At 40.7% G+C, this 139367-nt stretch overlaps 1 protein-coding gene across 22 annotated transcripts; it reads right to left on the bottom strand.

The window, feature by feature from the left end:
- Nucleotides 1-23227: 23227 nt before the first annotated feature.
- Nucleotides 23228-104968, bottom strand: LOC131231011 (nodulin homeobox). 22 transcript variants are annotated; one of them, XM_058227068.1, is made up of 20 exons: nucleotides 104783-104806; nucleotides 104533-104627; nucleotides 103405-103500; nucleotides 103257-103309; nucleotides 85303-85428; nucleotides 85067-85225; nucleotides 84003-84086; nucleotides 83795-83923; nucleotides 59969-60193; nucleotides 59360-59491; nucleotides 59119-59214; nucleotides 58862-59023; nucleotides 58458-58773; nucleotides 58225-58350; nucleotides 58076-58145; nucleotides 36711-36774; nucleotides 26652-26777; nucleotides 25917-26459; nucleotides 25765-25799; nucleotides 23228-24336 (listed from the first exon to the last, which is right to left on the bottom strand). In XM_058227068.1, exons 4-20 carry the CDS (start codon nucleotides 103296-103298, stop codon nucleotides 23751-23753), a joined length of 3021 nt encoding a protein of 1006 aa, XP_058083051.1. In that variant the 5' UTR covers nucleotides 103299-103309; nucleotides 103405-103500; nucleotides 104533-104627; nucleotides 104783-104806; the 3' UTR covers nucleotides 23228-23750. The 22 variants fall into 22 exon arrangements, with proteins under 22 accessions (XP_058083051.1, XP_058083056.1, XP_058083052.1 ...); XM_058227073.1 differs by lacking the exon at nucleotides 104533-104627 and having other exon boundaries at nucleotides 103257-103307; nucleotides 103400-103500; nucleotides 104783-104921; XM_058227069.1 differs by lacking the exon at nucleotides 104533-104627 and having other exon boundaries at nucleotides 104783-104921.
- Between the last annotated feature and the right edge of the window lie 34399 nt (nucleotides 104969-139367).

The following is a 139367-nucleotide window of genomic DNA, read 5'->3' as shown; positions in this document are numbered from 1 at the left end:
TATGTGGATCACCCATGGGGGTCTGTGGATCGAAAGTGCATAATGAAGATATTTAAACTAAGCTTAATGGTGATCTTATAAAAAATACACAACAGAGATCCTTGGATTAAGCTCAACGATGATCCTGTTGGAAATACACAGTAGAGATCCCTAGACTAAGCTCAATGGTGATCCTATTGAAAATGCATAATAGAGATCCTTGGACTAAGCTCAATGGTAATCCTGTTGAAAATATACAACTGACATCTTTGGACTAAGCTCAATGGTAATCCTGTTAGAAATGCACATCGGAGATCCTTAGACTAAGCTCAATAGTAATCCTACTGAAATTGCACAATGGAGATCCTTATACTAAGCTCAACGGTGATCCTATTGAAAATGTACAACGAACATCTTTGGACAAAGCTCCACGGTGATCCTATTAAAAATGCACAACGAAGATATCCTTAGACTAATCCTCAGCTTTTTCCTTTCAGGTACAACAATATTTGAATGTAGGATATATAGATTTGAGAAAGAATGTGACATACATTGGATGTACAACTAATAGTTTGGAAAAAGTGACATATATTTATTTGTATTTAGATGTGGGATGTATTGTATGTATAACTAATTGGTGTATTATATAATGGCATAAAAATAATTTTTTTAAATATTTTTTTTGTAATGTATATTTGTCAACATATGTGAGTGTTGAGATCATTGTGGTATGGTGATGATTGTCTCCATACAATTTGCTAAGGATCCTTATTGGTTCTCCATTATAAAATTGATAAGGATCCCTGTTGGGTCGTCATTGGCTAAGGAGTTGAGGTCAAGATGAAGATGGATAGGGAGGCAGAGGTAGGAAAGGAAGATGATAGAAAGAGAGGTGGGGAAGGAGATGACCACATTTGGGGGCTATGGATTGGACATGGGGTCAGTGGATCACACCAGAGATATTGGGATCGAAGATACCAACTCTGTAACGCCTTGAAATTCGGGGGTTGAGCATAACTCAGCTCCTGAGTTCCAAAACATCACTTATGCAATATATTTAATGATGGATGTATGTTGTCTATATTAGTGCATAAAACATGGAATAGATTAAGCCAAAGCACAGATATAATTCAGGGATAAGTGAAGAAAGCAAGCGGAAGACTTATAGAAATATATGCGTGCAAGTGCAAATCCCTGAAGTACATATACATACCAAGTCATAATGAAAGTGTTACTTATCAAAATTACAAGTAATAGATTACATCATTTAATTTCCCAAAAGAAATTCCAGCATCTCGCGCATCAGAACGAGGCTCACTAGAACCCGTCTGAAAACTACATAAAAGAGAAAGCAACCTCATCATCATCCATCTCCCGCTCGCCTCGAAGTCGCATCCACATCTCGCAACATCGTAACCTAAGACAGTCCGGTGGGTGTTTAACACCGCCTTAACGTGGGAGTGAGTGATCAACTCGGTGGAACAATAAGGTAAAGATTAACATGTTATCAGTTCAATCAAACAATAATGTAAAGCAGAACAATTAAACATGTCCTAAGTACTCTTGTTAATGCAAGGATGTATGCAATATGATGCGTGCCTTCACGCGTACACCCTCAACATCTTCATCTTACGTTACGCATGACACCACCTCAAAGTGCGCCACATCTACAAGGCACATACAAATGCGGTGCATGGATATGATTACCAAGTTGTTATTAGTCCATTTCATACAGCAGGATTGGGAAGCTAAGATACCTTCCTCATACACCATCCAAACAGTGATCCATTCTAGGGTCGTCGATCCTAGACATGTCATACGATCATATGATTTGAGGTCGTTGCAAAGGCCTCGTCACCAATCAATGCACGCCTATCACACCTTTATTACCACGACGCTCGTCACCTCAATGCGGTATCCGTGCATGCTCAAGGTCACTACAAAGGGCTCGTCACCAATCAATATAGGCCGACAAGGATGAATATAGTGTCTCATACCAACATAATCGGCTCACGAGTTTGGTTGCTCAGTGATCACTACGGGGAGGCTTGTCACCCCAGCGTAGGCCGACAGCTCGACCACAGTGTCTCATACCACCATGTCCGGCTTATGAGTCTTAGCGGATCAAGGTACCATGGTTAATAGGATTTCATTGGTAAGTTTGGTACTCTAGATTCAAACAGTAGCGTCCATACATGGTGAACATACATCGGACAATCGGGTTACTTGACGAACTCGACTAGCATGAGCGCACGTTAGGTTGAATGACATAGAGTGCGCAAACACTCCGCGTGGCCAAACCACTGCTGCCAACTCTAATACGGCTCGGGTTCGTCTAATACGTCCTTTGTGGCGAAAGCAATCTCAGCGACAACCTTAAAGCAGATTACCGATTTCCTGGACTAATGCATAGTCCCACACACATTACACTACAACAGATAATTGTATTGAATGTAGAACAGTAATGGAACAACAACTCAAATCATGTGGTACTCGAGCATTTGAAGAATATCAACTTAACATAAATGTAAGCACAAGTAAGACTTGAAATTAAATAACAAGGAATGTAACTTGCAAGAAGGAAATCATACACACTAGTGGGAGAGTTGAGAATCGCTTCTCAACGCCCATACTAGGTTCAAATACCACACCTTCGATCATTCAGGCATTTCTACAAACACTTAGAATACATAAAACAACATACATGACGTATGTTGAAAAACACACATTTGGACAATTCCTTTTGCCAAGGAGTTGTCGTACATACATCTAGCATACATACACGACAAATAATCATGGCAATCACAGGTTCATATTTTATACGCATACGGTACTTTATACATACACATAGAATACACAAATCTCCATATAGCACATGCATATCAGGAAAGCAACGTAAATACAACATTTGGCATGTGAAATCTCATCCATAACAAGAATAAATCATTAACTGGCATTGAAAGCCTTGAAAACCATAACCTATACACTTAAAGTCCGCACCTTAAGCCAGAAAAGAACACCAAACTGATTTCAGACGATATGTCTTCGTCAACGGCGACAGGATACCCTAAAGCAAGAATAGAAATGAGATACAACAACAGCAAGACTATTCTAAGCTCTAACACAGATTAGGGTTAGGTTAACTTACCCAAAGATGAACTCAGAATCGCCGGAATAAACGATTTTAAAGTGAAGGTTCAAGGATGAAGAAGAGCAGGAAAGAATCTAAGATGATTCACCAACTTCTCTCTCACTTTCTCTCTTTTTTTCCACTCTCTTTCTTAGCTAGGGTTAGAGAAAATTCGTATGGAAAAGAAGGCTAGGGTTTCAAGGTCTATAAATAGGCCTAACATTGATGAAAATAACCCCAGGGCCAAGGTATACTTAGGGTATAACCAAAACCTGCCTCTCGCGATCCAACAAAGCACTTCCGGTGGGCCTATTACCACGAAAGGTCGGACTTAAGCTCACTGACCATGGATCTAGGTCAAGCTGAGTTTTCGTACCAACCAGATCTTCAGATCAGCCGTGGCGGACCACATTCAATTCAACGGTCACTGAATCTTGATCAGGTCCACAAGCATAAGGACATGCCTGTGCCACCTTCCCTGATTAGAGGGTGAAATTGGGTCAGAATCCAACGGAGATAGCTTAAAATCATCGCGCAAGCGACACGACTCAGATTTCATAAAAGCTTAATAAATTTCCAACCGTTCTCACACTCTTCACTCCGAACTCAAACAAATAGACCCAGAACATCATATGGACTTGATTTTTGAGATGATGGTCAAGCCCAACATGGTGACCGCAACAGCCTAAGATCATCGCTATCGGACTTTCGACGCGCGGTCCAGGTCCGATCCAGAACTTCCAAAAATTTCCCAGGACAACCGAATTTAGCGATGGATCCCAGATTTCAGAGTAACATAGCGCTAACTAATCTATAGGTTTTGAGTCATGCAGATACAATTTAAAGTAATTGATGCATATTTCACAAGCAATCGAGTATAGCGCTAACTACCCCAAAACAACTACTAAGGAAAGATTAGCATCGAACCTAAGAACTGTGGATTGTAGTTGGGACACTGGGATCATACCTGAGATCTGTAGATCACTCCTAGGACATTAGGATCGCACGTAGGACACTTTCCATAAAAATGGTTATAACTCCCTCATTATAGGTCTGATTGGGGTGATCTTATACTCATAGAAAGGATAATTTAAGGCCTTTCAATTGCATTTAAAATCATCTCATTTGGACACCATTTGATAGTCTAAAAGTGGGTCCAAAGTCCATCATGACACGAATCGATCAATCCATCTCATGATGGACTTTGGGCCTACTTTTGCGCTATTAAATGGTATTCAAATGAGTGATTCTAAATCCATTAAAAAAATTCACTTAAAAGTTAATCAAACTATCTTTTCAATAAGTACAACATCACTCTGATCCATAGCTCAAGTGATAGCTTGAGTGAAAGATACCTTGTTTCAACACTAAGGTCTTGGTATCGATCCCTAGTGGGGGTGGCTAACGGTGAAGTGTGAACTAATAGTGGGGGTGTACTAACAAGCTAACAAAAAAAAAAAAGTACAACATCACTCCAATTGAATCTAACGAGAGAATTATAATCATTTTTTCGAATCCATTGTCATTGTTATGGTCATCCACCGCCTATAAGTGTTGGAATCTTAGCGTTTTCATTTCTAGGACCGTTTTCTCTAAAATAGAGGCACACAAAAATTGAGCCCTTCATCTCTGGACAATTTTCCATAAGCAGATGCCCACAGAGGCAACATGGATGCCGCATGACCACGCCATTCCACGTCCATGTTGCCAGCTTGTCTTGCTCAAAGTCTATATGTGGAAAGTTGAATAAAAGTGCGGTATGGTTGGAAGCTAATTGCCTGGTGTGCCACACACCACCTACCTCCTTAGTGTGTTGATGTCACCAAGTTCTTTAGGTCCCACCATGATGTATGTGTTATATCTACACCGCCAATCCATTTAGAAAGATCATTTTAGGTCATGAGTCCAAAATTTAGGCAGATTCAAAGGTCAACTGGACCACACCACATAAAGCATTGGAAGCTGTAAGAATAATGATTCCTAACGTTGAAACCTTCCTAGGGCCCACCATGATGTTTATTTTTCATCCAACCTGTTTATGAGGTCACATAGACCTGTATGAAGGGGAAAAAGTCTCAGATTGATCAAAAACTTCTGCGGCCCCCAAAAGTTTCAACAGCAGACGTTCAATCCCCACTGCTTTCTGCGGCATTGTTTACTTGAGCTTCAAATCTACCTCATTTTTGGGACCATCCCCTAAAATGATGTCTAAAATCGATGGACGGGGTGGATATAATACATACATCATGGTGGCCCCATAGAAGTTGCTGATGTCAAAACACTATGGAGGTGGGTGGTGAGTGGCACACTTTGCAATTACAATCCGCTTCCATTATGGCCCATCTTATTAACTTGTCACGAGTAAAGTTTCCTTGATTTGCTGTGGGATCAAATCACTAGAAATGTAGAAAATGGGAATTGCTAATTCCGTGAGTACTAATTATGGATGGCAATGGGTGGTTGGGCCAAGCCTTTCATCTCTAATGACACACTTAGTCCCTTCTAATATGGATTAGGAGAAGTCACACGACTGAAGGAACTGAAACTGATCGAAATGAAAAGAATCGGAAGCGAGTCATGACCGTTTCAGTCTCCAGGTGAATTGCACTCCGAAACTGCTTTTTGAAAAACCATGGGCCGGATGGAGCAGTCAAAACAACGACCGACTCATTGGCTACCGAAAGTAACTGTGAAATGAAACAGTCAAAGAATCTTCTTTCACCAATGAACACTGATTCTTGGAACAACAACACCCAAGGGCAGAAACAGCAGACGCAATATTGCCAGAAACGGCAATGCCAAAGACCATCTTTATCACACAAGACTATTGCCGAAGACCATCTTTATGGCGCCATAAATAGTCTTGCAAAGACTTTCTTATCTTGCCGAAAATAGCTTTCCCAGACACTAATTTTATCGTGCCAGAAATAGTGTTGCCAACTACTTGTTTTTATCTACTTGAAATAGCGTTGCAGAGACCGACGCGGGTTTCTGCTAAAGACATACTTGTTTTTATCAACCCGAAATAACGTTGCAGAGACCGACGCGGATTTCTGCCAAAGACATACTTGCTTTTATCTACCGGAAATAACGTTGCAGAGAACGACGCGGATTTCTGCTAAAGACGGGCAGGGCAGGACGCAATCCGCGTCCGTACAAATCATGCCGGTGAAGTAGCGAAGGAAATCAGATTGCGTACTGAGTTACTCAGTACGCTTTTGATGTACTGAGTAAACTCAGTTGGGCCCACTGTGAATGTATGTGGTTTATCCGCACCGTCCATACATTTCCCCACCTAATTATAGGGGTTAAGCCCAAAATGAAAGTATATCCAAAGCTTAAGTGGGCCATACCAAAGGAAACAATATGGAATAATGATTTCCACCGTTGAAACCTTCCTAGGGTCCACAGTGATGTTTATTTGTCATCCAGACTGTTAATAAGATCATAAAGACACGAATGAAGAGAAAACACAAACATCAGCTTGATCCAAAACTTTTATGGCCTTCAAGAAATTTTCAATGGCAGAGGTTCAATCACACTGTTTCCTGTGGTGTGGTCCACTTTAGCTTTGGTTGTTCTTCTATTTTGAGCTCAAGCCCTAAAATTATCTGTTAAAATGGATTAGCGGAGTGGATAAAATAAATAAATAATAAGGGTGGACCCCACAGAGTTTACTCAGTACGCTAGGGCTACTGAGTTACTCAGTACGCAATCTGCTTCCGTAGCGAAGCAGGACACGCCGAAGCAAGCCGATCTACCTACGCGTAGAGAAATCAACTATAGAGATACCTCCGGTCCAAACATAGCAGAAAATGAATGAGTAGTAAGTGCCGATGCAGATAAGAACGCATTGCTAATAAGGAGCAGAATTCACGGACAGTGTAGATGGAGGATCCGACACTTGAAAAATGAAGATTGATCCTGAACCGACAAACCAAATCAAAAGAAGCCACTACCCGATAAGACGAACAAAGACAATCCAACCGTACAATGGAGAGTGCCGAACAGAGAAAAGAGATCAGACGGCAAAGATCATACTTTTTGTGGTGTGGTCCACTTGAAGTTTGGAAGTTTGGATCTGCCTCATTTTTTGGATTCATGTCCCAAAATGATCTCTCGCAAAATGAATGGACAATGTGGATAAATCACATACATCATTGTGACCTATAGAACCTGGGTTCATGCCTCTTCCCGTTTGACTAGTCACCCACATCAGCAAGCTAGTTGGTGTCGAAGCTTATATGTTTTATCCGTTCCATCCACCCATTTTTCTAGCTCATTGTAGGGCATGAGCCAAAAAATATGGCAGATTCAAATTTCAGATGAACCACGGTACAAGAAATAGTTGTGATTAAAAGCTTACCAAAAAATACAGCAGATTCAAATTTCAGATGAACCACGGTACAGGAAATAGTTGTGATTAAAAGCTTACCATTGAAAGAGGCCATAATAAGATATAGTAGATATTAAAAGCTTTCCATCGAAAGATTTTTGGAGGCCATAAAAGTTTTGAATCAAGCTGATATGTGTTTATTCATTCTAAGTCTGTGTGACCTTATCAATATTTTAGATGGCAAACAAATATTAAAGTGGGTCGTAGGAAGTTTTTAATAGTTGCCGTTCAATCAATATTGTCTTCCTATAGTGTAGTCCACCTGTGATTTGAATTCTACCTTGTTTTTGGTCTCATGTTCTAAAATAAGATATGAAATGTGTTGATGCAGTTTTCCGGCGGACCCTCCCTGGCGAACCCGTTCAAACCTGCATAGAAAAGAATGAAGAATAAAGGAGACCCTGGCTTGTACAGTGGACCCTCCGATGCTTAAGTCAGATTTTAGGGTCTTTAGTAAGGTAGGATCTCTTTGGAAAAGAGTAACCAGTCAAGTATTGGGGTATATATATGCGTACCTTACATTGGCTGGGAATACCTCTATTTATAGAAGAGGGAGGACGTATGTGGCAGAGAGTCTTTCCTGATACGTTGGAGACGAATCCCTATCAGATCCCGAAGTTCTCGAGATCCGATATGATCCTCCGAAGATCCTGGGAGAGATCTTCAAGTCGTTGGAAGGATCTTCAAATCATTGGTTCGAGGATAGGTCGTTTACCGAGTTCTCTATGGAACCAGCATATGCCTTCTCTTGGAGGTCATCTTGACCTATAACCGAGCTCTGGTGGAGCTATAGTCGAGCTCCAGTCGAGCTTCAACTGAACTATGGCCGACCTATGATCGACCTATAGCCGATTTATGACCGACCTATAGCCAACCCATGGCCGACCTATAGGTTAGGTCGGCAGTTGGCCATTTGAGTAGACTCACGGTTGCCTCCTCTTTGAGTGTTATTATAGTTACATCATTCCTCTAGAAGGTCGGCTTGTTTCTGGACATAGACGCCCCTTAGGGCTCAAATATCAACAAGGGCCCGTGCTGTTTAGTAGATTTGGTCCATTCCATAAGCCGACCTATCCGACTTAACTATTTTTTCACCCAACAGTAAGCCCCCCTTACTCTTCGAACCGATATGATGAGGTTTGAGGAGTAAGCTCGACTCAGTTTGGGTCAGACTTAGATTGGGTTGCGAAGTCATAAATGTCAAGTATGGTGGCCAGCACGGTGGTCGAGGCATGTCAGTAAATGTACACAGCATGTATCATATTTCGAGATCACGTGGGGTGTCAGGTCACCGTTTCGGTGATTGACGAATAAAGGCGCAACACATGGATATGTACTCAGTATTGATGGCGAGTAACGCATGGGGTTACGCCACGTGTCGGCAGGGGTAGTCAAAAGGATGTCTGTACGACCCAACATTAATGGGTGTACTCAAACGTCGCCACGTGGCCTCCCTATATAAGGGAAGCCCTAATGCACAGTCACATTCCCCTGCATTTTCATCTTCCCCAATCTGTTGCTCCTCCTTCGTCGATGGAGGGCAATTTTCGGTGATCCATAGCTTCCAGCGCTCGGGCGGACGCCTTCTTCTCCGGTGAGCTTCAAGCATTTGCCCCCTCCTCTCTTTCTTTTTTCCTTTCAGCAACTCTCATTGTTTATTAGAGAGACGCAATGTCAGATTCTTTCGGTTCACGGGAGGGGGCCTCCAGCGGCGAAAGTGGGTCCAACAGCCTTCCGGTAATGTCGAATCCACCGTCACCGTTGGTGATGATGGCGGATGCCGGTTTTCTGGCATCTCGGGCAATGGATTGGTCCTCGGTAAAGAGACTGTTGGACGCAGAGTGCGACCCTTTCGGTGAAGATGATCCGGAAGGGTCGGATGATGAAGGTCCGAGGGGTCCGGTGCCCTCTACCCTCAATGCTGAGGACTTAGCCCATTTAAGGCTTTAGTATCACATCTCTGAGTTTGTAGTTCTTCGGCTTCCTTCACCGGACGAGCTCCTGGACCGGCCTCCAGAGGGTGTCATCGCAATCTTTCAAGTTGCGCTTCAATGCGGCTTGCAGCTTCCCTTACAAGGTTTGGTGAGGCATTTGTTCGCCCGCCTAAACTTGGCCCTAGGACAGATGATCCCTAAAGGATGGAGGGCTCTAATGGGCTACGCGATGCTATGGTCCGAGATGGAACAGCCCGAGCTGACCGTTGATGAATTCCTGCACTTATACAAGTGAAGCCGAACAAACTCCAGCCCGACTGGTACTATCTCTCTGCTTGGCGAGGGATAGAGGGGGCCTTATAACTGACCCTCCGTCATCCAATAAGAACTAGAGGGATAAATGATTCTGGGCGTCTGAATGTTGGGAGGTAGTTGACCTACCTTCGATTGTGAGTCAGAGCTGGGTCCCCAGAGCATTTTTTGACCTAAGTATTCTCCCAATACAATGATCTTGTAGTTCGTCCTTTGTAGGTTAGTTTTCATCATATCGAGCTCATTTGTGCATGTCTTCTGTTGTAGTTATCCCCAAGCAAGTTCCTTTGCTCGACAGCAGATCGCTTGCTCGGATTAGAGGGGCTAGAGCACTGCCAGTGGAAAAGAGGTCTTGGAGGTTACTCCTTCAACCCGAGCTACTTCTTCACTTGGGCTTAGATTACGCTCTTACGGGTAAGCCACTAGGTAAGACCTACTATAGATCTATAGAACTTGGAAGAATTTCATGAATTTCTCTGACATATTTGCGCGTCGATGCAGAGATGCCTGAAGCTTGCCCTCTTCTTTGGCCTCCCTCTAAACTCTGCACACCTCCTTGAGATGATTTGGCGGCACTAAAGAACAAGAAGATCAAGACCTCCTCCAAGAGAAAAGGGAAGGTCGGCCCCTCCTGTCCAGTCGTAACAGAAGTGGAGGGAGAGGGAACGGAGGTGGAGGCCTCCTTTGGTGTTGTTAGGGCGGTGGGGACGATCGTCCTAGAAGAGGTTGCTCCTGCTGAGGCACATGGGGCCAATGAGCTTCCCACGAAAGCTCGGTCCACAAGGGCAGAGGAGGGTGCTCGCCCAAGGGTCATCGCCGAATTGTCCAGGAGATCCTCCCTTGGGCTAACCGCCATGTGTCGAAGGCGGAGTTTCACAATTTGTTCGATTCCCCCATGGAATCGGCTCTGGCACACGTGACGATGGGCCTTCTTGAGGTATAACTTTCTCTTAAGTTAGGTTGTGTCTTATTTCTTTGTTACTTGCTGGTACTTAACTTTTTTTTCTTTTTATAGTTCACCCCATGCGTACTAAAGGCGCGCGATGAGTTCACTCAGATGCATGAGCTGGTGGCTGAGGCCGATCAAAGGTCGCCCGGTCGGAAGCTTGGGCCCCAACTGCAGAGACCGAGCTAGGGGCTACGAAGATAGCTCTTGAAGCGGCTTCTGCAGAAAAAGGCCTAGATTGTGGCGAAGCTGGAGGAGGCCAAGGCCTAGTACGAGGAATGCTAGGCTAAACTCATGAAGACCGAGCGAAGCTCGAAGAACTCAAGGCAGAGACCCGAGTTGCTCTTGCTCTAGCTCGGGAAAGTGCGGTCAAGGAGTTCGAGTCGTCTCGGGTGTACATGGAGGACAGAAATGCCCTCTATCATCGGGGTTACGCCGACTGTGTCAAGGCTATGAAGGTGACCTTCCCCGAGCTAGACCTCGAGTTTGAGTCAGGCTTCGATGGGTCAGGCGATGAAGCGACTCCCGAGAAGCCCCCCGAGGCTGAGGCTTGAAAGTCGGCTTTTGTAGAGCAGTATTTCTTTTTTTCGTAAAGCAGTATTTCCTTCGCTCTGCACCACATTTCTTTTTCTTTGGAATGCCTTCCTCGATTTTGCAATATCTTTCCCTTTTTCAGCTTCAAGCTGATGTAGACTGATGTAAATGTGCCCTCCCGGGCTATAACCAATGTAATCCTGTAATCATGCCTTTTGGGCTTTCACCAATAAAAGTGCTACTTCTGTTAATTGTCTTGAACTCTGAATTTCTGAGTTAAGTAGATCGTCATTGATTTTGTAACAGTAGGCTGAACTTAAACCCAGTTTCTCGAACACAACTTACAGTTAATACTTAATTTTTAGATCGAGTTCTAGTTAAACTTTGATTGGGCCTTTATCAAACCTTGGTCAGATCCAATAGGTCGGACATTGGTCAAACACTGGTTAGAAATAGGTCGGACATTGATCAGCCATTGATCAGACATTAATCGGACATTGATCAGATCTAGGTTGGATCTTGCTAGGGTAACAAACTGTAGAAATCGTAGCGGAGCTCTATTTATGTTAACTAAAGTTTGATCGATAAGAAACAAACTAAATTAAGGATAGTAGATCTTGAGATGTTCGGCATTCTAAGGATGCAGAAGGACCTGGCCATTTACGTCTTCTAATCGATATGAGTCAGGTCGGCTCGTACTCGTTACTATGTAAGGACCCTCCGAATTTGGGCCCAAGGTTCCTGACCCTGTTTCCTTGGTATTTTGGAAGGTTTTCCGAAGGACCAGATCGCCAGCTCAGAATCTTCTAACCTTTACCCGTGTACTGTAGAAATGCATCACTTGTTGTTGGCGAACAGTGGTCTAGATCCGAGCTTGTTCCCTTTATTCTTCGAGAAGGTCGAGACTCAAGGCCATTAGCTCGGTATTGACTTGTTCATCAAAGGATTCTGTTAGGACCATAGGTAGTCTAATTTCTACGGGAGTGACTGTTCTGCGCCCTAGGCTAAGGAGAAGGGGGTTTCCCCAGTAGTTGTACGAGTAGTAGTCTGGTAGGCCCAGAGAACTTTAGGGACTTCTTCAACCCATGCTCTTTTAGCGTGCTCGAGCTTAGTTCAGAGATGGTGCTTGATGATTTTGTTGACTATCTCGACTTGCCCATTTGCCTGCGGATGTCACGGTGACGAGTAAACGTTAAGAATACTGAGGTTTTTGCACATCTCCTCATACTGTTTGTTGTCGAACTGCTTCCCGTTGTCAGAGACCATGGTCCGAGGAATTTCGAACCTAAATATTATATTCTTCTAGATGAAGTCGATGATTTTTTGCTCGGTTATCTTTACTAACGGTTCCGCTTCGGCCCATTTTGTAAAGTACTCGATCACCACGACGACGAACTTAGTCTGACCCTTACTAATAGGGAACAAACCAATAATGTCGATTCTCCACTAAGCGAACGGCTATGGCCCCACCATGGGAGTAATCTCCTCGGGCAACTGCCGAGGTGTGTCCGTGAAACGCTGGCATTTATCATATTTCTGGATGAGTTGTTGAGTGTCATGTTGCATGGTCGGCCAACAGTAACCCTGTTGGATCACCTTATGGGGTAATGCTCGTCCTCCTAAATGGTTTCCACAGATTCCGTCATGGATCTCCCTTAGGGCATATTCTACTTCCTCTGATCGGAGGCACCTCAAGTAAGGAAGGTAAAATCCTTTCTTATAGAGTACACCATTGAGTATGGTGTACCGGGCAGTTTTAGTTTTCAGTCGCTACGCTTCCATCCGGTCTACGGGTAGCTTGGCCTCTTTGAGATAATTGATGATTGGATCCATCCAAGTTGGTCCTGAATCGACTAGAAGGATAGTGGTGTTGTTAGCTTTCTTGATGCTCGGTTTTGCTAGGAACTCGATTGGGATAGACCTCGGGATATCATCTTCATCTGTTGTGGTGAGCATTACCAACATATCAGCTTTTGAATTTTTAGCCTGAGGGATCAGGGTGACGTTACATTTTTGAAAGCTGTCAATCAACTCTTTAGCTTTCTGAAGATACGCTCTCATACGTTCTTTCATGGCTTGGTATACGTCAATTATTTGATTGATGACGAATTGTGAATTGCTGAAGACTTCAAGATGCTGAGCCCCCATGCTGTCTGCTAATAAGAATTCGACGAGCAAGACCTCATATTCCGATGTATTGTTAGAGGCTTAAAATCTGATTCTTAAGGCATATTGCATACATGTAGAGTCTGAGGTCTCTAGAACTACCCTGACCTCACTTGCCTTAAAGTTGGAGGAGCCATCAACATAAAGCGTCCACTTGGGTGGGTTAGAATGAGTTTGGGAGTTGGACATTTCGGTAGACTATTGGTTGGGCGTTACCTTCGGAACGAACTCTAACCCAGGTAAGTCGGTGGCTTGCTTGGGCATATGAGTTACCTCGACGATAAAGTTTGTCATTGCTTGACCTTTGATGGTCGCCCGAGGCTGAAACCTAATGTTGAACTCGCTTAACTCAATTGCCCACTTTGTTAGTCATCCCGAAGCTTTTAGTTTTTGGAGCACCTGTCGTAGTGGTTAATTGGTCAGGTCTACAATGGTATGAACCTGGAAATATGGTCGCAGGCATTGAGAGGAGATGACCAAAGCCAGAGCTAACTTGTCTCGATCGAAACTAAAGCTTTGTTAATGTAGTACACTGGGAATTGTTTTCCTTCGTTCTCTGATTAAGGCCGAGTTAATTGCTACCTCGAAAATGGCCAGGTACAGTAGTAAGGACACACCTTGCTCTGGTTTAGAGAGCAGCTGTGGCGATACTAAGTATACTTGAGTTACTGGAAAACCGCCTCGCATTCCTCTGTCTAATTTACTACTTGTTTCCCCTTTAACTGTTTGAAGAAGGGGAGACACTTGTCTGTAGCTCGGGACATGAAGCGATTGAGGGCAGCAATCCTCCTACTAAGCCTCTAAACGTCTTTGGTCGTTGTTAGCGATTGCATATCAAGGAGAACTTTGATTTTCTCAGAATTTGCTTCAATTCCACGTTGGCTGACCAAGAAGTCGAGGAACTTTCCCGAGCTGACCCCAAAGACGCATTTGCTCTGGTTTAATTTCATTTGGTATTTTCGAAGGATGGGGAACATTTCTTCGAGGTCGGCGAAATGGTCTGTAGCTTTAACGCTCTTAACGAGCATGTCATCCATATAGACTTCCATCGTTCGCCCTATTTGATGGTGAATATTTCGTTAACCAATCGCTAGTAAGTAGCGCCTACATTTTTCAATCAAAAGGGCATAATTGACAAAGTCAATTTTTATTTTGTCATTAGGATGCATTACTGTAAGGCCTGTATCTTAGTCCATACCATTCCGTAGATTCCCGCGATCCTCCCTGTTGAATTCCGATGACCCGCGAACTGTAATCGGCATTTACTCACGACCCTGAGTCACACCATGTTAACCTGAGTCGACTCAACCTGAGACTTGTACCCTAGCGATCGCGTCGTCGCTGCAGTTCCAACGCCGCATCTCACGCACCAAGGAGATACCCAAGCTAGGAGCTGTGGGCCCGCGCATATCTCCAGAAAACGCTGCGCATTTACAATTTCGAGAGAATCTCTAACTAACATATCTCATCAATCCCATCAATGGTCAAGTACATGTCAAGTACACCCATCACTCAACCCATACCTCTCTAACACAACAACCCCAAAAATCAACAATCCCTTACACAACCCATCCCTCTCTCCCATCTATCACTCCATCCCATCTCCTCTCTCTCTTATTTCTCCCTTCTCTACCAAGCAACCCAAAACAAAACCAAAAAAAAAAATCCAACGTCCAAGCTCCTCAAACCTCCATGAGAGAGCTTTGTGTGGCCCACCTTCCTACCACCCAATCCCATCATCTAAAGTCCATCTCAACCATTAAAATCCACCCCGTGGAGCTCTAGATCATGTTGGCGGTAGAAGGAAGAGGAGATCGACGGTAGGTGATCTTGGATCTACATTTTTGTTATTTTTATTTATTTATTTATGTATTTTTGTGATTTAAGGACCCACATATGGTGGGACCCACCTTGATGTATGCTTTGTATCAAAGAGGGGCCCATAGTGGCAGGGCCCCTCCATCACTACCGATATCTCTCTCTCTCTCTCTCTCTCTCTCTCTCTCTCTCTCTCTCTCTCTCTCCCCTTATGAATGATGGCCCACCTTGATGGGTGTATTATCCATCACCATCTATCCATTTGGACAGGACCCACCTAATGCGTGGATGGGTAAAACACAAACATCAGCTTCCTGTAAAGCTTGTGTGCACCCACCTTAGATGTATGTATTCCATATGCGTGGGGCCCACCTTATATCCTAACCGTCCAACCGTTTGAGAACGGTGGACCCCACCATGATGTATATGTACATCCAGCGTCCATTCAAGTCTGGACGCTGGATGTTGATTTTGTAAAAAAAATTAAAAAATAAAATAATATAAATAATCTATATACATATATATCTTCTGTGGGCCACACCACGCGGACCCACCACTGGCATCCCATCCACTCCATCCATCCCTGGCCCCACTGAAGCAAATCCAAATCGCTGGTGGGCCACCACATGGACCTCACCAGGATGTATGTGTTACATCTGCACCGTCCATCTGGACGGTGCCCTGTGCAGCCCCACCATGTCGTGTGCATCCATCCAGCCGCCCATATGGTGGGACCCATCTGCTGACTGACATCAGCAAGTTCTGTGGGTCCCACGTGATGTATATGTACATCCAAGTCATCCAGATGGTGGGACGCCTCTGTTGACTAACGTCAGCAAGTTCTATGGGTCCCACGTGTGGTATGTGTTGGGTCCAAACCATCCATCCACCAAAGGGCCCACGTGATGTATTTGTTTTCTCCACACCGTCTAGACAGTGCTGGACGGTGCTGGACAATGTTTGGATGGTGCTGATTTACATAGACAATGTTTGGATGGTGCTGATTTACCTGGACAATGTTTGGACAGTGCTGATCATCATTAGTGGGCCATGTGCCCCATGGAATGATAGTGTACAGTGATACACATGTTACACCTACAACTATTGAAATGATTTTTGGTGTGGTCTAAGCCCACTTGAGGCCCACTGGTGCGGCCCATCCATGAGGCCCATCATGATGTATATTTGAGGCACATGTGATAGGGCCTACCTGTCTTGTATTTGAGGCCCATGGGCAAGGCCCATTGTGATGAATTCGAGGCCCATGGGCAGGCGCATTGTGATGTATTCGAGGCCCATTGTGATGTATTCGAGGCCCGTTACGTTGTGTATGAATCCCTTATGTGGGTCACTCCTTGGGAGCAATGTTGGTTAAATGTCCACATTGATGGGCAATGATGGTTGAAAGTCCTCATTATGACCTTCCCTTATGCCTTGTTAAGCCCATTCACATCATTCTTTAAGTGGGTTGACCCTAGTCATTAGGCCCCATTTGTATGATCCATCTATTCTCATTGGGTTGTCCCAAGATGTTGGGCCCTCATTGGTTGTTAGTAGGATTACTTCTTTTATTTTGGAGTCCATTTAGGACTCATTTGGGGCCCTTAGGGCATCTAGTGGGCCATGCAATAGTATGGTAAAAGAACCCTTTTTGGATCCCTAGGATTGTGGGTAGGCCACTTAGGCCCGACCTTGATATAAGGGGAAGTACATCATCATCATCATATCGTATAGCTCCACGATCCATGCCTATACACATCATATGTATGCTTGATGTGCAGAGTAATTGATCATAGCACATGCCATTGGGTAGACCATTATGGGACTCCCTGATGGGGGGAGTTGCCCACGTGAGTGCGCGGTATGTGCATGATTACTGAATGACTGGATAGTGGACTCATGCATCTCGCATTGTGTAACATGACTACCGTACACCTTAGAAACATCAGGGTTATAGCCTCCACAGGCGTATCGTGGGTGGCAAGATTGAACACCAAAAATCTTGTTCTACATGGGGTGCTATAAATGTCCCTTGTTGAAATTCCCTAAACCCTTATAAATGTCCCTTGTTGAAATTACCACCATAATTTCTATCCGATAACAACGCCTTTGCGCCACGGTTTTTTTAGGCCAAATTACATCCGAAATTCTTTCTTTCCAAACAGTTATAAAAAGTAATAATTGCCCATTTATAGCTCATTTACAACGGATTTTGAAAAACAAACAGGCCCTACTAGTAATAGAAAGGGAGAGAAAAGAAAAGGATAAGAAAGAGAGAGAAAGAGAGAGTTAGAGTTACACTTATAGTAGAAGAGGAGAGAGAAAGAGAGTTACACAATTACACAATTACAAATTACACTGTTTAATATAAAAATATATTCTTGTCTTAACTCGTGAATGTTGTAGACTTATAGTAGAATTAATGTTGATTTTTGCATTCTTTGAACTCTTGCTTGATTCTTGAAATTTAAATCTTGACTTGTAACTTGAAAAATGTAAAAATAAGAAAATATCTTATTCGACTCTTGTCTCATGATTTAAATGTAGAGAAAGAGAGATAGAAAGGGGTAGAGATTCAAATTTCAATAGAAATGATCAAATGAATGTATAGATTGTAGAGAATGAGAATGAATGAATGTAGAATTGTAAATTGAAGATGAGAATGAATGAATGTAGAATATAGATTGTACAAATAAGAATCTATATGTAAAACTAGAAAATAAAATGAATGAGAATGTGAGATAGATGTAAAACTAGAAAATGAAATGAGAGATTATATTTAGTTCTAGAAAATGAAATGAGAGAATGTATGTAACTAATAAGAGAAAGTAGAAAGATACCTTGTTTCCATACTGAGGTCTTGGTATCGATTCCTTAGTGGAGGTGGCTAATAGTGAAATGTGAACTAACAGTGGGGTGTACTAACAAGCTAACAAAAAAAAAAAAAACCGAGAGAGAGAGAGAAAGAAGAAAATGAAACGAATGGGAATTGATAGATGTAGAACAAGAAAATAAAATGAATGCATCCAGAACCTTAAAAATGAAAAATGAAACGAAATGAGAGAATGTAAATTATTAAATTGTACTAATAACTAATAGTAATTAGTAAAAAATATAATGAAAGAATGTAAATTACTAAGTTATACTAATAACTAACTAATAGTAATTAGTAAGAAATGAAATGGGAGAATATAAATTACTAAATTTTACTAATAGTAATCAGTAAGAGAACGTAGAAAATGAAATGAATAAAATGAGAGAATAAAGAAAATGAAATGAGAGAATATAGAACTATGTAATGTGAGACTTGGAATTCGATGTCTTCTTACTTCTTTTATCTTGAATCTTGATTGAAACTTGAAAGAAGTTCTAGTCAGGGCTTTGGAAACTTGAAACTTGAGAGTTGAAATATGGAGAATGTAAGTAAAAAAATGCGAGATTTAAAAGTATGAGAGTATAGAAGAGTTTGAGTGAATGAAACTTACATATAGAGGAGACTTGAAAGCCTTTTTATAAACAAAAAGTTCCCAATGGTCGAATTTTTTAAGGTTAGGCGAATGTGCGATCACATATATTGCACATTGAATCACATATTCTCACATATGCAATATATACGATTGTATATATGCATTGATTGCATATGCCATGACCGCATATGAGATCAATGCATAAATATGTGCATATGCGATTGCATATTCACCTATGCATCCACACATGTCAACACTGGGTTTCGAGTACCCATTGTAGTGAAATCCCATTGTGGTATCTGTGTTGAAAAAAAAATAGGAGAAGAAAGAAAAGATAGAAGGATAATTAATATCACTTGATTTTCTTCAATGTCAAAATTACATCAAATGTAACTTCTCCGACAAATTAACCGAGAAAAAAAAAAAGAATCCAAATTCAAATCTATTCAAATAAGCAAGCCAAACATAGCAAAGATAAATAAAGAAATTAGAAATCCTAAATTATAGTAAGATAACGAGCTATCCATGTGAGTCTACATGCATGAGAGTAGCTACGCGTGAAATGGTGTGCCATCAATGAATCTTATCATTTTGGATTACATTCTCTTCATCTCCTTTGGCGTATAGCTTCATGCTTTCTTTCTCGGAAGGAAAGGAAACAACGTGCTTTTTGGCATTCTTTTATAAGTACCATTTTCGGATGGTGGCCAATCTATAGTAGGGGCTTACTAGATGGACGGTCCAGATAAACATAAAATAATAAAAATAGAAGATTTCCATCCGTGACATGTAGGGTTGTACACGAGTCAAGCTACCTCGAAGAGCTCGCTCGACTTGGCTCAATTAAGCTTAGATTGGCTCAACTTTAAGAGCCGACTCGAAGCTAGTCAAGCTTACTTTTGAAAACTTGAGTTGAAATCAAGCCGATCGAGTTCAAGCATGGTGTATATCAACTTGACTTGACTCGAAGATCGACTCAGCTCGAGTATGACATATATATATATATATATATATCATATATATATATATATATATATATATATATATATATATATATATATATATATATATATATATATATATAAACAAAATAAAACAATACCCACCCAAGTGACCTAGAAGAAAGTGTTAAAAACTTAAGAGAAGGGAAGAAGAACTCCCAGCCAGCCGTGCTCTCTCTCTCTCTCTCTCTCTCTCTCTCTCTCTCTCTCTCTCTCTCTCTCTCTCTCTCTCTCTCTCTCTCTCTCTCTCATCCGTTTCTTCTCACGTCCTCTGCTGCTTGGATCCCTCTACACGTCCTCCCTCCATATGTATGTTATTTGTAGACCTTTTCCCTTTCTTCTTTTAACCATCCCTTTTCTCTAATGATTATATATATATATATATATATATATATATATATATATATATATATATATATATATATATATATATATATATATATCATAAATGTGTATGATTTCAATTCCATTGATTTTTTTATTTTTGAGTTGGGTCCGGGTTTGGGTCGGGTTGGGCGCTGGGCGCTAGGTTGAGTCGGGTGCGGGTTTGGGTCGGGTTGGGCACTGGGTTGACAAGGTTGGGCCCTGGGTTGACATATGAACAAGCTTGACTTGACTCGAACCACTAGCTCCACTTGAAAGCTTTGGCAAAACAAATTTTTTAAAAAAAAAACAAAACAAAACAAAACCCTACCCGACGCCGACCCTCTCTTTCCCCCTTTCCCTCTCTTTCCCTTACCCAGCCTGCCCGTCACCATCCCTCAACCGCCCAAGCTGAGCTCTCTCTCTCTCTCTCTCTCTCTCTCTCTCTCTCTCTCTCTCTCTCCGTGATCCGAACCCAACCCAACTCGTCTTAGCCCACTCGGCGACTACTCTCAACCCGCGCCCAACCCAACTCGTCTCAGCCCACTCGGCAACTACTCTCAGCCCATTCGGCCACCACAAAGGTATGATTAATGATTTTTTTCATATATATATATATATATGTGTGTGTGTGTGTGTGTGTGTGTGTGTGTGTGATTTCAATTCCATTGATTTTTTTTCATTTTTGAGTCGGGTGCGGGTTTGCGTCGAGTCGGGTTGGGCGCCGGGTTTGGGTTGGGTCGGGCTGGGCACTGGGTTGAGTTGGGTGCAGGTTTGGGTCGGGGTTGGGTGCAAGTTTGGGTCGGGGTTGGGCGCTAGGTTGACATATGAACAAGCTCGACTCGAACCACTGGCTCAACTCGAGATCAACCTGAAAGCTTTGGCAAACAAGCCAAGCTTCAATGTTGTTTGCCAAAGCTTTCAAGTCGATCTTGAGGGCGAGCTCGAACTCGAGTAAAGCATGGACGGGTCAAGCCGTGCTTGGCCCAGCTTAACTTGGCTCGGCTGGATGCACAGCCCTTGCTGACGTGTAGCCCACCTTTTTCACGCCCGACCTGAAATGAGCCCATCCTCGTCAATTGGCCTAGATGAGTCATAACGTAGGTTTGGGGTTTTCTGATAATCCTCACCAGTTCTTGGCCCCATGTTGGAATGGAGCACTCTGAAAACATCACATCAATAGGATGATCTTAACCGTTAAACCAGTGAACTGCAATGAGGAAACTATGTGAGGGAATTCTTTAATAGAGCATCTCTACCCTATACCTGATCAAGTGTACAACATCCAATCCGTCCATATATAGCACCGCTATGTATCAATGTCTAGACTAGAAGTAGCGCCAGTTGAAGGATCCTAACCATCCAACTAATGGCCATTTCCATAAATGAATTTGGACCATTGTCCATTTTTTGGCTGTTCATTCACAGACTACCAATTGCACGGTTAAGATTATCCAGACAACGCTATGATTCGGAATGTGGACCATCCATTTGAGGCGTTACCCCGACTGTTTGTAGGGAGAGCCATCACTCGCATCTTTCCTCTACGAATACAGAAGGAAATTTTCTCCACCCCATGAATATGATTTATCTTCTAAATTAGAAATTTGTTTATAAAGCCCTAGATTTGGAGATCCAAACCGTTGAACTGATGGGACCCACTGCCCCAAAAATCTCCCAGAACAGTTCGATTGATCTAGTACCAGCCCTCTTATGTGGAATGCGGAAAGCTGCTGCCATTAGTTTCTCTCAAACCTCCAATTTCTGGCTTCGAATTGAAGGGTCAGGAGAGTCCCGTTGGGGAGATCTCTGGGAAATGGCCCACCTACAATGGAGCCTATCAGATCAAAAGACCCCAGATGATGAAACCACAAGGAGAACCAAATTGGATCGGAGGCCACTGTTTAAAGTTTGATGAAGCACCTGTTTCCATGCGGAGGGCCAACTTTCCGATGATCCAGACTGTTTATTGGTCCAACATCCCAAATGTGGATGGGTAGAGCCCAAATCTCCAATATTGGAAGATCCCAGCCTTTTATCTTTTTCTTCTTTTCCATTGAATGCAGATTGTAGGACATCTCCTCCTCGGAGATTTTCGACTCATCCATCATCCACGGTGAGGCTCACTGCGTCAACAGCCTAGTTCAGCAACCATGGCCCCGTGTCTGTTTAAATGGCACAATTAGCAAAGACCCCCACAAAACTAGAATGAAATCGGATTGCGACGCTTTTATCATGCTGAGTAAACTCTGTTGGGCCCAACATAAAGCATAACCAAAGCTGACAGGAAACGGTGGGAATAACGATTTCCACCGTTGAAACCTTCCTAGGGCCCACAGTGATGTTTATTTGTCATCCAACCTGTTCATAAGATCACAAAGACATGGATGATATTAGCTTATCCAAAACTTATGTGGCCCCCAAGATTTTTTCAAGAGTTGACGTTCAATTCACACCGTTTCCTGTTGTGTGGTCCACCTGAGCTTTGTATATGCTTCATTTTTTGGACTGAAGCCCTAAAATTATCTAGTAAAATGGATGGACGGAGTGGATAAATTACATAAATCAAGGTGGACCCACAGATTTTTCTCAGTACGCAATCTGCTTCCTTGGAAGCTAGAAGACTTTGGTTGTGTGTTGACTCACCAAGTTCTGTGGGCCCTACCATGATGTGTGTTATATCCACACCATCCATTTTGTGAGATAATTTTAGGGCATGGGCCCAAAAATGAGACAACCCAGAACTCAAGTGGACCACACCACAAGTGGGGACAATGATGCCTACCGTTGAAACCTTCCCAGGGCCCCCACCATGATGTTTATTTGCCATCCAACCTGTTCATAAGGTCACACAGAACTGGATGAAGTGAAAACACAAATATCAGCTTGATCCAAAACTTCTATGGGGTCCAAGAAGCTTTCAATGGAAGGGGTTCAATCCCCACTGCTTTCTGCAGTGTGGTCCACTTGAGTTTTGGATGTCTCATTTTTGGGATGATGCCTTAAAATGATCTCATAAAATGGATGGATGGTGTGGATATAACACATACATCATGGTGGGGCTCAAAGAACTTGGCGACTTCCACACACCATCAAGGCTGCACACCACGCAATCTGCTTCCCACCAAACCATCCTACCTAAAAAGAAGAAGAAGAAGGGATAAAGGCATAAACAGTCTGATAATCAGAAATGCAACTATCATTTCTCCACTAAAACGGTTAGCCGAACAATCAAGGATGAAGCTAATCCCTTACTGAATACAAGTGCTACTGCACAAGGAGCCAATATCAGAAACACTGCAAGAATTTAAAAGGGGAGGAAAAGACTACCAAAATTCGACTGAAGATTCCCAAGTCTCCAATTCGCCAAAGAGCAAATGATGATACCATGGCCCAGTGACTTGAACTGCAGACCATGTCATATCACGAACAACACCAGCGCCTCCTTTGGGAGATTAAGCAATATGCTGTTAAGCTTAAGCAAATGTGTTAAATCTCCTCCGTGTGAACAAGTAGTTACTTTCGGGAAGAAGCGCCCCTCCAAAGAACCCAAGTTCCGAAGCAGAGCATGTAAGGTAGTTAGCTTCCTTTTTCATTACTCTCCAACCAAGAGATTTGGAAGTGGCCAATGACAATCCCCAGCTTGTAGAAATCTCGTTAGGGTTGTCAGAATCAACGATTTTAGGCACCACAGTAATGCTGATCTACTGAGACAACAGGAAGATCTTGTTCGCATCCCATGCGACTCTCATCACTCCATTCTTAGTTTCAGCTTCGTCGAATGTGATCCCTGCAGCTTCCAGAGGATGCGGGACCCTCGACCACCTCTCGGCCTTTAGCTCGATAACATCCACAACACAGATTCCTGCTTCCTCTAGGCTTTTCCCATGCCATCTGCCTTCCACCTGATACACCTTCCCTTTGCCGACTTCCTTCCCTTCACCGTCTATCAGAGATACGTACTGGCCGGGATCGCATCGCACATATCTCACAGCTGCATAATTAATCTGAATGCCCTGCTGGGGCGCAAAATCAACCAAGCCCAATGAGGGCATCTCTGAAGCCTCACCACTTGCTGTTCTCGCCACTACACCAAATTTTGATGTGCTTTGATTACTACCTCTTGCGGTTGTCAATGGGATGTAAGAATCTTCTCCAGCGCTCTCTGGTGAGTCGTAGAAAGGCCCACGACCCGACCCACATGCCTTATCTGGGAAGGGGCTTTCACCTTCAGATGGTGCACGAGCTTCTCGAGCCACACGAGCTAGCTTGGCTTTTCGGTTGTTCAGCCTGTCCATCACAACTAACCAGATTATGTTAAGACTCGAGGCAAGAATATCAAAAACATGAAGAAGGGAAGCAACCGACGTGCTTTAATAACAGTAATGATTTTTGTACATCATTCATTAGTATCTTCTAGTTCTTATGATTTTATTCTATGAGCTATACTGGTACATCAATCCAGACTGTTGTGCCCCATTCATAATATCCCAAACCTCACATTGACTGGATGCCTTAGTTATCCACTTGGTGCCTGTCAAATGGACGGTTGAAAAAATAATGGTCAGTGATAGAAATACAATTGAAATCAAGATTGTTGGAGTTGTCGGAGTGGTCTAGTTTTTGGGCTATCCTCCAATCCAAAATTGGAACGATGATTTGGGTGCTCCAGAGGAACTTAAACGTATGCCACGTGTGGTGAATGAGATACCGCCATTTAAGAAATGGGGATCATGAGCATAGGAGCATACCCCTTGTTACGAAATACAAATCGAAAAGGCCAAAGTCATTGAATTAGATAAACAAATCTGCAGCAAAATTCTTGAACCTTCAGGCAGCATAAGAACCCCTATTCAAGCTAATTCAGGCCCATTGTGGATTTCATCCTCACCTGACCATCATGTTAAACAATTTCATTTTATTATTTAATTGCATTTCAAGATTACATTAAGAAAGCATTTTTTTTTTTTCTTAGTTGTTTCATCAAAAGGTAGGAGGTTTCCATGACTCCTGCATATGTGAAAGCCAAAGAGAGAAGTTGAAAAGGAATAAAGGAAATAAGAAATTGAGCTTTTCTATGCTCACCACATGCAAGTTTACCATGTTAAAACATGCCAACCTAGCAAATGTGTGGGGCATCCAAACCATACAACACGTTGTGGATGAGCTTGGTCCACTCATCTAGCAGGCCACATGTGGATATTGAATGTTGAATATTGGTAAATTCCTAGACCGCCCATTATTTTCATACATGTGCAGCCAACCTAATAAGTTGACAGGCCCACTCTTTTAGGCCAGATCATCTACATGGTGGAGCACACCTGATTCTTGGCTCAATCCCATACATGCCAGGTTGACATGTATGGCCATGTAGAGAAGTGTGTGGGTGTGTACGTGCGTGCTTGCCAAAGCTCTAAGTGGAATAGCATCATTTCCAGGAAAATGATCTCACTATGAAGAGAAATAGATCATTAGCTGACAGGTCAGGCATGCCACCCAACTCATAATGGTTCGCAAGCACTAAGATAAGCCATTTAACCATACAATGAGCATCCTACCATCCAAAATCAAGTAAAAAGAAAGGGCACCCTAATTTGACAATAATAAAAAATAGCGATTTGCCTTGAACCAAACCAAAAACAGTATTTCTGTGGATACAACATGTAAATGCTTGGATACCTTAAGAAAATGCTATCATGAGAGGGAGAGGCTCCCTACCAGTTTTTTAGTTGAGACGATGTAAGCTCAGAGCCCTGATAAAAGCCAATGTATAACATATTAGTACAAAAAAGAATCAGATAAGCATGTCAATAAACAAAGAAATGCGTTCTGCTAAATTAATATGAACTAAAGCATGCTTTTTTACATACATGGACACTTAGCTTATCTGCCCATGATTGCAAAGAAGATGCATTCCGCTGCATTTCTGGCTCATCCAAGAGGGCCCTCTCAATCAAAGCAGTTTGTTTCTCATTCATGATATTTCGCTTCCGTTTCCTTGGCTGTCTTTCGTCATTGTGTCCAGCTTCTAACCTCTCATTTTCTTGAACATCTCTAAACCCACTATCTTTCGCATGTTCTGCTAAGTTACGAAACTCTCCATTTTCCAGATTTTGATCAAAGCAATTTTTTCCTTTCATAGGGCTTACATCAGAACCGCTTCTTTCGAATTTCCGCATGTCTTTATCAATTTCTCTAAGAGACCCAGATGCTCTCCTACTAGATTGAATCTTTTCTTTCCTTCTATTTCTATCCATCTCCACTAAATCATCAGGTAGATCCATATGCTTGCTCGTGGGCCTGAACTGATCTACTTCCTGGAACATTGAGTTTTCTGAGATTCCCTCTTTCAGGTCACCCTCTTCCACAGATCTAGTTGGAGGTGGCACACGTCCCGCAGTATTTTGAGTCTCCTGTGTGTAAACTTTTAACTCTCAATGGGCATGTTAATAAGAAAAGAGCTCAAAGCCAGAACTAACATTGATTCGATTCATAACGCATTAAAACGCATCACAAAAGATAATTGATTATCGTAATTTACTGCCAAGTTCATGTGCACATGAACGATTGAGAAGAACATAACAAAATGAAGTTCCAGCATTTACCTGGTGCCTCTGGCCAAGAAAGACACTAGGAAATCTATCCCAGCAGAGTGAAGAATTTTGGGAATCCGTAAATGGATTCCTGAATTTGTTCTCATGTGTATTCCTAACATCTTGAACAGCAGGCTCCTGCAACATCATTTGATTGAGGTGAGTTTCACAGCAGAGACTTCAGCTGTCAGAGTTGTCAACATCCTAGGATTGATGATTCGCACAGTACGATTTGACTTATATCAGAGGAAAAACAATTCAAATCCACATCAGAAACATTTTGGGATGAATTGCGTGGCCGTAAACTTCAAATCATATGAACTGTTATTCAAATTCAATAAATGCCTCAAATTGTACCTCTGTTTTGTTGTTTATGTTTTGCTTGCTGCTCATATTTAAGTGGTTGGGAGCTTTTGCACCCTTCAAATAAGTCTCTTTGGTTTATTTTTCGCTACATGGGAAATTAGGATTATTATTTTTTTGGTGAGGTATGCTTTGCTTTCTTCTCATATCTTTTGTGTGGGTGGGGTCGGGGGCTTTTGCACCCTTTAAATATGTCTCTTCATTTATTTTATACTTCACAGGAAATATAAAGATTTTGGCTTTCCTCATCAGAGTTTAAACAAGAGCATACTCTCTCAATTTCTTCCTAACAAAGGCACCAACTACTTTCTGTAAGGTTCACAGGTGTCAACAGAAGTAAGAAACAGATCGTTTATGAATCAAAATCAATTAACGATTCAAATCGTGATCTTTTTGGTTTTTTAAGTAATCTTTTACTCTTCTCATATTTTCTAAGTGGTTGGGGGCTTTTGCACTTAAGTTAGTGTTGAGGGTCAAATATTGCATATTATCCGCCATTTATATCTTGGTTTTACGAATATGATACTACTTAATGTCCGATTTTACTCATGTTTGTGTTGCAAGGTGAATTTAAGAGATTGGATTGGAAAAGGTGCTAAAAGCATGGAATTGTTGCTCAAAGATCACCAATGCAAAGAATGGATCTTAGGAGACAAAGATTGAAGATTTCAAAGTTCCAAGATTCAAGAAAACCAAGTGGAGAAGGAAAGAAGTCGAAAGAACAAGTGCGGAATTCACATTGACTGTGTCATCGAAGCTACCGTTCGATGACATCGAACACGGGTCGATGACATCGAATTTATGGAAGAAAATCGAGTTGGATGTTGGACAAATTGAAGACATTTTTTCGATGACTCAAGGACTTGTTCGATAACTCGAAGCCTTGCTCGATGACATCGAAATCAGTTCGATGACATCGAATTTTTTGTGGATTTTCAGCAAAACTCGCTGGACTATTTTGGATACATTATCGATTCCTCGAACAACACGCGATGACATCGAAGGTGGGTTCGATGATATCGAAGGTTACACGGTCCGAATGAAGTTACAACAATGTCAAAAAAGCACGTATAAAAGGCACCTTCGATGACATCGAAGGCAGTTCGATGTCATCGAACGATTTGCGCAGAGTTACGCAGAGTTAAGCGGAGTGCATTAATTTGAGACAGTTTCCAGATTTTTTCAAGGAGGTGCGAAAGGACGTGTTGCACAACTATAAATAGGAGTCCCTAAGGCATCCCTGGGCATCTATCTAGGGTTTAGAGGAGCGAAGCACAAGGGTGGAGAGCTGTCGCCAAGCGTTTTTCTTCTTTCCTCCTTAGTTTTTCATGCTTTCTTCTAGGGTTTTAGATCCAATCATGTTTATGGTTGGCTAAACCTCTTAGCTAGGGCTAAGAGGTGAAGCTTGTAGCATGATGGGTTGTTTCTATTGCTTCGATTCATGTTTATGTTAAACTTACTTTGATTCTAGTTTGATATTTAAGGAAGACTTTTAGTTTCTAATGGTTTACTGTAACTCAAATTACAGTAAATCTGCAATAGCTTTGAGTATCTTCTTTTCATGTATTGAGATTGTGAAGTTAGTAAATCTTGTTGTTCACCATCGTCCATTGGGTATGGTTGGGTGATGGAATCCCTTTTAACCTTCACAATTCTCCCATGTTTGAGTGTGGAATTGGTATATACTGTTGTTTTCCATTGTCTCCTGGGCATGGCTAAGTGATGGAATCACTTCTAGTTCTCACAACTCTCATCCATTGATAATTAGGTCAATGGAAGTTCAAATTTGATCTTAATTGCTATATCTTCCAACTGGATAAGATAGGACTAAGATTCCAGTTGTGTCCTTGAATCAAACATAGTATCACCCTGATTGCTACAAGTGGATCCTTAGAAACCCTAGTTTCCCACCTTTGAATTCTTAAGTTTCTAATTAAATACCTCACAATTACTTCTTTTATTTCCTAATTTAGATTTAGATCTTCTTCTAGTTTTGATTCTAGTTACCTTAAGAATACACACAAGCTTAGTCCCTGTGGATTCGACCTCAGTCTCACCGAGATTATTACTACATCGCGACCCTACACTTGGGGTTGTGAACAGTCAGTCTCTTGGTTTATTTTATTCTTCATGGGAAATTTAGGGATTTTGACTCTCTTCAACCTTAAATAATAGCTTACTCTCACAATTTCTTCCCAACCAAGGTTGTACTCTATTTTCAGGTATGGAGCTTTGTAATGTGATTTTGAGTTCATATCTTTTTTTTTTAATGTGTGATATTGTTGAATTTTCTAGTTCGATTTTAAATTCAAAGCTTTATTTCGTTCATCCTAAAAAAAATACAATGCTCATTTTCATTTGTAGTGGTTGGAGCTACACACAAGTCGAACCGACTCGGTGGACTCAACTCGTCCGACTCGGTCGGATCCGACTCGACCCAAACCGAATGGCAGAGTTGGGTTCGGATCGAGTAGCCCTATCCCAATCCGAAACCCGACCGAGTCGAGTTCGAGTTACATAGTAACTTGACCCAACTCGAACCGAAACTCAATCTGGTCGGACTCAACCCGATCTGAAACCCGACTCAATCCAGTTGTCAAGTAGTATGACAAACAATAAAATAAAAAATAAAAAAACTTTCCTTTCCCTCAACCCTAACCCTACCCGCCGCACCTGATCAGAGCAAACCGATCCAAAACCGATTTCGGCATAACAACACTCGTCCGGCCATCCCTCCCCTCCACTTCCTCCCTCCACCTATCTGGCCTAGCTTTGGCAGCAATCCGGCTTGATTAAGGTAAAATGTAATTTTTTTTAAAAAAAATTTAATAATTCCTAATTTGTCCTGGAGCGGCTTGGGCTCGTTGTGGTGCGTCTAGGCTGACTCGAGAGCGTCCTAGGCTTGTTGTGGTGGTCTGGGCTAGCTCGGGTGTGGTGCGAACATGCGGTCGGGCTCGCTAGTGCATCCCGCCTAGCCTGGCTCGAGTGCGGACTGTGCACCGAGGCCGGGCTCGTTGTGGTGCGTCCGGCCTAGCTCGGGTGCGGTCGGTCTAAAACCTAACCCTAAACCCTAATCCCTAAACTGAAAACCTAACCTTAACCATAACCCTAATCCCTAAACCCTAAACTCTAAAACTAATCCATAAAATCTAAACCCTACCTAACCCCAAACCCTAATCCCTAAACCTAAAACCTAACCCTAAACCCTAAATCCAAACCATAATCACTAAACCCTAAGACCTAAACGGCTAAACCTAATCCCTAAACCCTAAATCCTAAATTGCTAATGTGTTTTATTTATTTGAATTAAATAATTAGTGGTTAATTTTTGGGAATTGTGATTTACATTGCATATTATTTAGCTTATTATTGTGCATTAGATAGTTAGCTTAATATGTATGGATTACATTGTTTTTTGCTTAGTTTATAATTGTGCATTATATAGTTAGCTTAATATGTATGGATTACATTGCTTTTTTCTTAACTTATTATTGTGACTTGTGAGTTGGATAATTAGTTGCCCATTGGAGGATTTCTATGTGGCTAAACATAGATATAGTATGTTTTTGGTGGCATAGAAATCACTCAAATTGTCCCATTTTGGACAGTTCAAGGTTAGATAGATAGTATGTTTTTATATAACCTATTTAAATGTTCATACCTAATATGTACTCTATCTCTCCATTTCTCTCTAGATAAGTTTCTTCATTTTCATTTCTCATGTCAAATATCTTTACATTACTTAGATATTTGGCATCGCAATGTAATGGAAGATGAACTTATCTGCAGAGACATGAAAGAAGCTGCCAGATTTTCGGCGTGGGCGTTTAAATGGAAATATAAAAGTATTACAATCTATCCAACCTTGGATGGGTGACTAATTTAGGATTTAGTATAAATCTTTAAGGCATTAGAGTGATAATGCTAATTTGATTTAGTATCTTTCAACTATTAGATGGCTAATGAGGAAATTTCCAATACCCCCAGCGGTTTGTCAATTACATTGCCAAGGATCTTGGAAGATGAATGATTAGGTCTAGAAGATGAAGAGGTGCCCATTGATACTAGTACCTCACAGTCACAGATTACAGGAAAAGCGAAAAAAAAAAAAAAAATCGGTAGTGGGGGAAGATTTTGAAGTAACCCTGAAAAACGGCATAGTGAAGATACAATGCAACTATTGCAAGGCTCAATATGCTAAGTGTCATAAAAAAGTGAGAAGATAAACCTTAGGGCAACATACATTTTCATTTACCCAATCTTTAGTGGGTCCGTCGTAAAGCACATTGTCCGTCTATAAGTATAACAGAGACCATGTGAATGAGTTGACGGCCAGATTTATTATTGCCAATGAAAGACCATTTCAGATGGTAGTCCTTTTGTCAAATTAGCCAGAGGCCTTAACCCCAGATACAAGGTTTCCCGTACAACAATAAAGAGAGCATGCATGAAGATGTATGCAAACGAGAATCTCAAGTTGAAAGGACAGTTGGAATCGGTTTCCCGAATCAGCCTAACATCAGATTTGTGGACGGCATCCAATCAACAAAAGGGGTATATGTTACTAACTACCCACTAAGTTGATGCCGAATAGAGGCTCCACAAAAGAATTACAAACTTTCGTTATCTTGTGCCTCCTCACACTAGATTGATGATTTCAGACTGCATCTACAGATGTCTTGTGGGGTGGGACATCGAGAAGAAAATCTCGATAACTTTAGACAATGCCTTTGCAAACGATAGCGTAATAACGAACTTGCGAAACCAATTTAGGGCCACCGGTGACTTGTATTTTGGGGGAAAGATATTTCATGTTAGGTGTTGTGCCGATGTCCTAAACTTGATTGTACAAGATGACATGAAAACAATTGAACCAATGATCAAGAACATAAGAGTGTGAAGTACATACAGGGGTCACCTTCATGATTAAATACATGGAATGAGATCATGAAACGGTTGAATTTGTCAGCTCATAGAACAATGAAGGTGGATGTCATAACGCATTGGAATTCAACTTTCGAAATGTTGGATTCAAAGATAGCTTTCAGAGATGCATTCTCTCGCAATGCGGAGCGTGATAGTGCGTATTTGTGGTTGCCTTCTAATGATGATTGGAAAAGAGCTGAAGCAGTTCGTAAGTTCCTTTCAGTTTTTTACGACACAACGAAGAAATTTTCAGGAATCAAGTATCTAACAACAAATATATTTCAACCAGAACTTTGGAGGGTAAAAGATGTTTTGTACAGAAGCACTAATGGACCAGACTTTTTACAATTAATGACTATGGGTATACAATTAAAGTTTGATAAGTATTAGTCTGAGTGCAGTCTGTTAATGGCTGTTGCAGTCATTCTTGAAGAGTGTCACTGAGGTAGATAAGATTCGTGATACAGTTGAAGATTTTTACAATTTCTATGTACAAACTTTGGGCGCCACAAAAGACAATACTGTAGCTGCAATCCCGACTCCTGAAGTGGGTTCTAGTTCTATTATTGATGAACGACGAAACACAATCAATGATTTCATGTCTTTAATGGCACATGTTGAGACTCAAACACAGACAACCCAAACAGAACTTGACCACCATCTCAAGGAGCCAATTGTAAAGAACAAAGGCGAAGAATTTGATGTTTTAGACTGGTGGAAGTCAAAAGCTCGTGATTCACAGTATCATTTGCTCTCGTTAATGAAATGAGACATATTATCAATTCCAATTTCAATTGTGGCGTCAGAAGCTGCTTTTAATACCGAAAGTGGGGTCATGAACAAGTATCGAAGCTCACTTACACCAGAATCAGTTGAAGCACTCATTTGTACACAGGATTGGCTACGTCCAATCTGAGGGAAAGGGAATTCTGTTGATGCAGAGTTCAAGAAAAAGGAGATTGAGAAGCAAGATGAGACAATACCTGCAACAATTGCATGAGGCAGGATAAGACAAGATCTTCTATTTCTCTTGCATTTGCTTACAACAGGATTTTGACAGTTTTTTTTTTTTTGGACTTGAATTGTAAAATTTGATGGGTGGATGGAGTTTTTTTCCTCTTTTCATTTATGTTTTTAAATTAGTTAATGTTGTTCAAATCTCATATGGTTGGCTGATTGCATTTATTTATCTTCATTAATTAATTATTTATGTTGCCTTACCTAACCAACTATTTTTCTTTCAAAATAAACACCTATAGATATATCATCAGAAGATGATCCATCGGCAGATATTTGGGATTATGGAGCCCAAGTCTACTCCCAGGATGGAAAGATAAAGTTACAATGCACGTTGTGTGGAAAACAATTTATGAACAAAACAAATCGGTTGAAATTACATTTGGCTTGTCAGGGAGGAGACGTTGCACCATGTAGCAAAGCTCCTTAGGAAGTTTGGGATTTATTTCGAGTCATTCTCGACTCAAATACAAAGACTTTCTCCACCCCTTCCCCTACAACTACAACCAATACAACCAGCCACAGAAGATACAAAAGTAGGCCTATTATAATTGAAGAAGGGCTAAGCAGAAGAACTGCCTCCACAGTTAGTAGAAAAGAACAAGAGAGACTTTAAGGAAATAAGAAGAAAGCTTGAAAATGACATCCAGGACTAGACAACAATATCAACCCTTTCCGAGACAACATGATGCTGATGCAGGCACGAATAAATCATCAAAGTTTCTTAAAAGTCTCGCAACATTTTATAGGTGGTTGGAAATCTCGTACAAATCATATCATAAAAAGTGGCTGAAAAAACTTGTTGAATTTACGAATGAGGATGATGGAAAGGCATCTCCACCATCCGATTCAGCAGAGGTAAACGACCATCTTTTGGACACCTCTGGCTTGGAGTCAACCTAAAGTTCTCCCGCAATTGAAGTCATAAAAAGAGAACCAAATGATGATTCTGGCGACGAAGGTGGAGGAGCCAAGGTATTTAAAATCAGTTACGTAATGGTAACGGTCATAACCATTACGCGTTAGGGGGTCGAAATGGCTGTAACGGCCCCATAACGGTCTAGTTACATTTTTTTTTAGGAAAAAAAAAAAAAGGCAGTCGCAACGGCCCGTATCATAACGGTAACGGCGGTGGCCGTTACAGCCACTGTTACCGTTTTGGAATACCTTGGGAGGAAGGGGTTACTATTATGGACAATGTTACTCAAGTTACACACCATAAAGGCATTCATCATATAGAGGATATTGAATGAATGAAATCTTTCTTAGTTTGTATGTGGACGTGGTTTATTTACTTTTGATTTTTGACAATGTCTATTTACTTTGTTCGTTTTATGGACATGGTTTATTTACTTTTGATTTCAAAGAGTACCCCTCTGAGTGTTTTAAGCGACATTTGTATTTTGTTCATACCTTGGACACCCTAAGGGCCAAGGCTAGATTTTTAAACTTGGGTTCAGCCCTCGGGTCAAGTGTTTGATCCCAAGCTCTTGAGGCCTTGCCATAGTAACCCAACCCAGCGACTCAATCTGACTTAGTGCCAACTCAATCTCAAGGCTAGATTTTTAAGCTTGGGCTTAGCCCTCGGGCTAAGTGTTTGAGCCCAAGCTCTTGCGGCCTTGCCCCAGTAACCCAGCCCGATAACCCGATCCGACTCGGTATTTCTGATTGGGTCAGACACGGTGATGGGGACATCAAAGGACCTACTCGGGTGTATCAGAGATGGAGATGACCACCCACATCAAAGCAGCTTTCTTTGTGGATGGGAGACGAGTTCCAGATGGGGCCCGCCAGGCCATTTTAAAGACCACACATGCATTGGACATGCATCAAGAAGACCCCATCTTGGGATGATGCATGTGGGCTGCTTAGGAGATCACTTTAGTCATGATTTTTATTTCGTGTCGATCCGACCGTTGAATCTTGTCGATCAGGCCATCGAGCCACCAAATCTTCTTGATCTGGACCCCTTGGACTCTGATCTTGCTTTCTTTATATTTTTATTATTTTTAGGATTTATTTGATGGTTGGGATTGATAATAAATGCTTTAATTTTCTTATTTTGGATGATGAGTCACTTTACTAAGTGAGTGGCATAGTAGTAATCATGCTGAATTTTAATTCCGAATTTTTTAATTATAAAACCACAAGGGAAGTAGAGTTCCAATCCAAGTGGAGATTTGAGAAGAAAAAAAGAAAAAAAGAAGCTCTATTGTGTGAAGAAATTTTCCTCTTTATTTTATAAGGTTTAAAAAAATAAAAATAAAAAAAACCTCCCTTCCAATTAAATTGCAGAAGGGTAGAAGCTTGTTTGGTGGTGGATTCCAAGGTACATCCTTCCTCTTCATCTTCTTCAAAAGGTATTCTTCGTCTTACATCCTTCCTCTCTCTTCTTCGAAAGGTATTCTTCGTCTTACATCCTACCTCTCTCTTCTTCGAAACGTATTCTTCATCTTACATCCTTCCTCTCTCTTCTTCAAAAGGTATTCTTCTTCTCCTGTCTTCCTCCTTGCCTTTCCATTACAACCTTCTAAACCCTAGATTTTCAATTTCCTATTTTCCCCAATTCCTATGAACCCTAATTCTCCATATTTCATATTTTTCCCTTTTTAACCCTAATCATAAAACCTACAAATGTCCCTTTAGTGTGGAACGCGCCTCTGCTAAATTGGAAGTTCTATCCTTCCATCGGTCCTACTTCTAATTGATTTATGTGATTTAGGTTAAATCAGATTTTATTTCCTATTGTTTACTCAATTACTTGGTGGATTAGCATCTATTGTTAACTGAATTACTTTATGGAATCTTTCATAATCACCACATTGCATGTTAGCATTAAATCATGTGTCTTGCATCACACGGTTCGGATCAGTCCAGCCCAGACTCAGACTCGAATCAAGTTAGGCATACTGGACTCAGTACCGAGTCGGATCGAGTTCGGATCATGTCTTTTCAAAACTGGATCGAGTCAGATCAAACCTAACTCGGTCTGACTCGACTCGATGCCCACCTCTAGTAGTGTTTTTAGGATTTTGCATGTTAAGAGTTTGTTTATGATGTGATGGCTATAGTTTAATTTCAAGAGCACATTTTCATAGAGTATTTGTTTTAACCATTGAGTGGTATAAGGTGATAGCAACTTCATGCTGATGTCGTGGGTATTTAATGGATCAACTAGAGACTTATAATTAATGTTTAATTTGGACTGTGGATACAAAATTAAAGAGGTTAGCTAAGCCCACTTGTGTGTATAAGGAAGCCCACCAACAGGCAGGCACATCCAACATGAGGGTCGCACCCTGTAGATGCCATACCAAAAATCACAGTGGAACACATCAGGTGTGCCACTGTTCAAAACAAATGGAGAGCAAAAGAAAGTATCGCCAAGGTTTTTTAAGCTCATGATTGGTTTTGAACAGTGTGACATACATGAGGAGTCAGCTGACATGATTTTGAAGACGAGGTATCTATGTGGCGTGAGTCGTGACCCACCTGATAGACTGCTTAGATCTTTCACAAGTGCAGATGTGCTGCGCTTGGGCTTAGCAAATGTTCAAGTATAAAGTCAGAAGGTTATAAGCACCTTTTTTCCCTTAGAGAAATCAATAGATATTTTATAAAAGAAGAGGGGGGTGCATTGTGTCAAATTAAAAGTGATCCAAAATCACCAAGGGATAGGAGTATTCCATTACAAAGATTTGTGGAAAGTTTGAAAATATTGCATTACCCATGATTGAAAAGGACAAAATAGATATGAAATTTTACCTGAATTGGATTCTCTTCGAATCTTGCAGGAGGAATTAATGCTTGTAATTGCTCAAAAAATACACTGCACAGGAAATTCAAGGGTTAATGTTGACAGGCTCCTAGAATAAACTAAAGATAGGATGCAACTCCCAAGCTGATTACACATAAAAGCTCGCAGAAACTGTAGATAATGTACACTGATAACACAAATGATACACAATATCAAACAAGAATATTTGTGGTAAAGAAACTGAGAGCAGACAGTCAAACTCAGGTCAAACATATTAGAATGCTTCTCATGTTGGTTTCACTTCCGAGCTTAGGAGGATCTTGAATGAGCAGTGCAGGCTCATCTTTTCTATTAATATTCATCGAGTGTGCACCATGTAATGACTGCCATGTAATGCCTTCCCAGTCAATATCATTTTCTTTGTATATATACTTACTAGCATCCATATCCAATAATCTATATTCTTAAAAGCTCCTATAAATTCCAACCATGCTTCAATAAATTCCAGCCATCCACTACCTTCATAACCTCAGCCCTTCATTTCCCTGGCTTAACACAAATTTCCTATTTCAGTCCTAATTAAAATATATAGCAGTAAATGAGAGTTACTTGAAACAGTCCCATAGGAAAGTCTAAATGGTCCGACCCTGACAACATGTCCTACCTTTTATCCATGTTAATTATTGCTGCTGCTAAATGACTACATGGTGTTAATCAAGAGGGCCATGAGAAGCTATGATGAGAAGAAAAAAGAAGACAAAGATGGAAGAGAGAAACAATTAGAGAGAGAGAGAGAGAGAGAGAGAGAGAGAGAGGACAGAAATAGCAAGAACATGGGAGGCTTAGGGTGTATTGAAATCCTAGCCCCCTACTTTTATTTATAATAGTAAAAATGTGAATGGGCCCTATGGGCCTTATTACATGGACTTGTGAATGGGCCCTATGATCCTTATCAGTGTTCGAAATATCGGTATCGTGCAATGTATCGCAACCTTGGGATACAGATACGTATCAGTTATTGCACGGGTTATATCCTTTGTATCGCATAATTTATCGCACTTTTTGGGAAACATGGGAAAACATTAGCAAAATGGTTGAATTTTTTTATGAAACTTCAGAGATTATTTAAAAAGACCTTAATATACACTTTTAAATCATAAAATATCAAAAAAGAAGTGCACATAATAAATTTCCTTTGTATAAGGTACTAAGTTATGCGTTATCTGTTTAAGCTAAGGTAAATATATTTAAATATGATGCATACCATTTATAAATGTATAAAGAAATGTATGAAAATGAGTCATATCCAAACCTCAATTGAAATTCATTTTAACATATCATTTTAGGGCATGGCTTGAAAAATAAGGCAGATCCAAATCTGAGGTGGACCACAACACACAAAATAGTGGTCATTGAATGATCACCATTAAACTTTTTTGGCTATAAATTTTTTGCATAAAGCTAATATCTATGTTTTCCCATCCAAGTTTGTCAAACCTCATGAATAGATTGGATGACAAATAAACATTACGGTGGGCCCTAAAAAGCTTCAATGGTGGACATCATTGCCACCACATTTTCTTGTGGTGTGGTACACTTGATCTTACATTTGTCTCCTTTTTGGGCTCATACCTTAAAATTACTTATGAAAAATGGATGGAGGGTGTGGATTGGCTGGTGTACCACACATCAGCGAGGTATGGGTATGTGTCGTGTGAAGATGGGATGCGGATTTCCTACTAAATCCTTTCGCAGGAGTGGGGCACACCGTGATGTTTGTGAGAAATCTACTCCATTCATTAGTTTTGTGAGCTTATTTTAAGACTAGAGGCAAAAATTGAGCAGGATCCAAGACTCAAGTGGGTCGCGCTAAAGAAAAAGGTGGGTAGGTAAATTCCTACGGTTGAAACGATTGAAACGACAATGATGTTTACATTCCATCCATACCATTCATAACGTCATTACTATTGGGATGAATTGAAAACCCAAATATTAGACTAATTCAAAACTTGTGGCCACCCGAATACTTCAACTGTGGACCTTCAGTCCTCACGTTTTAGGCCCACTTGAGTCTTGGATCTGGCTCATTTTTCGGCCCTATGTTTTAAAATGTGCTCAAAAAACAGATGGACGGAGTGGATTTCTCACAAACATCGCGGTGGACCCCACCTAAGTTTCCAGCGCATGAACTTCATGCGACGTAGCGCAGATGATCATCCACCACCTCCAGTTGTACCAACAGTTCAAAGGAGATCAGAGTTACATGGGCCCCACAATAATGTATTTATTATATCCACACTGTTCATCCATTTGGAGAGATCATTTTAGATCATGGGCCCAAAAATGAGTCACATCCAAACCTCAATTGGACCACACCACAAATTGCAGTGAGGACAATGATTCTCACCGTTATAACATTTGCACGGTCCACCATGACGTTGTTTTCCATCCAATCTGTTCATGAGGTCACAAAGACCTTGATGAAGAGGAAAAACAAATATCATACGATCCAAAACTTTTGTGACCCGTGAAAGGGTTTCAATGGTAGACGTTCAGTATCCCGCTACTTTTTCCAGTGTGGTCCGCTTGATCTTTGGATCTGTCTTATTTTTTGGCTCCACCCTTACGACGAGCTCGCCAACTGGACGAACGGTTTGGATATAACCAAGGTGTCCCGTATCGGTATCGGTTGGCGTAACGGTGACCTCCAAAACCGATACAGATACGGGGGCGTAACGGTGATACGGGGGCGTAACGGCCCGTAACGGCGCAAAATTTTTTTTTTGCCAAAAAAATATGAAAAAATATGGATTAAATCCGGAATATTCTAAGCATTCTAAATATGCATTCATTTATAAATTGGAACATGTTTATGGTGGTGTAACGGTCCACTCTTTAGTGAGAAGTTGTATCGGACTGTCTGATGAATTTATGAACCAGATAACCTGAATTTGACTACAAAATTCATATATTTAATTTTCTAACTATCTACTATCAATGATAGATATATTAGAATGAATGTAATATGAAAATATCTTACATTTAGGTGTTTGCAATTATTTTTGAGGGCCAAAATTCATGCGTAAATAGAAAAAAAATATAAAATGGCACCCCAAATATGTAAAATGCACATTAACATGTTCTACTATGATTAACACATCATATGGCATCATTAAAACAGCAAAAGAATCATTAAAAAATGATTTTTCGAATTTTCAAAAAAAGGGCTGAAATAAATGCGTAAATAGAAAAAAATAAAAATATATATATAAAATGGCACCCCAAATATGTAAAATGCACATTAACATGTTCTACTATGATTAACACATCATATGGCATCATTAAAACAGCAAAAGAATCATTAAAAAATGATTTTTCGAATTTTCAAAAAAAGGGCCGAAATAAATGCGTAAATAGAAAAAAATATAAAAAAAATATAAAATGGCACCCCAAATCTGTAAAATGCATATTAACATGTTCTACTATGATTAACACATCATATGGCATCATTAAAACAGCAAAAGAATCATTAAAAAATGATTTTTCGAATTTTCAAAAAAAGGGCCAAAATAAATGCGTAAATAGAAAAAAATATAAAAAATATATAAAATGGAACCCCAAATCTGTAAAATGCACATTAACATGTTCTACTATGATTAACACATCATATGACATCATTAAAACAGCAAAAGAATATTTAAAAATGGTTTTTCGAATTTTCTTCAAAAATAGGGCCAAAATAAATGCGTAAATAGAAAAAAATATTAAAAATATAAAATGGCACCCCAAATCTGTTAAAATGCACATTAACATGTTGTACTATGATTATCTATTTAATTTTCTAACTTCTACTATCAATGATAGATACATTAAATGGAATGATTAAAACAGCAAAACAATCATTAACATTTAGGTGTTTGCAATTATTTTAAAAAAGGGCCAAAATTCATGCGTAAATAGAAAAAAAATATATAAAATGGCACCCCAAATCTGTAAAATGCACATTAACATGTTCTACTATGATTAACACATCATATGGCATCATTAAAACAGCAAAAGAATCATTAAAAAATGATTTTTCGAATTTTCAAAAAAAGGGCCGAAATAAATGCGTAAATAGAAAAAAATATTAAAAATATATAAAATGGCACCCCAAATCTGTAAAATGCATATTAACATGTTCTACTATGATTAACACATCATATGGCATCATTAAAACAGCAAAAGAATCATTAAAAAATGATTTTTCGAATTTTCAAAAAAAGGGCCAAAATAAATGCGTAAATAGAAAAAAATATAAAAAATATATAAAATGGAACCCCAAATCTGTAAAATGCACATCAACATGTTCTACTATGATTAACACATCATATGACATCATTAAAACAGCAAAAGAATCATTTAAAAATGGTTTTTCGAATTTTCAAAAAAAGGGCCAAAATAAATGCGTAAATAGAAAAAAATATTAAAAAAATATAAAATGGCACCCCAAATCTGTAAAATGCACATTAACATGTTCTACTATGATTAATACATCAAATGGCATGATTAAAACAGCAAAACAACCATTAAAAACTGATTTTTCGAATTTTAAAAAAAAGGGCCAAAATAAATGCGTAAATAGAAAAAAATATTAAAAAAATATAAAATGGCACCCCAAATCTGTAAAATGCACATTAACATGTTCTACTATGATTAATACATCAAATGGCATGATTAAAACAGCAAAACAACCATTAAAAACTGATTTTTCGAATTTTAAAAAAAAGGGCCAAAATTCATGCGTAAATAGAAAAAAATATTAAAAAATTATTAAATGGCACCCCAAATCTGTAAAATGCACATTAACATGTTCTACTATGATTAACACATCATATGACATGATTAAAACAGCAAAATATATTAAAAAAAGTATAAATATCTATTTTTGACGAATTTCTAAAAAATGGCCCACCGAGCTTTGATTCAAAAAAATCTATAATATAATGTGTTTTTCTATCAAATACCTAGCTAAGGTTGGTCGAAATTAGTAGTAGAAGGAGTTAGAAACAGTTTGGAAGCAAGAAGTTTCAAAAAAACAGCAAAAACAGAGCTTAAAAAAAAAAAAAAAAAAAGTCACCGTTTCGGGCCCGTTACACCCGTATCGGTCCCGTATCGGCCGATACGGGTACAAAAAATCGAATCGGCCGTTTCGGCCCCGAAACGGGTAACGGTTCACACCGTTACCGTTACGTATCGGCCGATACGGCCGATACGTAACCGATTTGGCATTCCATGGAGCTAATTGTTCAGAGTAAACAAGCCCAATACAATCATAAGTCTGAGCTAAAAATGGAACATCTACCTAGTCTAAACAAGCTCAAACCAATAGTCCAGTACATAAACGAGTATGAACCGACTATCTGGTATATAAATGATTTGGGCAGCAACCCTGTATAAATTCTGGTCACATCACACATCCTGGCAAGGAGAGCCTAAAATGAAGCTGCTAATTCGCCGAATGATGTGGTGGAGAAGAGGCGAGCACACGTCACACAGCGAGAGACAATACAGTTAAACACCTCCAACCTTCAGCAAAAAATAGCAAATCCTTAAAAAAACAAAATCTTCATAAAAGGAATAGAATAAGAATTTTTAGCAACATCTGAAAGTGCCCTGGTTTGTCAAATTACGTGAGTGTTGAGTTAGTCTGTCAAGTGAGCCCAAGCTGAAGATTACAAGACTAAGAACTCAACCAAGAAGAAGTTCAAGCGCTCCGCATAGGTAAACAAAGCCTCACTTCCCTAATCAAACCCTTAAGGTGTATGACCCCATCAATAACAACTTAGTCTTTACCCACAACGGTTTTCAAAAATCCATTGGTAAGCTTAGTGTTGATCACTTAAGAGTATTAGAGGAAAAACATGAACTATACAGGGGAAAAAAATCAATGTCCTGACGATTGCATCAATATGCAATTGAGGACAACTTCGATGGAATCAAACATGGTTCGATTGCATCAAAAACATGCCCATAGAGTCTAGCAACAACTAAACAACAAGCTGGAAATTGTCAATTGCATCGAGTGATGTTCGATGATATCGAAATTCACATTTCGATGTCATCGAACCCACTTCGATTAAATCGACTAAGGGCTTACTTCCTCCAAGATTAAAATACTCTAAGTGTTCCTTGGTGTAATCGAACCTTCTTCGATAACATCGAGAGTAAGTTATCAATGGCATCGAAGACTGTTCGATTGCATCGATATAAGGACCAGTTTGTCCGACAAGCTTTATAAGAAAATCCAATATATTCGATTGCATCGATGACTGGTCGATGACATCGAAGGTCTGATCGATTCCATCGAAAAGTGGACAAATTTGACTAGTAACCAAAGGGTATTGTTTAAAAGGAATTTCCGATGGGATTGAAACATCCCTCAATGACATCAAAGTGCACGTCGATGACATCAAAGGGTGCTCGATGAGATCGATCAGAATTTGATCTACAACCAATGCAATATCTTGGTGTAGGTAGTTGACGCAATCGGCGAAGATTCGATGACATCGAAATTCAAATTTCGATGGCATCGAAGACACTTCAATAACATCGACAATGTCAGATTTCTGCCCCTTTTTTTATTGTTGGGATTCATCTTTATTAAAACTCGTGGGTTGCTTCTTGGTAAATGGAGCTAGATTTGAAGAGAGCTTGAGAGAGTCATTGCAATAGTTAACACCCCATCCTCAAGCCCTCTTTCCCATTGGAGTTCATCATTCAATCCTTAGCACAAGCATTTACTCTTATCTTCATTGCTTGGATTGAATCATGAACTCTAGCATTCATTGAGATTCCAGTAACACTTCTTAATGGCAAATCATTGTATTGGAATACTTGAATGCTTAGCTCATGGGAATCTTCTCTAGGTATTTAATTTACATCATCTAAATAGAGAAGATCGCACCCAAACCCAAACCTCACAACTTCAGAGCATTGAATGAAGCATCAATCAGCGGTTGCGGTTCAAGGGAGCTGAAGACTCTTCATCAACAAAGAAGATCATCTTCAAATTGTGCTAAAATGGGGCTCACTCACTTATTTGTAAGTATACAAAGTCCATTGAGTCTGAAGCCCTTTCCTTGTATAGGATAGGGATTTAGATTTTGAGTTGACAAACTCGCTAAGACCTTTCGTAGGCCTCCGACGGGAGAATACGTAGTCCTTGTATAGGATGTCTTGCCTTGTGTAGGCTCTTAGTAGTGTCCTAGTGTAGGCATCTAAAGTTGTCTTGTGTAGGCTCCTTAGTTAACCTTGTGTAGGTTGTGAAGGTTTATGGTTGTCCTAATTTAAAACCATTGGATGGTAAAATCCGGTACACTCTAGAAGAGAGTGCATCAACCGGGAGGGGAGTAGGCAAGTAGCCAAACCACTATATATGATTGTTTGGGATTGCTATTTGTGCATTGATCTAATTATGCTCATGTTTCTGGAATGATTATTTGTGATGCATGCATTGGACGGATGTCTAAGCATTGATAGGAATCACATCCCGCACACATGCACATACACTATCTCTAAAGGCTAGTTGCTTTACATATAAATCTTGTGTAGCCATTGTGAATGGACCCTCTACTAGCTTGGAAGCCTTAGAGTTACTTTGTCGTACTTATCTTGATTAAATTAAGGCATTGTATATTTGTATGTTGTAAGAAGCAAATATTTTTGAAAAGTCCTATTCACCCCCCTTTAGGACACTTGGACATATTTCCATACTTCAATAGCAGCAGTCCTATCGCAATTTCAACATCTTCAACCAAACAGCAGAAAAATCAGCAAGAACTTTAACTACATATCAAGGAGGCTTCAAATCCAACAACACGCGATTCAAAACCCTATGATAAAAAAATCTAGCCGCAAGCCAGCCCCTTCTCACAAATCACAACGAGTCAATAAAGAAAAAACCTCATGACTCTAAAAAAATTAATATTTAAATATTTAAAAAAAATAAAAATAAAAATAAAAGAAGAAGAAGAAGAATGAAGGAAAAATGGTTAATAAAAAGTTGTATAGGAAAGGAAGGGAACCACCACTTGTTGAAGAATGAAGGGTGAAGGGAAAATGGTTAATAAGAAGTTGTATAGGAAAAGGAAAGAGGGAAAGATGAAAGAAAGAAAAGAAGATTAGGAAGGGAATGAAGAAACCGCCGAAGATTAGGAAGGAAAACACCACTTGTTAAGAAAAAATAGAAGAATAAAACTCATAGAGTTAAGAGGAAGAAGGAAAGAATGAAGAAGAAGAAAAAAGAAAAATGAAGGAAAAGAAGGGAACCGCCGAGGATTATGAAGGGACATACAAAAAATACCTAAAAATCTGCCCTAATAGAAAAAATCAATAAACACTATCTAGAGTAATATGAAAATCTGCTTTAACAAGAAAAATCCAGCAAACCCTAGCCAAGGCAACACAAAAATCTGCTTCCAACGGAAAAAATCCAAGCAAACCCTAGTTAAGGCAACGCAAAAAAATACTTCAATTAAAAATTTTTTAAAAAAAAAAAAAAAACCCTATAGCTAAGGCAACAAAAAATCAGCAACATCAAGTCTTTCAGGGAAAAAAAAAAATCTCTATAAAAAATGAGGAGGAAGAGAAGAAGAAGAAACCGTAGGAGCACTTAAGCCATAATACCATGTTAAATGGCTACATGGTGCTAATCTTAAGGACCTATGAGAAGCTGCAACGAGAAGAAGAGAAGAAGAACACCTGAGAGTTAGTTCCCTTACTTGAAGGCAAACAGGCCATTGGATGTCGGTGGGTTTATACCATCAAGTATTGTCAAGATGGTTCTATTGATTGTTATAAGACATGGTTAGTTGCAAAAAGTAATATTCAAACGTATGGCATGGACTACTTTGAGACATTCTCTCTTGCAGAAGACATTCTCTCTTGTGGCCAAGCTTAACTCTATTCATGTGGTTATCTCCTTGGCAATAAACTTGCCTTGGCCCCTATTTCAACTACATGTAAAGAAAGCATTTTTACATAGCGATCTTGTCGAATAGGTCTATATGAATCAGCCCCTAGGTTTTTCTATGCCTTCTGACTCACCTCTTATGTGTTGGCTAAAAAAGTCCATCTACAATCTCAAACAGTCGACAATTGCTTGGTTTGATCAATTCAGTCGCACTCTTTTGGATTTTGGATTTGTTCACAACCAAGACGATCACTCTCTATTCATATGTCATTAGCCTACAGAACTTATGGTGTTGATTGTTTATATGGATGACATTGTGTTGTCTGACAATGACACTGAGGGAATGGTGGCCATTAAATCTTTTCTCAAAACTCAATTTGAGATCAAAGATCTTGGAATTCTTTGGTATTTTTTGCGCATCGAAGTTGCTCAATCTAAGTCTGGAGTTGTGCTCTCGCAAAGGAAATATGTCATTGATCTTCTCTCAGAGACTGAGATGCTAGGATGCAAGCCTAATTCCACGCATATGGATACTACTCACAAAACAAGTCATGAAGACTGTGAGCTCTTCTCTAATCATGGGATGCATCGGCGTTGGTTAGTCGTTTTATCTAACTACTACTCGGCAGGATCTTTTGTATATTGTGGGGGTTGTGAGTCAATTCATGCATGCCCCTCGTACCACACGTCTAATAGCATTGTATCATATCCTTCGATATCTCAAATCTTCCCCACGCAAAGGTTTACCTTTTCAACAGCATGGTCATTATCATCTATCTGCTTGTTCCGATGTTGATTGTGCTAGAAATTCACATGATCATCAGTCTACGTCTGGGTATTGTACATTCATAGGCGGTGACCTTGTCACTTGGAAGAGTAAGAAACAATCTGTCGCAGCGTGATCTTCTACCGAGGCTGAGTATTGAGCGATGGCTCATGCGAGATGTGAACTTAATTGGCTCCGCACTCGCTTACAGGAACTTGGTTATAATCCTTCGAGTGTCATTCCGTTGCATTGCAATAATCAGGCTGTCATTCATTAGTTGTTTTTCAAATCTACAAAGTATCAAAGCCGAACACTAGAATAGAGAGATGAAATACAAAGGCAAGTTGGACAAGGCTACCTAGATGAGGGTGATTCTTCCCCCAATGACAAGTATATATCCTTCTAACTCGAAAGCTTTCTTTCAAATCTCCCAACAACTGTCCCACAGTGCTTCTAATGCAGGGACATGTGATGACCTAATCCTAGATGCATATATAATCAGGTTAAAGAATTTTCAAATAAATACATGAATCAACTAACCGTTTCCAATCAAAGGGATTAGGTAAATTTCAACACAAAGATGAGGTCATTCCGTCAGGATCATGCCCCTTAGCATAAAATTGCGTAAACAGTAAAAAGGGAGGACCTAGGGATATGAGGATATCCCAGATCTAGCATAAGTCAATCCGCGGTCAAGTTTAGATCTAATTCCACTGACTAACCATCCCTCTTTTCCGTTCAAAATAGAAAGGGGATATCCAGAGAAGAATAAAATGGGTGAAAAATGAAGGGTTCGAGATAAAGAAAGTACAGATTCTTTTGTCGTAAAAAAAAAAAAGAAAGGGGATTATTCTTACCTTTTCCTGCACCTCGAAGATTTAGAAAAAAGGAAACCTAAAATCGCTCAACACCCAAAGGCCAATCCTGAAACCCTAATTTCTTGAATAAAGAGGAAGAAAAGAGACGAATTTCTATTCATTCAATAATGATCAAAATAGGATTTCTCACAACATATATATAAGCTATGGAAAAAGTAAAAGTGCACTAAAGCCCCTAAAAACAAGAAAAATAACAAAAAAGACGAAAAAAATAAAATAAAGAAAGTGCAATAAAGCCACTGAAACAAGGGGAAAAAAAAACAAAAACGCCTAAAAATAAAACACCCGTGTGGTAGGGTGTGAAATCTAACCCATAGATTTATGGTTAGGGTGTGGTCATGTCGCTCTTGCACTCATAGCGCGTCAGAAAATGGGTTCAATGGACCCAACATCCATTCACATCAACTCCTCCGCTCCGGTACTCTGTTAGCGACGTCTCCTCCTCTAGTACACTCTAAAGGGTGCACCACTAATGTCCGCATCAATTATCCCCAGGTAGGAAGAATTCGCTACTAGCAAAAGTGAACTCCTGTATCTCTCAAGCACATCCAGGTCAATGTGCTGCAGCTCTGCCTATGTGATCCAAGAGTTATCTGTAATGGGCCTGTTCCTCCATTTGACTAAAAATTTCTGGAAACCCCCGGAGCGAGTGGAAACCGCCTCGGAGTCCAAATTTTCCTCTATCTCGTCTCTTCTCAGTGTAAGTGGAAGAGAAGGTAAGATGGGTACAAAAAGATCAGGCTATAGCCCAGGTCCATATATAGGGGAGGTCTGGGAAGAAACAGAGGAACCGGTGGATAGATGTAATGGTCCATGAAAGGGAACTAGATCTTCTATATTAAATGTGGAACTGATGCCCATGGTAGCAGGGATATCAACAACATAAGCATTAGACCCCAACCTTTACACAATTTTATGTGGGCCTATGCTACGGGCATGAAGCTTCTTCACGGATCCAGGTGGAAACCGATCAGACCCAATCGAACCATAACATCATCTCCAGGTTGAAATTCCCTAAATCTCCTATGAGTGTCAGTGGAAAGTTTATAGTGTTCATTACTTGAATTAATCTTCCTCCTGATCTCACTATGCAATGCATGTATATGCTAGGCGAAAGACTCTCCTAACTCTGAAGGATGTTGTGGGGTAGTCATGGGGATCAAATCTATGGGGGCTCGGGGTCTAAGACCTGAAACAATTTCAAACGGGCTCATTCCCGTAGACCTGTTCATTGAAGAATTATACGCGAACTCTATTGTGGGAAGAACAGTGTCCCAGGTCCTGTGGTGGTCTCCAACCAGACATCTTAACAAATTCCCTAGGCTACGGTTCACTACCTCTGTTTGACCATCTGATCGGGGATGATATGCTGAAGAAAACTGGAGCCTCGTACCCAAAAGATGACGGAGAGTTTCAAAAATAACTAGTGAACGTAGTATCTCTGTCAGACACGATGGATCTAGGTATTCCATGGAGTCGCACAACCTCCTGAAAGAATAACTTGGCAACGTGGGAGGCATCCAAGGTCTTATAATAGGGTAGGAAATGGGTCATCTTAGAAAATCGATCAACAACCATAAGTATGGAGTCGTGCTTATGAAGAGTATTGAGCAGCCCAAGCACGAAATCCATAATGACATCTTGCCACGGAGCATGTGAAACTGGCAAAGGAGTATATAAACCTGTATTTTGCTTCCTCTGCTTCGCCAGTTGACATGTCCGACACTGCCCTACAATCTTAGCCACATCTCGTTGGAGATTAGGCCAATAGAAACGATCAAACACAAGGGCAACTTTTTATCTCGACCAAAGTGACCTGCCATCCCTCCAGCATGCAACTCCCAAACTAGAAAATCACGGAGGGATGTGTGTGGGATACAAAGCTTGTCCCCTCTAAAAAGATATCCATCTGTAAGGACGAACTCCGCACTCCTCGGGGGCAAGTCACTAGACAATGACGCATAAATGATCCCAACAGTTTGAGTACTCACCCTTGAGTTGCTCAAAGCCTGTAACTTCAATACTCATGAACCGCAGCATCATGATACGACGGCTAAGCGCGTCAGAAACCTTATTCTCTTTTTAGGCCTTGTGCTTAAGCACAAACGTGTACTCTTGAAGAAATTGTGCCCACTTGGCATGCCTAGGGCTCAACTTCTTTTGAGAGCTCAAATATTTAAAGGCCTCATGATCAGAAAACAGGACGAATTCTTGCAGTAATAAATAAGGCCGCCAATGGCACAATGATTGCACAACCGCATAGAACTCCTTGTCATAAGTGGAGTAGCATTGTTTAGCCTCGTTCAACTTCTCACTGAAAAAGGCCACGGGATGTCCCTCTTGGCTAAACATTCCGTCTATGGCAATTCTTGACGCGTCACATGCTACCTCAAAGGCTTTGGTAAAGTCATGTACACGCATGATTGGCGCTTCCGTCATCTTCTTAATTTCTGAAAAAAACCCGCGCCGCGGCTTTAGTCCATTGAAACTCCCATTTTTGTATGCAATCTGTGATGGGAGCCATAATCGAGCTAAATCCACGGACGAACTGCCGATAGAACGTAAAGCTTCGCACGTCCTGTATGGTATGCAGCTCAGGCCAATTGACAATGACCTTGACTTTCTCAGGGTCTACAGACACCCTCTGACGATACAATGAACCCCAGGAAGATAACACGGAAGGTCAAGAAGGAACACTTCTTGAGGTTCGCATAGAGCTTTTCTGTACACAAAGCGTTGTAGACCTGCCTCAAGTGCTCGATGTGTTGGCTAGGGGACGTACTATAGATGAAGATATCATCAAAGTACACAACTAAAAACTTTCCCATAAAGGGTCGCAGCACCTGGGTCATCACCCTCGTGAACATACTTGGGGCATTGGTTAACCCAAAGGGCATAACCAGCCACTCGTACAGCCCGTCCTTCATCTTGAAGGCAGTTTTCCATTCATCTCCCGGGCAAACATGAATTTGGTGATAACCACTCTTAAGGTCAATTTTCGAAAAGATAGTAGAGGTGGCCATCATGTCAAGCATGTCATCAAGCCTCGAGATGGGAAACCGATACTAGACAGTGATCTTGTTTATGGATTTACTATCCACACACATGCGCCACATGCCGTCTTTCTTGGGCGTAAGAAGCACGGGCACAGCGCATGAGCTCAGACTCTCACGAATGAATCCCTTTTTAAGCAATTCATCCACCTGCCTCTTCAACTCAGCATGCTCGGTGGGGTTCATTTAATAGTAAGGGAGGTTTGGTAGGGTCGCCCCTGGGATGAGATCTATCGCATGTTGGATGTCTCTTCAAGGAAGACATCCATAAACTCCTCTAGGACCAGACGAGCCTCCCGAGGTATCCCCATAGCAACCTCAGGATTGGCACTTGGGTGTTAAGGATTCCACCCTGATTTTAGATTTCTCTCTTTCTAGATCTTCGAGGTACAGGAAAAGGTAAGAATCATCCTCTTTCTTTTCTTTTGACAACAAAAAGGACATGTACTTTCTTCATCTCGAACCCTTCATTCTTCACCCCTTTCGTTCCTCTCTGGATATTCCCTTTATAGTTTGAACGGAAAAGAGGGATTGTTAGTCAGTAGAATCAGATTCAAACTTGACCGTGGACTGACTTATGCTAGATCCGGGATATCCTCATATCCCTAGGTCCTCCCTTTATACTGTTTACGCGATTTTACGCTATGGGGCATAATCCTAACGGATGACCTCATCTTTGTGTTGAATTTTACCTAATCCCTTCGATTGGAAATGGTTTGTTGATTTATGTATTTATTTGAACATTCTTTAACCTGATTATACATGCATCTAGGATTAAGTCATCACATGTCCCTACATCAGCTTCACTGGCTTCCCAATACATAACGGAAGGCCCAAGTATGACAAGGAAAGACTAGAAGCTTCACGACCAAAGAGCCTAGCTAATCTCCTCACCTCCCTAGCCTCCAATTTAACCCTAAGGTTCTCGTTGTTATGGATGTTGATTTTCAAACTTGATACCACCTTAAAGCATCAGATAACTTTACTCAAATTATTCAACTAGACCTCCTCTTGTCCCAAAGTAACAAGGTATCATCAGCGGACTAAAGATGGGAACTTAGAAATCTAGCATTTTCCACATTAAAGCCTTGAATTAGCCCCACCGAGTTAGCTTTCTACAACACCCCACTGAGAGACTCTGTCAGACCACATATAAATGAAGACAGTGAATCCCCTTATCTCAAGCCTCTCAAGACCTTGAAGAAAAATGCAAGCAAACCATTTACTAGGATGCATTACCAAACCTGCCAAACGCATTTAAAATTTGTTTACGGTTATGGGTATGGGAGTACATTATGGAGAGAGGGATGTCCCAAACATCGATGCTATTGAATTATCGAATCTACAGGAAGCACGGCCTCACCTATTGGTTCTCTCTCCAAGTAGTACATACCATTCCTCTCACGACCTCCATCAATTGTCCTACTCGTCCAGAGGTCCTGAAACCTAATAAGAAGCAAAGAAGGACATGGACCAATTCAAAGACCTTGTTAGTTTACTTGCAGATAAAAGACTATTGGAAACTTAGGTGCATATGCAACTAACGATACAATGAAAGATGCATTTGGCTGAGCAGTACCAATTCTAATGACATTAGATAATGTACCATCGGCTAAAGTAACCGATATATTTGATGAAACATAATTAAAGGAAGAAAAGAGATTGGTTACCAGAGATATGGTTAAGTGCCTCAGAATCGATGATCTAAGAGAAGGCAGAAGATGATAAAAAGGCATACTTTACTTTTGAGTTAAAATGTCTATAGAAGTGGAAGGAGCATTGTTAGATGTAGAGCCACTAGAAAATAGAAAATGTGCAGATTCCTCCCCTGATAGTGGAACACTGATCCAATCACCACCATCAGGATTAAATGAAGCAAGAGTAGCAGGTCTACTATCGAAAGAAGCATCCTTCACCATAAGGGCTTGATTAGTCCTTAGAGACTTTCCATGAGGATCCCAGCAAAAGTCCGCAGAATGATTTGCCAAGCCACAATGAGTACACATATAGTCTCCTCAACCAATAGACCGCCTCTACCTCCCCTTTGAAATCTACCACATATGTTACCACAAAGAGCACTATGCCCAACATTTCCACAACGACCTCCATGTGAACTAGAATAACTGGATGAAAAGGCCAATGTAGTTTTATCATATGCTTTAACATGAACATTGTTGAATTCACTTGCCAAGGAGACTTTAAAGCCTTATATAAACCTCTGCCACTAAGGAAATAAAACCTCCTCCCAAAATCTGATCATTTATCGATTGGTACTCTTTTGGAAATCCAGATAGAAGTTTCACTACTTTCATATCTTCCTATTGCTTCTTCATGAGGGTGACATTTGAGGTAATATGATTATATATGAAAAGCTCTTGACCCATTTCAATCAACTTTGCAAAGTACTTACCAAGGGGCTTATCCCCTTTTAAAAAGAGAATCTCCTTGTATAATTGATATACACAATAAATATTTGTTCTGAGGAGCACATCCTCCTCATAGTATCCTAGACATCTTTTGTCGTGTTCTAGAACACCAGATTAAAGCTCACTTCCAACTCCATGCTATTCCACAACCAAGATCGAATCTGGGTATCCTCATGCATTTATTGTCCGTATATGGGATTAGATTCCTCCGGTTTAGGATCCGTGAGGAATTGATCCTTGTCCTGAGCTAAGAGGAATACCTTGATAGATTTGGCCCGTAGAAGATAATTTTTCCCATTCAACTTCACGTAAGTTATTGACACATTGAATGAGGGTCCCTACAATTCCCTAAGAGATAAGGAACCACCAACTACACTTTTGGGCTTCATAGACATTCCACAATTAACTTACTTCAACACCAATGAAGAATGTTGATCTTAAAGTAAGATCCACACACAACTAACATCCAAAATCATATAACGAAGAAATTTCTGGCCTAGAAAATATTGAACAAGACCAAGGACTTTGATCTGAAACTGAATTTAAAGATATTACTTGAGCTTTCCAATACCTTCAAGTCATCACCAGTCATTATAAAGTCATCCACATACACTGCAAGTATTATGTAGCAAGAGGTCCAGTGCTTTGAGAAGACTGAGAGACCTACTTTACTCTTTTTTAATCCAAATGATATAACGGCACTACTAAACTTCTCAAACCAAGCCAGTGGTGATTGCTTTAACCCATATATAAACTTCTTTAACCTGCATACTTTAGATGACTCCCCCTGAGCAACATACCTAGGTGGTTGCTCCATGAGACTTCATGTAGATCTCCATACAGGAACGCATTCTTCACATCCAGCTGAAAGAGAAGTCAATCATGATTTACGGCAAGTGGTATAACAACTCGCACCAAATTAAGCTTAGCCACTGGTGAAAATGTATACAAATAATCTGCTCCATAAATCTGAGTATAGCCCCTAGCGACCAACCTGGCTTTGTAACAATCAATTGACCCATCAAACAGGAACTTAACTATATAGACCCATCTACACTTGACTGAAGTCTTACTTGAAGGAAGACCAGTCAACCTCCAAGTACCATAGGAGTACATGGCTTTCATATCTTCATCCACGGCTCTTTTCCAATATTCATTTGACAATGACTCCTAGATTATTAGCGATATGTATCACAACTTTATTGTCATTTCATTCAAGACAAGATATCACAAGTACAAATCCACACATCATATATTTTGTCTCATTACCAAATCACAAATTTACTCACCAAGGCTCTTCGAAAATCTTAGTTCAACAAACTTGTTTCCAAGCTAGACATGCAAAGACATTTGTGCCCAAGTTTGAGGAAGAGTGTTAACGGTTATGGGAATGGGCCTATGGCCAACTTGTTGCTTTAGTTTTTAGGTCTTGGGGTATGCTAGACATTATGTTTATCGTATTAGGGGCGGTTTTTTCATATTTGCTTTTGCTACTTAAATATAATAGAAAGGGAACACAGGCGTGTAGCCCTAAGCCCCTCTTTTCTTCTCTCTCTCTTCTTTTCTCTTTCTTCTTTTTTTCATCTCTACAGAAGTTTCCATGGTATCACAGCTAAGTGTAAAGTGGTTTGGTCCCCCTGATCCTCTCCATTCCACCCCAAGTTGTTGGATCTAGCTTTAGGGGTCTTCCAGAAACGTAGGCGACTGATTGGGCCGTAAGAGAAAGCACATTGTTGGGTTTTTTTTTTCAACTATGAAGGAAACATAGCGTAAATGCCTTGATGGATAATGAAGGTATTAAATGGCTACAAGCTGCTAATCTTAAGGGCCTATGAGAAGCTACAATGAGAAGAAGAAAAAAGGAGAAGAAAGATGGAAGAGAGAAACAATGAAAAAGAGAGCAAGAACAAAGGACGCTTAGGGTGTATTGAGACCCTAGCCCTCTACTCTTATTTATAATAGTAAAAACATGAATGGGCCCTATGGGCCTTATTACATGGACTTGGAACCAATGGCAAACAGCTACATGGTGCTAATCTTAAGGGCCTATGAGAAGCTACAATGAGAAGAAGAAAGATGGACGAGAGAAACAATGAGAGAGATGGCAAGAACATGAGATGCTTAGGGTGTATTGAAACCCTACCCCTCTACCCTTACTTATAATAGTAAAAACGTGAATGCCCTATAGGCCTTATTACATGGACTTGGGCTCAATGGCCTTATTCAACTATCAACCTTTCAACAGAAGGCTTGCTGATTTTTCACTAGGTGAAGTTTAAAGTCGTTCATTTGTTGGTTGCATTTTGTAGATGCAATTTTTGGTTGAATATTCTTACCCGTAATGTCATATGCGATGTGGGAATGGTTTTGACATGAATTACAGTTATTCTAGGCCCATACCCATAATCGTTAACAAGATCCATTCTCCCAGTTGCACCAAACCAACCTTTCCGACATATGTTTGAGAAATTTCCAACCAACATGATCGCAAGCCTTCTCCATGCTAAACTTGCAAATGAGTCCCCTTTTTCCACATCTATAACCCAAATCAATGTTCTTCAGCTATCAAAGCTCAATCTAGGATTTGCTTGCCATGAGTGAAGGCACATTATGCTTTAGAAATAACATTCCCAAGCACCTTGTGGAATCTAATAACGAGGATCTTTGCCGATATTTTATATGAGTCCCCAACCAAACTAATTGGTTTGAAATCCTACAAGCACTCAGCCCCCTCTTTTTTTGGGACACAATGAAAGATGCCCTCACTTTCGAGAACAACCCCTAGAACAAAATTCCGATATAAATGCCATCTAGTCATCTTTGACTTCGTACCAAAAAATTGGGAGAAAAGCAGTTGGATGGGCCTCATGTATGGCCTCACCTCCTTGGCCGCTTGCTTGTGTCCTAAATAACATCAAATGTGTTGTCATCCTTCATCTGTAACCTTCGTCATGGCCCGATGGAAGCCAATTGTATTGCTAATTCACTCCCGATGTGAGTTCGTAGAGATATCCTCGTATAGGAACTCCTATCCATTACCTTGTTGGATTGTATGTCATTTCCATTTTCATTTTTGCTTTAATAAAATTTTATTCATCAAAAAAATATGAAATAACCAAACTACCTCTAGCTAGTTACGAAGAGAATAACAATAAAAGAAAACCCACATGATGCAAGAATAAAAAGTAGTTATCTTTACCTTGTAACCCAAACCCGCTTAACTAAGTTGATAGGGAGAAAACACCATCAAGCACCCCCTCCCCCACAAGAAGCCCAATCAACATGTCAACCTCATAGTTCAAGATTCCTTCCAAACGGCAATCTCCATAGGCTCCTTAAATGAGGTTTTTTTGTCGATGATATCCTCTAGAAGAAAGAATGGACTCTAGAGAATCTTTGGGCAGGACGATAATCACCTACCTAAGAGGATATCATTCCCCATTCCTGCCAAATGTCAATCTCCATAGGCCCCTTTGAGGTGAGACTATTCCCGACATATACACACAATCACCCACAACCACATGTATCGGGTAATGCTAATGCTGAGAGGAGTCGAACCCACACCTGTAGGGAGCAACCCACGGTGATGGATGCTCACGCACGGTACTTCTCTGTAATGGCCCTTGTTCTCTTTGAAACCAACATCATCATTTAGAAAGAAAAGCCAATTCCCCTCCAATTATACAAATGCACCTAATAGCGTTTCCCCCCCAAAAAAAAAAAAAAAAAAAACACACGCACACAAAAAGAAGGAAAAAAGGAGAAGAAGAAATACCATCTAACTTTTTGAGTTTCTTCCACCTTGGCGCGAATCTTGAAGAAAATACTATTCAAGGAATTTTGCAAGCACTAACCTAATGCATATGACCACCAAGAGAAAGGTCATGGTATTTCCAAGCTGCTAATCTCTTCTTGATATTCTTGATCACCAAGTCCCACATAGACAAGCCTCTCAAATTGGCAAGGAAAATAATATGCAAGGAAATTTGCAAGCACTAACCTAATGCATATGAACACCAAGAGAAAGGTCATGGTATTTCCAAGCTACTAATCTCTTCTTGAAATTCTTGTTCACCAAGTCCCACATAGACAAGCCTCTTAGATTGGCAGCAAATGGGATACCAAGATATCTTACTAGACAAGTCGCTGGCTTTTATAAACTAGAAAAGCTTGCTAGTCCGTCACTGCCACCACTCCAATAATAGAACTTTTCTAAAATTCACATGAAGTCCTGAGACACCAAGATCAGTTCGAAACCAAGTTATTCAAAATCGGTTACGTAACGGCCATTAATGGTCATAACCGTTACGCGTTATAGGGTCGAAACGGCCGTAACGGTCCAGTATCAGTTTTTTTAATTTAAAAAAAATTTAAAATAAATTTTTTTAAAAAAAAAACAGCCGTAACAGCCGATACGAGGGTCGTAACGGCCGTTACAGCCCGTATCGTAATGGTAACGGTGGTGGCCGTACGGCCACCGCTACCGTTTTGGAACACCTTGTTCGAAACAGTGGCAAAATGCTTTTGACAATGCACACTTGTGATGGAATGATAGTGTCATCCACAAACTGTAGATGGCAGACGGCCACCCCAACGAACCAAGCATGAAACATTTTAATAGAACCATATCCATGCATTGGATCAATATGCTTATGCATTCCATGACAGTCGAGAAAAGAAAGAGAGATAGGGGATCGCTTTGATGGAATCATGACATCAGCAGCTGCTATTAATGAGTCAAAGGATATTTTGGAGATGGACAACGAGAAGAAGAAGAAAAGGAGATGCTCGAGGTTCTAGAGGGGAGCAGCATTCTCAGGTAGCAAATCTCTGCTACTGAGGGGGAAAAGCCCAATGTTCATATCATACATGTATCAATACATGAATGAAATATATCGAACATAAAGTTTGCCTTAGTTCTAGGGGTAATACCTACTTCTTTTCTTCGTGGGATGATTTTGTTATTTTGGATATATACATACATTCATGCAAATAACAACACATCAGGATTTTTACTAATTAATGAGAACCTTGCTTCACTTTGACAGAAAATCGTATATTTGCCATTGTTATCTTTAGGCATGCGGCAAAGGTAAACAAGTAGAGAATGCTCAACAAGATCCGGTTAGTAGTTCAAGTTATTATCTTCATGCACTTGAAAGTATTGGAATCAACCTTCAAATGAGGGTCAATTTTCACGTTTTACAACGGACTTATTTACAAAGGTTGTAATATTTATAAGCATGATCCTCTGCTGTTAAATAAAAAGAGGGTTTGCAGTTATAGATTTAGATCACCTTAAAAGCTGCACATCCTCCTCATTCAAGAAATTAGGAATTAAAGATACTGCATGATCCAACAAGGAACCTGCACAACTATGTTTATCATTTCAGAGGATGCAAATACAATTTAATCACCATGAAAAACATCAGGAAGAGAAAGTTACGTAGATTTTTGCAAATTGTGGAAGCTTTCTGCGCATCTGAACTAAAGACAAATCTAGATGATGATTTAGGTGGCTCCACTTCCAAGCACTCGAGAAACTTGTTGAAAAATTGATCTTTTTCTTGCTCTGTGAATTAAAATACAGTTTAACTGAGAAAATTCACTATCTTAATCTGGCAAAACTTATGGCACTTTAGAAAGGAATTTTACAGGTATATGAGCAAAGGCGACTACCTTCACATATATTAGGAACAAAACAGTGTAAATTTGCAATTATTTTGACCAGGAATGATGTTCTCTGTTGTGCATGAGAAACTGGTGCCGTGCTATTGAGAACAAAAGGGCATGCAACATTGGTTTCATTCAGAGGATTGGATGCTGGTGGAGCAATCCCAAATCCTCCAGTAAGCGAAACTAATACTGCGCCAGCTGCTGTAAATGGGTCGTACTCAAGGGTTGCATCCTCTTCCATTACCGGGAGATCGGTAGAACACCAATTAGATAAAAACTCTTCGTAAGGCAAAGCTAAAATGTCAGCCAAAACTTGGGTCTGTAAGAAGAAGGGGGAAAAAAAGGATTAACAGATGAGACACAATTGTGTCTGATACATAAACTCCAACTGTGAATGAAAGTCTTACAATGTTAGCCATAATGAAAGATCGGAAGTTGGAATCATCAGAAAATATATCAGCTAAACGCATTGAATTGAGAATTACAAGACCCTTCGGGTTATTTTTGTCAAGGCGGTTACTACGCTGTTTGGATTCTCTGCTGAAAGCAGCCTTCAGTAACTCAAGAACCTACACATGAAATTTCAATTAACCACAAGCACCATACAGTAAAAACCAGCCAATGTAAATGGAAGCTTTTCCTATTGCATCCCTCTGAAACTAACCTCTAAAGCAACAGACTTTGCCAAATGCATGCTTCTTGGAGAGCTGGCAACCTCATCCAGGTAAGAAATGCTTTCCGTCTCACAGAGCTGGAGCAACTGCATAAAGGGGAAGGCGTAGCTTGCTAAACCAAAGAAGTAGTTAAAATAAATGTCGCCAAATGGGAAGTACTGTTGATTCTTAAGTGCAGCTAAAGGCTCAAAAGAATATCTACAGTAGCCAATCGAACAGCATTGGACTTACAATAGAGAGGACTTTTGACTTCCACCTAGATACAGCTGCTGTAATGGTGGTGGACTCTTTAAAGTTTAGTGGAATTTTTAACTTCAGGATAGCTGCAGCTAGTGAGAGAATGCTCCCATTTCTACATAGCTCCTGGAAAATGTAAAGAGACAAGACAATGTTTATTAAAGTAAAGAACAAAACACAACAACATAGAGATTTTCCAGGCCCCATGAGCACCTCTAGACAGCATGTGCATTGGACATCCAAGCCATTCCTCAGGTGGACCCCGCCATGCACATGACCTGGTCCAGAAATAAGCCCGGACAACTCATCTGGTGTGCCACATGTACGACAAATGGACAATTAAGAAGTTACTGATGACCCAGTTTCAGTGGATGCATGTAGCCCACCTGAAGAGTGGACCAACCTATTTTTCAGCGAGGTCATCAACACAGCAGCACCCACACGATCAATCAGACATCTCATACATGTGCCAGGTGGCCACATGTAGTGGTGTGTGTGAGCTTAGCAAAACTCCTGCAAGGTATTATCATCCAATTACTTGATTTGTTCAGTATTATGAAAGAGCTCATTCGTAATTTTCTAGTGATCCATAAAACAAGCCACCTTATTCTTGAGTAGGCGCTCTCGGAACACTTTTTGCTGGCATAACGACTGGAGAAACTGCAAAGAAGCCTCACATTGTTGGCAAAGGTTCAGTGTTGTTCTTTCAGCAGAAAGAAGACTGCATTTCTTGTACGACACTTCGTTGTTCAGTCTTGACAGCTTCATCTGGAAGAAAAGAATGCCTACGCGGACAGCATCAAAGGCTACATCCATAAATACATCAACCTGGCATAGAGAGGTTGAAAATCAGGTTGCTACCCGAACAGTATCGTGGCTGGAGACGCTTATATTTTGAATTTTGAGGCTCAAAAATCAAGCTGTGAGTAAATAATATCAAAACATTCAAGTATTAGTACCTGTCTAGGATGGAAACCGATAGTAGTCAAGGAATGACCATATACAGCCAGTTATACCTCATCCCTAAGGTGCAAGAGCAACTAGTTGCATTGGGTGTGTAGACTGACCAATCATTGATCTGAACCCTTAATTCATTCTAGACCACCCTTGCAGGACACCATCTAAAAATCGCACTGATCTGACAATCAAAGTCATTCAACCACATAGCATACAAATTAGATGGTCAAGATCCTTCAAAGAGAAGAGAATAGGTCCAATCATCGACTTGGATCATCCCTTCAGTGGATCCATCTTGGATTGATAAAGATGATGGCGACCTCACTTGGATTAGGCTAACCATCTGATCTTTGTCTGGGAAAAAAGACAGTTATGACAAAAATGACCAAATTTTTTATGGTTCGGATCATCCAAATAGTGATTTTAGTAGTGGCCTATGAAGAGTGGGATACAATGACAAGGTCCAGACTTTTGATTGGATAGTCCATATCTAGTGCAAGCCAAGAAGATCGTGAGAAACAACATGTGATGAAGATTATCATCATCTATGCCTTATCCCAACTAAATTGGGGTCAGCTACATGAATCCTTTTCCAATTCCGCTCTATCAAGGCCATAACTTCAGTTAGACCATAGGTAACCAAGTCCTTTCTTACTACCTCCACCCACATCCTTTTGGGCCATCCCCATGCCCTTTTACAGCCTTCAACTTGTACCAGCTCCTAACCAGCGCATTTCATGGTCTTCATTACACCCAGTGTTCGAAATATCAGTATCGCGTTACATATCGCACCCTTGGGATACGGATACATATCAGTTATCGCATGGGATATATCGGTTGTATCGCGTAACGTATCACTGTTGTTGGAAACATGGGGAAACATTGGACATTGGTTGATTTTTTCAATGAAATTTCAGTGATTGTTAAAAAAAAAAAAGATATCAACACACACTTAAAAATCAAAACATTACAAAAAACAAGTGCACATGGTAGGTTTTCTTTGTATGGGGTCTTAATCTATGCGTTGTCTAAGTTGAATTGATGCAAGTAAATTAGAAGTCTATTCGTATAATTTATAACTGTAAGAAGACTTGATTTTGATTGTTTTTCAATTTTCTGCAACTCGGTCCTTCTCCTCCAAATCTCGAAATTGAAGCTCCCAATCCATGATTTTTCATGCAAAACATGAAAAATCATAGATTTGTAACAATTTAACACTGATTTAACATGATTTATAGAAAAAAGGATCGAAAATATATTTATTTAAAAAAAAAAAAAAAAAAAGATGCTCACCGGATTGAACATGGGGGATATATCCCACAACTTGTGCGTTTCGTATTGCACAGGTGGGATATAAGATATATCGTGGGATAAATCAGTCGATATCGTCGGCATTTAAAACACTGATTACACCTGACCAAACCATTCAAGTGTACTCCTAAGTTCCTCAATTGCATGCATTTCTAATTCTATCCTTCATTGTCCCCCCACCCATCCATCTCAACATCTCCATTTCAGCTACACTCATCCTATGAACATCTTGCTCCTTAACTGCCCAACATTCCATCCCATAAAGCATGGTCGGTTTTATAGCTATCTATAAAATATCCCTTTCAATTTGAGCATTACACGATGATCACATAAAACTCCAAAGGCACATCTCCATTTCTTCCACCAGCTTGAATTCTATGGGTGTTTTTTTTTTTTTTTTGAAGACACAGGATGTCCCCACCTCTTTTTGAAGTGAGACTAATCCCTGCGGATACACGCAATCACCCACAACCACGTGTATCGGGTAAAGCCAAGGAGGGGAATCAAACCCTCACCTATAGGGAGCAAACCTATGGTGAAGACCATTCGCCCAAACCTTGTTGAGTTTTTTTGTTTTTTTTTTATTTTTTGAAGATTGAGAATATTATTAAAGGGAGTTAGGGGCGACCCAAAAAAGAAAACAAGGAAAACTAAACAAAACAGGAAAACAAGAAACAACTATACAAGAAAAGAAAGGAAAAACAAAAAAGAAAAGTTAACTATACAACAAGAAAGCCCAACCATACAACTCAAAAAACCCAAGCAAGGGCAACACACCCAAGCTAATACAAAAAAGAGGAAATGATACACTCATGAATTATCAATACATGATCACAAAAGTGATCATTTTGAGAAACTTATTGGTCAACAACAATGTTGTCAAATGCAATTGCATAAACGAATTAAATGGGTTAGGGCTTTTTTTAAAAGTATGTGCATATGCGATCACATGTCCCAACTGTAAAAAAATCATGGGTCATTTCAACTATAAAGAGCGTGATCACGGGCTCATATTAGATATTATTGATAAGATATGGGGCAGCCAAATGTCATCTCCATTGTATTCAGTTGCTTACATCCTTAATCTGGCCGTATTCTTCACTTCCGTTGATCAAAAAGAGGCAAAAGCAACACATATGGTTGGCTTTCTTGATGTATTGGAGAGAATGATTCCAGATAAAGAAGAACGAGATAGGATTTCTGCTCTACTGGACTTCCACACAAAGTGCGGGTATTTTCTTAAGAGAAATAGTCATCAGGCATAGGACTATGAAATTATCAAGTATGGAGGTCTTAGTGAGTTCATCTAACTTAGAAATTGTTTCTTACAATGTACAAAGCCTAACCTACTTAAACTGTTATTTGCAACTGACTGATGGGTTGCCTATGGAGTGGACCCAAACAGGAAAGATCTAACACTAAAGAAGCCGGTCATGAAGATTCTTGGACTTATATGTTCTTCTAATAGTGCAACTAGAGTACATTTGAGTCAGTAAGTTTGACAATTCACTCCTTAAGGTTGATTTTAGTCTTAAATCTTAGAGAGTTAAAAGTAACAGTCATCGCTAATACACCTTCTTAATACAGACACACACCAAAAAAAAAAAAAAAGGAATCATCTTGAATAAAAGAAGCTCAATGACTTGGCCTTTTTCCAATATAACTAAAAGTTGGAAGAACAACTCCAGGCTAGGCGAGAAAAGCATAGTTTCTATGATCCTATCTACCAAGTGGCTTGTAGAGACAGAGGACACAGTCTTTACAGATAAGGATCTAACATGGACCCAAGTCGAAGATGCCACATTCAGATCAGCACTTGCACTTGGAGAAACCTCTTCTTCCACTCGAAGGCGGAGAAGAGGGGCAAGCAGTAGCGGTCAAGGCCAAGCAGTGGACGAAATTGAGGGGATAGAAGAGGAAGATGCTCAAGATCAACCATTGGATGCAGATGAAGTAGTAGTGAGAACCGATGATGAAGAAATTAAAAAAGATGAAATTATATATCGAAGAAGGAGATGACTCCAATAACAATGGTGGTTATTAAATGCCACAATGGTATCTAGATCAATGTAAATAGTAGCCTATGTTGGTACGTTTATTGTTTTATATTTTGTAAGTTGTGCTTGTTTTTTTTAAGTTATAAGTTGTATTTGTAAATTAACTTGTAACTTGTAAATTGTTCTAATTATCAAGTTATTTATCAATAAAATTTCTATGTTCGTAGTTTTTAATAATTATTTCTCTTTTATTATAACTTGTTGATTGTTTTATTAAGTTTTATGAAAATATAATATAAGTAATTAAATATATAACTTAATTTATACATGGTCTAATCGTCTAAAACACTCAACCTAAACGAAATAGGTAAGACAACACAATCCAATCACTTAATTTATAGATGGTGTCAATGTTGTCAAATCGCATATGCGATTGCATGCGATCAGCATATGTTGTTCGCATATGCAATCGCACAATCGCATATGCCATGGCATTTTTTTTTCAAAACCAAAAAAAAAAAGAGGGAAAAATTCGTCTAATTAGTACACATAATTGGATTGGGTTATTTTACTTATTTCATTATAGTTTGAGTGTTTCATTAAGTGATATATTTAATTAATATATTATATTATATAAATTTAAAAAAAACAATCAACAAGCTACATTAAAAGATAACTAATTATTATAAACTTTGAACAAAGAAATTTTAATGATAAATGGATAACTTGAAACAATTTACAAGTTATAACTTACAACTTAATTTACAAAAAGTAAGCACAAACTTATAAAATACAAAAAATAAACATAATTGAAATAATTGTAGACAGATTAGAGTAAGAAAGAAAGAGGTGTAAGAGAGAGATTTAGAGCTTTGGAGTAAAGAATAGTGAAAATGGAGGGGATATGAGTGCCTAATTATAGGCAAAAGTTCTCCAATTTGAAAAAATAAAAAATAAAAATAAAAATCTTCCGCTCTTGGCTATTGGGAAATATGTGATCGCATATGCAGTATGCGATCGCATACTCGCATATGCGATCGCATATTTATCGCATATAAAAGTATGCCATGGCATACTTGCCAGGATCGCATATGCCATCATAGCATATGCGATTTGATCAATAGTATGCGCATATGCGATCGCATAACAATGGATGGTGTAATAGTCCAAAACACTCAAACTAGTAATAGGTAAGGGCCTGTTTGATTTTCCATGATACATGTAAATCATGGTAAACAAGTAATTATTACTTTTTCACGGTGTTTGAAAATATGAGAGTAATTCCACCTTGAAAATCGAAACAAAAGTGTTGACTTAAATATGTGGACCCCACTATAATGCATATGATATATCCATACCGTCCATCTATTTTATCAGAACATTTTGGAGCATTAAGCAAAAAATGAGGCAGATCCAACACTTGAATGGCCCACACGAAAGGAAATAGTGGCCTTAATTCGTCCACCATTGAAAGCTATTTTCTTCACTGGGCCCACATTGACGTTTTCTCATCATCTAACCCATTCATAGGGTCACATAGGCGTGGATAAAGGGAAAACACAAATATCAGTTTGATCCGAAACTTTTAAGGGCCCCAAGAAGTTTTTAGTGGTAGGCGTTCGATTCCCGTTGTTTCCTATGGTGTGGTCCACTTGACCTTTGGATCTGTGTCATTTTTTTGCTCATGCTATAAATTTGGCTGGCATGGATAAGTAACATACATCACGATGGGCCCCACATTGATGTTGTAAATTTCTTGATTTAAGTGTTAAAAAGGTAGGTTGTCACATCTGCATCGGGAAAGATGTGGTAATTACCTAGGCAAATAATTATTACCCATTTATATGGTAATTACACTTGAGCTGGAAAATCAAACAGGCCCTAAAAGAACCCAATCCAATCACTTAATTTATAGATGGTCTATTAGTCTAAAACACTCAAACTAGTTAGGCATAGTTTTCCCTAATTTTTTAGATTTTTTTTTCATTTTTTTCCTTTTTTACTCTTTTTTACTATGTGTGTCTCTGTGTGTGTGTGTGTGTGTGTGTGTGTGTGTGTGATCACATATGCTGGTTGCATATGATCACATATGCGGATTGACAACATTGGTCAACAATCTTAACCAATCCCTCATTTCCACTCCTATGGTTACTAAAAGTGCACTACATATCTTTCAAAAAAAAGAAAGTGCCACTGCACATACTTTGTTTTAGTCTAACTAATTTTAAATCCTTTAGATTCTAAAGCACCCCCACAAATCTAGCAATATGTTTACGCCCTCCCTCATCTGGTCAATAAAAACTATCACCTGCAAACAACATACACAATGGGATATCTTCCTAAAAATGCCTCGTTAACTCATCCATAACAAGTGCAAAAAGGTACAAACTCAATGTCAATGCTTGGTAGAAGCCTATAGTAATTGAGAACTCACATGTCTCTCCACTACTGGTCCTCACATTTGTTACCATTCCCTCATACATATACTTAATCATGTCAATATATCCTCTCGAAACTTTTTTCTCCCAACACCCACCAGATTAACTCTCTAAGAATAGCTTAAGCCTTCTCTAAGCAATAAAGACCATGCAGAGATCCTTTCTCCTCTCCTTATGTTTCTCCATCAAATGTCTAGTATCAAAATATCTTCAATAGCAGACCTCACTGGCATGAAACAAAACTAATTTCTGATATGTTCCTCTCATATAGTCTTTACTCAATCACTCTTTCCCAAAGTCTCATAGTATAACACCTAAGTTTAATCCCACGATAGTTAGTGCAACTTTTGTATGTCTGCTTTCTTATAAATAGGTACCACGATACTTTTCCTTCATTCATCTACCATTTTCTTCAATCTTAAAATCTTGTTCAACAACATTGTTAACCAAAATAAGCCAGTATCTCCCACACGCATTCAAATCTCTATTGGTATACCAACCAGTCAAAGGGCATTTCTCATTTAATCTTTCTCAAAGCTTCTTTCACTTTAGATATCCTAATCCTACGAAAGTAGCTATGGACTCCAAGGTCATTTGAGTTTATAGTTCCATCTATCTTGATGCACTCAAAGTGATTTTCATCTAACAAGTTCTAAAAATAGTTTCTTCACCTTTCATTGATCTCATTTTCTTTGACTAATACCCTCTAATCATCACTCTTAATGCATATAACATGATCAGGTCCCTACTCTTCCTCTCTCACATTTTTACAAGTTTGAAAACATCTTTCTCACCTTCTTTGTCCTCACTTAAGTGTAAAGATCATCATAAGCCTTAATCTTAGCCTCACTATTTTCTTAGCAATCTTTTTGGCATTTCTATATTGTTCAAGATTTTCATTGTTTCTAATCCCTTATCAAGCTTTAAAAACATGAATGTTTCTCTTTATTAGTTTTTTGTACATTGTCATTCCACCGCCAAGTTTTCTTATATGATTGGTTTTTCCCTATAGATACTCCTAAACATCTTTTGCCACTTTCCTAATGCACTCAGCCATCTCATTCCACATAACAGTTACTTTTCCTCGACATTCACTTTCCTTCTTCCATCAATTTATGGGCCTCAAAGACCAAAATAGTTGTCCTATGACACATCTAGTGAGCCCCAAGTTGTTACACATGTTCAACTCCACAAAAGAGCAATCTTCGGGTATTCATCTTTATTTTTCAATAACCTTTCTGTAAATAGGGATGCGCTACAGTACGCACTAAACTATGCTCTCGCGCTATGGTAACATGCTCCAATACCGGCTATATTGCCACCACTGTATGCGACGGCATTTCTTTGTTTTCTAGAGATATAATAGAGATCAGTTCTCGAGATTAAGTCTAGTTTAGGGTTTTTTACATATACATGTTTTTTGGTAGATGCGGTATGGTTTTTGAATTGTAAAATAAAGAAAAAGTAGTTTCTTTTTAGATAAGAGACCTCTTACAAACGAGGGGAAAAAAAGAACTCTCAAAGCCAACCTCTTTGATTTGTGCAGTATGGTTTTTCCTCTATTTTGTTCATTTCACCTCCTACAAATTCCCATTCACTCTAAATCGACATGTCTAGCTCAAGTAACGATGCCGTAACAACCACTACCGTTACCTTTACGATACGGGTCGTAACGGCTATTACGGGGTCTCTTTTTTTTATTGAAAAAAAAAATCCCAAAAACCTATATCTACCCCGTAATGTTGATTAAAAAGTATGGAAAACCTATATATTCCCCATAACAAACAATTACGGGGTTGTTATGGACTTTATAGGGGACATAAAATGTCATTAACGGTAATTACGGGTCATTTCTTTCCATAATGGCTGTTATGGCCGTTACGACCCGGAAACGTGTAACGGTTGCCACTGTTACCTTTACGTAACAGCCTTTACGGCACACCATGAGCTCAACTAAATGTATCTTACCCATACAGCTCAATATGTATATGATCATTCCTCAAAGCCAAGTGTATATGCTATATACAAATAATGAACACAGTAAGTAATTAAAAATGGAATGTTATGAATAATTATTGGATGAGCTCCTGGAGAGTGGTGAAAAAATGGGTCGTTTGAATGCACATGACTCTAGTGCCTACAACTTAGTTGCGTGGAACTCTAAAGTTTCGTTGTTTGGTAAGACATAGAACCGTGTAACTCAGGCTCCATTTGTAAGCCTTTTCCTCATTACAACGATGTGACTCCAATTCCTTTCTAGAATCCATTATCTCGAGTTCTAGGCCACTTATGGGAACTCATCTTCACAAAAACCCTGGCATCTCCAATGACACACTATTTCAAACACCTTCAACACCTCCATTGATGAACAATCAAAGTTATAGGAGAGGGGCAGGAAATTGAAGGTAGGATCCATTAGGTTTGTCAATGGGTACCTGGATCCACGAGAATCTAATGACGTCCAATTTTTTGGACCCATCATGAAATCGGGTTGGGTTCAGGTCTCGCCTTAGGGGCCGTTTGGCACCTCGTATTTGAGTGTATTTAAGGGGATTTGAGAGGATTTGGGGGAATTTTGGCCCAAATTCATCATTTGGCTTTGTGTATTTGGAGGTAAATGGAATTAAAGGTATTTGAAATGCACACTTTTGGTGTGTTGTGAAATCTCATATTTACTTCTTTTTTTCCGAACATTGAATATATTCGTTAAAGAAGGGAGCTGAAGCAGCCCGAAACAAACAAAACAGAAACAACAGAAAACCGGAAAAAACTATACCATAGAAAGCAAAGACAACACAAAAAGGTGATCTTTTTCTCATTATTTCACGCTCTTCCATGCGTTAGTTGGTATCAAAGACAAGCTTTTCCTCTGTTCGATGGCATCGAATAATGGTTCGAGCAACAACCCCACGCATGATGCTCTGGGGAACAATCCTATGACAACGGCAACGACATTTGAAGCTTTCCAACAAGAGAATATGAAGCCATGCAAGGACTGCAGGTAACGATAAACCGTTTGACAAGAGCTTTAGGACAAACCCATGTTCGTAATGATGAGCAATGTGAAATCAACGATGGAGCTCGTAGCCATCATGTTCATGGTGCGACACGTGATGAATCACAGGCCACCACCTAATAATGGTGAATCGCAAGCCACTACTTTGATCATGAGGAATCTGTTGCACACGGCGAAGAAAGAAATAGATCCACAACGGCACAACATCTTTCAAACAAAGTGCACCATGAATCAAAATATCTATGATCTAATCATAGACGGCAGCAGCAGTAAGAATATCGTGTCAAAGACTGATGGAAAAGCTACAACTGAAGATAGAGAAACACCTCTCTCCGTACACGATTGGATGGAATAAGAAAGTCAGCAAAACAAAGGTAACTAAATGATGTCGTATTCCCTTCTCCATTGGTAAATATTATAAAAACAAAATAATGTGTGACTTAGTTGATATGGAAGCTATACTTGGTCGATCATGATAGTATGATGCAATGATGTCAAACCGCATATGCGGTTGATCGCATAAGCCCTAAGCATAAGCGATCACACAATTGCATATGTGGCCGCACTTTTTTTAATTAAAAAAATGAAAAATAAGGGATAATTTAAAGAAAAAATTTGTAGAAAAATATAAGAACTTAAGGGAAACTTCCCCAAGTTAATAGATAACTAATATAATAATTTTACATATATAAAATTATTTTGTGAGAAATAAAATCAATTAAAAAATGAATGAAGTACATCAAATTCAACATTCAACAATATAGTTAATTAACAAAACCATCAATAAGCTACTTATTGTACAAATACAATTTTGAAGTTATATCCAATGTTTTAAATATCGACGATATTGGCCGATATATCCCACGATATATCTTATATCCCACCTGTGCGATACGAAACGCATATGTAGTGCCGATATATCCCACCTATTCAATCTAGTGAACATTTTCGATTTCCAACCGAGTTTTTTGTTGTAAATACGTTAAATCAGTGTCAAATGGTTACAAATCTATAATTCTTCATGTTTTCCATGAAAATAATGAATTTAGAGCTTCGATTTCGATATTTAGGTTGATGGGCCAAGTTGCAAAAAATTGAGAAAAATCAAAATTTCTCAATTTCTTGCAAATTAGTTGCAATCTTTGTATCCAAATACAAAATCAAACATGTATGTAACTTCTAGTGATTCTTCTTTTGCTTTTGAATGTATTGCTTGTGTTTCCATACACGTCTTCTTACATTTATAAATTATATGAATAAATTTTGAATATACTTGCATCAATTCAGTTGGACAAGGCATATATTAGGACTCCATACAAAGGAAACCCCTATTATGTGCACCTTTTTTTGTAATGTTTTGATTACTAAGTGTGCATTGATGTCTTTTTCAACAATCCATGAAGTTTCATTGAAAATTTCCACCAATTTCCCAATGTTCTCATGTTTCCCAACAACAATGATACATTACGCGATATAACCGATATATCCCATGCGATAACTGATATGTATCTGTATCCCAAGGGTGCAATACATTACACGATAATGATATTTAAAACATTGGTTACATTTAATGTTTATTACTTATACACTATAACACTAACACTGCTTACAAGTTACAACTTACAAGTTTCAAAATAAATAAATAATACTAACATCTAAAATCTAAATAAATGACTGTTGCTTGAAGCTTGAATCTTGATCTTCCAAGAGAAGGAAACTTCTCTTCTTGAATGATCTCCTTGCTTTAATCTTGTAGAGAAGTGGGAACTAGGAACTTGAATGTTGGAACTTGGTTGGAAGTAGAAAGTAGGTAAGAGAGAGATTATAATGGCACTTGGAAGTAAGAATGTACGAGTAAAAGAGAGTTTTAGAGTGATAATGTTGCAAATGGAGGAGGTTTAGATGCCTTTTTATAGGCAGAAGTTTGATTTTTTGCACACACACACAAAAAAAAAAAAGTGTGAACGGGCAGATATGTGATCGCATACATCACATATGCGATCGCCTCACATATTTAGCATAGGCGGTCGCATATGAGAATATGCGATATGCATATGGAAATTCACATATGCAAATGTGTGGTCGCATTTAACACCACTGGTATGATGTTGATGCCATGCACAGAGGTCGGGATGATATATTTGTTTTTGTTAAAACTGGTAGAAAGATTATCCTCGTCCATATGAGAACGGAGAACCGAAAGCCAACTCAAAGAGTTCTAAAGTGGAGGGGCTGTCTCTCGTAACCGTACGGGATTTCGTCAAAAAACCTAAGGACATGGGGAAATCAATGCATTAGGTGTAAAGGGAAAAGAAGTAGAACCCACGAACATTCCAGAAAAGTTAAAACCAGTGTTCTAGGAGTTCAAGGAGATTATGCTAGATAAACTTCCTAATGAGTTGCCCCCCATGCAAAATATTCGACACCACATTAACATTGTCCCAAGGGCAAGTTCGCCTAATTGCCCTCCTTATTGGATGAGTCTGAAGGAGTGCGAGATCTTACGGGGGCAAGTGAAGGAACTAATCCGTAAGGGTCTAGTAACTGAAAACACGAGTCCTTGTGTTGTGCCAGCTCTTTTGACGCCCAAGAAGTTACAGGAATCTAATGCCAAGTATAAAGACGAGACTGATAAACATCAATGCCAGAAGGTGTTTGAGGTAGGTGATAACGTGTTGCTTCACCTGCAAAAGGAGAGGTTTCTAACTGGGGCGCATAACTAGCTGAGGAATAAGAAGATTAGCCTTGTTCGATCCTTAGAAAATTGATGATAACACCTATGTTGTTGATCTTCCCGAGGGCACGGAGATCTCATGGACTTTCAATGTGTCGGACCTGGATGAGTATCATGAGTCGAGTCCGTTGAATAACTCGAGGATAAGTTCTTTCCTAGTGGAGTAGACTTATGTAGGACGTGTCACAGATGCATTCTTTACATGGTTGGACCAAAAGAAACCCAAACGAAAGCGAAAGTAGTCCATCCAATCCGAGCCCAGTCCTACGTAGGGCATGACATAATTGAGCCCAAAGTGCATTTGGTTAGAAGAAATTCATTCTGGATTGGGAGAAATTGTCGTTAAAGGTGTGAACCATAAATTAGTCATAACTTTTGATCCAGGCATCGTCACGAAACGCACAACCTATCGATCTTTATGTAGCGATGGTTCTGGGGGCATCCGACCCCCATAGCAGGTCACACACCTCCATTTCCTAGGAAAACACATGCTTCCATTCCAAAATTACAATTTTAGGAAAATTTTACCATTTCTAGATATTTATGTTTTTATTGCATCTCCTTATTCTTGCAGTTTTAGGATTTTCGTCTTTTTTATAAATTGCTTGTCATAATGGCAAGAATGTTCCAGTAAGGCTTATCTGGACTTTCTTTTTTTGGCCAATTAGGCTTTAGAACAGTTTTGCTATTTTGTTTAACTAAGAGTTTTACTATTTTGAGTAATTTCGAATTAGGGAGTTTTCTTTATTAGTGGTGTAATCGAGAAATCATACACATTATTCAATAAAACACCTGAATTTTCTCTCTTATTTTCATGTAGACTCGAGAACTCTCCTTGTAGATTCAAGGTTTTAATCACTTAGAAAGACAATGATCTTCTTCTCATTATTTCATGAGCTTCCCATAAGGAAGTTATGGAAGGGGAGAAGAGGGAAGCAGATGTAGTAGAGGAAGCGGAAACAAGGATTGAGGGTGAACCGATGGATGTAGAAAAGGAAGGGAGATGGATCTGGACGAAAGGTGAAGGAGTAGACCAGGTTGTTAAGGTCAGACCGGAATTTGTTCAAAACGTGAGGAGCTCCTTACAATGGTCTATCATTGCGATTAGCCGGTTACAAGGGAGGGTGTCACGATTCCTTAGATCAAGAGATGGTCATATGAATCCTGCAATCCGGAACCGCGTAACTACTCTATTAAACCTATAAAAGAAAGGAAGGTTTGGATCAGCATGCGACCAGAGGCTAATGTAGAGCAAGTTCTCTTCGTCAAAACTTTGTGGAGAGATGGACCAGTGGTTTCGATGCTTAAATGGACAGAAGCTTCATTCTGTGGAGTAGAAGAATCATGGATCTTGTTATGGGATATCCCTCTTGAACTATGGTTCAAAGAGGTGTTTGTTGTAATAGGCTCATGCATCGGCGAAGTCATCCAGATCGACAAAGCCAGGAAGAAGGGGAAGGACATGGGGGCCGCACGGATTTGCATCAAGAATAAGAGATCTGTGAAAGATCTGAAAATGGTGAAGATCGTGATAAGGTCGGATGTTTTGGAGGTAAAAATCAAAAGGGAGAGAGGAGAGCATTACGCTCGTTGGGGGAATATATAGAGAAATTGAGTATATCAGAGTTTGGCTAGTAACTTTTCTCACCAAAAGGGGAGAGACAATGGCATTGTACTTGCATTCAGAGACATGTCAAAAGACAATTGGTGCGGGGGAAGTAAGTGAAGGAATCTCCAATCAAAAAGGTTCTTGTGGTGAACGGTGCTTTGTGGGTTCTCCATATGGCGCGTGCACCACGCCGAACCTTAATTTGGAATTAGGATAGGGTAACGAGCCTCCCCTGAACTCTCCATGTAGCCCTTCACGTGTCCTTGGAGGGCAAGTTCAGAATGCAATTCGGGAGACATGTCGCAAGGAGAACGATGGCTTCTTTCTCGAAACTTATGAGGGTGACATGGCAAAGGGAGAATCTGACTCGTGACAGAGAAACGTTAGCTAGGACGAAATCATGTCCTCTTTCAAGTCCACAAATGTGCTTGGGAACGTGCACTTGTCTAGCACATTAGTGATTTCTCCGGAACGTGCACAAATTCCTCTCTCCAGCTTGTGTGCTAAGTGGCCACGCATGGGAGCCTAATCCTTTTATTATCCGGAACAGAAGGTCGAGTGTTTCATTTCAAGGTTACGACTTCGTAGATTTTTTGGGAGAAAACGGCAGGCCAATCTTTCTTCCTTCTCAAGATGCGTCGTGTCTGCAAATTCTACCGGCAGATGAGAACACGATCAAGATGGAGACAGCAAGCAAATGAAGTTTCATCTTTAAAGATCAATGGGACGTAACAGAGGCCCCAGGGGAAGATCAGACAGAGCGGATAATGGTGGTGGAAGATCGTTCTAAGAGGTTAATCCCCTCGAGGGCAACCTTATCTGAAGGTATGGTCCCGGGTCACAAAGCCTTTGGAAGGAAGGGACTTGAATGGCTTGGTAGAACATTTCATGTCTTCAACCAACCAGGAAGCTCAATCCGAATATGAAATGATTACTGCGGAGCAGTTTCGGTGGTCAGAAGATGTGTGTGAAAGGGTCAAGGGGCTAGTGGGGATGTCTTTTAGAGTGAGTGATGAGGATGTGGCTGATTTCTTCCATTTTGTCAAAAGTCAGGCAACTTAGAGACAGAAAAAGGCGCAAATGGTGAGTAGAAAATCCCCAAGGGGTTGGAGGGAACTTCTCAATCTAGAACGCTCAATCAATTATGACTCCACAGGGAAAGTCAGTGGAGGCAAGTGGGGGAGAACATGTAATGCTATTTCTCAATGTCTGTTCTTTCATGGAAAATTAAGGGGTTGGGCTGCAACATCAAAAGGACCCAGGTCAAAAAGGTTTGTAGAAAAGCGAAGGCAGAAATTATCACCTTACAAGAGACACAGATTCAGACCATCTACAGAGGTATGCTCGATCCGGAGTGTTAAAACAAAGATTGGGACACTGTCAATGTCGTCGGGTCCACAGGGGGTATCCTTGTAACATGGAATATTGATCCATGGAGGAAGATAGATGTTTTTGCTGGGTCTTTTTCTCTTTTTATTTTGTTGCGAGAAGCCTTTTCGGGGAATTAGTGACTCTTCACTACAGTTTACAGTCCATCTTCCAGTGGCCTAAGAGATCAATTTTGGGGCGAACTTGATCAAGTCGGATCGAAGTGGGACTCGACATGGTGCGTTGAAGGTGAGTTCAACGTCTTTCAATTTCTTCACGAGAAGTCCAACAATGGTCGTATCAACAATAGTAAGAGGAAGTTTGTGGAGTGGGTGGCTAAACACAAATTGGTGGATTTACCCTTGGTAGGTGTCAAATTCACTTGGACCAATGGTCAACAAAATGTCATCTTGTCCAGTTTGGACAAATTTCTCCTTTCTCCCAACTGGCTTAATAAATATCTTTTGGTTAACAAGTGAGGGCTACCGAGAGCCATATCGGACCATTGATCGATCATCCTTGAGGTGCCAGCTAAAGATCAGGGCCATAAACCTATTAGGTTCGCGCTAGCATGGGTAGAAATTGAAGGTTGAAGACTGGTGGAATTCTCTGGAAGTCGAAGGCTATGCGGGCTGCAGGATTTGTAGGAAACTCGGGCTCCTAAAAGAAAATTAAAAAATAAAATAAACTATGGAAAATGGAGGTTTTGGGTGATAGAGGTTGAATTTGATAGCATGGCCAAGGAAATCAATGAATTGTACCTTAAAGAGGAGGCGGTACTTTGTCAAAAGAAGACAAGGATAAGAGGGAGGTTCTTTTGCGAAATTATGCTAACCGATCGAAAGAGGAGGAAATCAAATGGCGTCAACGATCCTGAGTATGGCTTAAGGCGACTACTTTCAAGGCATAGCAAGTGCTCGGGCCAGATGCAACAAGATTAGCAATTTACTTATTGAAGGTGAGAGGACTTCGGACAGAGGAAGGATTTGTGACTCTATTGTCTGCTATTGTAGTAATTTGCTTCCTAGGGACGCTTGGAATAGGTCGCGGCTTGATTATTTGCCTTTCAACAAGCTTTCAAAGGAAGAAGCCTCATCCCTTGAACCATCATTGTCCATTGAGTAAGTCAAAGCAGTTATTGACCCCATGTGTGGCAAGAAAGCCCCAGGCCCCGATGACTATGCTATAGCCTTTTTTTCATATTTTTTGGCACATCCTTTAGAAAGATGTAATGAAGTTCATTTGCGAGTTCTATGAGCATAGTAGATTGTTTGCTGGCATGGGAGCTTCGTTTATTACACTTCTTCGTAAGATCGAAGGTGCAAATAGAGCTAGACATCAAGTCGAGTCGAACCGAGTTAGGGCTAACCCAACCCGATCCAATTTTGAAATATACCTGACCCGAACTCAACCTGACTCGTTACCAAGTCCAGCATGCCTGACCCGATCCGAGTCCGGGTCTGGCCTAGACTAATCCGAACTGAGCCGGGTTGAGTCAGCACTGAGTCAGGTCGAGTCAGCACTGAGTCGGATCGAGTTGAGCTTTTTTTTCCGTCTTTTTTTTTCTACTTGAGTTGAGTCGTTCAGAATAAATATTGTCAAATACTCAAAAAGTAAATTTCTAAAAAAAAATGAATAAACTAAATAACCATTGTCAAAAATCAAAAAAATGTTCAGAATCTCGAATAGAGTTCCACATTCAAACCAATAAACCATTCGTTCATTCAATATCCTCTATATGATGAATGCCTTTGTGGCGTGTAACCCAAGCAACCTTGTCCATAATAGTAACCCCCTCTACCTTCGTCGCCAAAATCATCATTTGGTTATATTTTTATGACTTGAACTGCGAGAGAATTCTGGGTTGAGTCCGAGCTGGAGGTGTCTAAAAGATGGTTGTTTACCTCTTCTGAATCGAATAGTGGAGATGCCATTCTATCATCCCCATTCATAGATTCAACAAGTTTTTTCTGCCTCTTTTTATAATCCGATTTGTACATGAATCCCAACCGCCTATAGAATGTTGCAAGACTTTTAAGAAACTTTGATGATTTATCGCCTGGCTTATGTCTCATACTGGTGCCTGCTTCGACATCATGTTATCTCGAAGGGAGTTATTCTGCTCCTGGATGTCAATTTCAAACTTTGTTTTACGACTTCTATATAATCTTGTTCTTCTTATTCCCTTAATAGTATGTCTTCTTCTTCTCTACTAAGTGTGGGGGCAGTTCCTCTGCTTGACCCTTTCTTCAATTATAATAGGCTTGCTTCTATATCTTCTGTGGCTAGTTGTAATGGTTGTAGGGGAAGGGGTGGTGAAAGCCTTTGTATTTGAGTCAAGAATGGCTCAAAATAAATCCCGAACTTCTGTAGGAGCTTTGCTACATGGGGCAGCGTCTCCTGCCCGACAAGCCAAATGTAATTTTAACAGATTTATTTTGTATACGAATTGTTTTGCACACAACTTGCATTGTAAATTTATCTTTCCGTCCTAGGAGTAGACTTGGGCTCCATAATCCCAAAAATTTGCCAATGGATCATCTTCCGATGACATATCTATAAGTGTGTATTTTCAAAAAAAAAAAAGAATATTTGGTTAGGTTGAGGCAACATAAATGGTTAAGGAATGAAGATAAATAAACACAACCCACAACTAGCCAACCATATAAGATTTAAGCAACATTAAGTTATTTAAAAGCACAAATAAGACGAGAAAAAATATATAATAATAATAATAAACATTAAAATACATAAGCTGATAAGTAATAAGCATAGAAAATATCAATCCACCCATCAAATGTTACAATTCAAGTCCACAAATAATAAATGTCAAATTATCGTAGGCAAATGCAAGGGAAATAAAAGGCAGTGTCTCATCATGTTTTATGCAATTGCTGCAGGTACTGTCTCATCCTACTTCTCACTCTTATCTTCCTCGAACTCCTCATCAACAGAGTTCCCATTTCCCCATATCGGACACATCCAATCATGTGTACAAATGAGCGCTTAAACTGATTCCGGTGTAAGTGAGCTTTAATACTTGTTCACAACCCTACTCCCAGTACTAAAAGCAGATTTTGACACCACGGTTGAAATTGGAATTGATAATATGTCTCGTGCCATTAACAAGAGCACAGGGTACTGTGATTCACGAGCGTTCGACTTCCACCAGTGTAAAACATCAAATTCTTCACCTTTGCACTTTATAAGTGGCTCCTTGAGATAGTGGTCAAGTTCTATTTGGGTTGACTAAGTTTAAGTCTCAACTTGTGCCATGAAAGACATGAAATCGTTGATCATATTTCGTTGTGCAGCAACACTAGAACTAGAATCCACTTGAGGAGTCCAACCTGTGGTATTGTCTTTTGCGACCCCAACTGCATCACAAATCTTAATGACCTCAGTGGCACTCTTCTCACCATACACCTTTTTAAAAATGAATATGACCATGAACATCTTGTATCGAGGATTAAGAACGACTGCAATGGTCATTACCAGACTGCACTCGGACCAATACTTATCAAACTTTGACTGCATACCCATAGTCATTAATTGTAGAAAGTGTGGTCCACTACAGCTTTTGTACAAAACATCTCTTACACTCCAAAGTTCTGACAGAAATATTTTTTGTAGGATACTTGCTTCCTGAAAAGATCTTCGTTGTGTCGTAAAAAATTGAAAGGAATTTGTGAACTATATCAGCTCTTGTCCAATCATCATCAGAAGGCAACCATTGATACGTACTATCACGCTCCACATAATGAGAGAAAATGTATCTCTGAAAGCTATCGCTGAATCCAACATTTCGTAAGTTGAATTCCAACATGTCATGATATCCAGCTTCATCGTTCTCTGAGATGATAAATTCAACCGTTTCATGATCTCATTCGATGTATTTAATTATGAAGGTGACCCTCATATGTACTTCACACTCTCTTATGTTCTCAATCATTGGTTCAATCATTTTAAGCCCATCTTGTACAATCAAGTTTAGAATGTAAGAACAACACATAACATGAAATATTTTCCCACCAAAATACAAGTCACTGGTGGCCCTAAACTGGTTCCGCAAATTCATTATCACGCTATCGCTTGCAGAGGCACTGTCTAAAGTTATCGATGAGATTTTCTTATCAATGCCCAACTCCATAAGGCATTTGTAGATGTAGTCTGAAATCATCAAACCAACGTGAGGAGGCACAAGATAATGGAAGTTTATAACTCTTTTGTAGAGCCTCCATTCGCTATCAACATAGTGGCCAATTAGTGACATATACCTCTTACGTTGATTGGATGTCAACTACAAATATGATGTCAAGCTGATTCGGGAAACCGATGTCGACTGTCCGTTCAACTTGACCTTCCCGCTTGCATACATTTTCATGCACACTCTTTATTATTGTACGGGAGACCTCGTATCAGAGGTTAAGGCCTCTAGGTAATTCGACAAAAGATGGACTCTCCACCATATGAAATGGTTTTTCATTTGCAATAATAAATTCGCCCATCAAATCATTCACATGGTCTCTATTATACTTATAGGTAGACAAGGTACCTTGCGATGGATCCACCAAAGATTGGGTAAATAAAAGTGTCTGTTGGCCTGAGGTCTGACTTCTCACTTTTTTATGACACTTCATAAGGTGTTTCTTCACCGTACCATTTTTTAGTATTACTTCTTCAAAATCTTCCCACACTACCGATCTTTTTTTGTTTTACAGAACTCTATGACTGTGAGGTACTAATTTCAATGAGCAGCTCTTCATCTTTTAGACCTAATCCTACATCCAAGATCATTGGCGAAGAGACTGACAAACTACCAGGGGTATTGGAAATTTCCTCACCAGTCATCTACTAATTGAAAGATACTAAATCAGATTAGCACTATAATACTTAAAAAGTTTATACTAAACCCTAAATTAGTCACCCATCCAAGGTTGGATAGATTGTAATACTTCCATATTCTCATTTAAACGTCCAAGCCAAAATTCCGGCAGCGTCTCCCCATGTCTCTACAGATAAGTTGATCTTCCATTTCATTCTCATGCCAAATATCTATGCAATGTGAAGATATTTGACATAAGAAATAAAAAAGAAGAAACATATACAAAGATAAATGAGGAGATGGAGCACAGAACAGGGCATAAAATTTTAAACAAGTTATATGAAAGCGTACTACCTATCTAACCTTGAACTGTCCAAAATGGGACAATTTAAGCGATTTCTATGCCACCAAAAGCATACTATATCTATGTCTGGCCACATAGAAATCCTCAAAATCGCAACTAATTATCTAGTTCACAAAATAAACCACATTAGGCTAATTGTCTAATGCACAATAATAAGTCAAGCAACAAGCAATGTAATCCATACACATTAGGTTAACTGTCTAATGCACTATAATAAGCTAAGCAATAAGCAATGTAATCCATAATTCACAAAAATAAACAACTAATTGTTCAATTCAAAAAAATAAAACGCATTAGTCATTTAGGATTTAGGGTTTAAAGATTAGGTTTAGGGTTTACAGTTTAGGTTTAGGGTTTCAAGTTTGGGGATGAGGGTTTAGGGATTAGGGTTATGGGTTTAGGGATTAGGGATAAGGGATTAGGTTTAGGGTTTGGGTTTAGGGATTAGTTTTAGGGTTTAGGGATTAGATTTTAGGGATTAGGTTTTAGGGTTTAAGGATTAGGTTTAGTTTAAGGTTTAATAATGGCTCAGCCCAAGCCAACCCAAACACACCACAGCCAGCCTGAATGCACCACACGGTACACACCTAGTCCAAACGAACCACAGTTGGCCTGACTGCACCACATGGTTCACACCCAGTCCAAACGAACACTCCCCCCCCCCCCCCAAAACAAAAAAAAAAATTAAAATTAAAATTAAAATTAAAAAAATAAAACTATAGGGTTTAGTAAATTACCTCGATTAGGCAGTGTCAGGTGGCCAAGTGGGTATGGATTGTCCGGACAAACTGTTGCGGCGCTACCAGGCTCAAGACGAGTGGCTGTCGGGCTCGAGAGATGAGGGTGGAAGTGGAGAGGAGAGAGAGAGAGAGGAGGGTGCCTAGGCGGCTAGTGGTGGTCGTCGGGCTCGGGAGAGGAGGATGAGGGAGGGAGAGAGATCCGGATTGGGTCGGGTGTTGCGGGTAGGGTTAAACTTTAGAAATTTATGTTTATATAGCCAAATGCTTAGCTGTGCACCAGTTCGCATGGAAATCGTGCGAACTTTTTTAAGAACTCATCATACGTGATGTGACTCCAAAATCTGAACAATCCACGTGAAGCATCACCTCATTAAACCCCCCGAGCCCAATTTTTACTTTGATCCAAAACTTTGGTGGGCCATGAAAAATGAAAACAGTTTCCTCCCTTGATTTGCATTTCTCTTTGTTATGGCCCACCAAAATTTTAGATCAGGGTGAAAATTTGTCCCTTTGGATTTCATGGGATTCTGCATCACATGGACCGTTTGGATTAGACGCCCATGACACATGTGTAAAGGTGCGCATGTGCGTACGTGAGCATGACTCTGTTTACACACACACACACTACCCAAACCCGAGTTGATTCAGGTTTCAAATCGAGTCGAGTCTGAACGAGTAGGGTTTCGGGTCAAGTCAGGTCAAGTTACTGGGACTCAACTCAATTTGAATTTGGATTGGGTGAAGTCTACTAGGTTTGGATCGACTCACCCATTCGAGTAGGTCTGAACAAGTCGGAAGATTTGAGTCATCCTGTGCCCAGTTCTAGGTGTAGAGTAGTTAAAAGATTTTCGACCTATAAGCTTAATAGGTAACCTATACAAGATGCTCGTGAAAATACTAGCATTGCAATTTCGGGGAGTGTTGTCCAAGGTTATAGCCGACAATCGATGGGCACTCATTATGGGTAGACAGATTCACAATAGTGAGCTTATTGCTCATGAATGCATCGATTCGAGGTACAAAGAGAAGAGAAGTAGTATAGTTTGCAAGTTGGACTCGGAAAAGGCCTATGACCACGTGGACTGGGATTTCTAGGATTGCATATTGGAATGGGTGGGCTGTGGCCAAAAGTGAAGGGGATGGATGAGGTTTTGTGTTCAATCTGCCTCGTTTTCTATGTTAGTCAATAGCTATACTAAAGGATACTTCAAGGCTTCCATGGGGTCTCAAGCAAGGGGATCAACTCTCCCTATATATTTGTGGTCGTTGGTGAGGCCCTTAGCAAAATGCTTCAAAGGGGTGAAGAATGCTGTCTAGTTAATGGCTTCAGAATTTCCGAAGATGGAGTCCAAATTAGCCATCTTCAATATGCGGATGACACTATTCTATTTTGCAATGCGGATGAAATTGCCATTGATAATCTCTGAAAAATTCTTGATGCTTTGAAGCCGTGTCAGGGCTCAAGATTAATGTCGCCAAAAGTGAGATGTTAGGGGTACATGTTTCTAGCTTCTTTAGCTACAATTTTTTGGTCTAAGACAGGAGCATTCCCTTCTACGTACTTGGGCCTACCGTTATGCATCGAGAAGCCTGAAAAGCATTTTCGAAAGGATGGAGAGGAAATTAGCTAGGTGGCAATGTCGTTATCTTTCCTTTGGAGGGAGGCCAACTCTCATCAAAGCAGTTTTTTCGAACATGCCTCTGTACTTCATGTCTTTATTCAAGTGTCCTAGCTCGATATTGAAAAGACTAGAAAAGCTAAAAATGAACTTCTTTTGGAAAGGGAATATGGATGGTAGAGTTTCTTCTCCATTAGGGGGAGGTTTGCAAGCCTATTTCCGAAGGGGGGCTGGGATATAAAAAATTGGGACTCACGAACATTGCTCTCTTGGGGAAGTGGATCTGGAAGTTCGGAACTAAAGAGGGCAGATTTTGGAGAGAGATTGTAGTTAGCAAGTACAGATCTCAAGGGGGAGTTTGGTATGTGAAAAGATCCTCCCTTCATCGAACGTCTTCTATTTAGAAGGCTACAACATCAAACATTTGGTTCGCAGAAATATAGCCGTCACTCTTGGGAATAGAAATAGGATCCGATTATGGATGGATGTATAGTGTGGTGAGAGATCGATTCAAGAGGAATTCACAAGAATATTCGCTCTTGCTCCGAACCGTGACATTATTGTTTCTCAATGCTTCTCCCCTTCTGGTGGCCAGATTGTGTAGTGTCATCCTTGTCGTAGGAATCTTTCTGACATGGAGGCTTGGGAGTACATCAGTTTGTTGGATCATCTCAACCTTGTTGTTCCTTCAACTGAAGACAAGGACTCCCTGATATGGAAAGGTCATCGATCTGGGAACTTATTTGTTCGTTCCTTCTTTAGATTTTTGGCAAAATGACAGAGGCCTCAGCCCTTCGAATCCGGTTCACCATTGATTTTACGATGCTCCCCCTCGCGTGGCAGTGTTCATATAGTTGGTGGGTCGCAAAAGAGTGTTGACTATTGATAACCTCTAGCGAAGATCCCTTGTTCTCCCCAATATATGGATGCTATGCATGGCAAACACGAAGTCAATCGATCATTTGTTCATTCATTGTCCTTCTACCCACAAGATGTGGGATTCGTTCCTTGCCACGGCTCAAATATCTTGGGTCATGCCAGAATCCGTTGATGTCATCCTATGGGCGTGGCATGGAGGATGTGGTGGGAAAGCCAGGAAAATAACTTGGAGGCTGCTCATTGTGGCCATATTTTGGGCAATCTGGAAGGAAAGGAACGAGCGTTGCTTCAAGAATGGCGGGACATCAGTGGAAAGAGTGATAAATGTAATCAAAGGTCTTGTCAACAGTTGGGCTCCCTATGTTAATGCAGCCAAACTTGCTTCTATCTCTTCCTTTGTGGGATGTTAGCATTGCACTAGGTTGTATTCTTTCCCTGCCTAATGGCGGGTTAAATAAATAATTTTTTTGACTCTCAAAAAAAAAAAAAAAAAACCTCACAGTTTATCTGCATCAATAATGTTGCAAATGGCAATGATGTAGTAAAAACACATAGATGGGATTGGAAAGTACCTTAGGATGTACAAGCAAAACATGTACAAGATCTTGCCACTGTGAGGAAACATATCCTGTCAATAGATGAAGGCTGCAGACCACAAGTGCTGAATGCAGAACAGGTAGGGAACTTTCAACATGACTTTCCTAAATCACAAAACCACCCCTTATAAAAATAGAACACTGAAAAAGGAAGCCAAACCTAACAAGAGAGATAAAAGAAAACCTGTTCGTAGCGTGCAAGAACAATAACGACGTAGAATACCAGGTCCAATATCTGTTCGGTTACTTTTACCTCCTCAAGCAAAATCTGGAAAAGGAGCATAGGACAGATACAGTGCTTAATATCCCTACCAAACCTCTCCTGGAGAAGCTTTGCATCAAAATATCCTAACTGAACATCTTAAAGATTCTTTATTTTTTCCCTCTCCCGCAGCTGCTCCACCCTCCCTCCATATGACCCTCCAGATCCTCGAGTTTTCAGTTTGTACTATTAGGGCCCATGGTTCAGTGACCCAGACCACTGATCTGCTGGGTTCCACAGTGAATGGATCATGCCCAAAAAAGTCCCCAGATGGGAACTCTAAGCCACCAATCTCGAGCCTTTTTTCAGTTGAAAGTGGACCACTGTTGTATTCTCTTCTCAACCATCTATTCAAAAGGAAATAAATCTAAAGGTTAGGACCGTCCTATTGAGAAGATTTCAGGGGAATACTCCATCCACATTAGGGACAACTAATGAAAGGTAAGTACCACTGACCATGCACACCCCACTTTACAAACCAGAGAGCCAAGCATATTGTGCATATGTTCATTCGAGGATCACATAATTTCTCCTGCAATGTACCTTGTAAGGATAGTTTTTTTTTTTATGTAGGGATGGAGAACAAGACAAGAAAGAAATGTTAGGAGGGGTTATTCACAACAACTCAGGTGATGTGACAGGATCTTTTTCAGATCCAGTGGACACCACGGACTCCAACAAAGCTGAGGTTCAAAGGATTTGGTTTGGCTTAAAGCAACTGATTAGCAGAAATGCTCATCCGGCAGCCATAGAAAGTAACTTGTGTCTGGCCATCAGTTGGGCCCTCTCCTGCCCTCCCTATCCTTGGCTGGCTGGGCCGATGGATGGAGGAAATTAAAGATTTAAGAGAAACTGTCTCAGTTTCTTTTACTTGTGTCAAGATGGAAGTTAACTCTGTGCAGCTATACCTGCTACCATGCTCAATCTGCTTTCAATTAGTAGCCTTTGTCTAAAAGATAGGATTGCATAAGAGCTAGTAAAAGCACCTGCTCAAGTCTCATATGTCGAGATGCAAGGTCACACAAAGAATGCAAAAGCCGAACACCACGCAGCAAGTATCTCATGCGCGTGTCATCCCCACCAGGCGAGACAAGCACCGCAATAAGGTGCAGAGGGAGAGACCATGAAAGTCTCTCCATATCAATCTGAAAGGCAAAATCATTTCAGATACAACCACTGCAAGGAACTCAAAAATCAAAATGGGAAGGGAAAAAAAAATCACCTGAAGTAAAGAACCTTTTTCAGCATTGACTTGTATGGTAAAAGTCTCAGACTCCTTTAATAACCTACCGAGTTCCTGAGAGCTACGCCCATGTAATTCTTCTACAGCTGACTTGAAGTCAACCGCCTATCCATTAAAACAATGTGGCATGTTATAACATAATCACTGTGGGCAGCTAGAATTATGAATACATGATGCACTAGGCTACTAAGAGACTAGTTTATGAGGTTCAAACATGGAAGAGGAGAATAATTATGTTCACGTTCTTGTTTCCAAGAAAAATAATTAAAACTACTCTCAATTATAGACAACTGATATGATTACCTAGAATGAAATATCTTAAACTAACCATGCTAGACTAAAAGTATTCATGCAATCTATTGACATTTACAGAGCACTAAAGTTTGAAAATCTATTAATCCCAGTCAATTGGGTGGGGGTAGATTATGAATATCAACATGATTTTAATCAGCAGCTGGCTTTTCTGCTGCACAGCTAAGAAAGAAAACATCATCTGCTTTTGGTAGCTGCAATTGGGCATGTCAGGCCAGAGCTGTTTAACAGATCATTATAGCTTGAAGGAACTTGCAGAGAGTCTTTACATTTTATTTTTTTTTATTGAGATGAGTTTTAGGTGCTTCAACAGTGCTGTTTTTGGTGTTAGTATTTCAAAGGACAATTACCATTTTTTCACAAAAGGCCAACAGAACCACCATAAATGGAAGGGACAGCTACCATTAACAAATTAAAGAGCAAGAAGAAAGAAGAGTGTAGGAAAAACTAATAAAGGGCTCCCAACATTATTTCGGATATTCGGTCCCTTTTGGTTGCACTTAGGGGTCAGGAATTTAAGGAAACGTGTAAGCAAAAACCAAATAAGGTGTTCTTTGTCAATAAAAGACAAGTTAAGACATATCAATGCAAAACTTCTAGATGAATATTTGAGAGATGGCCACAAAGGAAAGTCCGGATCGGTGTTGTCAAAATCCTACGATTTACGATTTACGATTTGAGTCGAATCTTAAATAAATGATTTGAATCCCACCTCTGAATCCCGTTTTAAATGAATCCTACGAATTTACAGTTTGAATCCTACAATTACGATTCACATTATACTTGTCCACTCCTATTTTAAACTTCACTTGGCTTTCGTTTTTATGTTTTTAAATTGGTGAGGGCTTTAAGAATTATTTAGGGGAAAAAAAAAACTTCCAAAAAAGAAAAAAAAAGAATCATCTAGAAAAGGTAAATTATTTTATAGAGCTTTTTTAATGATTTCTTACTTCTTAACTGGTCGAAACACCAAATTGATGTATGACTTACCTGGAATGTTTTTTTGGATGGTTACGATCATGTTAACCTGTATGTATTGTGGAATGATGGTTAGAAATCAAAATATATTTTTTCATCGGTCTACAGAATCAAATGCCGCTTTTCCAATGTGGTTCTACATTCAAGAAAGTTAACAAGAACATAAATTATTAAAGGATCCTTGTATTTTTTTTACAGAAAATTTCTTAAAAGAAAAAAAAAACAGCAAAGATAAGAATCCTTTAACACTATGATGCGTATTGATAGGTGCATATTGATGGCAAAAGGATGATTGCTAAGTTTTTAATTTTTTATGATTTAGTTATATTTTTTATATTTTTAAGAAAATTGTAAAAATAAAAAATTCTTACGATTTGCGATTCGATGCGACTCAACCCCCATTACGATTTGCGATACGATAACGATTTTGACAACATTGGTCCGGTTTATGATTCCAGTAAAATGATACAATGGACTGTGAAGACATTGTGTGTGTGTGTGTGTGTGTGTGTGATTCATAAAGATTTTGTAGAAAAGAGTAGAAAGAAGAGAAACAGGTGAGAGAGAGATGGAGAGTGAGAGTAAAGAAGAAGAGGATGAAGATAAAGTAGAAGGAAAAGAAAGAGGAGACTTTTTAGAGAAATGCGACACTTGTGTTAGTCTCTCTTGACACATGCACACATGAACACAGCGCGCGCATATTAACATGAGAAAAACATATAGTGCTCCCCAAGAATACAACAATAGAATACACATACTCCCACATTTACACATATACATTCACATTCCCTACATTCCTCCTCAATTGTAGCATGGATATCAATCATGCCTTGCTTGGAAGCATGCGAAGAAGATGGTGATGACCGAGGACCAATGCCCTTTGGTTAGAAAATCAAGGAGTTGATCATTCAATTTTTTATACGACAAGCAAACATCCTGGAAGCCACTTTCTCCTAGACAAAATGATAGTCAACCTCAATATGTTTGGTGCGCTCATGATAAATTGGGTTAGAGGAGATGTGAAGGGCTGCAACGTTATGATTAAGCAACATGGGAGAAGAAACTAGGAGACCTAATTCATTCAAAAAAGGTCTTCAGCCAAAGTAGCTCACATTCACCATTAGCCACCACCCACTACTCTGCTTCAACACTAGAGCGGCCCACAACAAATTGCTTTGTGCTTTTCCATATCACTAGATTCCCACAAACCAAGGTGCAATAACCAGAAGTAGATCGGCAATTGGAAGGAAAGTCAGCCCAGTCTAAACCGGTAAGGCCTCAACATAAAGACGAACATGTGAAGAATATAGAATTCCTCGTCTGGGTGAACCTTTGAGATACTTCAAAATATACTAAACTGCATCCAAGTGATTCTTGTGGGGTGCATACATAAATTGACTGACTAAACTAATTTCATATGCAATGTCAAAACAAGTAATAGTCCAATAAATGAGTTTGATGACAAGGCAATGACACAGGCCAGCATCAAGCAAAGGATCACCACTATTAAGCTACACTCGGTGGTTTTGTTCAATAAGAGTGTCTAAAGGCTTAGCACCAAGATGACCACAGTCATGGATATGATCAAGGATATGTTTTCTTTGAAAAATAACAATATCACGTCCATATCTTGCAACTTTAATACCGAAAAAATATCGAAGAGACCCAAGATCTTTAATATCAAATCTATACCCTCTTTTTTTTTAAGACATAACAAATTTATTAGAAAGTCGCACCTGAACATGCGAAAAAGAATACAAAAAAAATGAAAATTACAATCCCATTAGAGCGACGAGAACACAAGCATCCAGGTCCTTAAACCCACAAGCCCACTCAATCACCAAAGACATTGCCTTGCAAATAAGCCAACCTTCCGATTCCAACTTGTTCTCAAAACAACGCCTATTTCTCTCTACCCAGATGGCCCAAAGAGATGTCATAGCCGCAAAGCAACATAACACTTTACTAACTTTTCCAATACCACCATCATGCCATGATGCCAGGAAGGAATGGAGCCCGGCATAACCTAGCTAACATAAAGAGTCAATAGAAAAAGCATCCCAAATCTTCCTCAAAAAAGGGCAGTGAATAAATAAATGATCCACCAACTCAACATCCCCCTTGCACGATAAACCTTCGGCGGAGCACCGTACTTCCAAAAACCAAAGTTGTGACGAGAGAGAGACAAAGATGAGGTAATAAGCCTATAGAAGGACCGAATCGAGAATCTTCCGAAGCCAAGACATTTCCAAACCACCAAATCCATCTCAAATTCAGCTAGTTGAACACTTTTTCGTCCATCTAGAAGAGAAACGAACATCTCCACTTCGTCGACAGAGAGGCCTCTACGACAAGGAGGCGCCCACACAATCTCTTCTCCAGACCTAGAGAAACAACTAGCCACTAAAATGTTCTTATCTAGGAGCCAAAAGCGCTAGGTTCAGGAAGGCTTCCTTGAACAAGTAATCACCAAGCCACAAATCCTCCCAAAAATGTATACAAGTACCATCTCCCAACAAAAAGGAAATAGCTTCTTTAAACTTCAAAGCAATTGAGAAAATCGTTTTCCATAAACCGAAAGCTTTATAGCACGAAGAGCCTTTAATCCACCATCCCTCTAGGCCGGTACCATATTTTCTAGACAAAGCCACCCTCCTTGGGCTATTTTAATCCTTAGCAAAGCGCCATTGTCAAATCTATACTAAGAAACACCTTTAACGACTTGATAACTTCATTGTATCACCAGTGATAATGATGTCATCCACATATACAATAGCATAGAGAGACCAACGGCACGTTTGAAGAATAGAGTATGGTCAGTACAACTCTGTGAACATCCCAACTTCACTAGTACATGTCGAAAGTGTTCAAACCAAGCCGGTAGAGATTGCTTGAGACCACAAATGGCTTTGTGGAGCTTACAAACAAAATCCCGGCAGCTAGTAGGAAAACCAAAGGAGGTGCCATGTACACTTCTTCATACATATCCCTATGGAGAAAGGCCTCATAGAAGACCACCCCATGGGTCAGAGAAAAACCTTTTGCCACAAGAGAACACTCAATCTCCAACAGCCTTTTTCCCTGAGGCAACCTGACAATATCCAAGGTTTGATTTTTTATTTTTTTTTCCTAGGCATGCATCTCCTCCAACATGATTCATTTCCACTAAGGAAGCTAAAAAGCTCAACGAACACTCAAAAGAACTATGATGGAAGAGATATTGGAAAGTAATGCATAGTATGACGGTGAAAGAGAACTATATGAAATGAAGTTGGCAAGAAGATGAGAAATACATGAACGGTTTTCTTTACGCGAAGCAATGGGAAGATCAAGTGAATTAGGAAAAGTCATACAACTCATACCTAAGTCTAGATCAATTGAGTGGAGAGGACCCATGGTGAGAAAGCCATTACATTGTTTCTTCCTTTGAACATATGTTTTAAGGCCAGCAATCTATTGAAGAGACTAACAAGATGGAGAGATAGTCAAGGGCTCAATACTAAATGATGGAGAGGAACAATCAAATATAAGAAGAGGTAAGCAATAATGCATTGGAGACTCCTGATGAGGGGAATTGAGAGACTTCCCTATGGAGGGTTAATATGGAATATCTTCAAAGAAGGTCACATCCATCATGTCAAATCATTTTCCAAGGATGCCAAGGGCATAACATTTGTATCATTTTTTTGTTGGAATAACCTAAAAAAGATACATTTAATAGTCTTGGAATCTAATTTGTCTCGATGAATGCTAGGAATATAAACAAAACACACACAGCCAAACACTTGACGAGAAATAGGAAACAAGAGTTGCTTTGGTTGCAAAACTGAATGGGAGCCTTTCCTCCTAAAACTCTACTAGGCATTCTATTAACTAGGTACGTGGCGCTTAACACAATGTTGGCCCACAAATTTTTGGAACATTTATTTCAAGGAGAAGGGCACAATCTACTTTAAGAAGACATTTATTCTCTCTCGGCCACTCCACTTTGTTCAGGAGTATAAAGGCATGTGTTATGAGATTTTGTACTATTTTCAAACAAGTAGTTTTGAAAGGACTTTGAAATATATTGACCCCCATGATCAAAATGCAAGATTTTTATTGTAGCCATGAATTGATTGGTAACCATCTTATGAAATATTCGAAAGCTAAAGAAAACCTCATCTTTGGATTTCATAAGATAGACCCAAGTAGCTCGAATATAATCATCTACGAAAGAAACATAGTATTTATACTCAAATACAGAAGGCACTGGAGAAGGGCCCCAACATCTAAACATATGAGGGCAAAAGGGATATCACATTTTGCATTAGGATTAGTTGGATTGAATGATTGGCAATGTTTAGCCAATTGACATGTCTCACAAAATAATTTATTCACACTTCGAGACTTAAAACAAACAAGGAAGTGACAATTAGAGACTACTAATCGCTATACGGCCAAGACGACAATGCCAATACAAAAACTGATTAATAATTGACTGAGGTGAACTCGAGGTATGGAGAGTTGATCCAACATTATCCAGAGGTCAAAAAAAGATCAATGTTGACTTGCTCACTGCCAGCCCTAATCCTTTGTTCAATCTTCGGGTTCTGAAAAACTCAATGAGAAGGAAAGAATGTTACACTGCAATTAAGAGACCCCGTAAAACGACTACCAAATAATAAGTTGCAAAATAATTTGGGGACACGAAGAACAAAAGACAAGTGATGGAACGGTGAGAAATTGATGGTTCCAGCCCGGTTATTGTGAGTATAGGTGTCATCCACGATTTTTACACGATTGTGAGATGCAAATGATGATGAGTAAGAGTGAAGTTATAGTGGTCATATGATCTAAAGGCTCCAGAATCAATGATGCAGGACGGACTGACATGTGAGTTGGAGACTAAATGTGCAGAAGCAAGTACACCTAATGGAGTATAATGATGATGTTGAGAGGAGGGAGGTTCCTTTAAGATGAGCTAGACGACAATGCAAGTTAACAATTTCATCCCCGGGCAACCAACCACTAAGATCTCAAACTCTTAATATTCATCACAAATGTTGTCGAATGAGTCAGTAGTAGCCATAAGCGCCTTCCTTGATGGTCAATGCACCCAATAGATCCGCTTCGGATGCGAACACACGTCCAAGACGGGCAAGCTCTCTCGATCGTGATACATTGGGCGGCGACACAATAATGGAGGGGACATGAGGCTTCTCGGAAGATTACAACGGTGTTGAAACGGAACAGGATGATGACATGTCAAAAGGGGATGTGGGGGACGGCAATAGTTGTTACTCTTATTATTCGGAATGGGAAAAAATATTGCCTAATGGTAGCCCAGAGAGGCTAGTTGACGCAAGACAACTAACCACTTGCTTTAAAAACTTGAACTAATAAAGCGTGGCAAATCAATCCCTCTATCTCATAGCTCAGGCCCCACATCCCATGGGTCAGGTCCTCAGTCGAACCCCCCTCATGGGCCTTATATCACATGGGTTCCGCCTCACATGAGCTACCCGGCTCACATGGGCCGCCCACCCCAAGCGTCCTTGCATCCCACAGGCCACCCACTCGAACCCAATGTGAAAATGGCTCTGCATTAATCACCCCCGATGAGGAGTCTCAAACACGAGACCTCCCGCTCCGATACCACTTCGACACAAGACAACTAACCACTTGCTCTAAAATCTCGAACTGATAGTGTGGTGAATCGATCCCTTTATCGCATAGCCCAAGCCCCACATCCCACGGGTTAGGTCCTCAGCCAAACCCCCCTTGTGAGCCCCATATCACATGGGTTCCGCCTCACACTGGTGGGGCCCGCCTCACACAATCACCTGCCCCGAGTGTGCCCTACATCCCACAAGCCACCCCAATCGAGCACGGTGTGAAAATGCCCTTGCATTACCAGTTGTGGGGAACATAGACATTTGTGAACACCTAGCCGCATGCTAGGTACATTTGGATCCACTTAAGGTAGAGGCTTGTGTGGTTCGCGTAAAGCCACACAAGGCAGTTTTTTCATGTGTAGGTGGGCATAACTACCCCTCGTGTGACTTAATTATTTTCTCTCCTCCCTCATGTGTACTTGGAGTGGTGAGGAATCATATATACTCCCAACAGGTCGTTCTTTGGGGTGAGTTTGTTTTCAACAGGGGTCTGATAAAGCCTTTGGGAGGAGACTTCGAGGTCAGGGCTCTTAGCTCATCGGTTAAAAGCTAGGCCGACTGAAGGTGTAGAGTCGTCTCATTCCCAGAGTGGATGCAAAGGAACAATTAGTGGATTTACCGATGGGGGATGTGAGATTTACGTGGTCTAATGGCATAGATCATCCTGTTTTATCCTAGTTGGATTGTTACCTGGTGTCGGATTGTCCGATCTCCCCTTTCTAGCCAACAGGATCTGCAGAAGATGACTTCTAATCACTGCCCGATCCTTCTTGAGGTGGAGATGGAGAGTTGGGGTCCACGTCTATACTGATTTGAATTAGCCTGGCTCCAAGTGGAAGGCTTTAAGGACTTGGTCAAGGGTTGTTGAGGTGCTTACAAGGTGGGTCAGTCAAGTTTCGTGCTCTTCCAGAAATTGAATACCCAAGTAGAAATTGTGTGATGGAAGAATGCTTTCTTTCAAGATAAGCAGTTATGGAGAAGGTTTTGGATGAAATCCAAGGCATTGATTAAATAGAAGAAGCGCAACTATTTCGAAGGAAGAACGAACCATAGGGACTCCCTAAAGGTTGAATATAATAATTTCTTGAAGGAGGAAAGTGGAAGCAACAATCAAGAGCCACGTGGCTTGAGGGGGATAAAAACATTAAAGTTCTTTCATGGTGTCACTAGCGCAAGGGCATGTGCAAATCAAATCGAAAGTGTGAAGGTGGACAGAGTTCATGTAGAAGACAAAGCAGAAGTGTGTGATGCAATCATATCCTTCCACAAGGATCTTCTCTCAGGCCTTGTTGTTGCTCACACAAGATTAGACAACCTTAAGTTTTGAGGTGTTGTCAGCCAAGGAGGATGCATCACCGGAAAAGGAGATATCAAAGGAGGAAGTTAAAGCTGCCCTTCAGGAGTTGGGTAGGGGCAAAGCTCCGAACACTGATGGATTTTCTATTGCATTTTTTCATATTTTTTGGGAAATGCTTAAGGAGGATGTCTTGAGTTTCATTAGGGATTTCAGCTTAAATGGAAGATTAGCATCTAAATTGCTCGTCTCGAAGGAGGGTGTCGACGACATTAAGGACTCCCATCCTATTAGTCTTATAGGCGTGCCATACAAAAATCCTTGCTAAGACTCTTGCCTCCAGATTTTGGGCTATGGGTAAGGTTATTTCTAAGGTGCAAGTGGCTTTTGTGGAGGGGAGGCAGATTCTAGATAGTTCATTGATTATCAATGAAATTATCAATTTGCACCATAAAGGGGGTGAGGGTGGTGTGGACTGTAAGCTTGATTTGGAGAAAGCATACAATTGGGTTGATTGGGCTTTTCTATATTATATGTTGGGCTGGATGGTTTGTGGGGTAAAATAGAGAGGTTGGGTGAAGGAGTGTGTGAGATCGGCCAAGTTTTCTATTCTTGATATCAATTCGTTGGTGATATTATTGAAATATTGTTGATACACTTGTGATATAAGCATTACCTAGAATTTACATAGTCAAAAATATTGGTGATACATTGGTGATATTGATGTATTGGCAATACAATTGACACCTAGAATTTACATAGTTGAAAAAATTGGCAATTACATTTGCGATATTGATATGTTAGCGATACTTAGCAATACATTGCTAATACCTGGAATTTCTGATACTACCTGCGTTATCGGTATCGCTACCAGTGTTATCGGCAGTGTTTTAAATATCAACGATATCGACCAATATATCCCACGATATATCTTGTATCCCACCTGTGCGATACAAAACGCACAAGTAGTGGGATATATCCCCCATGTTCGATCCGGTGAGCATTTTTTTATTATTATTATTTTCGATCCTTTTTTCTATAAATCATGTTAAACCAGTGTTAAATTGTTACAAATCTATGATTTTTATGTTTTGTATGAAAAACCATGGATTGGGAGCTTCAATTTAGAGATTTGGAGGAGAAGGACCAAGTTGCGGAAAATTGAAAAACAATCAAAATCAAAGATGTATGTAACCTAATCTAGTGATTCTTCTTTTACTTTTGAATGTATTGCTTGTGTTTCCACATGTCTTCTTACATTTATAAATTATATGAAAAGACTTTTAATTTACTTGCATCAATTCAGTTAGACAACGCATAGATTAGGACCCCATACAAAGAAAACCTATCATGTGCACTTGTTTTTTGTTATGTTTTGATTTGTAAGTGTGTATTGATGTCTTTTTTTTAACAATCACTGAAATTTCATTGAAAAAATCGACCAATTTCCAATGTTTCCCCATGTTTCCAACAACAGCGATACATTACGTGATACAACCGATATATCCCATGCGATAACTGATACGTATCCGTATCCCGAGGGTGCGATACGTAATGCTATACCGATATTTCAAACACTGGTTATCGGTATCGCTGAGCTGGAGATAAAGATGATATCGAAGATATTTCAATACTATCGGAGATAATTCGAACACTGCTCCCATGGAGGGCCAGGAAAATCAAGTCCGGCCCAGGGACCTAGAAATCAAGCCCGGCCTATTTATGGTGTGAGTGTCCCTCCACCCTTGTCTAGTATGTTCCCGTGCGGAGTTCCACCCCGCACATGCGGGGGGTGTTAAAGTCTCTTGATATACATTGATACACCATCCTCTAACGGCTCGAGCTTTTAGAGTAAGTGGTCGTTTGACAATTTCAAGTCAAAAGACAAGCATCCACAAAAGTGAGCTTCTAAGCATGCAGCTTAGCGAAAATGAGACAAATACTATGCGAAGCTTTTTCGATGCAGGAAAGGAAGTTTTCCATCTTCATACGTGGGCTTAACTCTTTGTATTGGGAAACCAACAAAGCATTCATTGAATGTAGTATTGAAGAGGATACAACAGAAATTATCAAGAGAAATTAAAAATAAAAAAAATAAAAAGCACCTCTTGTTATGGGCCATATCATGTTAATCAAAGTGGCTCTAGCAAATACGCTTTTATACTTCATGTCATTATTTCATTAGATGGCTAGTGTTATAGAGAGGTTGCAAAGAATTCAAAGGGTGTTCCTATGGAGAGGAGTGGAGGGGAAGAAATCCCATCTGATCAAGTGGACCAATGTATGTAAACAAAAGGAGAAGGGAGGTCTCGGCATAAGATCCCTAAAACTATTCAATCTTGCTCTCCTTGTCAAGTAGTTGTGGAGCTTCTAGGAGGAAAAAGATGGTACGCGGAACAAAAGCACTTGCACACAAATACGGGGAGGAAAACAGATGGTGATATACTGATGAATCATCTTCCTATAGAGCTTTGGGTATTTGGGAGGCAGTCCTAAAAGTGACAAATGCTTTTAGAGAGGAAATCTCCTATGCCCCAAGAGACGGGTTATGTATCAGGTTTTGGGAAGACTGATGTCGTGTAGAGAGGCCCTTCAGTTCAGCATTCCCAGAATTGTACCAGGTGGTGAGAGAGATAAACTCCCCTACAGCTCAATGCATTTCGAGGGTGGGATCCAACCATTGTGGAGCCCTGCATTCAGAAGGGATCTCCAGGATGAGGAAATAAGTATGTAAGGATGACAAAACTGCTTCAGAATCAAGGAAATATCTCTCTTGATGGGATAGATGAGTTTGGAACTCAAGCAACTCTGAGGTATTCATGAGATCCTTCTACTCAATGCTCCTTGAACTGCATTTGCTGCAAATAAGGATCTGATCTGGCACATATGGAGGTATCCAAGGCCTCCTAGGGTGGTGGCTTTTTGTTGGTTAGCCAGAAAAAACAAAAGACTCATAGTAAACAATTTAAGGAAAAGGGAAATCATTCTTCCTGATTGATGTATTCTAATGCTTACAAGATCAAGAAAATGTAGACCACCTTTTTTTCTGCATTGAACTTTCTCCAGAAAAGTGTGTGGAGAAGTTTCCTTTCACTGTTAGAAGTTAAATGTGCCACTCATGCCTCATCGGCTTGGAGATTTATTATCCATGTGGCACTTTGCTCAAAAAGGAAGAAAGAAGAGGAAGACATGGCTGCTGGTTCTTCGGTCCACCATTTGGGATTTGGTTGGAACATAACAACAGGACTCTCAACAGTAAGGCTTTAAGTCCAAGTCAAGTCTTTCACAAGGCACGATGGCTTGTTTTGGAGTGGGCCAGGGATGATAGTGTTTTCACTGGGTGCCCAATTGAGGCTTTCCATGGTAGCTTGGGGAATTCTTCATCTTTGTATCAGTCAGATGATTCCTCATCATCCATTTTGTATTCCTTTTTTGCTTTTGTTTTTATAACATTCCCAGATACCCTTCCAAAAAAAAAAAGTTTAGGTTAGAATTAAGATTTTCTATGATTCTACCCGTATATCATTTTTATAGTGGAGAATTTTATTATTGCAATTGAGTTTTTTCTTTTCTTCTTTTGGTTGCTTATGTGCTTGTAGTTGAAAGTTTTCTCATACATCAATTGGTACTAGAGCAAATCCAATAAATCATTGTGCAATTCGCCATGGATCTATGCAGATCTGACTTCTCATTCTTGCTTATCATCGATCAAAGCAGATCCAGTACAGTTACAGAGTTTTATTTTAAAAAAACAAAAACCTTTCATGAGAGATCTAGATCATAGATCCTCCTAGATCATATGATGGACTCCACCAATTTCGGCGAATAAGCAAGTAACTAGCCTTAGATTTTCTTTTCTTTTCTTTTCCTTTTTCTATTTCTCCAGATCTGCACCCCAACCCAATTTCCCGAATTCCAAAAAGGCCTTCAATCATTTTATTTTTTTTGAAAGGTAACAAAGAATATAGTAGAAACTCGCAGGACCGAGAAAGAATATAAACAGATCAAAAAGAAAAAGGGTGTCAAGGGCGAGCCCTTCTTGACAGCTTTTACATATGGAAACCATTTGAAAACAAAACCCTTAACATTTCTAACGACACCCTGAACCGAGGCAGCCTCATTCCTGAAGCACTGCCCATTCCGCGCATTCCAAATGGCCAAGAAGATGGCCATCAAAAGGAGTCTACCTATTTCTTTCTCCGATTTGCTCCCCGCTCCACTGTGCCACGCCCACAAAAGGTCCTCAACCCAAGATTGATCGGCCAAATTGAGGAAGAAGATCCACAACTTATACATGAAGGAATAATGAACGAAGAGGGGAGAGATTGACACTGCGCTTTCCATGCACATGAGACAAAGGCCTTCAATCATAACCCCTAAATTCTTCAGATCCCCTAGAACTCACTAACCCTAACCCAATTTTTCCCAATTTCCACAAAAAAGCCTAACCCTAAATTTCCTAATTTCCTTAATCCTAAATCCCAATTTATCACAATCCACAATTTTTTCTAAACTCTAAAGCCCAAATTACCCCAGATTCCCATAACCTGAAAACCAATTTTCCCACTTTATCCAAAGTTCCCTAACCCAAAAACATAAATCCCTATTTTTTTTTCTACAAATTCCCTTACCTAACCCTAACCCTAATTCACAAATCAACCCCAACCATACACCTTAAACACTATTCCCAAACCCAAAAGCCCAATTTTCTCAGATCTTCTGAACTGTAAACCCAAAGCCACAACTTTCCCAAATTTCCAAAACCATAATCCATGAATTAACCCCAATTTTCCCAACTATACAACATCAGCATCATCTAAGCCTTTCCCAACTAATGGGAACAAATCCTGTTCAAGCATCGACTATACAACCTAAGCCTTGATGACCCAAATCCCAAACCCACTCCTAACCCTAATTCCATCACCCTACAACCTAAAACCCAACTAAACTCCCTTAGCTGCTTAAAAAATTCCAACGGGAGACCTAACACCAGCACAAACCTATACACAGTCCCAACCGTAGCTTAAACAGTACTTTACCCACAACAAAATCCTACACAGCATTCAAACCCACTTCCCTAACCCAATTGTAGCCTCCCTTCAGCTGGACTCTAATGTAGCCCAAAAACCCTGAACTGATAGCTTTATACCTCAATTTGACCAACCATGGTCACCCACAGATAAATTATCCTATCCTATAGCCTCATACAGCCCTGAACTGGAAGATACACAGTCCTTAACATGTTTCCAAAACCTCTACCCAATCCCCAATACTGTTCCCCTGTACTCCACAAATCTGTCCAAATACTCAGGCCATTCCCAACCCTAACACACAACCTAGTCCATAAATTCACTGTTTACCCCAACCCTTTCATCTCAGTTCACCTCAGCCCCATTTGTACCAACAACTAGCCCCCTAAAGACCACTTGCCGGCCCAGTCCCCATACACAATCCCTTCTTACCCAGAAACTCAGTCCAGCACCTAACCTGTCACTGTAAACCTTTTAACCACCCTATCTAAGTCCCAAATCTTTCATTGATATCCCTCAACATATCTCTAAACCTATCCACTTCCAGCCCAATACCTGTGCAAATGTAAAACCTTTGGCAGCAACCAAACCTGTCTACAACCTGCCACTAACAGTCCCTATAATCTGTCCAAAAATCAGTCCCCAAACTTCAAACCCTAAACCTGGACCTAAACAGCCTACAAGCATCATAAAATATGTCCCTAAACTTCTTTAAATAAATAAATAAAAACAAGAGGAGATGAGATCTGTCCCTAAACTGGCTTATCTATCACCCACTTTGGTACCAACAGTTGATGCCCACTAGCAGCAGGACTTCTTGTAGTCCAAAGATGGTGAGAGATGAAAGGAGGGTTCAGAGAAATATCGAAGCCAGAGGAAGAAATGAGTTCCATAAGGGGTGCTATGGATTCTTTGACAGGACAATTGACCATTAATGAGGAGAACAGGAAGCACGATAAATCCAACCCACGAGTCAACAAAGGATCGACAGAATGTAAAAATTGGAAGAACATATGGAGACAGGTACTCTCTCCTAGGCAACCTTAGCTCATAAGCCAGACAGAGAGGAGGGAATTTACAAACCCTGTTAGAGTAGATTAGGATGATCTTCCTAGATTAAGATAATCCCTTGTTTGGTAAGATGTATGTCTGTTAAGATCTTCCACAGATCACCCACATCTTCCGTATATTCTTCTCGTTCTCAATGGAATAGGTAGAATACAGTTTCCACAATGTAGTCTCTCATTAAAAACATGATATCAAAGTTATGGTTATAATCTACCGTGGCCATTCTTCGACCATGACCATTCCTGCACTGCTACTGACCACAACCCAACCTGAGACCAGCCACCATCGATGCCACTATTCCCGACCACCATTCCAACACATCTCTGATCTACAAAACAGCCGTGTCTCTGGGCGATTTAGGTTTCACCATCCCTGATCGTTGCATCTACCGCATTCATCGTTGGATCTGATTAGGACCCATCTTCTCCAAATCCGAACCCAATCTTCTATTGTAGCACCCAGGACTTCGACTAACCTCCATAATAACCAAACCCATCAGCTGAACTTTGCTGCAACCTCATCACAACCAAGCTCTGTTGATCCTGCACCATTTCCACCCCATTCAAAGCCACCGGCCAAACCCCACATTGCTGGTGCCCCCGCAGCCCATCCCCGCCCATTTCTACAATCCCGCACTCAAATCCCATCTACAAACTGTCCACTCAAATACCAGCCACAATTAGCCATCCGTGAATAACAAATATGAATTTGGTTGTCACCCGATACAGCATTCTATGATAGCCTCAGCGAAGACTGCAGGCCCTGATGCCACAACAGCATGACCACCCATATCAGCGCCACTATCCTAAGGTGGAATATAATGCACACATGGATGATCTGATGAAATTCACAAAGGTAGAGAACAAAAAACTTCTTCGGGAAGCTTGATCAGGAGGGTTGACAGTTTGTCGAGATCATTGGATGATTGCTTTAGATGTAAGTCCATGACTAACAAGCTGAAGTTACACTTTGCGACAATGAAGCTAAAGGGCTCAACAAGGAATTGGCAGTACCAGATGACACATAATTAAGGCATAGTGGAAATCCTCATGTCACCACTTTATAGGACATGAAACTCAGACTAAAGCAGGGATTCCTGCCCCAAGATTCCAATCATAGCTGTTTTGGAGCCTTTTTTAACTTAGTTACTTCCTACTCTCATTAGAAGTTTTAGCATTAGTTTTGAGTCAAGACTGGCAAATTAGTTAGTGGACCAAATAGGCTTCAAGCCTGGGCTTCTTCAACTTCAATAATGATTGTAGACAAGACTAGAGATATAGCCAATCATATGGATGGAGAAGATTATGTGGTGAGACTCCAAGTATCTTTCCTTTCCTATTTCTAGTTTTTAAGCCCCTATATTCCTGCTGCAGGTCTGTTTTTGTGAATGATTCAATCACGTCAGAAGAACTTAAGGTGAAGATTGTGGCTCCAAAAAAATTTGACAAGCACAGTTCTATCCTCTTAAGCAAATTGTTGTCCCTCAATCTTCACCACAAGGCCTTTTGTTGGCCAGTGATGACTAACAAAATCTTGAAAGTAGCTCACCTGTGAAGTAGGAATTTCATGTTTCCAAATATTTGTCTCATGTGTTGGGGTGCTGAAGAAAATGGCAATTATCTATTTCTACATTGCAAGGTTGAAAAAGCTGTATGGTCCTTTGAGCTTTTGGAATTTTTTTTGATGATGCTGAAGTCAGTGGTCCCAAAAGCTGGACAACAGGCCCTTTATCGGAATGATGGGCATGTTCTTTGGAAGGTACTTCCAATGACAATCATGTGGAACTCATGAAAGCAGTGGAATGGAAGGATTTTCAATGATGAGAAGCATAATAGTCAAAAGATTGTAAGATCATTCAATGCCCTCTAGGGGAATGGAGTTCAAGGAACATGGTAGTTTTTTTAGCATGGAGGACATAGCCTGTCTCATGAGTGAGATCAGATAGGGGGTCGTTCAGTAGCAGCTACAGCTAACAAGACCAGCAACCTTCAAAAAGCAAATTTGTCCCTTCGAACAGATGCTTCGTGTGTGGAAAAAATGCAGAATTGATTCATCTATGTCTTTTTGAGAAGTGAAAAGGCTTTTATTTTTTGGTCCACCATCTTCAGCTTACATGAAATTGAGTGGTCAAGAACAGATATTACGGACGGTGCAGTGGTGGGCCCTTTGAGTCTAAAGATAAGATTTATGCACTGTCCGACTGATTGGAATGGAAGAATATTTTTTTAATAGCACCCACTCCAATAACACCCAGGTAATTGCCAAAATAGAGATGCGTAGTTAATTGGGGCATGGCTGGCCCACCTCTTCAGCTTATTTGAAGTTGAGTGCGTCTTTCCAGGGTCCTCAGCAGATCTTACAGATGATGATTGCCAGCCAGGCCCTTCAAGCCAAAGGAAAGATTCTATGGGCTGTTTGGAATGACAGGATAGAAGAATTCTTTAAAACCCGTCTAGCATCACCCAGGTAATCACAAATTTTGAAAAATCCCTAATAAATTGGGGCATGGTCGCCGAAGAGTTCAAAGGGATCTCTAAATCCAAGCTTTTTTTTGTGAGAGGAGAGGGGTGATTGATGACTATAGCTATCAGCCAACTGAAACTGGGAGTTGGACTCCCCCACCCACCTAGGGCTTCTTGAAGCTAAATGCGGATGAAACTTCAATGGGAAGTCCATGGTGTCTGGAATTGGTGGAGCGTTGTGAGATGAGAATGGGGATTCTTAAGGTCTTAGTTTTCCATGCCAGCTGGAGAGGGATCTTCAAACAAGGATGAGCTATTATTAAACATCAAAACAGTGGTGGAAATATTTGCTGCTCAAGTGGGAAATCCCTAATGCTGGAGGTGGACTCGCAATGCAATTGATACGGTGTCAGCAAATAGTGCCCATCCTGGAAATTTGCTTTTATTCTAAATAAGGTAAATAAGGTAGTCGAAGGATGTGATCCCTCTCTTTGGAGTGGGGAATTGTATCGCTGGCATGGTGTGCCGTAACAACCGTTACGGGGCTGTAAAGGCCGTTACATAAAGGTAACAGTAGCAACCATTACATGTTACAAGGTCGTAAAGGCCGTAAGGGCTGTTACAGAAAAAATGACCCGTGAAAGTAGTTACAGCCACCGTAATGGCCCATTACAAACCCCATAAAAGCAATAATGGTCCATTGCAGGGCTGATACAAGTTTTTTTATTTTTTTTCCAATTAAGATAAAAGGGGAGAGAGAGAGAGAGAGAGAGAGAGAGAGAGAGAGAGAGAGACTATAAAGGCCGTTGTGGGGACCGTAACAGCCATTACAGCCCGTATCATAAAAGTAACAGTGGTGGCCGTTACGGCGATCGTTACCGTTACAGAACACCTTGATTGTCGGCCCTTGCGAAGGAATGGATTCCATGGATTTTCTTTTTGCATAGGGGAATCCTTGCCTTGATGGATCCATGTTTCTCCTTAGTTAGTGGGCTTAACATTTTTTAGCATCAATCAAAAAGACGGCTATTGTACTTTTGTCAATGAAAAAATGGATTGTTGATGAAAAAAATATATTTCAAGAAAACGAACAACCAACGGGAGGGGGGGGAAAAAGCTTCCAAGTACTCACATGATCGTTGTTGCTTGTGACTTCCTCCTTAACATGCCTCATCTTTGGAAACTGACAACATAATTCAAAGGTCTTGATGGTGCAAATAGAACACAATATGCAAGAATGTGCTAAATGAGTCTCAATGGGCGTAAGAACCATACCTATGCTTTCTTCCAAAGGTTATAAACTTGAATGATAATTACAGAACAGCATTTTCATTTTATCAATCCGTCACAAAATGGTAGGGAATGCAATTGAATATCTGAAGTAAGATAAACAAAACATATGTGAGGACAAAGGGTACTAAGATTCTTTCAGCATCCCCAAACTATCAAATCCTCGATTGCCATTAATGGCAGAATGGAAAATACTAAATCCAGAAACCTCATCTTCAAGCACTAAAAATAGATGTCCCATGTGTGCTAACATGGCAATCTAAGCCTTTTGTCAAACGGCTCCCTCAGTGCATGTGTCATATTCTAAAAATCAAGCCAACCAACTCGCCAGATGAGCAACCAATGCACACTGGATGCATATGTTGGTTTATCATTACTCTAACTATCCATGTCATCATACATGCGTGGCCCACCTGATACATGGACCAGTCAATTTTTGGAATAAGGAGCATTCGTCATGGAAGCCACCTTATGAGCATCACAAATGCCGCAAACATGTGTAATTAGTCACATGTGCAAATCTGTGTTTAGCTCTTGGATATTGGTGTCTTGAATTAACATTCCTAAAAATCAAGCCAGCCCACTTGACAGATGAATAACCAATGCACGATGGATGCATATGTTGGTTTTCATTTCTCTAACCATCCATGTCTTCATGCATCTGTGACTGGCCCGATATATGGAAAAGCCAGATTTTTGAAATAAGAAACATTCACCATGTAGACCACCCTACGAACATTCAGGATGCCACGCATTTGCGTTTTGCACTTGGAGACACACATATGGGAAGAATTAGTTTTGCCTGAGGCATGACTCAGCCACACCAGCATGCATCACCCCACAGGGCCCACATGCAGAGTTGTATTATAGTCAGAACTGCTACAGACGAGTCAGGGTCAGGCAACCACACTGAAACGACGGTCCTGATTAGTGAAGTTGAATGTGAAGAATGCAGCTCCATAAATCGGCTGGTCCACTCATCACAGGGACCACCCACATGCACTGAATGTAAGCCGTTGAATTTGTTCTGCCCCGCCCATCGACTCCACACGTCTCACCCAACTGATGAGTGCACCAGCCTGTTTTCTGCGGCAGGTCGTTCTCACCATGGAACCTACCTTACCACGGCTCAGATGTGCCACACGCATGGAGCTCCACACGTGCCGCGTGCTAAGGTGCTCGTAGGCCACAAAATCCACCCAAAAAGAAAGCTCTGACGCAAAAATCCAAAACCCTAGAATAATCAAAATCCATATATATAAGCACGAGCCAAGGATTCAGACTCTGCTTTGGAAGCTTCAGTTAAAACCCTAGAAATGTATATATACGAAAATCAGTGGCAAAGAGTTCGAAAGGTGAAAGGCTTACCAGAAGCTGAGGAAGGTGTATTCCAAGGAATTCGATTCCGGGGTGTAAGAAGCACATACACCGAAAGCCAAGTGTAAATCTCACAAGCGGGAAAAATTCGAGCGGAAACGATGGGATTGCGTGCTTCGGTGTATAGTTATACTACGTCGAGTTGGGATTTGAAGCGTTAAAGACTACGTTTGACGGGAGGGGTGCTGATGGATAATATCTAACATGCGCCAGCGCGACTGTTAGGTTAACCTGCGCTGCTGCTGTACACGACGGACACGAGGACGCGAATTTCCTGCAACCAAGCCCGTGTAACCAGAAGCTCTGTGGGGTCCACCTCGACGCTTATGTGACATCCAGTCCGCCCATACGTTGTGACGGATAATAATAATACGTGGGTTCAAGAAACAGGGAGACCCAAAACTCCATTAGGTCCACAGCAACAAACAGTCTGGATAGAACGTTCCACCAATGAAACTTAATTTCTTGGTCCCAAAGAAGTATTGGATCAGGCTGATATTTGTTTTTTCATTTATTTCTCGTGCTATTCACCTTATGAACGGGTTGGATGGGGTATGAACATCACGTGGGCCTCAGGATGGTGGGCGTTTCCACTCCACTGTTTCCTGTGGTGTGTACCACCTGACGATCTGTCTCCTATTTTGCACTCGTGTCCTAAAATTAGCTGGCAAAACTGATGGACGGTTTGGATGTCAACGAACATTCCGGTGGACCCCACAAAGATTTTGGCAACAAAGCTTGAAGGAAATTCGTTCTCATGTAGGCCCGTCCCCGTTGGCAAGCTCCGCACCGTCTATTTTGGAGCCCAGATGTAACTGGCGGTGGTCTCGTGCCCATTCGACTGCCACGTGGAGAAGCGAGTTCACCATGCGGACCTGGCAAACATCCACGTGAAAAACGAACGTCCTTGATCTGAAATCAACATGTTCCCCGCAAATGATGAAATCTAGACTGCTCATCTGGTGGGCCCACCATGCAATGTGTGGATATATACAAATATGCTCATGCCTCATGTCCAACCGGTTGGACCACTGATTTATTGGCTAAGTAGCCAATGATTTTCACCCCTACCCACCAATCAAGTAAACCAAACCTCTATGTTTTTATCATTTTTGTGGCTATCGTTGTAGCTCTTGTAATCGCCCTTTTTTGGTTACCCTTCATCTTGGGGCACATCTGATGGATGGTTAGGATTGTATATAAACATAATAATGACCCAACGGCTTATCTAGAAGATTCTATTGGTTGGGCATCTGCACCCAGGTGTGGGCCCCTTGCGTTATGTGGCCTGAATTTTTGCTTTGGGGCGCACACTCAATGGACGGAGTGGATCTCTGGAACAGATCATGGATGGGCCCGCTTTGTGCATTTTCCTTCGCACTAGCTTCCAAAAAAATAACTATTGCAGCAATAATGTTGCCTCCATGACGGCGGTGGTAACAACCTTTGTCGGCTCCACCATGATACGGAAATGACATCCACTTCAACTATCATGTATATCCTTAGCCACGAGCTTAAAAATCACGTTTCGAGAGCTTAATTAAGTGACCCAAGCTAGCGAGAACAGTTGAGAGGAGGGTGGAATAGGTGCGGCACTAATGGGCCCACCTTGATGTATGTATTGTATACCGTCCATCTATTTTTCGTGCTCTTTTTAGAGGATGAGATTGAAAATGAAGCAAACCAAATCTCGGGTGGACCACACCATAGGAAGTTTTACTGGTGTGTGTTCAATCACTACTGTTTCCAATTATATGGTTTAAAATAAGCTAGCAAAACTGATAAATTACATGGATATACAATACACATATCAAGTTGGGCCACATGGTCTGGGTTGCATTGTGTAGGGTGAGGTCGGGCTGCAACTAATCCTCTCTCGTTTGGGAGGTAGATCCTGCCATTGATATTAGTGGGCCCCACTCTAGTTTCAGAATGTCCTCTTTCATTTCTTTGTCCCATCACCGGGGACAGCTGTTCCATTCGAATGGATTAGATAGCATATGCAGAACACACAGTGCGCCCTCCATGAGAATTAAGGGTGGACGTCTCCCTCTCAGGTGTTCCCTGTGGTGTGGACCACTCCAGTCATTGATCTGCTAAACTCCTGAGCCTTGACTTGTATAGAGAGCATCCATGATGGCGAAAGTGACTGCCATGGACACAGTTCACAGCAGAGCAATAGGTAGCATTCCCATCATGTAGGCCCCTTGTCTCTAGGCATAGACTCAAAAAAAATGGCTAATTAAAAACTCAGGTGGGCCACAGGAACAGTTGGAAAGGGATATGCTCCATTGATTTTCGATGGGCCTCAGCAAGTTTGAGATCCACTTAATTCTGAGGTGGTGTAATTGGATTGGATGCATACCATTTCCACGAGATCTAAGGCCAACATTCCCTGTGGTGTGGCCTGAGTCATCGCGGGCATGAACAGGCCTAATCCTCATGTTAATGCCTAAACATGGAAGGGCGTGCATGAGGTTGGAGTAGAGGTCATCTACATAGTATTAGATTAGGTGTGGCCTTGCCATGGGGCTACCCTGTCTTTTTTGCCAGCTCATTTTTAGGCATGAACCCACAAATCAAGCATAGATAAATCTCAAGTTAACCACATGATAGGAAACAGTGGTGATTGGGCGTTAAAATCTTCTTGATTCCCATCATAATGTTTATTAGTTATCCAACCTGTTGATAAGATCACACATACTTGAAAAAAGGGTAAAAAAATAAATATCAGCTTGATCAACAACTTGTGTCGCTTACAAGAAGTTTTTAATGGTCAATCACCATTGTTTCTTGTAGTGTTGTCGGATGTTCCACCTGGGATTTATATCTGCTTCATTTTTGGGCTCATGCCCTAAAATGAGTCAGCAAAATGGATGGAAGGCATGAATATACTACATATACATCAGGCCACACCATGTTGGGTCAGACCGCACCTGATCCTCTCCCCATCAGCACATCATAGTGGGCCCACAAAGGTCATAGCCACCGTAGTTACAGCGGTAACGTTGCCAATACAACACTTCCCATGGACAACTATTTGACTGTGATGTAAAACGAAATGAGGCCAATCAAGTCACCAGGTGGGCCACACATGCATAAATGTTGTTTGCTGGTGTAAGTCTTTTTGCTGTCCGTTTATTAGTACACACGAGGGCTCTTCTCATAACCAGACTAGCCTAAATTTTGAACCGTGGAACACATCGGGCCCACCAGGCAACAACGGACATCGAACACAAGTACCTGCATTTGCAAGTGTTGGGAGAGTAGAGTTCGGCTGGTTGTATTCCTCCAGTGTTAATCACATCTACAATGACAAACAAAACCCTTAATCTTCTTTAGGAATAGATTCCATCAAATCATGCATATATCCATCATCCAGCCGAATTTGTTCATTGCACCTAAACAACCCACCAACTTATTCTCTCCTTAACTGATTAATAAAAGAAGATGCTTACAACAATGTCTGAAATCACCTTTAATTATTCAGATAAAGCAATTCTAAAACATGCACTCTGGTATTGTTCTCAAGCTTGTTTTTTCTCACCTAAAGTGATTAATAAAAGCATATGCTTCTAAGAATGTCTGAAATCACATTTAATTATTCAAATAAAGTAACGTGTAGTTGTTCTATGGTTTGTTTTTTTCTCTTCTTAAAATGTCATTTTGCATCATCCATTTTCATTTACACAAGTTTTAGTTGAATCAAGATTATGAATGGGAATAATTAGAATACTTCCTTCTTAGAATTTTTTTATTTTTATTTTTACACACACACCCCCACACGCTCACGCCGTAGTGAGATCTCACCACCTATGGATACTCGAACCCTTGACCGGGTGTTGAAACTCCTCAGAGTATCCCACCAGAGCAAGAGTAAGGATCCCTTCTTAGAATTCTGATGTTGACAAGATTAGGAAATTAGAATTGTCTTTTATATAAAGGTTTGCTGGTATGTATACAAAACACATGTAAAACTTTCCCATCTCTTATACTTTTTAAATAAAGTAAATTTTAGCTTTAAATCTTTTTATCTTTCTATTTTCTCCTTACTCTTTGTTTATAACTCATGTAAAAATTTCTCATCTCTTATGCTTTTTAAATAAAGTAAATTTTGGCTTTAAATCTTTTTATCTTTCTATTTTCTCCTTACTCTTTCTTTAAAACTTTGTTGATATGATTTTCTACATGATATCAAAGCTTCATCAGTGAGTAGACTAGTTAGTTTTAAGTTTTCCTGCTCCCTCTTTGTGTTATTACTCCTTTGTAGTTTTTTTTTTTGTATGCTCAATTAAGTCGGCATCGAGTATAGAAGTGTTAATGGGCTAGGTTGGCCCATCAAGCTTGTCACGACCCAGATTTTTTGTACCTAGCATATACTTCGGACCCAAAATCCACGTCATTACTTGTACATTAAGTGTACTTAAACAATTAGATATGCTTACACAAATTCGCTTAGTTAGTAGTACTAACATAGATCTAAGTTCCATTAGTATTCAACCACATCTCATGAATAATAAATCGAACATCAATTCCAATTATCAGTTATTAACATAATTAAAGAACCTCCCATTCGGGGTCTTATGCAATAAAATAAATCTTATCCAATAGACTTCAAAAAAAAATTAATAATCTAAAAACATCAAATATAATTAAAATGATAATAATGGCTGGTATAGGATAGTAACTTCTTCATCTATCAAGTAGGGCCACGTGTCCTTAAAGTCATTCTCCGGCTTGACCACGTATTCCTGTTCTTAAGCCACTAACTCACCCTCAATCACATCTATGCGGTTTTACATCAATACAGGGTAAGCTGACCAGGCCTAGTAAGAAGTCCTCACGTGGTCTTCACATCAAATTAGAATAGAATAACAACAATTGTATACAATATAAGTTTAGAAGAATGCAAATGTTATACATGAATACATCAAATGAGAATCCGTCCACTTGAGTTAAAAACCCATCAACCCGCATTTGCCCTTTGGCAGGCTTCTACCATTTGGTAGGCATAAGCAAGGCCCACATCTAATCCGTAAGTAGGCTTCCATTAATATAGTGAGCTTATGGTAATGATTATACCAAGTATACCATGCAAGGAGGTCTCCCAGGAATTCAATACGTGTGTACATACAAATAATAAATGTACAAGCATATCAAGTAGTCATAAATCATGTATTATATAGATCATTTCGATTTTCAGACTTGAATCAACACAATCCTATACTATCCAGTAATATTAATATATCATTCAATTCATGCCCAATTACTAATTCGGCATATAGGCTGCACAATACAGTAAATCAGATTATTGATTATACTAATACATTAATCAAATCATATCATTATTACTATATTAATACAGAAATCACATGTTCATCTAAATCAAGTAAGAGTATATGATAAGTACATCGGGATAAATATACAACATATCAAACAATAGATCTATTTTAACTTAATGGATGAGAATCATATCGGGATCACTCACCTTCATGCGGTAGAGATGATTTTGTAAACCAATGGTTTGATTTGAATTAGAATTCCCTAAAATCACATAAATGAATTTTATTTTTTAATTTAGCTAGTTCACATGGTGCGGCCCACCTTTGATCGATTTAAATCCATTTAAATAACAAGATACCTTATTAAAATGAATTCATAAATTAAGAACAATATTACAAATTTAAGGTGCTGTTGGAATTAGTCCCCTGAAATTTCTGCAAATTTGAGTTATTTTCAGTAATACTCGTGGAAGTTGTTTTTCATAAAAGTTCGGCTAACATTATTTAACATTCATAAAATTTATGTCAAAAACTCATTGACTTTGTGAAAAAAATCTACTTTAACCCTGAAGTTTTGAATTTTTACGCAGCTTGTGATAAATTCAATGAAAATTTTGAAATTTATCTACTTTGATAATTTAAGGTTCAAATCATCTTTAATGGATGGATCAAGGCCAACCACTAATCGTCACTTGATCAATTTCATGGGACAACTAATGATTATTATGATCAGATCATCCATACATTAATTTATTACAATTCCTAATGATTACATTGATTGGTTAATGTGACCCACTATATGGTAAAATTGATTATCAAATCTAAATGTCATCATCATCTGATATTTGGATTTTGATAGTTGGTCCAGATTAAGTTAGATCTCAACCATCCAATGGTTTCACATAATAAATCAACATATAATTCATTATCTACCTTTTCTTCCTATCGATGCGGCTCGTTCAATGGTCCGATCAGTCTGGAATTTAGAATTTTAATTAATTTTATTCTTAAAAATCTGATGAATTGTGAGGATTTAATTATTATGTCATATAATTCTATATGTTAAGTTGTAGGATGCGCAAAGAATTACTCTTTCGGTATTAATTCAGGTTCCTTAAGTTAAGGAAGAACCTTGGTAAATATATGATCAATACGGTCCATTGAGGCGTCAAATAGGTTTGATTCCTAAAATTATTACATGATTGAGTCATATAAAACCCGCAAAGTGTACACTTCATATCGATCACTGTCCATCATGAAAAAATCTCACCTTTATTCACATCAATCATAAAGCTATTAGCATTAGTGTACCTTTCCACATGGATGAGTTAGACATACACAATGGATGTTTGATTGATCCAATCTATCTAATGTGTATATCAATGCTAAATTAAATTACTGCATAAAGAAAACAAAGAAAAAAAGCATTAAACTAACATGAATAGATGAATTCTAAAAACCTCTTTCTCACTTTCTCTTTTATTTATTTTTTTACGAAATTGTTTATATAGTTCTTTAAGTCTAGTAGGACTCTCACTCTTACACACTTTCTTTAATAGAGATGGTTCGTCAAGAGACTACGAGATATGAGGGAGAGTTTGAATAAATAGAGATAAGATGAGATCTGCGGATCTCTCTCTCACCCAAAATTCAATTTAAATTTTTAAAATTTAATTGTATTAAAAAAAATACAAGTGTTACAGGGCTTCCAAGGCTAGCCCACCTCAAGTTGGGTTTGAGTTAGAGTATTGGGCCCGAGGCTTAGGCTCGAGCTTAAAAATCAATCTCTCTCTCTCTCTCTCTCTCTCTCTCTCTCTCTCACACACACACACACACACACATAGAAATACTCTAAATCCCTTGTCTCTATTTCTCTCTTGCTTCAATGGATTTGAATATGGTGAGATTTTTTTTTTCTGCTTGCTTGTGAGAATTCCTAACTTTGCATCTCCCTGTGTGTATGTGCGCACGCGCTCGGGTGGACCATTTTGGCCCATCACAAGCTTAGGCTAGATTTTACGTACACCCTTCATTGGATGGTTGGAATTATACCAACATCCTCCAAACACAAGCCCTAGTTGATCTCTCTTTCAAGTTCAATCCATCCTCTCTCTGGCTCTCTATCCGAAACTCTTAAGCTCCAACCATCTCGTTATTATCTCCCTTTGAATATATTCATTTTGAAGTAGTTATATATGTCCATTAAATGCGTTTAATTATTGACCCTTAGAAAGGCATATAGAGGTGGAAAAAAAATACTTGTCCTATTTTCTACATGTATAGCCCTACCCACAAGTGTTGCCGTTAGGCCCATCAGGATGTATCTTTGGCATCCGACCATCGATTAGGGTCTTATAGACACGAAAGTTGGACTCCCTAAATATCAAGTTGATCCATCCATCATGAGGGCCATATGTTGTTTTGGAGGTTTTTGGATGTTCATCTATTATTTTTTATGGGTCTACCATGTTACATATATGCCATGCATTACATGGGTCTCAGTATTATGATAGGATGATAAAAGAACTAGACTCATACAATCGATAGCTGGGCCAACAAATAAAAAACAACTTACTACCATCTAAAAAAATTCTATTTATAGTTATGACCCACATGATAGTTGGGTAATACTGATTTTTGGGACATGCAACTTTAAAGGGGCACAACTTGCTAGAGAGGTTGGATGCCATACACGTGAGTGGCCATGTGTGATACCCCAAGTTTTTCCAGTGGCCGGTAGCACGTCTATATGCCTGTCTCAACTACCTGCTCATGGGCAACTTTCATCTGTTGTAGTACACCAGTACCCCACATCTCTTCCGCGCACAAGTGCGCATCATGAGAGGGACTCAGACTGTCTGTGCATAGTACGCACCCGAGTGACATAAACCCCAATACCTTGAAACTCCCGCCATATCGACCGTCACATCATCCCAATCATGGAGGTAACATCTATTCATTCGTGCGGGGCTTCGTTTGTGAGAAACGCCAAGAAGAACCCGAGAACGCAAGTGCGAAAAGACCAGCACATACACGCACCTCATATGGACTTGGGCCCTTAGCCCATGGTCCCATTTTAGGAAGCTAATTTCATGCCTTGGTGGAGTATGCCAACACTCTATACTCACATAATCCACACCTCACTATGATGCCATGATCCACTCACCACACATGCATCATATGCACATGACACCTCACCCCACTCACACCACATGCACATTCTCTATGTGACGCCTAACCCTGCTCACACCACATGCACTTTCTTCTTGTGACACATCACCCTCCCATGCAGGAGTCATGGCTATGCAATGTCATCATACCCCAATAACTAGCTAACCTAAGTAAACTAACTCATCTTCCTAACCGAAGGTTAACTCTCTACACAAAAGAGGGCTAACCAAGGTGGTTAGACACTTATAAAAAGAAAAAAAAATCAAAGAACGAGAGAAAAATGGAGAGAACAAATAGAAGAGAGAGAGAGAGAGGAGGAGGAGGTGGGCCACCATTGGGAGAGAAATATCTAAGCCATTCAACCTAAGGTTGTTAGATTTATCCCTTTACTTCTTCATTTCTTTTCTTATTTATGTTAAAGTAGGCCTCACCATGAGATTACGGTGGTGTTTGGGTGGCCCTAAACCATATCCAAGTAGGGCATCCCTTTAAGAATATATGGGAATGAAATCCCTTTGAGAAGGCATGGGAATGAAATCCAACATTGAATCCCTTGAAGGCCCACTCTTGTGCATGTGTTTCTACATAGTATTCTTTTACTTTGATTGCATTTGTAAGGCCCAAAATTTGTGTGATGATAGTATACTCGATATAAAATATAAGTACCGAATTTGGAGTCAATCCAATTTGTCCAACACATTCATCCAATTTATGAATTTGGGTCAGATTTGTTGTCCTGTGCAGTGGTCAACACCAACACTCTCCTGAATGACCTTGATTTATGGTGTCTATGGATATCTGATAGATCCCAAAGTTGTGAGATGGTAGTAGACTTGATGGACAGTGTGTGTACTAAATTAAGGGTCTATCTAATCTTTCATGACCCATTCGTCTGATTAATGTAAATTGGACTAGTGTTATTGTCTAGTGTAGTGGTTAACATTGACACCCATATGAACGGTCTATATTTGTAGGCCCATAATATCTAATAGATTCCAAAATTTGTGTGATGATATTAGACTTGATGGATCATATATGTATCAAATTTGGGGTCAATCCGATCTATCCAACTTTTTCATCTAATTTATGCAATTTGGGTCAGATTTGTTGTCTAGTGTAGTGGTCAACACTGACACTCTTCTGAACGGCCCAGACTTATGGTGTCCACATATATCCAATTAATTTCAAAAATCGTGTAGTGATAGTATACTTGATAAAGAATGTATATACCAATTTAAAGTCAATCTAATCTGTTTAACCAACTCATTTGATTTATGCAATTTGGGCCAAGTTTGCTATCCAATGCAGTGGTTAGCATTGACACCCTTATGAATAGCCCAAATTTATGGTTTTCACAAATATCCAATTGGTTCCAACTTTTCTGTCATTATAATATACTTGATAGAGAATATATGTACTAAATTTGGGGTCAATATGACATGTATAACCTCTGATGTGGGCCCTATCATGATGCATTTTTGTGAATCAACCAATTCAAATGGTCACCTAGACCCGGACGAAAGCACCCCATAAATAACAACTTGTCCTATAACTTTTTGTGGGACCCACTGACCATGGACTATACCATGATGTTCACATGCCATTTGATCGTTCATAAGGCTATTTATTCTAAGCAGGATTGAAAATACAAATATGAGTTTGATCAGAAAATGAAGGGACAGACTGTGAAACCCACTTGATACATACATCGGATTATTGTGGTGGTTGGTTCAACTGTGGGCCCCACCTTGATTATTATACTTGAAAAGTGAGGCACACATTCATGTATATGATTGTACTGTGCAGCTATAACTGCGGCCCCTTTTGATAGAAGTGTTGGGCCTTTGAATGGGCTTATTCCGGCATACATAATGGAACCATTAATGTGGACCCTATCACAGGATGTGTGTCAACTGTTGAATCGACCAATTCAAGTAGGTATGTAGGTGCCAAGTTTTAGACCACACTTGACTTTTGGACCGGCCACACAATTAGTTGCTTGATATGATAATAATAATGTTTGGTTATGATGATGTCATATTTGAGATTTTATAAACCATTTCGCCTAGTTGTCATGTTGTAATGATTATGTATATAGTTAATTACCAATTGTTGATTGGCCATTGGGAGAACCCACTTGCTTGTTGGGCCTTTGGAAAGCCCACTTGTTTTGTGGGCTTTGTGAGAGCTCACTTTGTTCATGGGCCTTGGAAATGCCCACTTATAGGGAGGACTCGCTAGTGGAGACATGTAGACGTAACTTCTTTAATTTTTTATTTTCAGCAATGTATTGTAAAAAAAAAAAAAGTACTTTGTAGCGGATGTTTATATAAATGACTTTCATGTTCTTTAGTTATTGTCAATGTCGTGCTTGGGTGCTATTAAAATAAAAAATAAAAATAAAAATCACCCTCAACATCAATTTCAGAGCTTGGGAAGTTGGAGAACCTATTAACTGAGTTCAGGCCATGTCACCACGCACAACACTTATAAAATAAGTGTATGACTTGTTTGGCACTGTAGATTTGGGGGGATTTGAGAGTATTTTGAATCCATTGGCCATTTTGGCAAGGTGGATTATGGTGTATTTTGAATTGAGGGGATTTCAAAACCTCACTTTTGATGAGTTTTGCAATTCCTTCCATTTGCTTGGATTACCAATCCTATCCTTTTTTTTAAAAGTAGGAGAGTCGCATGTGAAACATATGGCCCGCTAGGCTACCAATCAATTGTACACGTGGCCCGTTGATGATATTCCAAAACATTCAAGGGATGTTTGATTTTTTAAAATCTTTTCTAAATACCAGTAAATGAGTCTTATTACTTCTAACATCTATTTGAAAAGAGATGTAAACATTACACCTCGGAAGATGGTATGAAAAGGACCGACTTAAATTTGTGGCCCCATCATGATGTGTGTGATTTATCCACACCATCCATCCATTTTACTATAACATTTTAGGGCATGAGCCAAAAAATGGAGCAGATCCAATGCTCAAGTGGACCATGCTATAGGAAACAATGGTCCATGTAACTTCCACTGTTGAAAGTTGTTTCATTCCTTAGGCCCATATTGATGTTTATTTATCATCTAACCCATTCATAAGGTCACACAACACATTGATAAAAGGGAAAACAAGAATATCAGCTTGATCCAAAACTTTTAGGGCCCTTAAGAAGTTTTCATTGGTAGGCATTTAATTCCCATCGTTTCCTTTCACATGGTCTACTTGAGGTTTAGATCTTCCTCAATTATTGGGCTTATGCCCTAAAATGAGCTTGTGAAAAGGATGGACATCGTGGATAAGTCACATAAATCACGATGAGCCCCACAAATTTACGGCATGGGTAAGTCATATAAATTACAACTGAGGGCCTGTTTGGTAATGCTGAAAATTTTAACTTAATGCGGAATTGGAAAGCAATCTGCATTTAGTTTTGTTTGTTAACATGGAAAGTGGAAAGCACTCCCTATATCTTGCTGAATTTTTTTAACAATGAAGGTCTAACTTAATGGTGAATGGAGAATGCGTTCTGTGTATTTTTTTTAATTCCAAAATTGCCCTTCACTTTCTCCTTTGCGTAAAACATAACCCAACTTTTACCGTGTGACACTTCTCTGGGCCCACTATGATTTATACGTTAGATCCACACCGCCCATCAACTTTTCTATATCGTCCTAGATCATGATCCCAAAAAATGAGGCAGATTCAAACCTCAGGTCGACCACACCATAGAAAGCAGTGGGAATGGAATGACTACCGTTAAAACATTCTTAGGGTCCATTGTGAAGTTTGTTTGCCATCTAACCTCTTCATAAGGTCACACAAACCTGGATGAAGGGAAAACACAAAAATTAGCTTAATCATAGGCTTATGTGGCCAATTATTATTATTATTATTATTTTAAATAGTAGGCACCCAACTCCCACTTTTTCTTGTAGTGTAGCCCACTTAAGCCTTAGATCTGGCTTGTTTTTAGTCCTTTTCCCTAAAATGATATGAAAAAATGAATGGATGGTGTGGATAAAACATATACATCACGATATGTCCCATAGAGCCATTTGACAGGACCGTATATCTCTAAGTATACCCTTTACCGAGGAGGGGGTAGTAACCAATCCCACCCAGATTTGGGGGGAGCGGATCAGGTTGAGTAGTGAGGCGAGACTCGCTAAAGTGACGTCACCAAGTTCTATGGGCCCACCATGGTGTATGTGTTGTATCCACACCGTCCATCCATTTGGAGAGATCATTTTATGGTATTATCCAAAGAATGAGGCAGATCCAAAGTTGGAGTGGACCCCACCATAGAAAATAGTGGGGAGAGTGACACCCACCATTAAAACCTTCCTAAGGTCCACCATGATATTTATTTGAGATCCAACTTGTTCATGTGTTAACGGAGACATGAAGGGAGGGAAAAAATATCAGCTTGATCAAAAACTTTTGTGGCCCTTAGAAGTTTTTAATGGTGGGTGAACTCTCCCCACGGTTTTCTATGGTAGGGTCCACTCAAGGTTTGGAACTAACTCATTCTTTGGATCATGCCCTAATATGATTTCTTCAAATGGATGAATGGTGTGGATACAACACATACATCATGATGGGACCCACAGAACTTGGTGATGTCACTTCAATAGTGAGTCTCACTACTCAACCTGACAGTGGCTAATCCGCCTGGGGTTTAGCAAATTACGTGGTGTGCCACATGCCACCTACCTTGGCCCTAACCATGGGGCCCACCTTGATAAATGTATCTTATATCTACTATGTTCATCTATTTTTTCAAATCATTATGGGGCATTATACAAAAAATGAAGCAAATCCAATTATCAAGTAGGCATATAGTAGGAAATAGTGGTGAGTGACCATTAATGAGCCAAGAAAGTTCTAGGCCACATGAGATTTGGATCATCCTCATTTTTGGGAACAATCCCTAAAATGATTTGAAAAAACAGATGGACGGATAAAAACATATATTATGATGGAGGCCACACGATACCATCAATAGCTAGGGGCTATTGACATCATTAGTATGCAATCTGGATCCATCGAGGCGGGTGGGACCCTGACTGTGAGACCCACGGTGATGTATGTGACTACATTCATGCTATTCATCCATATTGAAAGCTCATTTTGGGGCCTGATCCAAAAAGGAAGCTGATCCAAATCTCAAATAGGCCATAGTATAAGAAAAAGCGGTAAATGACCATTAAAAATTTATTGCAAGCTACAAAAGCTTTGGATTAAGATATATTTGTGTGGTCTCTTCATCTAGGTGTTTTTTGTTGCTGACAAATGTCTTAAATATGTTAATGAGGGTACGATGACACCGAACCAGCTTCGATGTCATTGAAGCCAGTTCGATGACATCGAAGTCGGTCGATGCCATCGAAGTCGGTTGATGCCATCGAGTATTTTTCAGATTTTTGCCCTTGCACGCTAAACATATTTTGTCATTTTTCAATGACATCGAAGCTAGTTCGATGTCATCGAAGGTTTTATGCAAATTTTGTGAATTTTGATTCCTATTCCTTTTTGTCTTCTTTTTAAACCTATATAAAAGGGTGTATATAGGACTGAGATGTATCCTAAGGCATTTTAAGGTTTCTAAAAGGGTTCTAGGGTTTCTAAAAGGAGGCTCTAGGGTTTCAAGGGGTGAGAAAGGTGAGGTTTGAGGATTGCTCAAGCCGTGTAAGTTCTCTATCTTTGTAATATGTGCTTTCATAGTGGAATTTCTTTCGCTTCGTGGCGTGGTTTTTTCTCGAAAGGGTTTTCCATGTTAAAGCTCCGTGTTCTTCTTTGGTTTGTTTGGTGCTCTTGGATTGCTATCCTAGATCCATTTTTGTGTGATTCCGCAGCACAATTCCCAACAAGTAGCATCAAAGCAATCGTTGAGGCACAGGCTTAAATCTGCAAGATTAACAATAATGGGAAGTACTAGGTATGATATTGAGAAGTACTCAGACAAAAATAACTTTGAGTTATGGAAGATCAAGATAATTAGTTCCTTAACCAAGCAAGGTGAGGATGGTGCTCTTAAGCCAAAAAAGTCTACTATGACAGATAATGAATGGAATACCCTTGATAAGAAGGCCTTATCCTCGATCCGTTTATGTCTCTCGGATGAGGTTCTTTATAATGTTTTGAGGAAGAAAACTGCATCTAGTTTATAGGTGAAGTTAGAGGATATCTATGGAAAAAAATCCTCTAAAAATAGCCTACACTTGAAGATCTAGAGGGTGGAGATCTGGAGGCCCACATCAACAAATTTAATAAATTAGTTTGCAAATTGCTGGATATAGAGGAAGTGATCAAAGGTGAAGAACAAGTATGTATGTTATTGAATTCCCTTCCAGCATCGTATGAGTCATTTAAGGACACAATGTGTACCGTAAATAAAATCCTAAGTGTCGATACCATTATCTCAGCCCTTCAAGAGAAGGCAATAAGAAAGCTAAACGGCGACATGAGGACTTCTTCCGATGCACTGATTACAAGGGGCAGGAATACTAATCGAGGAACAGGATTCTTAAGATATAGATCCAAATCTAAGGGCAAGTGCAAAGGAAAACTAAAGTGCTGGAACTGTAGGATGACTGAACATATGAAAAAGGATTATACTAATCCTAAAGCAAAGAAAGAAAACTCAGAGGCTTCTTCTAAAGAGACCAATGTTGTCACATCTGATGAAGAGACAAGTGGTGGTAATGTTCTATCAGTGTCTATGGTTAGACACTTGCATGACAATCTTAGAGATGGGTAGATCCTCGACACAGGAGCGTCATATCACATGACTCGTCATCGGAGTTGGTTTACCAGTTACAGAGAATGCGATGGTGGATAAGTTTTTACGGGCAATGACAATGCCTGTAATGTTGTGGCTATTGGTATTGTGAGTATCAAGATGTTTGATGGGATGAAGCGTACCTTGACTGATGTCAGGCACGTTCCTGATATGAAGAAAAGTTTGATTTCTCTTGATGACTCGAGGCTACAGGGTGCAAGTTCATTAGTATTGATGGTGTCCTTAAAGTTTCAAAAGGGGCACTCGTGGTTATAAGAGCGCAAAGGTACGAAAACCTTTATAGGTTGATCAGGAGCACTTCAGCAGGTGGAGCGGCAGTAACTATTATAGATTCCACATCTCTATATATGTGGTATACTCGTCTGGGCCACATGAGTGAGAGGGGCGTGAGGGTACTATCTGATTGTTGTTTGATTCCAGCTTTTAAGAATTCTGATTTAGATATATGCAAGCATTGTATATATGGTAAACAATCTAGATTATCTTTTAAAACTGGAAAACATGTATTTAAGGGAGTGTTTGATTATGTGCACTCTGGCCATCGCCAGAGGTTTTCATTGGGGGTTGTCATGGTTTGTTTCATTCATTAACGACTATTCCAGGAAAGTTTGGGTTTACTTTATGAAATGTAAATCTGAAGTTTTCACCATATTCAAATAATGGAAGACAATGGTGGAAAAATAGTCATGATGAAAAATAAAGGTTTTAAGGACTAACAATGGTGAAGATTTTACTTCCACTGAGTTTAATGAATATTGTAAGGATGAAGGGATCATTAGGCATAACACAGTGCGCCACGCACCTGAACAAAACGGAGTGGCTGAACGAATGAATTGGACTCTCTTGGAGATGGCCTGATGCATGTTAAGTAATGTTGCGTTGGGCAATGATCTATGGATAAAGGCCGTTAATACGGCCTACTATTTGGTAAACTGGTCTCCTTCTACGGCAATTGAATGTAAGATCATAGAGGAAGTATGGAGTGGTCATAAGATTGACTCTGATTTGTGCATATTTGGTTGTGAAGTTTACTCTCATGTACCGTCAGTTAAGAGGAATAAGCTAGACCGTAGGGCCAAAAAGTATATTTTTGTTAGCTATGGTGTTGGTGTAAAAGGTTACAAGTTATTCGACAAGGTCACACACAAGATCATCACTAGTCGTGATGTCAGATTCGATGAAAGCTCCCTATTCCGTAAGAATGATCAAGAGGAGCAACAGGAACCAGAAAGGTTAATTATAAATGTCCAGATTGACACAGATGATACTCAGGCAGAGACAGATGCGCAGACAGAGGTACATGATCAGTTGGAGTAACTACCTATGAGAAGAAACCCACCGCGTGATCGCAAGTTACCAACAAGATACAAGGACGACTCTAATATTGCACATGCCCTCGTTACAGCTGAGGGGGACCCATTTACTATTCAGGAGGCTCGCAGAGCCTGAAGTAGAAAAGTAGAAGCCAGTTATGGACAATGACATGGACTCGTTGCACAAAAATCACACATGAGTGATGGTGGAGCTTCCAGTGGGCCAAAAAGATATCGGATGCAAGTGGTTATTCAAAAGAAAATAGGATAGATACTATAGACACCCCACCCAGGCTATCATAAACAAGGACAATATGAACCATGTTCAACAACCCGAACCCGAAACCCTAATCCAAACCATACTCGAACCCAAAACCCTATCCGAACCCGAAGCCCTAATCCAAGCCATTGGAACTTCCTAAACTCAGCCTAAAATCCCAAATCTATGACCTATTCAAGCCAAGACCACCTAAAAATACACCCAGCCAAGCCAAAAACCTGAAAAAAGGACCATTGGACAAACTAACACACCACACGAGGACCACACATGCGGGCCCGGCCCGTGCCCAACCTGGGCAGTAGTTGGACTACCACTGGCGATACTCCAATTACCACTGCTCGCCGAACGCGTGTATCCTCTGAGCAACAACTGTCCCTTAGCCCGAAAGTCAACTTTCCTCCGAATTTACCCCTCTAGGTTTTGCTATTTACCATTTTACCAACCCTAAGAGCCAATGGGAATGCGCCATGTGACACTTCTCTCTCCCCAACCACTTACAAGTTGCCATGTCATCTTTTAACCCTTACCTACCTATCATTTACTAAAGGGCCATTAGAGAAGGCTATAAATAGCCCTCTCCTCCTCTCATTTCAAAAACAACAACACCTTCTCATCCAAGAGAGAGAGAAAGAGAGTGAGGGAGAGAGTGAAGGAGAGGGAAGGAGCTCCCAAGCCTCCAAAGTTCTGATCTTTTAAGCCACCCCCTAGCCTTCCCTCTCAACCTTTTCCACCTCTTTAGCTTAGCCCAGTTTGGTCATGGTCCGGTCCATGTGATGACCTATACGAGTTCAAAGCCAAAGATCCACTTATTTCATACATAGTCATGACATTTATTCCCTTCCCAACCCCCTTGCTCCTCTAGATTTCTAGTGAACGTATGCTCTGTGACTTGTCATACACCGAATCCTGTCACATCAGAAATTCCTAGCATTCTAGTCCACTTTTATCACTTCCTTTGCATGAGCATCATTACATCCACCTTCTAGACACGCCGTTGGACGTATGCTCTGTGTCTGTCCGAAATCTCGAATCTTTCTACATCAGAAATCTGCGTATGTGCCTAGTCTCATCTCGACCACAGCATCCCTCATCCCTTGAGATTATTTTACCACACTAAGTAGAGACTGTACATTCGTACGGGCAGAGAGGGTGCCTAACCCCTTCCCTCTTTGTAACCGAGGTCTCTTATTCGGAATCCCGGATCGCAGACCAGGAGTCAATCTAAGGTAGGAGAATCTTCGGATTTCCCCAACCTTATGTATTTTGCGGTTCTAGCCGACCGCGGGATTCTAAGATCCATCGGCTAGTGGCGACTCCAACATCCAAATCAGCTTAATCACCCCTAACACTAAACAAACCTTAATATAAAATCAGCATGGGTGCCGATTTCCAGTGTCTACAGAATGACGACTCTACTGGGGACTTCTGCTAGCTTGCACTAGTTGAGACTTGACTCGAAAGTGTGTTGTACTTTAATCTCAAGGGATATCATCACTGCATTCATACAAACAAAACAAAAAATAATAATCTTTGGCTTATACTTGTTTAGGCATCAATTCAAACTATGACCACTCGATCCCAAACAGCCATGACTTTCCAGGCTACCCATAAAGAAGAGCCGATAGCTTCGCCAAGTTCGAAACCATTAACATCAGAACCAACACCTATGCCAGCACTGACACCAGTACCGACAGCCCAAACAGATCTGCCAGTCGCAGCAGCCTTGAATGAGATGTCTCAGAACTTCAGGGCTTTACAAGAGTTACTACTTTGCTTGGTGCCAAGTGTAGTACCAAACACGCAGGCGGCGCAGCCTAGTATACAGAACAACTCAATCCCTTAAACCCCTTTTACCTTTTCCCTCATTTCTCCAACAAACCCTATTCTCCCTCTCCGAGAAGAGTTAGCATAGGATCAACAACAACCAGCAAATGGGAGCAACCCTCCCACATATCTCTACTCAACACATTAGGTTACAATATAAGTTCCACCTAATGGGAACCACAGACAAGAATTGGCGGATGCCTATGAAGGGGGTCAGTTTCTAGTCCAACTCACGCCCCCTTACGGGAGCAACATTCCGAAATTAATAGATACCCCAGGTGGGAGTCATTTTCGAACATCACACCCTCCTCCGAAAGGGAGCGGCGTTCAATTCCAGCCACCTCTCGCCATCGGGAATCCATCTTCTTTTCAACAACCCCCATTCTTGATCTATATGAAGAGGAAGCAGCATAAGCCCTACAGAAAGGGGTAAGATATCCACAGCAAAGCAAGTCAGAAATTGAGGAACTGCGAGAACAGCTGTAAATGGTGTAAAATCAGCTACCAGCAAGGAGTGGATCACCCATCCATCAAATTCAGGGATCTGTGTCTCCTCCTAGATGCCCGGGTACCACCAAACTTTGAGGTACCCAAATTTAAAAGATATGACGGTAGCAAGTGCCCCACAACACATCTGAAAGCATTTTGTGGGGAACTCAATGCGATAGCAGGGATCGATGGAGCCTTGATACGACTCTTTCAGAAATCTCTCAAGGGCGATGTTATGAATTGGTACACATCGCTGGATAGCCATCAGATTAGGACTTGGGAGCGGCTCTCCCAAGTATTCATCGATAGATTTTCATACAATTTGAACATGGCTCTAAGAAGGACAGATCTGGACGCCTTGAGATAAAAAAGTGATGAATAATTGTCAGCATATGTGGGACGATGGCAGGCCATGACAGCCCGAATGAAAAACCTCATCGACGATGAAGAACAATATCCATGATTGTTCATTCAGCAAATCTCAGCATTTAAGGATATCTGATCTCGTACCCATACATAAACTTCTCTCAGCCCATCCGAGCTAGAGAACAAGTGGAAGCTGAAATCAGAGCCGGGACCATTTCCCCATGGCCACACCAAGCCTCCACAATCAGAAGAAACAAAGTTGAGGGGAAACTTGTGGGATACGGGAATGGAAACGGCACTGCTCCCATGCAACGCACTACAGAAGTTAACAATATCGTCGCCAATACTCAAGGCAATCAGTACGCTCCGCAACCGGAGCCACATCAAGACAGGCCTTATCAGCCACAATCAAATAGGCAGTACCAACCATAGCAAGCCCAACAGGGATATCAGGCACAACCATCTCAGCAACAACAGCAATAGCTTAGGGGGAATGCACAAGGCCCATACAAACAGGCAATTAGGCAGGAAGTTCACCCCTTTAGCACAAACATACAGTCAGGTTCTGACAATGTTAATGCAAAAGCAACTTCTGACACCGCTCCAACCTCGACTTCCACCTAATCCCTTGCCACCTGGTTATAATGAAAATCATTATTGCGCATATCATCAGGCTCCCGACCATCTAACGGACCGCTGCTTCGCTTTAAAATATGCGGTCCAGGATCTAATCGAAAGTCGGAAGATTGCAATTACCCCGTAGGCTAACAATACGACTCAAGCCAACATTCTCCAAAATCCTCTATCATCGCATCAAGTAGGACCCAGCACATCCAGCATTTCTACCGTCAATAACATTGAGGGAGGACGTCCCATGTACTCCTCCCCACATCATTCCATACAAGCAATCATGCCTGATATAGCAAATTGGACATGGGGATACCAACAAGCGCCATTGCCTGGGCCACAGGTATTTCTTGAAGCAGCACCAACAACACAGCCTCTCATATTCCTTCAAGCAGCACCAACAACACAGCCTCTCATATTCCTCGAAGCAGCACCCAACAGGTCACATCCTTAGCATCTCGCTCTCCAAGGGGCACATTTAGCTTCGTCCTCGGCAAATCTAAAAAGGTTAAATTCTGAACCCCTAATTCTTCCAATAGGCCCCCCTAATCTAGCCCCGCTAACCTTGCAAGGGGCAATCTCAGTTCAAACACCAAGTTTCTTAATGCCTCACCAACTGGCACATGCCTAAAGGATCCCTCCCACACATCAAGAGGAGGAAGAAAACCCCATAATCAAATCCCATCAAGGTTCAGTCACACTTCAACAGAAATCATCAAGTCCACCACATATAGTTCTGGCACCACCCTCTTAGCCTCAAGAATCAATGATATACCTGGAAGGGAGGATGGTTCCCCCCTATAACACGAAGGCAGTCCCATGGCATTACCCATAGTGCGCTGAAGTGGGCAACAATGGAAGATATTTCAGGAGAGATAACTAGAACCCAAAGGAAACCCGAGGAACATCAACAGGAACAACTCACAAAGCTGACGTCGCTTACGATATAGCGGCTCAGCTCAAGTCCATTCCTGCATAGATTTCCATCTGGGAACTCTTGTGTGCATCAAGATCACACTGAGAGATCTTTGCAAAGACCCTGAATGATGCACACATCTCTCCTGACGTACCTCTTGAGATGGTGGTAAGCATGATCGGACAACTCCTCGCCCCGCGAGCCATTACCTTCTCTGATAAGGAGTTGCCACCTGAAGGTCGTAAACATGGACGCTCACTAAACATAGTTGTCCATTATAAGAATTTTAAAGTCCGACTTGTACTCATTGACAACGGATCCAGCCTTAACATTTTCCCTTTAAGGACTATCGAACGTTTGGGGATAGAACCGTCTTCCTTCAGGCCTAACACCATGAGCGTCAGAGCCTTCGATAATTCCTGAAGGCAAGTGGAGGCGGAAATAGATATCGAGTTGCAAATCGGATCAGATATGACTCTTGTCACATTTCAGGTCATTGACATCCCTGCCTCATTTAACCTTTTATTGGGACGACCATGGCTCTATGATGTCGGAGCCATCGCATCCACTCTCCACCAGTGGGTTAAATTCCCTTCAAGAAATTGAATCATCTCAGTATTTGCCGAGCCGGAAACCATCCTACCAGTGACGGTCAATATCCTAGAAACTGACATTCCAGTGATTGACATCCAGCATGCAGAGGGTGACATAGCATATCACAACTTCGATTTCAAAATTGTGAATTCCATTGCCAACCCTCACTCACTTGCTATTGAATATGTCATTCCTCTTGCCGAACGGTTAATCCTGAACTACCGTACCAAATTCCATGAGAACGGTATGGTAGTAAAGCCAGCATAAGGCAACATGCAAAGACAGGGACTGGGATATCAACCGACACCGGAAGATCAGATCGCAAAGCCAAAGAAGAGGCAACCATTCAACTACACACCTATCGAGTTTGTCAAGACCGGAATGGTCTGTGGTGACACGATGATCTCTCTTGAGGACACCTCCAACAGCTCAAACTCACGGAACATTCCAACCAGGAATCCACTTGGCCACCCATACAGTGGGACAAGATCCTCAAAGCACATCCAATGTTAGGGGCAGAACCCCCAGACCCATCACATGAGGTCAGGGGCATGAGAGTAGGGCCACACATAGGGAACCCAGGACCAGGAGTGCCCATTGCAAAGGACACAGGCAAAAACGAGGAGGCACCTACTCCCACCCACATTCAAGGGGACATACCCCCACCATCAACTCAGCAGCACAAGGGGCTGAAGTAGCCCATCCATTGGATTGATAAAGGGAAGTAGCCTTCCCTTAACCAGACAAACATCAGGATCCCACCGCAAGGTGAATCCGAGGAGCCCGAAGAGCTCCAACTTCTGAGTGAAGAGATCGAACCAGATTCCAACTTTGAGCCCAGCCCAGCAGACATCATGGTCATCAAGACAGATGAACCACAGGAATAAACAGAGCAGAACAACAAGAACAAAAGGGGAAAGAACCAAGCTGGTCAGCTATCCCCCTGATGATTGAATCAGCTGGTAGACCATTCATGGATGTCGGTCCCAAAAAAATACCAATGTAAATAGCAGTTGGTACCCCGAACTAGGACATGATGGATCATGGTTCGCAACGCCTGTTCGGGACCCCATGGCGACACAAAAATATCAGAAAATCTTCAAAACACAAAAACATCACATATTCCAAAAAGCACAAAAATGTCAAATATTTCTCAAAATCACAGAACACCAAAAAATCTTCAAAATACAAAAACAGGAGAAACTTTCAAAAACCACTGTGCCAAACACTCCGCACAGCGCACGAGTTTGAGGTCAACTCATATGATTTCGATCTGGAGTTGGACTTCGAGCTCATGGGTTTGGATGAGGCCTAGGACGAGGGAAATGATGATACAACTCTCGAACTCGAGGATTCCCTCAAAACATTCAAAACAAAGGCCAACTTTGTGGTAGACGACTTCGAGGTTGTGAACTTAGGATCACCAGAACTCCCCAGAGAAGTGCGCATCAATAGATCACTGTCTCTGGAATACAAGCAGAGGATGATGGAATTTTTGAGACCGAGGTTGTCCAACTTTGCTTTCTCTTATGGGGATATGTCACGGCTCGACGAAGATTTGGTAGTGCACCACTTGCTTACTAAGCCAGACATGAAGCCTATCAAGTAGAAGCTATGGAGTATGAAGCTAGAATGGGCCCTGAAGGTCCGTGATGAAGTCATCAAGTAATACAATGCGGGGTTCTTGGTAGTCTCTAACTATCCAGAATGGCTTGCAAACATCGTACCAATTTCAAAGAAGGATGACAAAGTTAGAATGTGCATCGACTTTAGGGACCTTAACAAAGCAAGTCCCAAAGACGATTTCCCTCTGCCTCATATCGACATACTAGTAGATAACACTGCTAGACACAAGATCTTCTCCTTCATGGATGACTTCTTAGGCTATAATCAGATCAAAATGGCCATTGTAGATCGAGAGAAGATTTCTTTCATCACTCCATGGGAAAATTTCTGCTACCGAGTTATGCCCTTCGGGTTGAAGAATGCAAGAGCCACATATCATCGAGCCATGACTGCCTTGTTCCAGACATGATAAACAAAGAAATGGAAGTCCATGTGGATGACATGATCGTCAAGTCTCGCACAATCGAAGGACATTTCAAAGACCTCAAAAAGCTCTTCGACAGGCTAGAAAAGTTCAAGCTCCGCCTCAACCTGCAAAAGTGTGTCTTCGATGCAACCGGGGGCAAACTGTTAGGCTTCATCGTTAGCGAAGATAACATCCGAGTGGATGAGACCAAGACTAAAGCAATCATTGAAATGCCACCGCCTAAGACTGAAAAGGAGATTCGGGGCTTCCTCCGACGGATCCAGTATATCAGCCAATTTATCGCACAGCTCACGCCCATCTGTGAGCCCATATTCAAGCTTCTCAGGAAGAATTCGCCAAAGGAATGGAATAACGACTGTCAAGCAGCCTTCGACAAGATCAAAGAGTACCTGCTAAACCCTCCAGTGCTCATGCCACTTACCCCAAGTAGGCCACTACTGTTGTGCATCTCCGTCGCAGTAGAAGCAATCGGATGCGTCATCGGCCAACACGACAACGCAGGAAGAAAAGAGCAAGCGATCTACTATCTAAGCCGACGATTCACAAGCTACAAAACTAAGTATTCCAGCTTAGAAAAAATGTGCCTCGCTCTAGTTTGGACAACTCAACGGTTACGACAGTATATGATCACTCACCCAACCCTCCTACTCGCTCGCATGGACCCGTTAAAGTACTTATTTGAGAAACCAGCACTAACAGGTAGGATCACAAAATGGCAAATACTGCTTTCCGAGTTCGACATCACATATGTCACTCAGAAGGCAATCAAGGGGCAAGCATTAGCTGACCACCTAGCAGCATACTCTCTGCCTGATTACCAACTGCTAAAGACCTTCTTCCCTGATGAAGTCATCCTCCTGATTGAGGAAGAAGAAGAAAGAAAGGCAGGAGAGTGGGTACTCTTCTTCGATGGAGCCGCAAACTCAAAAGGAAGTAGAGTAGGTGTCATACTTTACTCTCCCGATGACGTTCCAATTCCCATATCCAGGCGATTAGCATTCCAATGTACCAACAACGTGGCTGAATATGAAGCATGTATCGCCGGCCTAAGAGAAGCCATAATCCTCAACGTGAAGAAGTTACGAGTCTTTGGAGACTCGCAACTCATTATCAATTAGACAAATGACAATTGGAATACCAAGGATGAAAAGTTGATCCTGTATCACGTCTATATGGAGAATCTGTAACATCCCGAATTTTCACGACCAGAGTATGTACTCATGCCCGAGGAAACCAGGTGTTAAACTGTAAAGTGAGAAGGTCCCAAGGACTTGCCCTGAGATTTTCTCCTATCGACATCACGTTCAAATACACTTTAGATGGAAGCCGGCCATAAGAATGATATTAACTGTCTTCCTTATCCCAAAAGAAAATAATCAAATTGTTCAAGGCTCTCATAAAATGAGCACAACATAAATTCCATGAATGGCAGAAACTCAAGTAAAACTAAATTCCTATCTTCTATATTATTCGTCGTGTTCTTCCTCAGGTTGGTGATCCTTAGGTTCTTCCATCTGTTCGTCACCTGCATCATATATACGGTTGGGAGAGGGTCAATGCCCTACTCATAGTGATGGTCATCCTTCAAGATTAACAATAATTCAAAAGATTCATAAAAAGAAAATGATGAAATGATACGTCTCGTACATGGGATATCAGCATGCGCAATCTGCCTACAAGAGGTGCAATGCTTAGTATAGTGTGTGTGACTCATCATACCTAGTGATCATCACGATGGGAAGTATATTTCATAGGACACCCGGCTCGACCCGCATCCCATAACTACGGATATTCGCCGGCATGGCCAACACTAACGTGGATTTATGCTAACATCTCAAGGCAACACAACACGCGGTTGGGGGATTTACGTAACACGATATGTTCATGGAGCGACTATTTACGACATCCAATCCCAAAAGTTGATGTAACACATATCGATTTACATACATCGATTTGTGCACCACGCCAGCCAACCCACGGAATTACGTGCCGACCAAGAGGGCCGCTACCCGTAATGCATTACGTCCATGATAAGATAGTCGAATCTCTTAGTCATGATACCTTACATCACTTGCACGTACAGAGATACATTGAATTATAAACATATAACTGAATTTGAATCATGAAGAATTTCAACTGTATTATGAAGGTTTTGGGATGCCAGGATACATGCCCGTGCCGTAAAGGTAGACGGCACAAGGCCAATAAAAGTAAGAGAAGGGTAACAACGGTCAACTCAAATATAAAGAGGAGTGACAGAGTCATCTCAAATATAGAGACGAGTGGCAGAGCCAACTCAATAAAATGATGCGGCGGGGGCAAGGCTTGTATCCATGGCCTCACATAAATTCAGAGAAATTCACTTGTACTGGACATCATGTTATAATCCCAAAAGGGCCAATAGTTGTAATGATATTAATCAAATCAACTGATAGGATAACTCCCAGAGAAATATGTAATCATGAAAGACATGATAATCCATAACATCAAAAGCATGAAAGGCAAAATAATATACATGAAAGCATGAATAAATAGAGTATGAAGATTGAATTGAATTAAGGTAAGCCTAAAGGATAAAACCCTCACCTCTTCTCATCAGATCGCCCTTATGTGTTGTTGGAGCTCTATGTATACAATGTGGGATTGAATTCTAACATGATTGAAACCCATTCGCATGGTTAGATCACCATATTAGATGGCTCAGTAGTTTGGAATTTGGCCTAACATCTAAGTTTAGGGTTGGGTTACAAGGATGATAACTTAAATAAGAGCTTGGTATAAAGTCTTTTAATTAGCAGGTGAATTGCTTTAAATTGACAGTTTAGGCTTAGCCGAAAATAATCTGAAATTCTAAAAGGTTTAGCTGTTGAGTCGACTCGGTTCAATTTGTCGACTAGACAGCTTACACCTATGTAAACTTAGATTTGAAAGTAAATTGATCATTAGTTAGATCTTACAGGAAAGACCTGTGTGAAGGTCTTATACTCTTACTGTGATTGACTAGAATCGTCGGAACTCCTTAAACTCGCTTCTGGGCGCGTCAGCCGTGCTGAGTCAGTCCGAGAGCAACCTCCCTCTTCTTCTTTTTCTTTCCTTTCCTTTCTCTTTCTTTCTTCTTTTCTTTCTCTCTTTCCTCTCTCTCCCTCTCTTTCCTCCTGGGCGTGCACTCCCCCTTTTATAGAGTGCAGCGCACCTTCCAGCACGTCCTGCGAAAGCTCGTAGTCAGATACGCGCTAGGATTCTCTTGCGCCGCAATTTCCGGAAGAGAGTTTGCGTCCCAGCCAAAATCGGCACTCATACCGCTTAAACGTCCCGATCAGCCCTCTTGCAAGTGATCGGTCCCCTCCCTTCTCGGTTTTGAACGGCCATGATCGGGTCATAACTCCTTTACCCGTCTGTCCTACAATGCGGAGTAAAATCCGCCCTAACTCCTATCGACGCAGCTTGCGGAAGAGGATGCGACCTAATCGAATGTGGGAAACATTGGGATCTGATCGAAATCGTCCCAGGAAAATTATGGACGGTTCCGATCAGCTCTACGGACGACGATGGGTCCTCAGATCTATTCCAGCGGACAGCCTGCAAATCCCCCATCTACGACGCTTTCTTCCCCGCCTCTCCTATCCAAATCTGGCATCGAAAGTGGGGATAGGTTGGGTTTCCTTGCCTTACGCACCAGGTGAACGGTCTGGATCTTCCGATGGGGCCGTGATGGTGGGCCATAGCAGTCCTCAACCGGTCGTGGCCTGCCCGTTGCGCAGCGGCAGAAAGCAGAGGGAGAAACCCCACCGTGCTCGAACAGGAGTCTGGTCGGTGCGTGTTGACTGACCCTCCTGACCCGGTGTACAGCGGTGTACCACAGTGATGTACACGCAACTCATTCGTGGGGTCCATTATGATTCCTGCATGAGCGATCCACGCCGTCCAATAGCTTGCTCATCCATTTTAAGGGGGGTGAGCCCACATTCGAAGCATGGCCTGAGATCAGGAGGCCCTAGATTTTATTATTAAAGGTTGATCTGCCCATTGGGTCAGTTTTACGATGAATTAAGGGCTATAATTTTATTTGTACGGTTACATTATGGCATAAAAGGCACGGTATAAAATTTCATATCCAACTGATTGTGGGGACCATGTGATTCAAAATCACGGGTCTATTTTGTTGCTAGTTTAAGAGTTTTATGAAAGGGGTGTCACTTCCAATGGTTAGATTTACGTCATGGTGTAGGTGTAAGGTAAGAATGGTGAGATTTGTATTGTACACATGCATGGATCATGCTACTCCCCTTGGTAGCGCTCGAGGACTTTCCGATGCTCGAGTATCGAAAGTTTGGGGCATTACAGAATCTAACCTAGGAATTCAAACAAATCACATTCTCTTACATGCTCCTAGCCAAGAATCAATTCGCAGACACTCTGGCTACCCTCACCTCAATGCTGGAGATCCCAAAAGGAGTTGTTGAATGGGAGCTCACTGTCGAGCTCCAGGAGGAACCTGTGTTCTGCCTACAGATTGAAGAAGCTGAAACCTCTCCGAATGATCCGCCGTGGTACACGGACATCAAAGAATATCTCGAGCATCAGTAGTACCCGGAAGGAGCAACATCAACTGATCGTCGTATTATCCAACGGCTAGCGGCCCAGTTCACAATCACCGAGGGCATCTTCTACAAGTGATCCTTCCACCAAGTCCTTCTCCGCTGTGTGAATGAAACAGAAGCAGTGTAAATCATGTTTGAAATCCACGAAGGACTATGCGGCCCACACATGAACAGACATATGATGACGAAGAAGATCATATGACTTGGCTACTATTGGCTTACGATGGAGACAGATTGTTGCAAACATGTCAGAAAGTGCTTCAAATGTCAGGAACATGCGAACTAGATCCATGCGCCCGCTTCCAAACTCTACAACCTGATAACACTATGGCCCTTCTCCATATGGGGACTTGACATCAACGGCGAAGTCAACCCCAAAGCTTCAAACGGGCATGAGTACATCCTGGTGGCAGTAGATTACTTCACCAAGTGGATAGAGGCAGTATCCTACACCATCATTACAGCATCTCACGTAGTCAAGTTTATGAAGAACAATATCATCAGCTGATATGGAATTCCTCAGGCCATCATTACAGATAACGGAACACTATTCATCAATAAAAGGATGGGCGACTTCCTCGACAAATTCAAGATTCAACTTCATCGGTCAAGTCCCTGCCATCCTCAGATGAATGGTGGGGTCGAAGCCGCAAACAAGACTATCATTCGCATACTAGAGAAAATGGTCAAAACATATCGTGATTGGTTATAAATGCTTTCTTACGCACTTTGGGCCTATCGGACGTCTGTATAGTCTGCTACAGGCGTAACTCCATACGAGCTCACATACGAAATAGAAGCAGTGCTGCCAGTCGAAATCGAAAGTCCACTCCAGATATTTCTAGAAAGTGAAGTCGAGGAAGACGAGTGGCAACAAGCAAGGTACGATTAACTGCATCTGGCAGATGAAAAGTGCATGCATGCGCTAAACCACTCCCAATGTTATCAAAGAAGGATTGCACGGGCCTACAATAAGAGGGTCCAAAAGAAAAGCTTCAAAGTCGGTGACATGGTCATAAAGCGTATCTTACCGCCGCACTTGCCAGATCCCAGAGGAAAGTTCAAACCCTCGTAGGATGGACCGCTAATCATTCAGGAAGTACTCCCAGGAAGCGCTCATCGGCTCACCAATCTGAAAAGAGAAGATCTTCCCAAGCCCATCAACGCCAACAACGTGAAAATTTGTCACGGGTAGCCGTACCTAACCTTGTCAATGATTACAATCATTAAGCTGTGCCCATTACTCTCACTAAACAAAAGTAAAAAAAAATGTATCTGCCCATCATTCCTCCCACAAAAGAAAAGAAAAGAGAAAATAATAGAAAACACAAATGCAAAAAAGAAGAAGAGAAGGAACCCAAAAAAAAAGGGGGGAACAAAAAAACAAAAGAAAGAAAAAAGGGAGAAAGACGAGAAATCTCAAAAAGAAGATCAAGAAGAAAAGGAAATAAGTTCAACCCATATCTCCAAAAATCCGACCAAAACTAGCTTACGATTGTAATCAAAGACAAAGACAGGAAGGTAACCAGTTGGCCTGCTATGAAGGAAGTCTCTCCGTCGCTCCCGACACTCCAAAATTTTAAAAAAAAAGGAGAGAAAGGCATGCCTAAGCAAAAAAGGGCGAGGTGAAAACCCAAGAGGGCGCCTCGAGTAAAAACAGTATGCATGTAGCGGACTTGGTGAAAACCTGAAAAGGCACCAAGGGTAAAAACAACACAGCTACCAAGGGGCAAGCAAGATAAAAAACCAGGGACAGTAAAATCCGAAAGGACGCTACGGGTAAAAATAATGAGAAAAGCCGAACGTAATGAAAACCTAAAAAGGCGTTATGGGCTAAAATGGCTAGAAAAGAAAAGGAAAATAAAAAAGTGCAGGTACAGAAGAAGCCGAGGCAGCAAACACCACAACAAGATACAAGGGAAGATCAACTTCAGATCAGTACTCTATCAAACTCTGCTCAAATCCAAAGGACACGATTCTGGACACCCTCTCAAGGAACCAAGATCTCAAGTACACAATCCAGGCTACTGCACACAACGTGGGCTGAGCCCAATATTCTTATCCCAATCATCTAAAACACAAATCCAAACACAAGCAAGCACTGGCAAATTTGGTACAAACAATTTTTTTCTTTAAAGTCTTTTTACAAGTACACTGCTTTATTTCCCTATAGAAAATAAAAACAAAAAAGATTTTTTTCATGCATACAGGACAAGCAGCCGAGAGGAAGGCCATCAAGCAATAAAGACAGCACATTATCGCGACGAGAGACAGGCCACACAAGCGGAGGGGTCATATAAAGGTGCTCTTATAGCCATACCTGGAGAAAGGTACAAGTTGAGCTCAAGTTGCAAGCAGAGAACAAAGCAAAGGAAAGAAAAAAGAGGACGAGAGCAAAGAATACCTGAAGAAATGAGCAGTAGCCCCGAAGGATGCGAGTGTGTTCGAGTGAGCACTCAGTCAGCCCCAAAAAGAGCTCTGCCAGCACCACAGAAATGATACTCCTACGAAACAGTACGCGGCAGAATACATCCAATAAAACCACTTACGATGATGTTACCAGCTCGAGAAAAGCAGCTCAGCCAAAACACAGATTATTAGTGCATTCAAACTTTGAAGCTAGCGATCTGACCCAGGGCCTCCTCGGGCGGTAAAACAACGATCATACAAAAGCTCCAATGAGAGCTCATCCATCCTACCCTCTGCAGTCGGAAGAGCAGCTGGAAATCCAAACCAGGAGATCAGATCAGCGGGACGAACCGGCTCAGACGAGGGAACATAAGGCTTCCGAGTAAGAGGAAGACCTGACAAGCGCACAAACTCCTCTAACGATGGGCCCAGCTCCAGATCATTAAAGGAAAATAGTTCAATGCTGGAACCCAATCATATAAAATCGCACTCAACAATCGCCAGTCTAGGCGAACTCGGTGAAAGTGGAGAACCTCTCAAAAGCCCAAAGAGCCCAACTCAAAGATCTCAGACTCAGTCAAGCTCTCGATCCAGATATGCAACCGTTCAGAACAAGTGTCGCGTGGCTGCAAACGGCAAGTCCGGACAAGCATGCCCTCTACAATAAGGAACCCAGGATCTGCAGGTGGATCGTCAAAGATGGGCATCCCCTCATCTAACAGATCTATCTCATGGTGTCGGAAAAAGCCTGACTCCCCCATCGCATCTCGAAGAGCATCCTGAAAAGCTGCAACAGGCTGGCCCAAATCTCCAATGACCACCACATCAAGGGCAGTCTCAACAAAGGCACTGACATCAAAACCCTCCAAGGCAGTGGTCAATTTTCGCTCGGGCACTGACCTCCAATTAGATGGACCAGATGGTGGACTAAGTGGAATTAATGGGCTGTTGGTCAGCTGCCAGAAGAGCCTCTCTCTAAGGAACCACTTCGTCACATGAGGATCCTCTAAGATGCGATGCCGTCATGAGGCCTGAAAAGCCTCCTGAGCTCCAGGAGTAAGTGCCGCATTCGATCGAAGGTATGGCCTAGTCCGAAACTGCAGGAAGAGAGAAAGATCAAGGGCAGGAAAATAAGTAGAAAACAGACAACACATGGGCAACACAGGGCAAGATAATCACTGACATCATCAGGGACAAGGGCATCTACATTCGACCTCTAGGCGAGATCGGAAAACATACGTGTACGGCTGCGGTTGTCTTTATACCACAACATCATATACGGAAAAGGAGGTGAATGAACAATCAAAGTCGGCGCCAAGTGTGGAAAATGATAAAAAAAAAAAAGAAGCAAACCTACACAAGGCCGCAATCAGAAAAGGCATAACACACCATTCCCAAGAAGAATAATGCAGAAGAGAGATCCAAAAGAAGTACCTCGATGACCAGATAAAAACCAATCAAAGATCAGCTAATGTAGCGGCTGGCCTTTTCCAGCCCCTCATACAAATGGGCAAGGAGGGTTGCATTCCAATTGTACGGCGTGGGAAAGGTGATATCAGCCACAAGCGATAACAGACGGGAACTCACCAGCTCATTCCCGTGATAGAAAATCAATCCATCCTCATCACACCAACATCCACAAACCCTGGTGGCCCATTTGGCGTAAGTACACCAAACCCATCCAAGCCAATCAACCCATCCCTATAACCACCATCAACGGAAGAAGGATCCATGCCATAAATAACATTTACCTCCTCCAAAGGGCCCATTACTTCCCCACCAACCTCCATCAATGCATCCATAAATGGGTTCCCACCACCATAAATAAAAGACCCACCACCCATTTCCCCGTCATTCATGGATCCACCTCCATCATGACTAGCCATAAGGGACAAAAAGGAGAGAAAAAGATAAAGGAAAGAAGATGACAAAGAAAAGAGACAAAAAAAGGAGGAGAAGGGGACAAAAGGGAATGATCGGACGGTCTGAGCAAGAAGAGAATAACCAGGAAAAGGGTTAGAGAATGTACAGAGAAGAAGAGGGCTTGCTGGAAGAAAAGATGGACGGAGGCGGTAATCAGATTACTGCTAGCGGTACTCGGAGTACCATTACAGGTACTGACACCACTGTAACACTCCAGAGGCAAAATTAAGGCGGGGTCCACTCCAGAGGGCCAAGACCATGGAATGTACATCCAAATGCCCACATGAGATGACAAAATGACCAAAAACAATCCAGGAAGGCAACATTGAGCAACTGAAATTTCATATATACAGAAGATTATACAGCGGATGATGCATGATCACATGATACAGAGGAACTAATCATCGTCGGTGAGGTAGGCATCTATATCCTTGCGACGAAAGTGAGGCCCCAAAATCCCTCTAGCAAAACGCGCACCGGCACCTGGAGCATAGCCAGACTGCAAGATTGGGCCGATACCGTACTGCTCGCACCAGGAGCTATACTCGCTCGCTGGATTAACGAAGGTACTGGCATCAAAGCCCTCTAAAGTAGCAGCCAACTCCCGCTCGGGCACTGACCTCCAATTAGATGGACCAGACAGTGGACTAAGTGGAACCAATGGACTGTCAGTCAGCTGCCAGAAGAGTTTCTCTCCGAGATACCACTTCCTCACACGAGGATCCTCCAGGATGCGATGCCATCATGAGGCCTGAAAAGCCTCCTGAGCTCCAGGAGTAAGTGCCGCTAAGTGCCGCATTCGATCGAAGGTACGGCCTAGTCCGAAACTGCAGGAAGAGAGAAAGATCACGGGCAGGAAAATAAGTAAAAAACAGACAATACATGGGCAACACAGGGCAAGATAATCACTCACATTATCAGGGACAAGGGCATCTACATTCGACCTCTAGGCGAGATCGAAAAACATACGCGTACAGTTGCGGTTGTCTTTATACCACAACATCATACGCAGAAAAGGAGGTGAATGATCAATCAAAGTCGGCGCCAGGTGTCGAAAATGATAAAAAAAAAAAAAGTAAACCTACACAAGGCCGTAATCAGAAAAGGCACAACATACCATTCCCAAGAAGAATAATGCAGAAGGGAAGATCTAAAAAAGTACCTCGATGACCGGATAAGAACCAGTCAAAGATCGGCTAATTTAGCGGCTGACTTTGTTTAGCCCCTCATACAAATGGGCAAGGAGGGCTGCATTCCAATTGTACGGCATGTGAAAGCTGATATCGACCACAACCGATAACAGACGGGAACTCACCAGCTCATTCCCGTGATAGAAAATCATTGCCCCCATAGTATACAAAATCAGAGCACGAGCTTTCACCAAGGCTGCGGCCTCAGTCTCGAGGACACGTCTAGCAAAGTTTGAGGACAACCAAAGTAGTTTGAATCGATGGGCGAAAAAATCAGACGCATCCGACATCATCCCCAGCAGCTCCATCCAGCCATCATTAGAAGGTACCGGAAGATCCTCCTCAAAAGGAACAGATCCTCCATCATACCGAAGACCCAACTACATATATATGTCATAAGGAGTGATGCCCCACTCCCCAAAGGGCAAATGGAAGGTATGGGTCTCAGCGTGCCACCGTTCGGTCAAGGCAGATAAAAGGGACATGTTCGTCTTGCTCAAAAGAACCCGAAATAGGTTGGCAAACGGAGTACGCTCCAACACCTCAAAGAACAGAGGCTATGGATCATGAAATCAATCAGGCCAATGTGTCCTAACCCCACGTCCCCTTAGGATCGCAGGTGCACCACCTTCCCGGCCCACATCAGAGAGGTGTCGGCCCTCTCGAGGTACATAGTAAGGATCGGCCGATTGGCGAGAAGGACTGGCCTCATTCCTACCACGGCGAGG

The sequence above is a fragment of the Magnolia sinica genome, chromosome 17 (assembly GCF_029962835.1).
Source record: "Magnolia sinica isolate HGM2019 chromosome 17, MsV1, whole genome shotgun sequence".
Classification (NCBI taxonomy): Eukaryota; Viridiplantae; Streptophyta; class Magnoliopsida; order Magnoliales; family Magnoliaceae; genus Magnolia; species Magnolia sinica.
Note: the sequence above shows the minus strand (reverse complement) of the source record. Positions and strands in the feature narration are given on the sequence as shown.

Bases quoted from the DNA above. Each gene is read 5' to 3' on its own strand.
- LOC131231011 (XM_058227063.1), bottom strand. From the start codon at position 104,839: ATGTGCTTCTTACACCCCGGAATCGAATTCCTTGGAATACACCTTCCT. The intron at 58,774-58,861 runs GTAAGACTTTCA...TTCTTCTTACAG, and splicing joins CTTTCATTATGGCTAACATT to ACCCAAGTTTTGGCTGACAT. The intron at 24,337-25,764 runs GTAGGGAGCCTC...TGTGATGGACAG, and splicing joins TCGTCTCAACTAAAAAACTG to GCTGAACAACCGAAAAGCCA.